Source organism: Geotrypetes seraphini, chromosome 11 (genome assembly GCF_902459505.1).
Source record: "Geotrypetes seraphini chromosome 11, aGeoSer1.1, whole genome shotgun sequence".
Classification (NCBI taxonomy): Eukaryota; Metazoa; Chordata; class Amphibia; order Gymnophiona; family Dermophiidae; genus Geotrypetes; species Geotrypetes seraphini.
In genome coordinates, this window is record NC_047094.1 from 99065114 (window position 1) to 99209292 (window position 144179).

Sequence of the window (144179 nt, forward strand, 5' to 3'; positions counted from 1 at the left end):
CTGTCATTTTCATCTCTGGAGTGTAGACCTGCACCGATAGTAACGGGCAACATAGCCAGTGGTACTGGTGTTTTCATCTTATGCAGCAGATTTCATTCAGTACATGTCCAACTGTACTTTCAGTTGTGTGTGCCAACACCTTTGTCGACACCGACTCCTCTGGTGCTGGTTAGCTTTTGTTTCTTGACACCGGTAGCACTTGCACAGGAGTCTCCAATGGTTCCGACTTCTGAAGCGACGCCGATCATCTTTAATGTTGCCGGCATTGGTGTTGGTCCAGTCTGGGAAGGTCCTGCAGACATTAAACTGTCTCCAGCCTTCGATACCGAATCCCTGACATTGATTCTGTATAATTTGGGATCTGAATCTCTAGGAGAGTTTTTGAGCAAACCCCCAATCTCTCTGTAGCGGTGGGTTTTTTCACCACATGCTTTCTTTTACACTTCAGTAGTATCTGAGGAATTCTCTTTTTCAAGATTCCATAGGGGACTGTCTGCACCTTGTGCCATTCCCTTGGCAGTTTACCTTGAAAAGTCATTCCCTTGGCAGTTGACTCTACAAAATCTAAAGATTTTTAGATACCTATAGTCAACTCCTCAAGCCTCTTCGGATTCCCTTCCATGATATCTTACGGAACATTTTTTTATATGTCTTTTGAAACACTGAGGATGTTTTCAATGAATCTCTACTGGTGGAGTCAACTCTACAGGCTAGAGTGTAGGCCTCTATTTCTGGACAGAGTGGGCGTGGCGATGGACCGGTTGGCCAGTCGGCTTACCAGAATCCTATTCTGACTGACTGATCCAGTAACCATTTTACTTGACACAAACCAGTTACCACGTTCCACTTCTCTCTGCTTGCATATGGTGTCTGGTTTTTTTTTTAGCACCTCTTTTCTGTTCCAATCAGCTCTGGTCTGACTTCGAGTGTCTGCCCTTCTCATCACCCACCAGGATAGGCTCGCAATTACGCCTTGTTTGGGGGATGACTTTTTGGTGCTTCCATGGACATACCTACTCAGTAGTTGTCTGTCCACGAGACCAGGTGGGACACTCTGGTCAAGCTCAAAAAGCTGCACTCTTCTTCTCACCGAAGATTTGCTCCTCGATCTTTTCCTCCATGCAGGGCATAGTCAACGTCAACGTTTTACAGTCTAGACCTCGTCCCTTCGGAGGCCGTCTTCAGTTCCTCATACATCGCCGAGAGCTTTTCACCTCAGCTTTCTGGTTTCTCATCTTCTTAGGGCAAGTTTCTACACTCAATGTTTTCACCCTGCTCTCAGACCCCTTTTTTCAAAGAGCGTCTGTTTTGGACCCTGCACAGTCCTCCCTTCTTCTTTGATTGCCATCGAAGAGTCCTTGATTAGCGGAGTCAGGGATTCTATTCCAGTTCTTCTTGATTCTCAAGACCACAGGAGGATTGAGATTTTTCCTGGATCTCAGAGTTGCCATCATTTTTCTAGTTGAGAGGTACTTCAGAACTTGTCTCTCCTCATTCAATATGCTCCCTGGATCTCTCAGAAGCCTGCACACATATCCCAATTCATCCGGCTTCCAGAACATACCACCGATTCAAATCAATTGCTGTCATTCCTTGTACAGGGTCCTTCCTTTCGGTCTGGCATCTTCCCCCAGAGTTTTCACAAAGTGTCTGATTGTGGTCGCCGCATCTCTCTGCTCACACGGCCTTCCGGTCTTTCCTTTTTTGGACGCCTGGTTGATCAAGGCTATTTCTTCTCAGGAAGTGGTCCAAGCAACATCTTAGAACATTTCTTTTCTTCAGGTTCTAGGATTCGAAGTCCACTTCCCCAAATTACAACGTCTGCAGTTCATTGGGACAATCCTAGACACCATTCTCTGAGTGTTTCTTCCTCCAGATCAACTGCAGACTCTCATCCGTCTATATCAGCAATTGCTTCCACTTCATTCCATCTTTGCCAGACACATGATAGACAGATGAGGCCATGTGGCTAAAAGAACTATGTAACACCACTTCGCACTCCTCAGTGGACCCTTGCTTCCCAGTGGTCTCATGCGATGAATCGTCTCTTCCTACATATATCTGTGACATCTCTTCTGCTGTCGCTTCACAGGTGGATGACCTCTTTCAATCTCTCCAGAGGTCTATTTTCTCACTTGCCCCCTCATCACAAGGTCATTACAATAGGCACATCTCCTTATGCGTGGGGAGGGGGCTCATATGGCCGCTCTTCAGACTCAAGGTCTTGGGACTCGCAGGGAATGGAAATTTCACATCAATTTCCTGGAACTCAGTAATGTTTTATTCCTTCAAGGCTTTTCATCATATACTCTGCCCTCAAGTCCTCTTCCTTTGCAAATCACGTAGCAATGTACTATATGAATAAGTAAGGAGGCTCGGGCTCCATCCTGTTGTGTCAAGAGGCCCAGAACATCTGGCTTGGGCGACAGCTCACACTCTGTTCTTGAAAGCTGTCTGCATTCATGGGGAGAATAATTCCCTAGCACACAACCTCAGCAGAATTCTTCAACCTCACGCATGGACTCTCAACTCTACAACTCTCCAGTCCATTTTTGTTCAATGGGGCACCCCACAAGTGGACTTGATTGTGAGGAGTCACAAATACCAGTTGCCCCGGTTTTGCTCCAGATTTTATTCCCCTCTCCGCCTGGCAGCATATGCTTTTCTCCTGGATTGGATGGGCCTCTTTCTATATATATTCCCTCCACTACATCTCATGTTGAGCACTTTATTCAAGCTCAAGAGAGAAGCAGCCACTATGATTTTCTTTACTCCATGGTGGCCCAGGCAACTTTGGTTCTCCCTTCCCCTTCAACTCAGCTTCAGGGTGCCCATACCTTTTCTCATATTTCCTCCTCTGTTCATTTAGTCTCAGAAATTACTGATTCATCCCAATCTGCGATGTTTTTTCCTGAACCAGTCCAGAGGTGGACTTGAGGAATGGTTTGTTACCTTGCACCAAAGAGTCCTGGGTTCAACTACTATGACAAGCTGTTTGAATTTACTTACATTTTTCTCAGCCTGTTCGTTACCTTCTGGATATCTCCAGGGAACCGGCCACTCTACAATGTTACCATCAAAATTGGCCTAGGTTTTTTTCCTGGTGTCTTCTTTATCTTCACGTTCCACTTTCCTTGACAGTGAAATTGATCTTGGATTTTTTTTTGTTGTTGTTTGACTCTAGACTCGAGTCTATATCTCTCAGACTTCTTTAAGTGCTATTGCAGTTTTTCCTTTGTCAGTTGAGGGTCAACCTCCTACTGCTTATCCTCTGGTTTCCCTATTCATGTCAGGGGTTTTTAATATTTAACCACACCTCAGGCCTTCCCCTGTTATTTGGGCTCTACTATAGTCCTTTTCCAGGTTTATGAAAGGACTTCTTTCTCTGTGAAACCACCTATACAGTCTCCACATGTCTGGGACCTTACTTACTTACTTCTTTCCAGTTGTTGAAGCCACCATTTGAACCAATGGTCACAACTTCTCTTAAGTTTCTTACCTGGAAAGTGGTCTTCTTTATTGCTCTCACCTCTGTCAGGAGGGTCAGTGAGTTATAAGCATTAGTAGCAGATTCACCCTTTTCAGTTTTTCATCATGACACGGGGGTTCTGCATACATGTCCAAAGTTTCTTCCAAAAGTTGTCACTTTTCATCTCATTCAGTCAATTGTTCTGCCTGTATTTTTCCCTAAACCTCATTCTCATGCTAGAACACTTGCTTTGTATACTTTGGACTGTAAGCGGGCTTTGGCCTACTACATTGGCAAAGCCACAACAAACTTCTCCCTAACTTCATTTATTTTGATCCAAATCAGTTAGGGCACCCTGTATTCAAGCAAATGATTTACAACTGGCTGGCTACTGGTATCTCATTCTGCTCTACTCTGTCTGGACTGGCACGGGAAAGACGTGTCACAGGCCCCAGAGTTCGAGCTATGGCAGCTTTTGTTGCTTTCCTTAGATTAACACCATTGAGGAACTCTGTAAAGCTGCCACCTGGTTCTCAGTTCATACCTTCACTTCTCACTACAGTCTGGATTTTTTTCTCCAGACGGGATGGGCACTTCGGCCAATCTGTATTTCAAACTTTATTTTCTTGGGCCAACATTCCCACCATCCCATCTCTGTTAGCTTGGAGGTCACTCATACTTGAGAACATGCTGCCTGCTTGTCCTGGGATAAAGCACAGTTACTTATCGTAACACATGTTATCCAGGGACAGCAGGCAGATATTCTCACAACCCACCCATCTCCCCGAGTTGGCTTCTTAGCTGGCTTATCTTAACTGAGGGACCGTGCGCCCTACGTCAGGCGAGAAGGCACTCGCACATGCATGGTTTGGGCTATCGTGAACTTTTTAAACTCTTAAAGTGGCGATGCACTTTTAAAGTAGTCCTTACCGGGGCTCCGTCGGTGACGTCACCCATATGTGAGAATATCTGCATGCTGTCCCTGGATAACACCTGTTATGGTAAGTAACTATGCTATTTTGCACAACTGGAAACACCATTATTTACAAAATAACTAGAAAAATACAGCATTTTCTCAGTTTGATAACCCTATAAGCTATCTATCTATCTAAAGACCACACACTTAGCACCAGTAAATTTTATTATTCACCAGTACTAATTCTGTAGTGTTTCTGACTTTCTTCCACATAGTGTATGGCCAGGCTCAATCATTTGTACCAGACTAAATTCTGGAAAGCAGTTGGTAAATATCCAAAGAGCAATAAAGGGCATCCTCGCAACTGCAGAAATCATATATTATGAGGAAATAATAAAGGTACCCCCTTATCTCTATGAATCAGAATAATAACTATTATCCTTTCATTTTAAAAGTAAATTACACTGGAGAAAAAAAAAGAGGGCAACCCACCTCCCTTCTTTATTTAAAGTTGTTATGCTAATTTTATAATGTCTGGTTTAAATAACCCCCCCTCCACACACACACACACACACACACACAATGTAAATATGATAAACTGAAAGGCGAACCAGCCCAAACTCTCATCCTTCATTGCAGATGATGCCCATGTCATGAATGTCAGGGAGAAAAAGCAAGAACTTGTGTCAGTTGTTTAGAACAATAATTTACATAAAAAAGATGAATGTAGCTAAAATATTACCGCAGCTCTCTTGGCTCTAATTCCAGTGCAGCAACATGTGGTTTGGTTGGCAACGCTGTATGCTTCTCAGGCACTGTGACCTCCTCGTGGTAAATCCATTAGTAGCAGAGCCCAAGGAGTGCCCAAGATGTCCATAAACACGATTTTATGAAGATGAAAATAAAAAGGTGAAGTGTGAGAAAGTCCAGTAACAAATCAGAGCCAATTTAGATGTTGTTCCAAGGGTGATAAAATCGAAGGAAAATTCTTTGTGAGTACTTCTGCTTTAACAGCACAGTTCTAAAAGAGCCATTGAAGGTTTTCTTGGCATGATGGTCCTCTTACACACTGCTGCAATAGCAAAGGAATTTGATCATTCAGCACCCCCGAAATTGCTCTCTCCACTGGCTCAGTGAGAAGTGTGACGTAGAACAGAATCCAGGAACACATGAGAGCTCAAAAACATGCTTCAGAAGAGGAGTATATTCCCTCTAAAGAACAGATAAATGGACCCCAGTGTTATTTATTAATTATAATGACTGATCCTCATAAGAGTCATATTACACTTGCAAGCTTTCTTGAACCAAGTAAGGCAGAACTTCTAACTACTTATGATTGACCCATTTAAAGCTAGTGTGTAATTATTTTATAAGCACCAAACACTGGTTATTTCTCAGCATAAAATGTCCCCTTGGTCTAGAAAGACTTGGAATGTATTGCCAAGGTAAGGATCTCTAGCACCTGATATCCTAACCAGCTCACACAGCTCTTTAGAAGGAGACCACGGCATTATGGTGTTGCTCTTCACTAGAAGATCACAGGAATTTAACGTTTCCTATCTACTCTGTTTCCTTTCAGCCTCTTGCTAAGGTGAAAGAAAAGCAGTTTTAAAATGTAGTTTTTGCATTGACTTATAAGCTTAATATAGCTATTGGGGATGGAGAAAGATTTTCACTCGCAATAGGTGCAGTGAGCTTAATTATATGCAAATCGCACCATCCTTATATTTGGTTTGCTGTCTTATCTGTTCTTAAAGTTAATGATATAAGCGCATGATAATACTGGAATTATTTTGTGGTATAAATTGAATCGCAACATGTTGCTACTGCACCATTAATCTTTTTAAATCGTTGATCTAAGCAGTAAGCCATAAAACAGGCATAAAATGGGTTCCCAAGGAGTGACATAGAGATGTAGCCTTCTAGGATATTAAAATGCCTTTTCCACTATTTCTGTTGTTTGATGCTTTGTTTCTTTTTCTTCTTCTTCTTCTTCCTCATAATATCGTTCTGTTTCAGCAGTAGCATCCTGATATTGCTGGTACTCAGACACCAAGTCATTGGTGTTGCATTCGGCCTCTGTAAACTCCATCTCATCCATTCCCTCGCCAGTGTACCAGTGTAGAAAAGCCTTTCTGCGGAACATGGCAGAGAATTGCTCAGAAATCCTGCGGAAAATCTCCTGGATGGCCGTATTGTTGCCTATGAAAGTGGAGGCCAACTTAAGGCCACGGGGTGGGATGTCGCAGACGGCCACTTTGACATTGTTAGGGATCCACTCCACAAAGTAGGCACTGTTCTTGGTCTGAACAGCCAACATCTGCTCGTCCACTTCTTTTGTGGACATTCGGCCCCTGAAGATACCTGCGACGGTCAAGTAGCGCCCATGATGAGGGTCACAGGCAGTCATCATGTTGCGAGCGTCGAACATCTGTTGGGTAAGTTCAGGAACAGTGAGGGCTCTGTACTGCTGACTGCTGCGGGAGGTTAAGGGGGCAAAGCCAGGCATGAAGAAATGTAGGCGGGGGAAAGGCACCATGTTCACAGCCAGCTTCCTCAAATCAGCATTCAACTGGCCAGGGAAGCGCAGGGAGGTGGTTACCCCGCTCATGGTCAAAGACACTAAGTGGTTGAGGTCACCGTATGTTGGATTGGTCATCTTCAAGGTTCGGAAGCAGATGTCATACAACGCTTCATTGTCAATGCAGAAGGTTTCATCTGTATTCTCTATGAGCTGGTGGATGGACAGAATGGCATTGTATGGCTCTACAACGGTGTCTGAGACTTTAGGAGAAGGCATGATGCTAAAGGTGTTCATGATTCTGTCGGGGTACTCTTCTCGAATTTTGTTGATGAGGAGCGTGCCCATGCCTGAACCCGTTCCCCCTCCCAGGGAATGGACGAGCTGAAATCCCTGGAGGCAGTCGCAACTCTCACTTTCATTTCTGACAACATCCATCACTGACTCCACTAGTTCAGCTCCCTCAGTGTAGTGGCCCTTTGCCCAGTTGTTACCAGCACCTGAATTACCTGTTAGAGAAACAGTAAAATATATCCATGAAGTTACTATCCAAAGACTAGTGAGTGAGAAAAGAGAAAGAGCACTTAAAAATTAAAAGCAAGACTTCTTGAAGATCTGGTTTTAGCACTTGAAAAAGAAGCCTGTGTTAGATTGCTGGCCTTTGGGTACTTTCCAGATGTTTTTTTTTTTGGGGGGGAGGGATGGAGGGGAGTGGAAGATGTCTACAAATAAAGGGCGCCTTTTACAGAGCCGCAATAGTGTCTGCTGCTGCGGTAATCGCTCTGACGCACATAGGGATTTAATGGGTATCAGAGCATTTGCCGCATGGCAGCTGCTACCACAGCTTTGTAAATGGGGTGGGGTGGGGTGCGGGGGAGCTTTGGCAAAATTAAAGAAAAGGAAAGATTTGAATGGTAACGATACACAAGACACAAGCAAATAAATTTAACTCAGAGTGACATTAACTGAAGATGGAAATTTAGAGAAATCAGTCCAAAATGTATTACATAATAACATAGTAAATGACAGCAGATAAAGACCCCAGTGGTCCATCCAGTCTGCCCAACCTTACATGCTCCATAAATTAATTATTTAGTTTAAATGGTCCTTTTTCTTAGATATTTCTGGGCCAGAAACCCAGAACCCTGCCCGGTAGTGTACTTGGGTTCCATCTACTGGATTCTCCATCAAAGCTCCATTTTAACCATTCCAGCCATCGAAATCCTCCCCAGCCCAGCCTCAACTGAATGTTCCAAACTGAACAAATATGTACAAAAGTAAAACTTATTTAAATTATTTTCATATCAAACATTCAACTCATGAATAAAGACTAAAAAAATCCAGATGTTTAAGAATGGTACTTGGTGTGAAACACAGAGAGAATCGGAAATGAAGAGGTTCAGCATAAAATAGGATTACAAAGGAAATTATATCATCTGACCAGTTAATTAAAAATTGTTCAGACAATGATACGATATGGTGCAAGGCTTCTCAACACATCCAGCCAATCAGGTTTTCAGGATACCTACAGTGACATTAATTTGCACACACTGCTTCCTTGGTATGTAAATGTATTGTACATATTCATTGTGAATATCCTGAAAACCTGAGTGGCTGGATTTGCCCTGAGACTGGGTTTAGAAGCACTGATATTAATTTAGGGTTACCATCTGGCTCCAGAAAAAGGAGGACGGATTGAGACATCCGGGTTTTACTTTTACTGAAAGCAATGGGAAGTAAGGAGAACAGATAGAGACATCGGGGCTTTACTTCTATTGAAAGCAATGGAAGTAAAACCCGGATGTCTCAATCTGTCCTCCTTTTTCTGGAGCCAGATGGTAACCTCAGATATTATGAATGGAAAGGCAGAGGATGACTATGTAGAAAAGTAGATTACATCAGGCACATATAACCATTGTTTATGCTTGCCCAGGACACTCAGGCCCAGATGCACTAAACTCTCCGATCACCTAACCAGTTTGACTGGTTTAGCGACAATCTAATTTGCCATCGCAATGTACACAGTGGCCCACCACATGCTTTTCCACGCGTTCGTCCATTCAGTGGAAAGAAGATGAGACAGGAAGAATATGTTAGCAGATAAAAGACTAACGCCCATCTAACATGACCAACTTCTTGTCCTGTCCTCTTGATTTCTGGACTTCATTTCAGTACAGTGCAACCAAGAATGTTCTGTTTTTATCCCAATATTTTTTTCAATTCTGATGGTTTTGTTTTTGCCTCCCTCACCAGTGTGACCCTAAACCCAGTGTGATCCTCTTCTATGTCTGCCACCCTTTCCTGGAGAGATAGTTTCTAATATTATGCCTGAATCAGCCATTTTGGGGGGTCTCATGCTTATCCTCCTCCTCTTTTAGGATGTAAATACTTAGAACATAACAAAAGAGTTGCCATACTGGGACAGACCAAAGGTCCATCAAGCCCAGTATCCGGTTTCCAACAATGATCAACACAGGTCACAAGTACCTGGCAAGATCCCAAAGAGTAAAACATATTTTATGCTGCTTATCTTACAAATAAGCAGTGAATTTTCTAAGTCCATCTTAATAATGATTAACTCTGCTAAGCTACAAATTTCAGAGTTTAATTACATATAGCGTGAAGAAATATTTTCATTGCATGCCCCCTACTCCTAGTATATTTGGAAGGAGTAAACAAGCGATTCACATCTAGCCCTGTTCTACTCCATTCAGTATTTTATAGACCTCTATCATATCTCACCTGAGTTGTCTCTTCTCTAGGCTGAAGAGCCCTAGCTGCTTTAGCTTTTCCTCATAAGGAAGACATAAGAACATAAGCAGTGCCTCTGCCGGGTCAGACCACAGGTCCATCCCGCCCAGCAGTCCGCCCCCGCGGCAGCCCAACAGGTCATCACCTGCCTTAATCACCAGAAGGGGCCCCCTTTGCCCCCTAGGTTTGTCATCGAAGTCCTATCTTCCCCTCAAAGTCCTAACCCTCTGGCCTTGCACCTGCACGACCTGGTGAGCTGTCTATACTTATGCAACACCCTAGCACATCCCTCCCCCTTTATCATTTTCATCACTCTTCTCTGTACCTCTTTGTTTGTGTGTGTGTGTTTGTGAAGAGGGGCTGGAAGAGGTGTCGTACAGCGAGAGATTAGAGAAACTAAGCCTCTCCTCCCTTGAAAAGAGGAGACTGAGAGGGGACAAGATTGAAACATTCAAGATAATGAAGGGAATAGACTTAGTAGATAAAAACAGGTTGTTCACCCTCTCCAAAGTAGGGAGAATGAGAGGGCACTCTCTAAAGTTAAAAGGGGATAGATTCCGTACAAACGTAAGGAAGTTCTTTTTCACCCAGAGAGTGGTGGAAAACTGGAACACTCTTCCGGAGGCTGTTATAAGGGAAAACACCCTCCAGAGATTCAAGACAAAGTTAGACAAGTTCCTGCTAGACCAGAACGTACGCAGGTAAGGCTAGACTCAGTTAGGGCTCAGGTCCTTGACCTAGGGGCCGCTGCGGGAGCAGACTGCTGGGCACGATGGACCACTGGTCTGACCCAGCAGCGGCAATTCTTATGTTCTTATCTCACTCAAAAAGAATAACATAATACAACATCCATCAGAACCTCTGTACAATGCAGTGAACCAAGCATGGTAATCTAAACAGGACAAAGTAACCCCCCCAACCAACAAATAAACGAACAATTAAAGGAATGGTACATATGTATTCTCCAAGAACCTCTCCCATTCCTGTAACTGACTCTACTGCAACAGGGGTTGGAGACACAACTGGGAAGCTGAAGATACCATGGAGATCTGCTGTTGCTCCCAATTATTTATTTATTTATATCCTCCACCCCTCCCCCCCCTCCCATTTCCCCTCCCCTGGATTGATTCATCTCTATCCTTTCCAATTCCACTATATCTTTTTTGAAAAGTGGTGACCAGAATTGCACACAGTATTCAAGGTGTGGCCACACCATGAAGCGATACAAGAGCATTTTAACATTCTCATCTTTGTTTTCCATTCCTTTCCTGATAATTCCTAATATTCTATATGCTTTTTTTAGCCGCCACTGCACACTGAGCTGAGGATTTCAAATGTGTTCTCAGCAATGACACCTAGATCCTTTTTCTGGGCAGAGACTCCTAACGAGAAACTCTATATCACATAGCTATAGTTTGGATTCCTCTTTCCCACATGCATGTTTGCGCTTGCTCACATTAAACGTCACCTGCCATTTTGATGCCCAGTCTCACAAGATCCTCTTGCAGTTTTGAACAATCTTCTTGTGACTTAACAACTTTGTGTCATCAGTAAATTTAATTATCTCACTAGTTATTCCCATCTCTAGATTACTGATAAATATATTAAAAAGCAGTGGTCCCAGCACAGACCCCTGGGGGACCCCACTATGTACCCTAATGCAATGAGAATATTGACCATTTAACTGTACTCTCTGTTTTCTATCTTTTAACAGTTCTTAATCCATTATAGGACATTACCTCCTGTCTCATGACTTTCTAATTTCCTTTGCATAGGGATTTGATATAGACCACATCATTTTGGTTGTCCTCTGAGGCCCAGCCCGGAGGCCACATGCCAGGTACTATTTTGAGGCCCTCGGTATGTTTATCATAATGACAAAAGTAAAATAAAACCGTTTCTTGATCATATGTCTCTTTAGCTATAAATGACAATATTACTATTAAGACTTAGGGCTCCTTTTACTAAGCTGCAATAGCGTTTTTAGTGCGCGCTGAATTGCCCTGTGCGCTAAACCCGCGCTAAGCGGCTAGAACTAACGCCAGCTCAATGCTGGCGTTAGAGTCTAGCGTATGCGGCAATTCAGCGCACGCTAAAACCGCTATTGCAGCTTAGTAAAAGGAGCCTTTAGCCAAAAGGAAAAGGAAAGATTTATAAACTATAAAGAGTTTTACCTCATGCAAAATTGTCATTTCTTTAATAAGACATTAACTATTTTTTTCTGAGTCCCTCCAAGTACCTACAAATCCAAAATGTGGCCCTGCAGAGGGTTTGAGTTTGAAACCACTGGCTAACTGTAACCATGACATCCTATTTGTCATTGGGAAGCAGAGCTGAGATTGTGATGTCATAATGCCTCATTCCACCAATAAGAGCCAACCTCATCAGTGATGTCACAATGGCTTGATTGTCCTGTTCTCCCCTCTGCCCTCCAACCCAGCCAGCAGATTAACCGTTCCCCTTAACTCAGTGGTCTCAAACTCTTTAATAAGCCATTAACTATTTTTTTCCGAGGCACTCTAAGTACCTACAAATCCAAAATGTGGCCCTGCAAAGGTATGTTAGGAAATTCTACTTTACGGAGACGGTGGTGGATGCCTGGAATGCGCTCCCGAGAGAGGTGGTGGAGAGTAAAACTGTGACTGAGTTCAAAGAAGCGTGGGATGAACACAGAGGATCTAGAATCAGAAAATAATATTAAATATTGAACTAAGGCCAGTACTGGGCAGACTTGCACGGTCTGTGTCTGTGTATGGCCGTTTGGTGGGGGATGGGCTGGGGAGGGCTTCAGTGGCTGGGAGGGTGTAGATGGGCTGGAGTAGGTTTTAACGGAGATTTCAGCAGTTGGAACCCAAGCACAGTAGAGATTTGGATTCTTGCCCAGAAATAACTAAGAAAAAAAATTTAAATTGAATCAAGTTGGGCAGACTGGATGGACCATTCGGGTCTTTATCTGCCGTCATCTACTATGTTTGAGTTTGAGACCACTGCTCTAAAGTCAGCAATCGTAGCTAAACCAGTTTTGATTGCTTTAGCAACTCTCACATTTGCTGCCCTGCCATCATCGACCGTGGGGGGGAAGGGAGCTTTTTTCTTTTTAATGGAGCAGATATTGTGCGTGTGTAACACACACACAGCAAAAAAAGGTTTTCTGCCTCGAACAGCTGAGTGGCAGGAGGTTGCTTTGGGGCTTCCCCTGCCAGCTTTGTGCATGTGTGAGAGTCGTTCTCACAGTAATCAATTGGACAGGAGAGATAGGGATTATGATGAACCTCGTCGTGAATCATTTGCATGCAAAATTTTTGGTGCATCAATAGCTCTTTTAGAATCGGCCAAAAATCGGAGCGGAGTGGACTGATCCTGTTTAGTGCATCTGCCCCTGAATCACTTCTATCTATATCTTCTTAGAGATATGGCCTCTAGAGCAGGATAATAATGAGATTGTAATTTGGTTAATATGTATGCTTTGGTTACCAAGAAAGCTAATCATTTGGGAGCTGGACAAGGATAGAAATGGAGCTCCATTGTGTTAGCCATTGTCAAAACTTTGCCAGAAGTCTTTGGCTTATCAATGGACTGTCAGGCTTTTGCTACAGGAAGTGGGAGCCTCACTAGTACCCTTACATAGCAGCATTTGTAAAAACAGTGAGATCGCTGGAATTGCTGATTCATCCTGCCCCAAGCAAGCTACTTTGATAATGCCTGGAAGCAAGTGGAAGGAAAGAGAGAAAGAGGCACATTCACTCTTGGTACTAATGTACCATACACACAAACATGAATGGCTCATTATGCACCATTTCATAATTTTTATGCTCCATTAGGATCAATTAGAGCAAACATTTCCAAACTGGTCTGAGAGACATTTGGAGTATTGAGATCAAGCATCAAATTTCTGCGTCTCAATGGCCACAAATTTGGACTTGGAAGATGAGATGTACAATGTCAGCATTTATGAGACAAACATGTTTTTTTCTGTTACATAGAGCATTATGGACCCCTGTTCAGTTACAAAAATTTGATAGCTCTAAGTCTAATAAATGTTGGCACTGTCATCTTGAAGCAGGGACTTTAGATAATTTATTATTCTAATGTCCATTTATTATGACTTTTTGGAAATCAATTTGGGACCAAATTAATTGTTTATTAGAAAATCCAGTGGCATTGTCATATGATACTGTGCTCTTTGATATGGCAATGAGAGCAAAAAAGTCAGATTTCTTCAAATAATAACAAATTATTACTTATAATGACTGAGGTTGCCATTCAACAAATTACGTATAATTGGAAAAACTGAAGTAGATTAAATTATAATTTCTGGTGGAATTCCTTATGTCACATTTATAAAATGGAAACATTTATTGCAATATAGCGAGGGTGTTTTAGGAAATTTCAAGATGTGTGGGAGCCATTAACAAAGTATTGTACTGATTAGATGACTTTTTTCTTCCCTTAAATTTTACAGGTTCAATTATGAGAGGGGAGGGGGGCTAAGTTTATTATTATATATTGTACAAGGTATTTGATTATATAATAAGAAGGGGTGAGAAGGGTGGGAGATAACAGCATATCATTTGTACTATTGATGATTATTAAATGATATATGTATGGTTAATCTGTTTTAACATACTGACACACTTGTAAGTTTGAAAATGAATAAAGATTTATAAAAAAAAAAAAAAAAAAAAGGATCAATTAGAGCAATCATTTCCAAACATGTCCTTGGGGATCTTCTGCTGGTCAGGTTTCCAGGATCTCAACTACTATGAATATATATGAAGTACAGTGGTACCTTGGATTACGAGCATAATCCGTTCCAGGAGCATGCTCGTAATCCAAAATGCTCATTTATCAAAGCGAGTTTCTCCATAGGAAATAATGGAAATTCGCTTTGATACGTTCCCACCCCCCGAGGCCAGCGGCGCTGCTCTATCCCCCCCCCCCACGAGAACCGGAATTGCTCCCCCTGAAGGCCCTCCTGCGATCTGGCACCCCATCCCCCGCAATTCGGCACCCCTCCCCGCTGTGATTTGGCACCCCCCGCCGCAATTTGGCACCCCTCCCCACCGCTTCTTACTGTCATCTGGTCCTGGGCACCGGAACCGGCATGTCCTGTGCGTTGGTGCTGGTGCCCGAAGAACGGCCTCCTCTTCTTGCTGGGCCTTGAGCATCTGCGCATGTTCAAGGCCTGCGAGTTCACATTCTCTCCGAGATCCCCGAGAATCTCAGAGAGAGCGTGAACTCGCAGGCCTTGAGCATGCGCAGATGCTCAAGGCCCAGCAAGAAGAGGAGGCCGATCTTCGGGCACTGGCACCAATGCATAGGACATGCCGGTGCCGGTGCCCAGGCCCAGATGACAGTAAGAAGCGGCGGGGGGGGGTGCCCAATCGCGGCGGGAGGGTGCCGGATCGCGGGGGGGAGGGTGCCAGATCACGGGGGGAGGGTGCCGGATTGCGGGGGGGGGGGGGGGGCGCTGCTCGCAAATCGAGGCACGCTCGGTTTCCGAGGTGCCGATTTTGCAAATGTTTTGCTCATCTTGCAAAACACTCGCAAACCGGTGCACTTATAAACCGAGGTACCACTGTATATTGCATTTTTGCATTCAAATACATGTCATGGTGGATATTCCTAAGATGAGGGCTTCTTGTGAACAGGTTCAGGAACCACTGAATTAGAAACCTTTACAGGCTCAGCACTTTTTTCTCTGGTAAAGGATGACGCTTCAGATACAAAGGCTAACACAGAACCAAATACAATATCTAAGTGGGTTGAATGATTTAAAATGTTACAAAATAACTAAAGGAGATCAGAAATTAGGGCTCCTTTTACGAAGCCGCATTAGCGGCTTAATGCGCGTAATAGCGTACGCTAATTTGCCGGCCACACTAGCCGCTACCGCCTCCTCTTGAGCAGGCGGTAGTTTTTCGGCTAGCGCGGGGGTTAGCATGTGTTAAAAAGGTACGTGCGATAAAGCCGCTATCGCGGCTTCGTAAAAGGAGCCCTAAGTGATAGAAACATTACTGTTCATCTACTGTTGGATGGAAAACGTGTGCTTTGTACTGTAACTGTTCACTAACCATGAATAAAGTTGTCCGGTCGAAATAAAGGACCTATTTTACTGGATCGGAGACTGTCCATGGTTCCTGGTTCCAGATCTACCAGGATAGCTCGGGGCACATACTTGTGAGCTGCAGAGAAAAAAAAAAATCAGATTTATTAGTTCAGTCATCTGTCAGAATTAGCAGAACAGGTGGACCCTAGTATCATCTTCTGCTATTAGGCTAAAAATCGAATCTTTGAGCTAAGAAGTTTGGTTGATTTTTCCTCTTGAGTTTATTTCAAAGAAAGTGGAAACCATATCCATTCCTCATTCTGGTAGGGAAAATACTTGAGTACCTCATTGTAAAACCGCTTAGATAAACCTTGATAGGTGGCATATAAACACCTAATAAACTTGAAACTATTAATAACCCCATAGAGAGACTAGTTTTTGTGGACTATCTATAAACATTTTTTCTGTACAGAATATATCATCATCTGGGTTCTGCCTGGGATTTCCCTTCAAAGAACTTTCCAATCCAGGTATAGGTGGTAGAAAGCTCCCAGTTCCATGTGCAAGACCCAAGAGGCAAGCAAAGCTCCAAAGTCTCAATGCGTGACTTTTCACGATTGCAACACAAATTTGGTCTTAACAAATCACAAAATTATAGATGGTTGCAGTTGAAGCAGGCCATTCAGGAGGGGTTCCCTGAATGGAAAAATCTTGAAAATCAATATAGCTTGCCGGTTCTATGTTTTCAGGTGGACTTCCTGGGACACTAGGCCGCTCAGTGATATAAATTAATATCTGGATTTTTGAATAAGAAACCAAAGACTGGGCTGCGTGACATTTGGAGCATTGAGATACAGCTTCAAAATTAGCTTCACGAATTAGCCACAAATTTGGGCTTGGAGGATAAGATGTACGGTGTCTGCATCTATGAGACAAACATGGTTTTTCTTATTACATAGAGCTTTTTGGACCCCAGTTCATTTACATAAATTAGACAGCTCTAAGTCTAATAGATGCTGGCACTGTCATCTCGAAGCTGGGACATTACATCATTTAATATTATATTGTCCATTGATACTTAGCTTTTGGAAATCCATTTAGGGTCAAATGAATAATTTACTGGAAAATCCGGTGGCATTATTGTATGACACTGTGTTATTTGGTACTTCCATGAGAGCCAAGAGTCAAATCTCTTCTAATAATAATAAACTTTTGCTCATCATGACAGGGGTTGCCATACAGCATATTATGAAAAACTGGAAAAATTGGGGCCAGCTGAATTATAATTTTTGGTGGCATTCTTTATGCCACATCTTTAAAATGGAGCAGGTAATAGCCATACAGCAGGGGCATTTTAAGAAATTTAAGGATGTTTGGGAGCCATTAACAAAATATTGTAAAGAATGAATATTGTTTTTTCCCTTTGAACAAACACGTCCAGGTCGGGGGGGGGGAGATATTTTATGTTTTCTTATGTTTAAAGGCAGTTGATAGGTATGTGGGAGGGGGGATATTTGATGTGAAGTAGATTTTGGTAGAATATTAAGTGATGTTAAAGTGTAAAATTATTTTATCTTATATTGCACTTATTGAAAGTTTTAAAAATGAATAAAGAATTATAAAACAAAAAAAAACAAAACCCAAAAGTCTCAATGCGTGGTTGAGATGATGGTGCAGGGATGAGGGATTTAGATATAAGAACATAAGAAGTTGCCTTCGCTGGGGCAGACCAGAGGTCCATCCTGCCCAGTGATCCGCTCTCGCGGCGGCCCATCAGGCCTAATTGCCTGAACAGTGTCCCTGACTAATTTTGTAACTGCCTCTAATCCTACCCCTAATACCTACCTCTACTTCTATCTGTACCCCTCAATCCCTTTGTCCTCCAGGTACCTGTCCAGACCCTCTTTGAAGCCCTGTAGCGTGCTCCTGCTTATCACATCCTCCGGTAGCGCATTCCATGTATCCACCACCCTCTGAGTGAAGAAGAACTTCCTGGCGTTTGTTCTAAACCTTTCCCCTTTCAATTTCTCTGAGTGCCCCCTTGTACTTGTGGTTCCCCGTAATTTGAAAAATCTGTCCCTGTCTACTCTTTCTGGGAAAGGGGGAGCCTATTCTGAAAGGTTGGACTCCACCTTAACTGGGACAGAATCAGGCTGCTGGTGCTAACATTTAAAAAGGAGATAGAGCAGCTTTTAAACTAAGATGGGCAATTTTCCACTACAAAAAGTGACAACGACAAAAATATTGGGAATATTATTGGACCATGAACTATCCTACCATGATCAGATCAGTTCTGTAGTTAAAAGTTGTTTTTATAAACTACGCCTCATTAGATCTTTAGCCAAAGTCTTAGAATCAAAAGCTCTTAATGTCCTAATTCAATCTTTGATAATTTCTAAGCTAGATTACTATAATACATTATACCAAGGCATAACACAGAAAGAAATATGAAGACTACAAATTATACAAAACACAGCAATAAAAATTATTACTAACTCTAAAAAATATGATCACGTCACTCCTCTTTTGCAAGAAGCACACTGGCTACCTATTTCACATAGAATAACATATAAAATCGCATTGTTATTCAAAATTCAGAAAACTAATACTCCAATATTCTTATATCGATATTTAATACCTTATTCCCCAGTTAGATCTCTTAGATCAACAGATCAGTATTTGTTGACCATTCCATCACTGAAAGTAATTGGCACCAGAAGAACCACAACCTTTTCTATCTTGGGACCCCCAGCTTTGGAACAAACTTCCAATCTATTTGCGCGCTGAAACCTCCTTAGAAAAATTTTAAAGCAATCTAAAAAGCTATCTTTATAAAGATGCTTATGAATCTTATATCAGACAATCCTTTTGATTCTCCTATTTACTTTTAGATCAGGTCTCACCTTAACAATTACTCTTAGACTAAGTCTTCAAAAAAAAATTTTTTTTTCTTTTCTCTTTAATACCTCTCCTAAAGTTGTTCTTCCCTAACTGTTATTTTATTTTTAATTGTTTATTTTAAATCAAATGTAATTTAACCTTTCATTCCTTACGTATCTTTAATGTAACTATGGATAAAACTGTATGTTTATGGTTTTAAACTGTTTTATTTGTCCCCCCCAAATACTTGATATTACGTTTAAATCAAAATCTCAATAAACTTGAAACTTGGGGCAGCCAGACCCAGAAGTCACCCAGGAGCGGATGGTTCAGTGTGGAGCATCTTTGAAGGATACTATTGAAACAGGATATTTAGGTAATCCCGATAGAGAGGTTTTAATAATGGTGAAAGAAAGCCAGGAGTGCTTAAAAGGAAGGCAGAGGAAAGGACTCAGATTATTCCCGTTATCTTCTCAGCAGCCTGTAGATACAATGAAAAAAATACAATGTGAAATGTGTGTATACAAATGCTAAAAGTCTAAAAACTAAACAGCAGAGTTAGAGTATATAGCATTGAATGATGAGGTAGATATAATAGGCATCTCAGAGACCTGATGGAAGGACAATAAATGGGACACTGTGTTACCTGGGTACATGTTATATCATAAGGATGGAGTAGATCAAATTGGATGGGGGGACTGCACTATGGGCTCCTTTTACTAAGCTGCAATAGCAGTTTTAGCGCGTGCTAGACACTAACGCCAGCATTGAGTTGGCGTTAGTTCTAGCTGCGTAGCGCGGGTTTAGTGCGCGTTAAAAACGCTATCGCAGCTTAGTAAAAGGAGTCCTATATGTCAAAGAGGGAATTGAATCAAACAAAATAAACATTCTGCATGACATAGATAGCAGTGTGGAATCCATATGGATAGAATTTCCATGTGTGAAGGGAAGGAATATATAGATAGGATTATACTACCATCCCTGGGACAGAATGAACAGACAGATGAAGAAATGTTTTCAGAGATTAGGAAAGCTGCAAATTGAGCAACAGTATAATAATGGGTGATTTCAATTACCCAAAATGTTACATCAGAGAGTGCCAGGGAGGTAGAATTCCTAGACATCATAAATGACTGCTTCTTGGAGCAACTGGTCCAGGAGCCATCAAGAAGGGGAGCTACTTTAGATTTGGTCCTTAGTGGAATGCAGGGCATAGTACAGGAGGTAACTGTGTTGGGTCTGCTGGGGAAACAGTGATCATAATATGATCAAATTTGAGTTGATATCTGCAGTGACTTCGCTAAAGAAATCTACTGTAGTGGCATTTAATTTTTGAAAGAGTGACTATGATAAAATGAAGAACATGGTTAAAAAGGAACTAAAAGGATTAGTGGCAAAGGTTTGGACTGTAAACCAGACATGGATGTTATTTAAAAATACCAACACGGAAGCCCAGACCAGATGTATTCCATATATTAAGAAAGACATAACGTAACATAAAAATTTATTTGTAAACCGCAAAACCTCACAGTTCTATGCAGTTAACATGACAAAAATAAATTGAACAAACTCAGTAAGATACAAAATATCAACCTTACAAAATGTTTCAAATAGATAGGTCTTTTACAGGTTCCTAAAATTTTGATAAGAAGATGAACCAGTTATCAAACAGTAAAAATCTTTATAAAGAGGAGAAAACGAGAGTCAGCATGGCTAAAAGGTGAAGTGAAAGAGGTTATTAAAGAAAAAAAAAAAATCCCCCATGCTTTAAAGAATGGAAAAAAAATGCAAATGAAGAAAATAAGAAGAGACATAAGCATTGGCAAATTAGATGCAAAGCTTTGATCAAGAAAGCTAAAAAAGAATATGAAGAGAAACTTGTTAAAGAAGCAAAAACTCACAGTAACAAATTTTTGTAGGTACACCAGAAGCAGAAAATCTGTGAGGGATGATCAAGGAGCAAAAGAGCCACTCAGGGAGACTGAATTAATTCTTTGCGTTGTCTTACAGAAGAAATAAGAGATCTACCTGAACCAGAAATGGTTTTCAAGGGTGATGATGTGGAGGAACTGAAAGAAATCTCGGTGAACCTGGAAGATGTGCTAAATCAAATTGACAAGTTAAAGAGTGATAAATCACCTGGACTGAATGGTATATATCCCAGGATACTGAAAGAACTCAAACATTAAATTGCTGTTCTATTGTTAGTGATCTGTAACCTGTCGCTAAAACTGTCTATAGTACCTGAAGATTGGAGGGTGGCCAATGTTAAGCCGATTTTTTAAAAGGGTTCCAGGAGAGATCCAGGAAATTATAGACTGGTAAGTCTGACTTCAATGCTGGGAAAATAGTGAAAACAATTATAAAAAATAAAATTGTGTAACACGAAGACAAACATGATTTAATGGGAGAGAGTCAGCATGGGTTCAGCCAAAGGAGGTCTTGCCTCACCAATTTGCTTGACTTCTTTGAAGGTGTGAATAAACATTTGGAAATAAGTGAGCCAATTGATGTAGTGTTTCTAGATCAAGGTTGTCCAAAATTAGTCCTCAAGGGCCGCAATCCAGTCAGATTTTCAGGATTTCCCCAATGAATTTGTACAAGATCTATTTGCATGCAGTGCTTCCATTGTATGTAAATAGATCTCATGCATATTCATTTGGGAAATCCTGAAAACCCAACCTGGCCAGGGCCGAGGTTGGACACCCTTGATTTAGATTTTCAGAAAGCTTTTTAAAAAAAAAATCTTTATTTAGTTTTCAAAGTCAACAAAAAGTGCAAAACCAATATACATACAAATAATAATAATCAGATAAGCACTTATAATCAATCAGTATCAAAACAAAAATAAAACTCCCTCTCCCATCCAACATTTTCCATCAGAGAATAATATCAAACAAAAGATATACCCCCTCCCACCCTCCCTTGGATGTGTGGGAGCTAAAACAACGGGAAATAAAGATAAAGGATAACTATAACAACTCTACAAAAGACGTCAATGGATCACAAACTAATTTGAATATCTTATATATTGTTATGTTCCTATAGGAACTGCAAACAAGACTAAAGGAATATTTTTTAATTTAATGCAAATAGTCTTTCACTCATGATTTGATGAGGATGACAAAAGAGCAGACGAGAAAACATAGCAAATGCCTAACTGGTACATTTGTTATTGTAACTATCATTGGACAAATACATTAATATTAATACAATAAATAAAGAGGACTATTGGCTGTGAAATTTTTTTACGCCATCATTTGAGAAAATAGCCAAGTCTTAGATTAGGGGCTCCTTTTACCAAGGTGCGCTAGTGGTTTTAGTGCACGCTAAAATGCCGCGAGCGCTAGCCACTACCGCCTCCTTTCAAGCAGGCGTTAATTTTTCGGCTAGCGCAGGCTAATCCAGTGTGTGCGCTAAAAATGCTAGCGCACCTTTGTAAAAGGAGCCCTAGGAAATTGAGACAGCGACATGGGATACCAGCATCCATGTTAGATCAGAAAAGGACAAGGTACAAAGTTTATGCAAAAGGAGAATGCAAAATCCTTGTGCCTCTGAGCTGTTCTTTGTTCCTCCTTTGCATATATTCAATTAGCAAACTAGTGCAGCCTTATCCTAAGCTGATTAGTGGATCAGGATAAAAAATACAGAATTGTTTCATTCACGGTTTATAAATGTTCACTGAATAGAGCCCATGGTCCCATCATCTTTAGTGAATTTGTTTTTAGGGAGGGCTGGGGTGGGGGGGCAGGCTTCCTCTTTTTTCTCTGGGCTTCCAGTTCAATCAGAAATGACCCCGATGGAGGCTGTTGCTGCAGGAGCTTTCAATGGTCCCCATTTAAAGACCTGATCATGGTTTTCCCATCTGGCTCAACCAAAGGGACAAACCTCAGCTAGGGGACTCAGACCTGGCACAGTCCCATCCCAACTACACGTGTTCTGTTCCATGAATGCTGGTACTGTCTCCTGCCTTCCGAGGATGGTGATTGCTCCTCCCAAGGTGTCTCCAAGACCTGCTGACTGGGCTCAGGAATCCAACCTGGGTCTCCATGCCTATAATATAGTGATAGGCTCTTTGGTGGTCCCTCAGTGAACATCTTGAAAGTAATGTTAGAGAAGGTGAAAGAGGACATGAGATCGCTGCTAGCTCAGTTTGACAGAGATTGCCGTTGGAAGAAACTGATCCAGGCCTCATTTCCAAACTCCTGCATTGTCAGGAAGAGATATCTGTACTGAATGAAACTAATCCCCTCTTTTACGAACACATAGTGTGGGTTTTAGCGCCAGTAGCAGCAGTAACTTCTCTGACGCTCATAGAATTCCTATGAGCGTCGGAGCAGTTACCGCTGCTGCCGCTGAGCTTTCATATATCCTTAACCCCCCTTCTGGAAGTTCAGGCATGAATGGGCTCAACAAGTTTGACCTTGAAAGATTGCATCTTTGCTAATAAAACTAGCTGTGCAACTATTTAACTATACAGTATATGAGTGTACTGCCAGTTCAGTATACTCGCATTCAGAAAAAAAAAACAAAACCCAAACAAACTTACAATAAGCTTCATTGAAGTAGACATTGATTCTTTCCAGTTGCAAATCAGAGTCTCCATGGTAATTTCCACTATCATCAATTCCATGTTCATCACTTATCACATCCCAAAACTGTAAAGAAAACACAAGACAAGATGTTGGAAGGAATGAAAATGTCACTTTGCAAGAAAAGTAAATTGTAATTACTGTACGTATAAGAGGTCTGTTCAAAAAGCTTCAGGACAGTTTGAATTGCGCGCCAACGGGAAGTTCTTTTGAGATGTGCTAGATGGTGTTGAGTAGCTAGAAACCTCACGAGTAATCTCCTTTTTTACGTTTCTTGATATCTGTTTTCGTCTCCGAGCTACAGCAGTTTTTGTGAAAGTGCGTTTTCATGATCGGCTGTTTTTTATCAAGTGCAACCTCATAAGTGGAAACTTATGAAATGCTGAAAGTGGCTTATGGGGAACATGTCACGCGTCGTGGAAGGTGTTTTGAATGCATCAAAATTTGTGAATTTTGTGCAAAAAACACGATGACAGTTCTTCCCCAGCCACCTTACTCTCCTAACTTGGCCCCTGCTGACTTCTCCTTGTTTCCTAAACTTAAATCCACGCTGAAAGAAAAACGATTCGACATCATTGAAGACATAAAGCAAAATTTGATGCAGCAACTTATGATGATTCCTGAAGATGCGTTTAAGGACTATTTCCAGAAGTGGAAATGATGTTGGGGAAAGTGAATATGTAGGGAAGGGGAGTACTTTGAAGGGGACCCAATGGAATAAGTTGTAAGATTGTTGAATACATTTAAAAAAAAAATATATTTTATTATTTTATTTAGTTACAATAGTGTAATACATTTGATTGCAAGTAACAATATACAAAGAATACATTATCTCAAACAATAATATTACAGAATCATAGCTATACCCATCCCCTTTACATCAATTATTAATATTGACAATATTAAACATTTTAAATATGAAGAATAAATATCCATATATACCTTTATCATTCCCAACCCCACCCTCCCATCCCAACCCAGATGTGTAATGAAAGAAACTCAGAAAGTATTATATAATCTTTTAATGTGAATCAGCAAATAAAGCCAATGGACTCCATATTTTGTTAAATAAAACACTAAACCCTAAACATTCTGCGTTCATTTTCTCATATCTATAAGTATTACATACATTTGTCCATCAAAATGTATAATTTAACCTGTCATGATTTTTCCAGTTTGTTGTGATCATTTGAACCGCAATTCCAGTTAAAATCAAGAAAAGACGACTTTTAAATTTATCAAGGGGAGGTTTAATATGTAAAATAATACCACAAATTATTGCTTCATATGTTAACGGAATATCTGATTCTAAGACTATATTTATTTGTCCCCAAATTGACTTCCAAAAACCAAATATCAGCGGACAAAAAATAACAGATGATCTAAAGTTCCTATGTCAGTATGACAGTGCCAGCATCTATTTGATCTAGAACTATCTAATTTTTGCAGCTGAATTGGGGTCAAAAAATTATATGAATAAAAATAACCATGTTTGTCTCATAGATGCTGATGCTGTACATTTTAACCTCCAATTCCAAATTCGTGGCCAACGAGATACAGAAATATACTGCTTAATCTCGATGCTTCAAATATCTCTAAGACTATTTTTTGGTTTTTTTATTCACAAATTCAGAAATTAATTTATACCACTGGGCAGCCTGATGTCCTAATAAATCTGTCTGGTAGCAAAGGATTTGCAGACTAAAATAATTTTTAAAAGATTTCCATTCAGGGAACCTACTCCGAATGGCCTGCTTCAACTGCAACCACCTACACTGTTGAGAATTCAAAATGCCAAATGATTGTTGCAGTTGTGAAAATTCCAGCAGTTTCTCATTAGATACAACATCATCCAATGTCCGAATTCCTGCCTGCATCCAATTGTTCCAGGCGATCCCAGTACCGCCCACTTGAATCTTGGAGTTTAACCACAAGGACTGCAAAGTAGATTTCATTATAGGAACATCTGTTAATTTATCAATAAATTTAATTATTTTCCATGTATCCAATAAAATTATATTATCTCTAGCATAACTAGGTAATCTGATACTTGGTTCATAGACAAGTCAGTGAAAGACAAAGGCGCGCGCCGACAACTGAGCACAAGACGGAGACGCGCACCGAAGAAAATTACAGTTTTTAGGGGCTCCAACGGGGGGTTTTGTTGGGGAGGCCCCCCCCAGTTTACTTAATAGAGATCGCGCCGGCGTTGTGGGGGGTTTGGGGGGTTGTAACTCTCCACATTTTACTGTAAACTTAACTTTTTCCCTAAAAACAAGGAAAAAGTGAAGTTTTCAGTAAAATGTGGGGGGTTACAACCCCCCACACCCCCCACAACGCGGCACAATCTCTATTAAGTAAAGTGGGGGGATTCCCCCCCACGCCCCCCCTGTCAGAGCCGTAAAAACAGTAATTTTGTGTGGTGCGTGCCTCCGCGCTGCGCTCAATTGTCTGCGCGCGCCTTTGTCCCGGCGCGCTTTTGACCTGACACCCTGATGGTTCATAGACAAGTCGGCGAAAGACAAAGGCGCGCGCCGACAACTGAGCGCAAGACAGAGGCACACGCCAAAGAAAATTACAGTTTTTAGGGGCTCCGACGGGGGGTTTTGTTGGGGAGCCCCCCCAGTTTACTTAATAGAGATCGGCGTGCTTTTGACCTGACACCCTGATACTTAGTATAGGTGCAAGTTGCATTGGGGACATAAAATCAGTCATGGAACTTTTTGAACAGACCTCATATACCTAGTGTGAGGTGGTAAAACAGCTGTAATCCAGCTCTTAAAGTTCAGTTATCTCCTTACAGCAGCTGTCACCCAAGACAAGGATAAGGTATGCACAAAAAAACAACAACAACAAAAAAGCAACAACCCAGTGCTGATAAGTTACCTAGTTCCAAGAGGGAGTTAGAAGGTCATTCATGGATTTCAGTCAACTGTATCTTTGTGCATTAGAGAACCTATAGCTCTATCATTCTTCCTCATTGAAAGGCCATTTCCTTCCTTCTGCTGTCCCATTAGAGGACTGGTGGTCCTTGCCTTCCATATATTGTTTTATTTATTGTAAACTGCTTTGATTGCTTAGTTCTGAAAGGCAGTATACATAGTAACATAGTAAATGACGGCAGATAAAAGACCCGAGTGGTCCATCCAGTCGGCCCAACCATACGTGCTCCATAAATTAATTTAGTTTAAATGGTCCTTTTCCTTAGATATTTCTGGGCCAGAAACCCAGAGCCCTGCCCGGTAGTGTGCTTAGGTTCCATCTACTGGAGTCTCCATCAAAGCTCCATTTTAACCATCCCAGCCATCAAAACCCTCCCCAACCCATCCTCAACAGAATGTCCATATATGGGGCACAGGCCGTGCAAGCCTGCCCAGTACTGGCCTTAGTGCCTTCAATGTATACCCATTATTTTCTGATTCGAGATCCTTTGTGTTCATCCCACGCTCGTTTGAACTCTGTCACCGTTTTCTTCTCCACCACCTCTCTTGGGAGCACATTCCATAGTAACATAGTAGATGACGGCAGATAAAGACCCGAATGGTCCATCCAGTCTGCCCAACCTGATTGAATTTAAATTTTTTTTTTTTTTTCTTCTTAGCTATTTCTAGGCAAGAATCCAAAGCTTTACCCGGTACTGTGCTTGGTTTCCAACTGCCGAAATCTCTGTTAAGACTTACTCCAGCCCATCTACACCCTCCCAGCCATTGAAGCCCTCCCCTGCCCATCCTACACCAAACGGCCATACACAGACACAGACCGTGCAAGTCTGCCCAGTAACTGGCCTAGTTCAATATTTAATATTATTTTCTGATTCTAAATCTTGTGTTCATCCCATGCTTCTTTGAACTCAGTCACAGTTTTACTCTCCACCACCTCTCTCGGGAGCGCATTCCAGGCATCCACTACCCTCTCCGTAAAGTAGAATTTCCTAACATTGCCCCTGAATCTACCACCCCTCAACCTCAAATTATGTCCTCTGGTTTTACCATTTTCCTTTCTCTGGAAAAGATTTTGTTCTACGTTCATACCCTTCAAGTATTTGAACGTCTGAATCATATCTCCCCTGTCTCTCCTTTCCTCTAGGGTATACATATTCAGGGCTTCCAGTCTCTCCTCATACGTCTTCTGGTACAAGCCTCCTATCATTTTCGTCGCCCTCCTCTGGACCGCATCAACCACCCTCTCCATAAAAAAGAATTTCCTAACATTACTCTTGAGTCTACCACCCCTCAACCTCAAATTATGCCTTCTGGTTTTACCATTTTCCTTTCTCCGGAATAGATTCTGTTCTACGTTAGTACCTTTTAAGTATTTGAACGTCTGAATCATATCTCCCCTATTCCTCCTTTCCTCTAGGGTATACATATTCAGATATGTAATAAACATTGCTGTCAAACCTCTTCTAAACATATCTATTGATATCATTAGAATTTGTTGTTCTGTTTCTGTATGAATCTAATAAATCCCAGCAGTAAAACAAAAATAAATATTTTCCACAGACTGCATTCTTGAGCCACGTAACTTGCACAACTTGTGCCACGTTCAAAATGTTTTCTGTGTCTAAAAACCAAAAACAAGCCCTCCCCCCCCCCACACACACAAAACTCAAGGTGGTTCACATTTTAAAGCCTAAAATATATTGAACCACATTATTTGATTGTTACTTATAGGAACAGGACATGCAAAGAATTAAAACCCCTGACTCACTATCTTGACTTGCAGGCATGTGTGTTCTTATCTCAGCAGTGCACAAGAGATGTTCTGTGTACCCAAAACTGTCACACCCTCAGCTGTACATCACCAGCCCCTTTAATTTTAAATGCCTCTACATGCAATGCTGAGTCAGATCACATTTTCCATTTAAATGCTATCTGTTGTTCAGTTTTATCCAAAAGGCCTTTGTCATTCCGAAGAGAACGGTGAAGAACCTCTAACAAATTTCAGTGCAGTTAAAATAGACAGCTTCCTCCAAGGAGTTTCCCCTTCTGCTGAGAACATATTTGCGAAGAGAAAGGACCGGATCCATTAAGCATTTTCCCCCATAAACACAATATGGGAAAAACCATTTCAAACATCTGCCCAACAGAATCATGTTTACATCACTACCTCAATATTAATTTTCACATAAGTTGAAGTGCAGCTATCACTTTCTTCATATATTTAATTAAAAGATTATCCATTTGTTTTAGTTCATGCGAGTCTACCAAGCAAGAAGCATCTCCCTCTAAGTCAAAGGTGTTGACACACCCACATCATTAGCAGTCATTGCAAGTTTGGAATCACTGCTCACCTTGGCTCCAATTTGGTTACCACATTGGCCAATCTGAAGATGGACAATTTCACGCATTTTTGTAATGCCAAGCAGTTCCTCTCCCCGATTTCCAAATAGCACACAAACAGTGACAACTTTGCAGGGGCAGCTGTTATACTGCAACTGATGCCACACCCACAGGGTTATCAGCCTGGAGCTTCCAGCCCAGAAAAAAACAACATACGGAGTTGCAAATGACCCTGTGTGTGTATGAAAAGTAAGGGTGTGTGCATGTGCCAAGAGTGCGTGTCTGAAGAGCAAAAAAGTTTCCAGTTTATTGAATATTTGATATCCTGCTTATCATTACGTCTAGGCGGTTAAAATAAAAATACAGGCTTAAAACCAAAGGGAAACTGCCCCTCCCCCCCAATACATCATACTGAAAGATTCAGTTATAAAAGCAAAAGACAAGAGACATATAGGAGGGATAGGGAAAAAATAAGAACATAATTGCCACTGCTGGGTCAGACCTATGGTCCATCATGCCTAGCAGTCTGCTGACGTGACGGCCCTCTGGTCAAAGACCAGCGCCCTAACTCAGACTAGCCCTACCTGCGTACGCTCTGGTTCAGCAGGAACTTGTCTAACTTTGTCTTGAATCCCTGGAGGGTGTTTTCCCCTATGACAGACTCCGGAAGAGCGTTCCAGTTTTCTAACACTCTCTGGGCGAAGAACTTCCTTACGTTCGTACGGAATCTATCCCCTTTCAACTTTAGAGAGTGCCCTCTCGTTCTCTCTACCTTGGAGAGGGTGAATAACCTTTTTATCTACTAAGTCTATTCCTTTCAGTACCTTGAATGTTTCGATCATGTCCCCTCTCAATCTCCTCTGTTCGAGGGAGAAGAGGCCCAGTTTCTCTAAATCTTTCGCTGTACAGTAACTCCTCCAGCCCCTTAACCATCTTAGTCGCTCTTCTCTGGACCCTTTTGAGTAGTACTGTGTCCTTCTTCATGTTTGGCGACCAGTGCTGGATGCAGTATTCCAGGTAAGGGCTCACCATAGCCTGGTACAGCGGCATGATAACCCTCTCTGATCTGTTCGTGATCCCCTTCTTTATCGTATTACAATATTAAAAAAAAAAATTAAAAAATTGTAAAACATAGGCCTGATACACTGGGAAGGGGTAAGAATAATGTAATGCACTGTCTGTCAGAGGGAACTTCTTAAGAGGTGAAGGCATCCTTAAACAGAAAAGTCTTTAGATTTGTTTTATATATCGATAAGGATGTTTCATTCCTGATGTTTCATTCACGGTCTCAGTGTCTTAGCCCGAAGTCGGTTTTGGCGACAGGTGGAAGGCTCCTGAGGAAGGCGCATTCACCCGAAACTAGGCTTAGTAGAGCCTGAAAATATTTTTTCCACAGTTGGGATTTACCTGAGCGTCTCCTCAACAAAAGATCAAACATTGAAAAAATTCTGAGATGAACTATGGGGGCACATTTTGAGCTAAGTACTATTTTTTTGATTTGACTTGATTCCGTTTTTGAGCAAATAGGTTTGAGCTTATTGGAGATTTAAATTATTCACTTGAAATCACTGTGTTAATTGCACTACACACATGTGCATACCTATGATAGTGTGGGTGTGGCTTGGAAAATAGCCTGCCGATTGATTCAAGCCTGGACTTCAGCCTTGGACAGTTGTCTGTATAGCTCAGTGGTTCCCAAACCTGTCCTGGGAGACCCCCAGGCAGTCAGGTTTTCAAGATATCCCTAATGAATATGCATGAGAGATTTGCATACCTGTCACTTCCATTATATGCAAATCTCTCTCATGCATATTCATTAGGGATATCTTGAAAACCTGACTGGCTGGGGGTCCCCCAGGACAGGTTTGGGAACCACTGGTATAGCTTAACAATCACACCGAGGGATACACAACACTATTTAAATTAAGTAGTTTACATTGCTACATATTTTATTGTTTATTTCTCCCATTTGCTTCAACCTTCTTCAGGTATATATAGACTAGAGGGTTGTTATGTGAGGTACTTGATTGGGCATTTAATAGCTCATTTATTTATCATTCCTGATGTGGCATGGAAGCGCATTCCACAGTGTCGAGGCTACCACAGAAAAAATAGTCTTGCATGTTGTGTCATAAAAAATATGGCGAAGAAACGAAATTTAATAGAGAGATTGCTGGGAAGATCGTAGTGGTCGCGAGGTTGTTAGGGGGATCAATAGTTTGTCAATGAAAACTGGTGTGTTTTCTTGTTTTGCTTTCAAGACAAGAAGTAAGATTTTAAAGGAGATGCGGTGAGATATGGGCAACCAGTGTGCGTGTTTCAAGAGAGGGGTAAAAAATCATTATAGCTTGCGGGTCCTTTGCTTCCAGACAGATTTCCTAGGCATCAGGCCGCCCGGTGGTATAAATTAATATCTGAATTCTTGAATAAAAAAACAAAATCTAGTCTTAGAGACATTTGGAGCATTGAGATAAAGCAGTATATTTCTGCATCTTGATGGCCACAAATTTGGACTTGGAGGATGAGATGTACAGCGTCAGCATCTATAAGACAAACATGGTTTTTATTGTTACATAGATCTTTTTGGACCCCGGTTAGGTTACAAAAGTTAGACAGTTCTAAATCTAATAGATGCTGGCACTGTCATCTAGACCAGTGATTCCCAACCCTGTCCTGGAGGAACACCAGGCCAATCGGGTTTTCAGGCTAGCCCTAATGAATATGCATGAGAGAGATTTGCATATGATGGAAGTGATAGGCATGCAAATTTGCTTCATGCATATTCATTAGGGCTAGCCTGAAAACCCGATTGGCCTGGTGTTCCTCCAGGACAGGGTTGGGAACCATTGATCTAGACATTGGGACACTGGATCATCTGTTGTTCTATTGTCCTTTGATATTCAACTTTTGGAAGTCAATATGGGGAAAGATTAATAACATACTGGAATCATCAATTCCATTGACATATGAGGTAGTCGTATGTGGAACATTATTGCATATTAAGCCCCCCATGGACCGCTATAAATGCCAGCTTTTCCTAATTAACTCGTAATTGGAAAAATTATGATTGCCTCAATTTTCCTTTTTGGTGGGTGAATTTATGCTCCAGCTATAGGTATGAAAAAATGAATGCTGATATGTTGGGGCATAGTAATTTATTTAAACTGATTTGGGGCCTGTTGACATCTTTTATTACTTTACTATAGTTGTCCTTTGTCTATAATTTAATTTTTGTTTATTTCCACACACATCCAGGGAAGGGTGGGGGGGGGGGGCTATTTCTATCTTAATTTTAGCCCTTTGAGTATATACATCTAGGGTGGGTGGGAGGAGGGTGGGATTACATTACTATTTTAAATAGGGAAAGGTTATTGAAAGAATCCACGTTTTTGTGTTTTTATTGATTAATCATTGGGTGGGTGGGTGGGATAAAATGGTTGCTCATGTATGTTTGTAAGATGCTTTTATTGATTTATTATATGTATACATATTTGTGTTTTGCACTGTTGATGTTTGGAAAATCAATAAAGAATTTAAGTTCAATTTTTTTATTGAAGTTTTTGTAGTACAAAGGCAGTGTAATTACAAAGAAAACAGAGGACATGTATCAAGATACACTAAACAAAAGAAGTAACAAACAATATAGTCCAACATAACGAAATCAATCTCTGAACAAGTAAGCATAAGACTATAATCATTAATACTCAATCAGAGTATAATATACACTGCTAGAGAGTGTAAGAGGAAAATCAATAAAGAATTTAAAAAAAGAAAAGAAAAGGTGCGTGCTTACAAAAAGAATGTGTAAACTTGGAGGTCATTCTTTTTAGAGGCATGCACCTTTTCTGCTGGTGTAAATTCTGGCCCTCAACTTTAGGCATGGGAATCAGCTCTTTGCGCTGTTCTATATCGTATGCTCCTCTCAGTGTACCCTTTATTATAATGTTTAGCACTGATTTTTTTTCCAATGCTGATTTTTGAGCAATGTAAATAGAATTCCCCTCTAAATGTATAATCTGTTACTGTGAGGCTCATTCCCTCTTCAGCTATAGGGATGTACTGTAGGGTTACTAAATGTCTGGGTAAACCCAGACATGTCCTCTTTTTAGAGGACTGTCTGGTGTCTGGATGGATTTCTAAAACCCGGCAATCATTAACAACAGTCAGTTTGGTGCCCGATTCCACAGTTCCTTGAAAACTGAATCGTCAGTCCATTCTGTGGGATGTTTCTTCAGGAATATTCTTGCTTTTGTTGATCTCCTTCAATCAAGAGATCAAAAAAAATGACTGTGTTCTCTGTGTTACAAGACTTTCAAAGCTTACAGGTTCCATTTCATACGTACGCATGAGACATCGTGGAATGTCTAGCAACGGTGGATGCTGGAAGTTTTGCCCCATTCGTAGCTTTGTTTCTGTTGTGATTCTGTCATCAAAAAAGGCAAGTGCTGTTTGGACAGAAACCATAGGTGTCTGGAAAAGGCTGTGAGCACCTTGATCGCAACAGTTTTATTTGTGTAGTTTTATATGGATTTTTTTCCCCTTTAATTCCAGTCTCTTTCAATTCTTGTCTACCTTTTCACTTAAGAAATACTCAGAAATACAAACTTGGTTATCCATCAGTTAAAAGAATCAAAATTATATCCAATTTTTGCATATCTTTTGCCTTCTTTTTTTTTTTTTATATTCTTTATTCATTTTCAAAATTACATTAAGTGTTAAATATATTCATGCAGATTAACATTAATTACATCACTTACAAATAATCATTGATATATTACATAAAAACATATCCCTTCCCTTTTCCCACCCCACCCACCCTTATATTCCATTATCATATAAAACATGTAATAATAAAATTCCCCCCTCCCTACCCCTTAAATCGATAAGTATAAGGGAAACAATTTTAAATTAATCTTTACAATACTTTGTTAATGGTTTCCACACATCCTGAAACTTCTTAAAGTATCCCCGTTGCAATGCAATAAACCTTTCCATTTTATAAATATGGCATAAAGAATTCCACCAGAAGTTATAATTTAATCTCCACCAATCCTTCCAATTATATGTAATTTGCTGAATGGCAACACTGGTCATTATAAGTAGTAATTTATTATTATTCGCAGAAATCTGACTCTTTGCTCCCATTTCCATACCAAATATCAGAGTATCATAGGATAATACCACTGGGTTATCTAATAAATTATTAATTTGGTCCCAAATTGATTTCCAAAAATTCATAATAAATGGGCAATGAAACAGTAAATGATCTAAAGTTCCTGCTTCCAGATGACAATGCCAACATCTATTAGACAAAGAACTATCTAATTTTTGTAATCTAACAGGGGTCCACAATGCTCTATGTAACAGAAAAAACCAAGTTTGTCTCATAGATGCTGACACCGTACATTTCATCCTCCAAGACCAAATTTGTGGCCATTGAGATGCAGTAATTTCATGCTTAATCTCAATGCTCCAAATATCTCTTAAACCTTCTTATCTGCAAAAATTTGGAATGAGCTTCCTTCAGAGATTAGGATACTATCCTAACAACTTTTCGAAAAATGTTAATAAACATATTTTTTTCAAAAATCTCTGATTACTTCGTCTGATTTAAGGTGATTGTAGGATAGAAATGATCTTATTTTCTATTGTACTCAAGAAGTTTTGTTAACCGAGTCGAGCCCTTTTGCAAGGGATGAATCGCTATAGAAAGTTAAGGATTGGATTGGATTGAATTTCCTAATGCAAGAGCCTTTGCATTGTATCGGTATCCTGGCTCAATCCCATACCGCCATCTCTTATCACACGCCAACTTATAGGTTTCTGGTGAAGGTTTTCCTTCATCATAGTGATGAAAATTGACCAGTTGAAGAACAACCAGTCCATGTGGCAATCTAGCAGTTGACAGCTGAGACTGACTTCCCAAGGAGCCAGTTTTTGGGTGCAGATTGCAAACTAAATGACACCATACAAACTAATTATACGCAATCACCTACATACACAACACACAAGCAAACAGTGCATGCTGGGGTGACCTCTAAATATTGTCTAATCAAGCTGAAATTTGACACATGAGTAAGACATATCAAGTGGACAAAAACAAACTTTATGGAGACAAGATTTGACAAGCTTAATTTTTTTGCATACTACCGTGGACCACCCTACTGCTTATATTGTATGGTAAGCCCTTCAGAACCCACCCAAAACTTACTGTACTCTCCTGTACACCACAACAATAACCTGTATGCCTGTAGGTGTTATCTTTATGTAGATACAGTAGGTTTTTGGAGGGCTCACCATATGTTATGTTGGGCAAATCACTTAACCCTTACATTGTCTCAAGTAAATCTCTTTGGTCTTAGCGCAGGCTGTTTAGTAAAACCCAACGTTAGTTTGTCATAATTTGTAGCATATCAAAGAATAAATGGAAACAGGCTACTTATTTGCCATATTTATAGATCATCTCTCCCCATTACCAGGCTCTGAAGAAGTTTACACACATCAATCATTAAATGCACTAATAACAGAATTCATATGGAGCCACAATTTTTGGCCTTTGACTAGCAACTGTATAAAGGTACCAGAATCAGTATGTGTCACGTAAGGAAAACCTGTACTGAAGACCTTGCACTGTAAGGATAACTATGGCAAATTGTAACCGGTAAATTGTATATAATATATATATTAATATTAGATCCTAGTATTTATCAAGTTAGGATAAAAACTTGTATTGTAAACTTGTACTGAAATTATGAATGTTTAACCTGTAAGCAACAAAAATGGAAGACCCAACAGTCCACAGTGAAAACAATCCAAATGACTGTGGATAATGATGTTCTAAAAAGATGATTTATTTATCTCTTCTTCCAAAAAAAAAACCAACAACCAAACCCAGAAATACAAAAATAATAGTTCACATGTGTAGTCCTACCAGACCCTACACCAGGGGTGCCCACACTTTTTGGCTTGCGAGCTACTTTTAAAATGACCAATTCAAATTGATCTACCAACAATAAAATAAAAAAACAAACAAACCATAAAGCACACTATATGCAGAGAAAATGTTAATTATCATTTATATTCCGTGGGTTTTCAAAGAGGTCAAGGCAGATGACTTTATGCAATGTCACCTCAGGAACAACTATACAAAAATAGACAAATCTACCCCCCTCCCATTTTACTAAACCGCGATAGCGTTTTTTAACGCAGGGAGCTACGCTGAATGCCCTGCGCTGCTCTCAATGCTCATAGGCTCCCTGCGCTAAAAACCACTATTGTGTCATATGTATAAAATGGAAAGAACATTATCTATTCAGAAAGGGAATTTTAATAAATTTCAAGATGTGAATAGGTATTATTTTCCCTGATTTGTACAAATGTAAGAATGGGGTGGGGGGAGGGGGGACTTTATTATATGGTATATGCGTTATGAGATATTGAAGTGATGGGAGGGAAAGGATAATTCTATTTAATATGAAGAACTGTAGAATTTCAAGTGATGTATTTAAGTCAAAATGGTGTTACTTTTTGATGCACTTGATGTAAGTTATAAAAATGAATAAAGAATTAAAAAAAACAACCAAAAACCTGCTATTGCGGTTTAGTAAAAGGGGGCCATAGTGCAAAATATAGACAGCAGATATAAATTCTCAAAACGGACACATTTTGATCACTAAATTGAAAATAAAATCATTTTTCCTACCTTTGTTGTCTGGTGATTTCATGAGTCTCTGGTTGCACTTTATTCTTCTAACTGTGCATCCAATATTTCTTCCCTTCTTTCAGCCTGCTGTATGCTTCCAGACCTCATTCCCTCCGCCAACTTTTTCTTCCTCTCTCCTTGCCCCCTCCCCTTTCTTTCTTTCTGTCTCACTGCCCCTCTTTCTTTCTGTCTGTCTTTCTCTCTCCATGCCCCCTTTCTTTCTTTTTCCCTTCTTTCTTTCTGTTGAAGTAAAGGCTGCTTTGTTTACCTCATTGGAATAACTACGAGACGGCATTGTATCTTCCAAAACAGACAATATTCGTTTATTGTTAATATAAAAACTTACAGTATTACAGCAGCAGAGACATATCAGAAAAATGTATTGTCAGTTCAGAATATGCAATGGAGAGAAGAACTTGCACCCATATTCTTAGCAGGGGGCTAGCAGATCCCCGTAGCATAAGTAAGTGAATCTCTCTCTCTGGCTTTACCTAAAAGCATGTGTTTTTTATACAGAGCAATTCTTCCTTTGTTCCAAAAAGTCCATCCCCGAATTCTGGTTATGTAATCCCCTATTGGTACATAAAATAATGTATACCTAACTCCTACTCTCAGTCCACGCCTCTCTCACTCCCTCCCACGAGAGGGGCCCGGGCAGTCCAGAAACAGAGGGCATTTCATGAACTTCTTCCTTATCACCTTGCTGAGGCTGATCTGTTTGTTCTACAACACTGTATGTCTTCAGGATGGTGTCCTTGTAGACAGTCTTATGCAGAAAACTGAAACAAAGATGCAAGGGTGACATTCCAGCATCCTGGCCATGCCTGGATCCCATGGCTTGCTTCAGAGACAGGCACCAGGTCCCCACATCCCTACTCCCCCTTCATCCTTCAGGGGTTGTTACTTGTTATGGGTGTTTTATGGCTTCTCAGGGTGCCTTGCATATGTCATACGGCACTGATAACAGTTCAGTACAAATGAACAATGGCCACCGAACCTTGGAGAAGTATCCTCCTTAGGAAGACAAGAACTAGGTCAGCAGGAGTAGCATTTCAAAAGGATACATGCGTTCATAGATTAGCAAAGTACAAGCTGTTCCATCTGGTTAGCTTGTAAAGAAAGGCTGCTTTAGACTGTGAGAAAATATGTGTTAAAATGGCTGTAGTGTCCAACATACACAAGGTAGTCCTCCACCAGGTAGTTCAGTATGTCCAGGTTATCCAACTCACTGTCTCCCTGCTCCCCCTTCTTTCTGTCTCCCTGCCTGCTCCCAAGCCACTGCCGCCGCCATTGAGGACAGGCCTCCAAACCACCGCCGCCCCAAGCTCTCCCTGCTTCCCCACACAGAAGCGTCGGGCCAACCAGATTTCCTCTCCCCGACGTCATTTCTGAAGTCAGAGAGTAAGTTCCGGGCCAGCCAGGCAGCGATTGGCTGGCCCGAAACTTACTCTCCGACGTCAGAATTGATGTCGGGTGGGGAAAGTTGGTCGTCTCAGCACTTCTGAGTCAGGAAGTAAATAGAACACGAAGGCAACGTGATCGACTCGCATTGCCTTCTCGATCTACCGGTCGATCATGATCGACCTTTTGGGCACCCCTGCCCTACACGGTCCGTTTTTCGGCGAACACGCCTTCCTCAGGGATCCAGTTGGAAGCTATGGTCTCAGAAAACAAATGTAGACTAAAAACAATGTGAGTGTCCTTAAACGACTTGCCAAAAGACAGTGAGTACGAGCAGAGTGGCGCCACATAAACGCCCTCTGAGGAAGGCGTAACATATAGTATTTAACCCTATACAAAATTCTATGTAATGTTGTTATATTAATCAGGTTTTCTATTCCGCCTTTTCCTATTCAGTTCAAGGTCAGATTACATTATCCAGGAATATACAATGGACAATATGTTGTCTGTGTCTCTAATTAATGAGGATTTGGTGGAATGTAAGATTGCACATTACATAACATCTATTGCATGTAATCCAGTGGAGACCCATTCTAATTACACCAGAAACCTAATGGCATACCAAAGGCGGGGCGATGGGTGTGGTCCGCACTGGGTGCAGTGAAACATAGAAACATAGAAAATGACGGCAGAAAAGGGCCACGGCCCATCTAGTCTGCCCACACTAATGGCCCACCCCCTAACTACCTCCATGAAGAGATCCCACATGCCAATCCCATCTTTTCTTAAAATCTGGCACGCTGCTGGCCTCAATTACCTGTTGTGGAAGATTATTCCAGCGGTCAACCACCCTTTCGGTGAATAAATATTTTCTGGTGTCGCCATGAAATTTCCCACCCCTGATTTTCAACGGATGCCCTCTTGTTGCTGTAGGTCCTTTAAGGAAAAAGAGATCCTCTTCCACCTCGATACGGCCCGTGACATATTTGAACGTCTCGATCGTCTCCCCTCTCTCTGCGTTCCTCGAGTGAGTACAGCTGCAACTTACCCAGTCGTTCCTCACACGGGAGATCCTTGAGTCCTGAGACCATCCTGGTGGCCATTCGCTGAACCGACTCAACTCTCCGCACATCTTTTTGATAATGCGGCCTCCAGAATTGTACACAGTATTCCAGATGGGGTCTCACCATGGATCTGTACAACGGCATTATGACCTCGGGCTTACGGCTGATGAAACTTCTACGAATACAGCCCATGATTTGTCTAGCCCTGGATGAAGCTTTCTTCACTTGATTTGGCGGTCTTCATGTCTTCGCTAATAATCACCCCCAAGTAACGTTCTGCTATAGTCCTTGCTAGGATCTCACCATTTAGGGTGTAAGTCCTGCATGGGTTTTTGCCGCCAAGGTGCATGACCTTGCATTTTTTGGCATTGAAACTTAGTTGCCAAGTCCTTGACCAATGCTCCAGCAGGAGTAGGTCCTGCGTCATACTGTCGGGCATTGAGCTTTTGTCGGGCACTGTGCTTTCATCTGTTGTGCGGTTGCCTACCATGTTGCATAGTTTGGCGTCATCGGCGAATAATGTAATTTTACCTCGAAGCCTCTCAGCCAAGTCTCTTACAGGGTGGTACAGGGGTGCACTGAATGGTCAATTCTCCAAGGACAAGGACTGGTAGTAACAAGCACAGAAATTTCTGGAACCCTCCGACTTCAACTTCCTATTACCGCAGGTAAGCAACTTCTATTCTCCCTGAACTGTTCAGTCACAGAACAGGTTCCACTGAAAGCAATGCAAGTAAGGAGGACAGATCAGTGGTGTATTAAAGAGGGGTGGGGGGGATGGGGGCGGTCCACCCAAGGGCGCGGCACCCCTCCTCCTCTCCGAGGTTGCTGCCCGCATCAGCATCAGCGCTCTCTCCGACGTCATTTCCGGGACCTGCGCTCACGCCGGAGAAGTTATAAAAGTATGGGGAAAAGGAAGGGGGTGGGCGCGCAGCAGCGGGGAAGGGGGGGGGGGAGAGCCGTCTCTCAGCCCCTACCACGCCACTGGGACAGACAGAAGCACCTGGGTTTTATTTCCATTGAAAGCAATGGAAGTAAAACCAGGATGTCTCCATCTGACCTCGTTTTTCTGGAACCATATGGTAACCCTATCTCAATTGCTTTTGGGCTTAAAAGAGGAAAATAAAGGAAACTCCAAACATTACCTAACTCCAGGAGAAAGACAAGCGCAACCCCCCCCCCCAATATCGAGCAAGGAAGGAGTGGCTTGCATTGTGCCCCCTCCCCTCATCATTTTGATGCGTTGGCTCAAGCAGCTACCGGGTGTTGTACCTTTAAGGTGCGGCAGGCGGTGGTGAGTCAGCTCAGCAGGGTCTGAACCACCCTTCAATCACATGAGGCGCATTCGGCGGCCATGGCGCGGCGAGGCGCGGGTCTGGCGCTGTTGCTCGTCTCCCTCGTCGCCGGGGCTTCCGCCGCTCTCTACTTCAGGGAGGGGCAGCACTGTTATAAAGCGGCCGCGAAGAAGTCGCCCGGAGTCAGGTACCCGCGTTCACCTCCCAGGAAACCCCACCATCCGGCACGCTCGCGGCGCCCGGGGACGGAGGGCGAGGCGGGAAAGTGCTCGCGCTGCGGGTGTGAGGCAGGATCGGAGTTTGCGGGCTCCCTGGGAGGGGGGGGGGGTTGCTGTTCTAGATGCTAAGGCCGGGAGGAGAGCCCCCTTTCCCGGAGAGCTGAAAAGTAGAGACTTCCTGGGAGGGGAACAGAAACTCCCCAACTTGGCCTGAGAAGAGACAGCAAAATGCCCGATTTTCAGCTTGGGAAGCCAGTTTAGACCCCGTGTAGTCTTCCGATTGAGACCTGTGTCTGGTGACATGTGCTGTTTTTTTTTTTTTTTTTCCTTTGTATATATTTTATTAAGAAATGCAATTCTTGTGCTATGTCACTGTTTCCCACGTGAGCCTGACGTGGCTTAATTTGTGCTGCAAGAGCTTTCTCTTAAGTAAAAGCACCCTTAGGGCTCCTTTTACAAAGGGCGCTTGCGGTTTAACGCACGCTAAACCGCCGGCCCCTCCTCTTGAGCAGGTGGTAGTTTTTCAGCCGGCGCAGGGGTTAGCACATGATGAAAAGTCGCGCGCATTAAACCCGCTAGCGTGGCTTTGTAAAAGGAGCCCTTAGTGTATGGGAAACCCCCCCCAGATATGTATTGTGCTTAGCATCCCCGCTCATTCTGAAAGGTTGACTTCCATGCCTGCAGCCATAAGGAGGAGAGTCAGCACCCCCAATATTGAAACTCATTCAATGTAATGTAATGTAATTTATTTCTTATATACTGCTAATCCGTTAGGTTCTAAGCGGTTTACAGAAAATGTACATTAAAATTATAAGTAAGAAAAGGTATCCAGTACTTTACATTTTGGGGATCCTTTTATCAAGCCATGCTAGCGGGGTTAGCGCGTCGGGCATTTCATCACGCGCTAACCCCCGCAGCAGGCTAAAAAACTAACGCCTGCTCAGTGCAGGCATTAGCGGCGAGCGCGGCAGGCGGTTTAACGTGCGGTATTACGCGCTTTATATCCCTACCGCAGCTTGATAAAATGACCCCTTTGTTTGGCATCCCCAGTCATTCTGAAAGATTGAGTTCCACACTTGGATCTTCTACTCCTGGAGTGAAAAGGGGATATATATTTATATATTTTCTTTTGGGAGTTCCCTGAACAGATGCTGCATCCTGACCTTGAGAACTTCTGCTTTCCACAGTGTTGCCAGTCAGGATTAAGAGGATAATTTTAGTTTCCAGGTACCTATCTAATATAATAAAACGGTAAGCCGCGCATGCGCACTTCCTATGTGTGCGCCGCTTTTCCGTGAGCTGTAGCGACCCATAGGAAGTGCGCATGCGCGGCTTACGGTTCTGTTTTTCGGTCTGGCCTGCTCCCTGCCGTATTGCATTTTTTAGTTGAAAGACACAGTGGTGGCTCCTCTCACGATCCCCACCTGCGTCGGACTTCCAACGCAGTTGGGGATCATGAGAGGAGCCACCAAAAAAAAAAAAATACGGCAAGGCGAGCAGGCCAGACCAGACCGAAGCTCAAGACCACGGGAAGCGAAGGGAAGGGGGGGCCGACAAAGAAGAGGACTCCAGCCGCGAGGAGCCGAACGGAGCAGCCAGATCGCAGCAGGCCAGAATGCGGGGAAGGGGCAGAACGGAGTAGGCAAGATTGCGATAAGAGAAGGGAAGGGGTGGGGGAAATGCTGCAACTGCTGCACAGGGACCTGGAGGGGAAGACAAATACCACTGCTGCTGCACAGGGAAGTGGGGGGGGGGGGGGGGAAATGCTGTTGCAGGGAACTGGGGTGGAAATACTACTGCACAGGGAAATGGAGGGAAAGAATGACAGACAGACAGCAGGAGGGAGGGAGACAGAAAGGAAGAAAGACACAGGGGCAGGGAGAGGGACAGAAAGACAGACAGAAAAAGGGAGTCATGGAGAGAGAGACATCGGGAGAGAGAGAGAGACAGAAAGAAAGAAAGACAGACAGACATATATTCTAGCACCCGTTAATGTAACGGGCTTAAAGACTAGTTATAATATAATTTTATAAAGAGAAGTAGACATGATTTCTGTCACTTACACTAGGATTAAATCATGCCTACAGTTTTTAAGTAACCACTGATGCTAGTCAAAAACTTCTATTGTGGATTCTCAGATGGCTACCACAAGTTTATAAACTCCAATGCTCAATCATATAGCCTAATTCTTCATAGGTCTAATTTTTTCTGTCTTTTATTGAATTATATTCTCCCATTATCTTTTATTAAATTGTTCTTTTCCCTCTAGATTTTTCTTCATATAACTTATTTTGTAATGTATCATAATCATTTATCTTAATTAGACCATTGTAAGGACTACCTCTCCCGACATGACCATGTTTCAAATCTGTTCTTCAGAGTTCAGACACCTCAATATATCCATATTAATTTCTCTTCAGAGTTTCAGCATAATTATGCAACGGCCTTTCTCCAGAGAATAGCATTAGTGAAAGGCCATTGAATAATTATGCTGAAACTATGTATGTATGTATGTATGTGTGTGTATATGTATCTGAATATATATATATATCCTATATAATAAAAGACTAAGCGCACATGCGCACTTAGAATTTCGTGTTGCCTGCCGCTGTGGTGTGTGATCCGTGGCAGCCAACCCAGCGGCAGGGAACATTCTGGCCACTCCCCTCCTCCCGCCCTCACTCACCGTGAAAGCCAGGCAAGCTCTCTCCCTGCCCGCGTCCTCGGCAGGGAACACACCTCGGCCCTCACTCGCCGCCGCCGCCACTGCTGATCCTCCTGTAAAGAGCAGCCTGCGATGGTGGCTGGCTTTAGCGAACCTCGCAGGCCGCTCTCCAACTCGGTAGCACGTTCCCTCTGACGCGATCCCGTGCGTCAGAGGGAACGAGCTACCGAGGCTGAAGAGCGGCCTACGAGGTTCGCTAAAGCCGGCCACCATCGCAGGCTGCTCTTTACAGGAGGATCAGCAGCTGAGAGGAGCCGCCGCCGGCACTTTTGAAAACTTAAAACAAAAATCTTCGGCTGCAGCAGGCCAGCCCATGGGAAGGGAAGGGGGAGGGGCCGAATGGAGCAGGCTAGATCGCAGGGAGGGGCTGAAACGGAACAGGACAGCTCAGGTAAGAGAAGGGAATTGCTTCAGCAGGGACCTGGAGGCGAAGGAAAATATCACTGCTGCTTCTGCAAAGAAAAGTGGGGGGGGGGAGAAGGGAATGGGGGGGTGGGGAAAAATGCTGCTACTACTTCACAGGGACCTGGAGGGGAAGGGAAATATCACTGCTGCTTCTGCAAAGGAAAGTGGGGGGGGGAGAGAAGGGAATGGGGTGGGTGGGGGAAAATGCTGCTACTACTTCACAGGGACCTGGAGGGGAAGGGAAATACGCTGCTGCTTCTGCAAAGGAAAGTGGGGGGGGGGAGAGAAGGGAATGGGGGGTGGGGGAAAATACTGCTACTACTTCACAGAGACCTGGAGGGGAAGGGAAATACACTGCTGCTTCTGCAAAGGAAAGTGGGGGGTGGAGAGAAGGGAATGGGGGGGGAAATGCTGCTACTTCTTCACAGGATCTGGAGGGGAAGGGAAATATCACTGCTGCTTCTGCAAAGGATAGTGGGGGTGGGGAGAGAAGGGAATGGGGGGTGGGGGAAAATGCTGCTACTACTTCACAGGGACCTGGAGGGGAAGGGAAATACCGCTGCTGCTTCTGCAAAGGAAAGTGGGGGGGGGAGAGAGACAGAAAGAAATACAGACAGACAAAAGAAGGCCAGGGAGAGAGACAGACAGAAAAAAAAGACAGACAGGGAACCAGAGAGACAGAAAGACAGACAGACAAAGGGTGCCGGGGAGAGAGAGAAAAAAATAGGAGGGAGAGAGACAGAAAGAAAGAAAGGAAGAAAGAGACAGGAGCAGGGAGAGAGACATAAATAAAGACAGACAGGCATATATTCTAGCACCCGTTAATGTAACGGGCTTAAACACTAGTATATATATAATCGACTTAGTGCTCCAGCTACAAATATGAAAAAATGAATGCTGAATTCTTGGGGCAAAGTAATGTATTTAATTTGGTGTGGGGCCCATTGGCATCTTTTATTGCTTCTATATAGTGGTCATTTCTCTTTAATTTTTGTTTGATTTCCTTACACATCCAGGGTGGGAATGCACTACTATTTTAATTAAAACTAGGTTATTGGAAGATTATATACATTGATGTTTTTGATTAATGAAGGGGGGGAAATGATTGCTTTTGAATATTTGTAAGTTCAAAGTGCTTTTCTTGATTGTTATATGTTCAATTACATGTGTATTGCACTGTCAATATTTGAAAATCAATAAAGTTAAAAAAAAAAATATATATATATATATACTGTACTGTATATGTGAGGTGCCTCGACCCTGAAGAACAAATTTGAAACATGGTCATGTTGGGAAAGGTAATTCTTACAACGGTCTACAGTAAATTTAAGATAAGTGATTGATACATTACAAAATAAAAGTTATATAAAAAAAATTAGTAAAAGATAATAGGATACAGTTTTTAAGTAGACAGGCAGATCAGGGGTATAGCCACAACTGCTATTTGGGTGGGCCTAGATTTAACCTGGACAGGCCAATCCCCACCAATATAGTATTTTTAACCTCCCCCTCTGCCCCCACTTACAGCTCTCTTTCTTTTCTCCTTTGCATCCCCTCTGTCCCTACTCACTTCTTTATCGGTTTTCTCTCTTCTGCCCAAGGTAGCATCTGCTCCTCCAAGAGAGGCCATAGCCCTGCATCTTTCTCTGAGGCACCTCCTCCCCCCTCTAGTCTCCCTCAGAACTGTGATTCTTATAGGCAACTGGCGCTGGCTCTGCAGGCTTCCCTCTACCGTGTCCCCCCCCTCAATGATGTCACTTCATGTTTCTTCACTGACAGGGACACGGTAGAGGGAAGCCTGCAGGCCTGGTGCCGGTCGCCTATAAGAATTGCAGCCAACAACGGCTGTGAGTCTGGAGGAGGTGCCTCAGAGAAAGATGGGCAGATTCCAGGTCATGCCACCCCTCTGGAGGAGCAGATGCTGTTTTGGAGCAGCAGAGAGAAATGAGGCGCAACTACTGAAGTGTCTTGGGGGGCCTCATGGGCTATTAGACTGAGTGGGCCTGAGGGAAAAATGGGTGGGCCTGTGCTCACCCAGGCCCAGCTGTGGTTATGCCACTGATGCAGACTTGCAATCAGTTCATTGATGTGCGCGCTCCACCCAGACTCTTAACCCTGTACATTCCTGCAGTGTGTACTTTCTATGAAAGCCAGTATTTTATATAAGAGACCATTTAAGTACATACATGCAAAACTGAATTTACAAAATTACTTCCTAAATGTCCCAGAGCCTGGATTCTTAGGACTCCTTTAAGAAAGTCAGTTTGAAGTAACCTGACGATGGCGAATCCCTAGAGCAGAGCAGTGCACATCTGAAAGAGCTCTGAGGAGTCATCATGAAGGGAAGGGCAGGGCGTGTTTTAACTTTCCACCAAAATACATTCCAATACATTGTGAAGAAAAAAAAAATGAAGTTATGACAGAATAGCAGTTCCCGAAATTTTTTTTCCCCTCGTAGAGCACTGAGTGGAAGAGATGAACATAAGAATAGCTTTACTGGGTCAGACCAATGGTCCATCAAGCCCAGTAGCCTGTTCTCACAATGGGCAATCCAGGTCACTAATACCTGGCCAAAACCCAAGGAGTAGAAATATTCCATGCTTCCGATCCCGGGCAAGCAGTGGCTTCCCCCATGTCTTTCTCAATAACACACTATGGACTTTTCCTCCAGGAAATTGTCCAAACCTTTCTCAGAACCAGCTATGTTATCTGCTCTTACCACAACCTCTGGCAATGCATTCCAGAGCTTAACTATTCTCTGAGTGAAAAAAAAAATTTCCTCCTATTGGTTTTAAAAGTCCTTCCCTGTAACTTCGAGTGTCCCCTAGTCTTTGTAATTTTTGATGAAGTGAAAAATCGATCCACTTATACTCGTTCTACTCCACTCAGGATTTTGTAGATTTCAATCATATCTCCCCTCGGGCATCTCTTTTCCAAGCTGAAGAGCCCTAACCTTTTTAGTCTTTCCTCATACAAGAGTTGCTCCATCCCTCTTAACATCTTAGTCCCTCTTCTTTATCATATTTGGTTCAGTCCAATCTTAGTCCCTCTTCTTTGTCATATTTGGTTCAGTCCATTCAGTCAGAGATGAAGACTGCAGTGCAAACCACAGGACCTGAGTGAATTAAGCAGGGCAAACTGTGAAGTTTGCTGGAGCTGGTGTGCTAATGCCTTAGGCCCACCTACCCGGTTTCTGTTCAAGGTTGTGCAATATAACTTGCTCTGATACTTAATATACACTTGAAAGCTCTCTACAAATTCCTCAGAATGAGAAGCATTGACTTCTTCATTTACAATAGTGATATGAAGGTTTGGCACGGCTTGCCCCTGCATTTCAGAAGCAGAAAAGAAACACTTTGATAGATTAGTGAACTGTGTTTTCATTTTTTTCTGGGTGCAGGCCAGTACAGACTGAATTGTGCTGCTGTTGCAGCCTTGTTGACATCCCCACACACTTTGGTTGCCATCATTTTCTCAATTTATCGTTGTGAACTTCTAAAGAAATGAGAAAACGTATATAAAAAAAAAAAAATTATGTGAATGGTTATTTTTGTTGTGGAGTTTTGTTTTTTTTTAAACAGGCCAGTGATGATATGGGTTCCAGAAAGACACTTTGTGTGTCATGAACCAATGTATTGAGGTCTGTTTTTCTTCACTTTGTTTATTATTATTTACACAAGTCTCAGTTATGTTGGTGGGGATGGAGTTCCACAGTGGGACTACTGTAATGGCCTGTACATGTACTATGGATTTCCTAAAACACAGTCCTCCTCAATCCTCTCCTGTACCTAGCCAATTGATGGACCATTGGTCTGACCCAGTAAGGCTATTCTTATGTTCTTATAAAGTCCATAGTCTGTTATTAAGACATGGGGGAAGCCTCTGCTTGCCCTGGATCGGTAGCATGGAATGTTGCTACACTTTGGGATTCTAAAATCTTGTTACTCTTTGGGGATTCTGCATGGATTGTTGCCACTCTTTGGGATTCTAAAATCTTGTCACTCTTTGGGGATTCTGCATGGAATGTTGCTACTATTTGTGGTTCCGGAATCTTGCTTACTCTGAGATAATGGAATGTTGCTACTCCTTGGGTTTTGGCCAAGTACTAGTGACCTGGACCAGTAAGGCTGTTATGTTCTAACAGGATTTAATAGGCCTACATTTCTGGCAGTTAGGGTCCTGTCAGAATCACGGCCAGAGGCATATAGTGAGACCAGAGTCCAACACCGCTCCCTAAACACACCCACTGCCAGGGATCTAGGTGGGCTGGAGGCTGTGTAGTGGTGGATATTTCTTTAAACAAAATATTGCATTTTAATGGCGTGACCAATTATCACGCCATTTAAACCCAAATAAAACACTTATGTTAGACACCGGTATGCACAATCTAGGCAACCCTCCGGCATCTAACGTAAGGCAGCTTGTTTGCAAATTCAGGCCTTAGTGCCTACTCTCTGTCCCTTCTTGCTAAAAAAAAAAAAAAAAATCTAATTTTTAGTGTGTGGAAAGCATGCAGATACCAAAATTACTGCAGGAAGCCTGAGTGTACCTCATGATAAAAACATTTTAAGCTATACTAAGCGCGCATTAGTGCTTCCCTCAGCTTAGTAAAAGGACGCCTTTGCTTTCTTTGTGCTCTAGTAAGCCTTGAAGCTCCACTTTATTGAGAAATGGAATTTGGTTAAATCTTTTTCTTTCTTAAGTTAGGGATTTTTGATCCATTTTTCTTGGTAATTAATGTACTTTTCTGTACAAGTGAATATGTGTTATAATACTATAAATTTCAATAAACAAAATATTAAAAAAAACTGGATGTAAGGGTTAGAAACACATTATTCCAAGCTTAATTCTTCTACATTGCTTCCCATTTCACTGGTCTGAATTTTAAGCTGGCACTCCAGTTTAGGGCACTCCATGTAACTTCTTTTCAGCACCTTGAGGCTTTGGCTGATTATCAGCCATCAGAAGCAATGCACTCTGGAAGGGTTTTATCTGTGGTTCCTTCAGTCAAGCAAGCTTGAGGCCCTATACACTTCTCCCTCTGTATTCGCTGTGCTAGAGGATTAACAGAACCGCAAATAACTTTTTCATGTTATTCGCTGTTTTCTATTAAAAATCATCGTGAATGTGGTGAAACCGCGAATAACATGGTGGGAGACCTGGCCTGTTCCTCAAAACACGGTGAAGAAAGTGCTAGGAATCAGCGATTTTTCTCTGTAAACGCTTGGAATCGGCGATTTCTCTCTGTAAGCTGATGTAATTTGGGGGGGAGGAGCCAGCAAGCTAAAAACCGTGACTAATCGAAACCTCAAATGCTGAAACCGTGAATACGGAGGGAGAAGTGTACTTTGGAACTCTCTTCCTCGTAACCGTTGAACTGATTTTCATTTTATGACTTTTTGAAGATTTTTCCCTCTATCTTTGTCTAATGCTTTGAGGGAAAACTGTTTGTAGACATTTTTGCAGAGGTGTTTTGTGTTCGTCTTTTTCTTGGTTTGTATTATTTGTTTATTGGAATCTACCCAGCAAAGTTGGATAGGTGAGGAGAAAGAAAGCTTAGAGATGTAAATGGGATGAAATTAAGCTTGGAGGGTAGAATGTCGACTATGCATGCTAGGATCGGAGCATCAATGATATCTGTGGCTGACGTAGAACTATGGAATGCCTTGCCTGGTATCCTGCGATTTTGTATGGGGAAGATGAATTTTAAGAAAATGCTGAAAACTCAATTATTTGCCAATGCCTTCTTATGCTGAGATGTATTTCAGTTGATAATGGCCTTCTAGAATTTTTCTGACATCAATGTATGATTTAAAGCTTGTTTGTACTTTTGAATTGATTGAATTTGTGCTTTATCCCTATTAAAACAGGGACGATTAACGATGTCAAGTGACATGTCTATGTTATATGTGATAATCGTAGGGAAACAAGATTTTATATATGTGATATGGAAACAGAACACTTATATCCTCCAGTATAAATGCTGAAGCTAAACAAATGTATTTTCACCGCGTGGTTGAAGAAGGAGCAGGTAGGAGAGGAGACCGAGCACAGAAGCTAGCAGGAGGAAGGGGCAGAGGGGAGCTAGCGGCGGCGGCGGGCAGCGGTGAGAGTAAGCTCCGCCCACCCGCACCGCGTTACCACAGCATCATCGCCCGGACTCCACCTTAGAAGGAAGGTAGCCGCGGCGCAAAGGCCACTGCGAGCCGCGTGGCTGAAGAAGGAGAGGTAGGAGAGGAGACCGAGCACAGAAGCTAGCAGGAGGAAGGGACAGAGGGGAGCTAGCGGCGGCGGCGGGCAGCGGTGAGAGTAAGCTCCGCCCACCCGCACCGCGTTACCACAGCATCATCGCCCGGACTCCCCCTTAGAAGGAAGGGAGCCGCGGCACGAAGGCCACTGCAAGCCGCGTGGCTGAAGAAGGAGTAGGTAAGAGAGGAGACCGAGAACAGAAGCTAAGAGGAGGAAGGGACAGAGGGGAACTGGTGGCGGGCGGCGGCGAGAGTAAGCTCCGCCCACCCGCACCACCGCCCAGACTCCCCCTTAGAAGGAAGGGAGCCAATGGCGCACAGCCGTTTGGCGCACAGCGGCTCGCCTTAGCAAGAGCGCCTTTGCGAAGGAGCCTTTAGAAGGAGCCAGGAAGCTAAGCCGACTAATCAGAGAGTCCCAAAACGTAAGAATCCTGGAAGGAGCAGAGACGGAAGAGACAGCAGTGATAGTCCACGTCGGGACGAACGATGTCACCAGGAGGGAATACAGCAAGAATGCACTGACTGAACAATTCAAGATCTTAGGAAGGAAACTGAAGATGAGGACCCAGAGGATAGCCTTCTCAGAGATCCTTCCAGTACCGAGGGCAGAAACGAAGAGGCAGACGGAGCTACAATCAATTAACGCATGGATGAGAAAATGGTGTGAGGAAGAGGGATTTCTCTTCGTGAGGAACTGGACAACGTTCTGGGGAAAGAACAAGCTTTTCAAGAAGGATGGTCTACATCTGAGCAAGGCGGGAACTAGACAACTAGCAAATAACGTCAGAAGAGCGATAGAGCAAGCTTTAAACTAAGTAGAAGGGGAAAGCCGACAGTCGACCTGGTATCGATGGTTCGGGAAACAGTACCCAGTGAGGGTACTGAGGGGAAAGATTTTGGGGAAGACACAAGTGGCAAGCAACAGACTATGAGCAAACAAGGGAGTCAGATGAAGCGAGAGGGGGAAAGGATGAACATACTGGAAGGGGAAGTCAAAACGGGATTGGATGATGAGAAAGAACAAGAGGAGGACAATAGGAACATGCCACAAGGCAATAGGAACACGCCACAAGGCAATAGGAATCTACCACAAAGAGAGGACAAAAGAGACAATACTCAGGAGTTGACAGGCCAGGAAGGGGACAGAATGAAGCATGAAATGCAAGGTAAAATAGAAAGGAAGGGAAAATGCCAAGACTTGAACTGCATGTATACAAATGCAAGGAGCCTAAAGAACAAAATGGGGGAACTAGAAGTCATGGCCAATAAGGAGAAACTAGACATCATAGGGATCACGGAAACATGGTGGAACGAGGAAAACAAATGGGACATAGTACTGCCAGGATACAAACTCTACCGAAAAGACAGGACGTACCAGAAGGGGGGAGGAATAGCACTATACATAAGGGATACCATCCACTCAACCACTGTGGACACAGCAGAGACAAATGCCCAACTGGAGTCATTGTGGATCAAAGTACCAGGAAGCAACGGATCCGAGATAAAGATGGGACTGTTCTACCGTCCACCTGGGCAAACTGAAGCTGAAAATACAGAAATGGTAGCCGAGCTGAGAAGGGAATGCAAGAACCCAAATACCATAGTTATGGGAGATTTCAACTATCCTGGGATAGACTGGTGTCTTGGAAATTCAAAATGTGCAAGGGAAACGGAGTTCCTGGAAGCAGTCCAGGACTGCTTCATGGAACAACTAGTCGAGGCACCAACGAGAGGATCAGCGACTCTGGATCTGATCCTCAATGGGCTGAAAGGCCCCGCGAAGGATGTGGAGATCATAGGACCACTAGGAACCAGTGACCACAACATGATTCAGTTCAAAGTGCAAGTAGGACTACCTATGGGAAAGAGAACCAAGGCAACATCATTTAACTTCAAGAATGGGAACTATGATGCCATGAGACAAATGGTGAGAAAGAAGCTCAAAAACAGCTCCAAGGAAACTCGGACTATTCAAGGACACAGTAAACAAGGCACAAAACCTATATATACCAAGATTTAGGAAAGGTTCCAAGAAGAATCAGACAAAGGACCCTGCATGGATAACCAGTGAAGTAAAGAAAGTGATAGGAGACAAGAAAAAATCATTTCGGAAGTGGAAAAAGGACAAAACTGAAGGAAACTGGAGAGAGCACAGGAAGCAACAAAAAGAATGTCACCGAGTAGTCAGGAAAGCCAAGAAAGAGTATGAGGAGAGACTAGCAAAGGAAGCAAGAAATTTCAAACCATTTTTCCGATATGTGAAAGGGAAACAGCCAGCGAGGGAGGAGGTGGGGCCCCTGGATGAGGGTGACCGGAAGGGAGTGGTGAAAGAGGAAAAAGAGGTGGCTGGTAGGCTAAACAAGTTCTTCTCGTCGGTCTTTACAATAGAGGATACATCCAGTGTGCCAGAACCGGAAAAAATCTTCAGGGGAGACCAAGAGGGGAAATTATCATGCATGGAGGTAAGCCACGAAGACGTTCTCAGGCAGATAGATAGATTAAGAACGGACAAAGCTCCGGGCCCAGACGGGATCCACCCGAGAATACTGAAAGAGCTCAGAGATGAAACAGCATCCTTGAGAACAGGGGTAATCCCGGAGGACTGGAAGATAGCGAATGTTACACCGATCTTCAAAAAAGGATCGAGAGGCGACCCGGGAAACTACAGACCGGTGAGCTTAACCTCTGTTCCGGGGAAGATGGTCGAATCAATGATCAGGGAAGGTATCAATGAGCATATAGAAAAAAATAATCTGATGAGATCAAGCCAGCATGGTTTCTGTAAAGGCCGATCATGCCAGACAAATCTACTGCATTTCTTTGAGGGGATAAGTAAGCAATTGGACCAAGGTGACCCAGTAGACATTATATATCTAGATTTCCAAAAAGCCTTCGACAAGGTGCCCCATGAACGCTTACTGAAGAAACTGTGGAGTCACGGGGTGGAAGGGAACGTGTACAGATGGATCAAAAATTGGCTGGCGGACAGGAAACAGAGGGTAGGAGTAAAGGGGCACTACTCTGACTGGATAGGGGTCACAAGTGGTGTTCCGCAAGGGTCAGTGCTGGGACCATTGCTGTTCAATATATTTGTTAATGATCTAGAAAAGGGGACAAAGTGCGAAGTTATCAAGTTCGCGGATGACACAAAACTCTCCAGCAGGGCCAGAACTGTTGAGGAATGCAAAGAACTGCAGAGCGACCTGAACAAACTGAGTGAGTGGGCAAAAAAATGGCAGATGAGCTTCAATGTGGAGAAATGTAAGGTCTTGCACATAGGGAAGGGGAACTCCATGTACAGCTATACGATGGGAGGGAGGGTACTCGGGGAAAGCAGCCAAGAAAAAGATCTGGGGGTATTGGTGGATAACACAATGAAGCAGGCGGCACAATGTGCAGCGGCCTCAAAAAAAGCGAACAGAATGTTGGGCATTATCAAAAAAGGTATCACTATCAGAACAAAAGAAGTTATCCTGCCACTGTATCGAGCAATGGTGCGCCCACATCTGGAATACTGCGTCCAATACTGGTCGCCATACCTCAAGAAGGACATGGCAATACTCGAGAGGGTCCAGAGGAGGGCAACGAGGATGATAAAGGGTATGGAGAACCTTTCATATGCCGAACGGTTGGACAGGCTGGGGCTCTTTACCCTGGAGAAGCAGAGACTGAGAGGGGACATGATAGAAACTTATAAAATCATGAAAGGCATAGAGAAGGTGGAGAGGGACAGATTCTTTAGACTTACAGGGACAACTAAAACAAGAGGTCATTCAGAAAAACTGAGAGGAGACAGATTCATAACGAATGCAAGGAGGTTCTTCTTCACTCAGAGGGTGGTGGACACCTGGAACGCGCTTCCCGGAGAGGTGATAGGACAGAGTACAATTCTGGGGTTCAAAAAGGGACTGGATGATTTCCTGGAAGCAAAGGGGATAACAGGGTACAGATAGAGGTTTACCTTACAGGACATTGAGCGAATAGGGTATGGATATTTTAGGTTAGGTAGGGAACACTTTCAGGTCATGGACCTGGGGGGACGCCGCGGGAGCGGACTGCCGGGCACGATGGACCCCTGGTCTGACCCGGCAGAGGCAACGCTTATGTTCTTATGTAAGTTGCAAACCTGTTTTTACCTAGCTACACAACACACACCTAGAACAAGCACTTGCAGAGAACTCAGCAGTACCAGCACAACTCGCAACTAACAGGAGGACAGCTAACAGGAGGTCAGGACACACACAGCCGGCAGGGACAAAAGGTTCACACCAGCACAGACAACTCAGAAGGGGAACAGGATAATGATCGACCACGGAAGCCAGAAGATGAGCTTTCCAGTCTTCTGCACTGGCTGCAATATGTATGATTACCTCCCCTCGGGGGCTAGGGCATACGTTTGCAGTCGATGCAAGAAGCTGGATAGCCTGAAACAGCAAGTCCGGCTCTGGAGGGAACTGTGACAGAACTAGAAAACCTCCTCGCCATGAGAGAAGAAAACCGCAAGCAGGAGAAGTTGCTAGGGGAGTCCAGTACCAGTGAAGTGATCGAGGAATTGGAGAGATTCATCGAGGAAGCCCACTAGCAACATGTGGAGGTCACAGGGCTGGAAATCAGTACCCGAACAACAACTGAGGAGGAGAGCCCAGGTGATATGGAAGGAGGCACCATTACAATTGACAAAGAGGCTGAAGTGGAGGTCGAGGACAAGCACACACTTAGTGGAAATGAGAGCCCGTCTGGAGATGCACCACAGAAGAGGGAAGACAGGTCCTACACCATTGATACAGACTTGCGACCCCCTAAGAACCCCCGAATAAAGAAGGCAGGGATCATCGTTGGAGATTCCATCATACGCAATGTGGACAGCCACATCGCAGGGGGAAGAGATGATAGACTGGTCACCTGCCTGCCTGGTGCAAGAGTGAAGGATGTGGCCAGCAGATCACCAGGATCATAGACCGCAGGAGGAGAGGACACTGCTGTGATTATCCACGTGGGAACCAACGATGTGAGTGGTCAGAAGTACAACAGGGAAGAAATGAAGGGCCAACTCCGCTCACTCGGAAGAAAACTGAAGATCAGGGAGGTGAAAGTGGCCTTCTCTGAAATCCTCCCGGTACCGAGAGTGGATGGAAAGAGACAAGATGAGTTGTGAGAAATCAACGCCTGGATGAGACGATGGTGCGACGAGGAGGGATTCGACATCGTGCGAAACTGGACGGCATTCTGGAGAAGAAGCAGATACTATAGAAAGGACGGCCTCCACCTCACCAAGCAAGGAGCAAGAGTCTTGGCTGAAAACATGAAGAAGACCATTGAGAAGGCTTTAAACTAAGGAACAGGGGAGAGCCGACAGTCGACAACCAGTCGATGGCCCGGGCATCAGGAAATCCCCAAAAAGAAACTACAAGCAACTGCTCAGATAAAGGGGAAGAGTATGTTGAAATCGAAAGTGACAGTGAAAGAGCGCAAATAGATACAAAAAGGGTTATGAAGATTAAAAAGTCCAAGAAGGTAGCACAAAGGGAGGTAAATTGTATGCACACAAATGCGCAAAGGGAGCTCAAATGTATGTTCACGAATGCCAGAAGCTTGAGAAACAAAATGGGAGAACTGGAAGCACTAGCAAGATGGGAAGAACTAGATATCATTGGAATAACAGAAACATGGTGGAACGAGGAAAATGAATGGGACACAGTACTGCAGGGATACAAACTATACAGAAGAGAGAGAATAGGGCAAAAAGGAGGAGGTATTGCCCTGCATGTCCATGATGGAGTAGAGTCCATCAGAGAAGGAAAGACGGAAGAAAAAGAAAAACTGGAGTCCCTCTGGATAAGGATTCCTAGACAAAACGGAGCAGACACAAAAATTGGCCTTTTACTATCGACCACTAGCACAGACGGAAGAAACAGACGCAGAAATGATAGAGGAAATCAAACATGGATGTAGAACAGGTAACGTAACGATCATGGGAGACTTCAACTTTCCGGGGATAAACTGGAACCTAGGAACCTCAAACTGCGGCAGGGAAACAAAGTTCCTGGAAATGACAGGGGACTGCTTCCTGGAACAAATGGTGGGAGAACCGACAAGAGGAACTGCAACCCTGGACTTAATCCTAAATGGCATAACTGGAAGGGCAACAGATGTAGAAGTCGCGGGCACATGGTCGGGTTGGGCCCATGTGCCTCAGGCCCCGCCCCTAGGTGGGACCTAAGGCTCCCGGGCCTATTCTGATTGGCCCAGGCGCCTTAGGCCCCACAAGGGGGGTCGCGGGTCGGCTGGGGGGGGCGGTCGGAGGTTCTTGGGGGGGGCGGTCGTTGGAGGGAGGGGGGTTTGCGTCGAGGGCAGGAGGGCTTGGGATCCCTCCTGCCCGTAATGTAGTGCGGGATGGGGGTAGGGGGTCGCCGTGTCAGGAGGGTTTGGGCTCCCTCCTGGCCCGAACAACTAGCGGGGGGGGGGGGGGGGGTAGGGGTCGCCAGGGCCAGGAGGACTTGGGCTCCCTCCTGGCCCGATATTGTCGGGGAGTTGGGGAGTCGGCGGGGCAAGAGGGCTTGGGCTCCCTTTTGCCCCGATAGTGTCGGGGAGTCGGGGGGGCAAGAGGGCTTGGGCTCCCTCTTGCCCCGATCGTGTCGGGGGTGCCGCGGTTGGCTGGGGCAAGAGGGCTTGAGCTCCCTCTTGCCCCGATCGTGTCGGGACCGCCAAGAGGAAGCAGCAGGACACCGGTAGGAGCTTCTACATGATGGGGGTGGTCGGGAGGCTGTGGGGGTTCTTGCCAAATAGTGCCTTATTTTCAGGGGGGGGCCTTATATTTCCCAGGTGGGGAAAAAAAGGGGGGTGTCTTACTAAAGGAGGAGGTCCTATAATGGGGGAAACACGGTAGGCCCTGATTCTGAATAGGACGCCCGGGAGAGGCGTCCTATTCAGAATCGGCCTAAACTAAACCCCGATTCTGTAACCAGCGTCCATGTTACAGACGCGGGTTAGAGAAACGGGTTAGATTAGAAACAGCCCGCTACACTTATCGCTACACTTATCGCGGCAAGGGATCTCTTTGCCGCTATAAGTATAGCGGGCTGCGGCCCCCTGACCAGGAGGGTGCCCAAACCCTCTGCCCGGAGAGGCACCCCCCCCCCCCCCGACACTACCGACCGCCCCCCCTGACATTACCGATCCCCCCTCCCCCCCCCCGACAATATCGAAAGCTGGCAGGAGGGTGCCCAGTCCCTCCTGCCTGAAGACGCACATCCCTGCAAATGTGTTTCAACTGTATGCTTTAGATAAAAAAATAGTTAAGCCTTGAGCTTTAGCTTCAGCGTTTATACTGGAGGATATTAGTGTTGTGTTTGTGGATTTTTGCTCCAGTTCCTCTTTATTTTTCTGTTTTTGTGATATGGAAACTGCATAGTTGTATGCGGTATATAATTTTTTAAATAAATAATGACATAAGACTTCCTGTTCAGTCACTGGCTTTTCACTCTCAAAAGATTAGCTTCAGAGCAAACATCTTCTGCCCAGCTTCTCCTCGAGTCTGATTCTTGGTTCTCTTTTTAAAAGATTAGTACTTACAGATCTACTGAAGGTACTTCTCTTTGGGTTAGCTTTCCTGCTTACCTCTGCTTAAGGAAAGGGTAAATGTAACCTAATGTCTTTCTTCTTTTTTTTTTTAATTTAGAAATTATCCACGGCCTCATGAATACCTGAATATTTCCAGCCTCCCAAAAGCCTGGGACTGGCGAAATATAAATGGAACCAATTACGTCAGCACCACTCGAAACCAGCACATCCCACAGTACTGCGGATCCTGTTGGGCTCATGGCAGCACCAGCGCCTTAGCAGGTACCATTAAACCCAGCCATGGTTCTGAGCGACCCAATCACTTAAACTCAGGTCAGAGAAGCACTCTGAAAAATCCCCACTGCTGAGGAATCTATTCACTGGCACTACGTCAGCAGAAAGACGAGTTCATAGTCTGATCACAAATTTCTGCCTTCAGATTACATGATGTCTGAAAAGTTCAACAATGCTGGTTTAGAAAGGGAGAAATAAACCCCCCCCCCCAAAAAAAAAAAAAACCCTTTGAAAAATGTAAAGTAGACTAAAAAATACAGGTCTCCCTTCGTTGAGTAAAAAATTGTGGACGGCTATGTTAGTGTACTTAGATATGCAAAGTAATAATGATTAGCTAGTCATTGTATGTATTGGCACTTTCATATAACTTAGGCTCCAAAAACTGTTGAGTTGGTTCTTTATATTGAACATCTTCTCTGTTGGTTAGTACGGTGGGCTGGGGACCTGAGGAACAGGGTTTGATTCCTACTGCAGCTCCTTGTGACTCTGGGCAAGTCAATTAACCCTCCATTGGCCCATTTACAGAACCTAGATTGTGAGCCATTTGGGGGGGGGGGGGGCGCAGAAAAAAGTACCTGTGTATAGTATATATAAAACCGTTTTGATTATAACCACAGAAAGATGCTTTATCAAACCCATGACCTTAGAAATAAGCTCAACAAACCCTTACTGGACTGACAATTTATTTGTGATGAGCTTTTGAGAACTATTCTCTTTATCAGAGCAGCGATGCTGGGTTTACAGTACAGCATAATCCAGGTTTTATTATATTGTTGTTTATTGTTTAAGTTTGATATACTATTCACCAATGTTCTCTCTAAGGACTGACTTGATGTGAGCAAAAATATTTCTTTGCGAGCAAAGGACTTAGTTAACATGAGCAACAAAATTTCTGTTACATTACCTTGTGATAATTATATATATGATTACTTATCATATTGTATATTTAATAAGCATCAAAACTAAGCTAACAAAAGGGTTGGGTTTTTTTTTAAATTAAAAGTTTGTTTCCTCTCACAATTTCACTGGATATTCACTTTCTCTTCTGACCTTTTCTGTCTTTGCTGACTTTACGAACAACAGTTATCACGAGACCGGAAGTGAGCAGCCATGTAAAATCTGTGAGTGACGCTCCAAAAATGTACGAGTGATTGCTCGCATGCTCCAGCTTAGAGATGCTATAGTCGGTTTGAATGGTTAAAATTAGGCAGGGAGTGGTAGCCTTGAAAAAAACCCTTAGAATTTTACAGGTGAAACATGTTGATGAATCTACCCCTGCTTGAAGCATCACTTCACATCTAAGTACTTTTAGTACATATTTATTTAAGAGATATATAATAATAATAAAAATAAAAAAGCAAAATAAATTAACATAACCCGATGATCCAATGACGATTGGGAGCATAAAGCCAGACACTATGAAAGAAGCTTGAGTGCCTGGTGGCCCGCTGAGGATCAGCAAGACAGTGTCTATATTACTGTTAATGAAGCACAACACAAATGTTGGATTAATTCAGACGTTTTTTGGATTGCTGTGGTGTGATATACATATTATATTCGGGTACTTTTTCTGGCTCTAATAGATTCACAATCTACAGTTTGTTTGTTCGCCTTTTCTTTTTCTACAGTGCCCTGTTACAATTTTCCAGTGTTTCTGGTCTTTAATGTTGATTTTTTTATTTTTTATTTTCAGAAATCAGATTGAACAATAGCTGTTACCCTCCGCTCATATTAATGTAAATCGGTATTATTTCTAATGCACTTGACTATGAGTACAGATACTAGTGAAATTTCTCATGCATATATCAGGAGAGCCAACCTAAGAGTCTAGAGTGGGAGGCTTACCTGTTCAGCTTCATGAATATTTTCATTTCAGATCGCATCAACATAAAGCGCCGTGGAGCCTGGCCCTCTGCCTACCTCTCCGTGCAGAATGTCATCGATTGTGGCGACTCGGGATCCTGTGGCGGTGGCGATCACAGTGGCGTCTGGCAATATGCACATGACCATGGCATTCCTGACGAGACCTGCAATAACTACCAAGCAAAGGACCAGAGTAGGAGATGAGCGCTCAACTCTGCCTCCACTTACTCCACAAAGCGTACCCCTGTCCCACCAGACAATGTGGCAGTGCCCTTTTACTTGTTAATGCCGCAGAGGCCAAATGTGCACAGCCGGCTGGTGTTAAATAAATCAAATTTACCTGCATTGTAAGAAAAATAATGATTACACTGCATAGGCTTAAAATATAATTTTAATATGTGGATGCATTATGTGACTTGTGCATCTTTTTAAGGAAAAATAAGGCTAAAAAAAGTAAAATTTCTTCTCAGTTTTGGGGTGGTGTTTTCTCCCTAGTGGTCTCTGTAATAATGGGGCATAGTGTCTGCCCTCTACTGGGAGCTGTTTTTCTTGGCTATATTGGTTTATATCCCAACAAGTGTATAACAGATTCATTTATTATACTTCTAAAATCTATAAATAAATTATAATGTGAAGTGGTTAGAATTGTGATTAAAGCAGGGGTGTCAAAGTCCCTCCTTGAGGGCCGCAATCCAGTCGGGTTTTCAGGATTTCCCCAATGAATATGCATGAGATCTATGTGTATGCACTGCTTTCAATGCATATTCATTGGGGAAATCCTGGAAACCCGACTGGATTGCGGTCCTCAAGGAGGGACTTTGAGATCCCTGGATTAAAGCAAGGCTCAGTAGCAGTAAATGTCAGACATTGGTTTGCCAGTGCCGCTGTAGAGTTGAAGCTGAATAAGCGTCCCCTCCCGACGAAGCATTTATTGGGTGAAACCCAAGTTGGGGGGGGGAAACTTGAAAGGAGCAGCTTCAGGAGTTTGTTTGTTTTTTTTCTCACTTGATTTGACAAGGGTGGGCCAAAGAAAGGGCCATCATGCAGTCGGAATTTCACAGATGACCAGATAAAATCATTTTCCCCAAAAAAGTTTTTAACGTAAGAAGATTTGAGAGTGAACATACCGATGGCTGGATGGTCCTATCGGCAACCCTTGCTTTGATCACAGTTCTAAGTACTTCACATTATAATTTATTTTATTTACAAATTTTAGAAGTTGGGTTATCTGAATCACAGTTTATGTATATTTAACTCCCAGAAGTGTGCGAGTATAGTGGTTTATAAACTTTTTATAAGGAGATGGAATTTACTGACTGTAAATCACTTCAGATTGTGTAATAGAGGTGAAAATACATTTATTTGAGTAAATAATTAATCAATCGGCTTCCTGATAGGAACTGGAAGGACCAGAAAGCCATGGCACATATTGTGTTTTAACTAAAATCTGCATTTTTTGACAGAATGTAACAAGTTTAACCAGTGTGGAACCTGCATAACATTTGGTCAGTGCCACTGGATACAGAATTACACTCTATGGAAGGTGGGGGACTTCGGGTCTGTAAGTGGCAGAGAGAAGATGATGGCGGAGATCTTTGCTAATGGTCCCATCAGGTGACAGGAGGGAAGGGATTCATCACCGTCTGTCCTGTATTATCTATTACAGTCATCATGAAGTTATCCTTGTTCTCCTTTAGATAGGAGCAACCTTAACATCTTCATCTGTTCATGGAGGTGGAGGCAGGGATGTAAGGGAGTACAAAATGAAATAAGCACTAGGATTTAATGGGTAATTTATAAAATGGGGAATTTGTTTAATTTTCATTTCTGAACATCAATTGGAAAGACTTGGGAAATTAATGGCCTCTAAATGTTTTTGCAAGATGTGTTTGCAGCCCTATAAAAAAGAGGGTGTATAATTAATCCCCTCTTATCTCTCAGCTGACCGAAAAGCCGTCAGCATCTTCTCCTAACTGAAGGCTTCTGTGTCATGGCTTAACGTGACCCATATAAGCAAGAGACTTAGACCTAATTCAGTGATTATGCAGTGTCTAAAGGCACTTGGGATTTTGGAAAATGTATTTGCAGACATGGCTGACATGCAGCATGGAGAAACTTGGGGGGTGGGGAGGGTAGAGAATCTGTGGAGTGATGCTGCCTTTATCAGTGCCATTCATTATGAAATGGGACAGAAACGGGTAGCAGGGAAGGACTAAGATGTAGGTTGTATAAGGATCCCAGAAACCAAAATTTGAGAGTGGAAGTAGAGCTGAAAAGCTGGAGCTTGGGTCCGCAATGTGCATCAAAGAAGGGAACGCTGTCTCTTGTTTAGAGTTCTGACATTAATTGTTACAATATTTGTTTGCTTTTAGTTGTGGAATAATGGCCACTCCAAAGCTGGATGCCTACACCGGGGGACTTTACACTGAATATAATCCTAGTGCTTCTATCAACCACATTGTATCAGTGGCTGGGTGGAGTGTGGATGAGAATGGGTTTGAGTACTGGATTGTCCGTAACTCGTGGGGAGAACCCTGGGTGAGTATCGCTTGATTAAACCTGAAATGATTAGTGTCAAACTTGTAATTATGCCATGGATTTTTATTTATTTATTTATTTTTTTTTGGGGGGGGGGTGTGTAGAAGAAATTATACAGCTGGATAGCGTTACTTAACGATGTGGGACTTTTTCTTCTGTTCTGTTTTTGTGATATAATAGAAGGGGCAGGCTGGGTTTGGGAACCGACACGTAAAAGGTTTGCAATAGAGAACAACCTTACCTCACAACTAATACAGAAAAATTGCCACAGCATGCGCAAAGTAATGAGCATGTAAATTGAATTGCAAAATCACAGTAAGAATCTGATGCTCAGTTCTAAATGTCAGCTTTCCAATCGCTGTTAAGGCATTGACATGAAAGTTGATCTAAAAAAACTTAAACCACAACCATGCTACGACATGCATCAGCAACTTGCTGCCCCCCCCCCCCTTATCTCTAAATTTTAAAAATAAAGTCCTGGTGGTCTAGTGAACTTCTGCTTCCCCCCCCCCCCCCAAAAAAAAAAAAAATGTTTTGGGACTTGGGAAGGAAGGAAGGAGAGGCTGCAAGATTGGGGACTACTCGACCACCAAGGCATTTTTGTAATGTTTGGGCAAAAGAGGATTGGCAGGAAAGAAGGGGGGTGCTGCCTTCGATGCTGTCCCTGACCTGACACAAAGTTTCCTGCACTAAATGTGGCTGAGAAACCTTTTCGTTGGAGCATAGCTACGGGATAATTAATTACCACATGTAAATGCAGTCTGCAGTAATGGCTTCAGTGGTTGCACTATAACGTGTGCAAACCTGGTGTTAACAGCATGTTTACACCGGTGGTACTTTTGAGCATCAGCCCTAAGGTTAGCTCATGGTGTAGCAAGGGTGAGAGGCACCCGGGGGCAGGATCCCCCCACCCTTTCATCTTTTTTTTAACTTCCCTAGCATGAGCAGCATCACTAACTCATTGCTTGCGTCAGCTCTTCTTCCAATGTCACATCCTTGGTGCAGGACACGGAAGTGATGTCAGAGGGAGAGCCCACACAGATGCGAGCAGCAAGTTTGTAATGCTGCTTGCACTAGGAAAATTAAAGTTACAGTTATTTAACTACAGTACTTCCCCAAAAATTCACAGAGGTTCTGTTCCAGGAACCCTGAAAATTTTGGAAAAACTACGAATATGGTTTTTATAGGCAGGAGAGGGTAGCTGGGGCGCCAGTGGGTGCAAAATCACTCGTGGTATGCTCTGACTGCCACGCAGCTCCTGATGGGTGTAGCCTGACTTTAATACAGGAAGAGGCGGTAGGAGAATACCGTGAATTAGTGAGTTTGTGGACCGCAAATTCTCAGGGGAACACTGTATTCTCTATATATTTATCTCAGCTGTTTAATTCTACTTTTGCACGTATAGTTAGTTACCTATGATATTTCAGATGTTCTTTATTTACCATAACTCGGTCATTGTATCACTAACTTTCCAAACATGTCTCGTCTCGACTATATATAACTCCTGTAACCCGTTCTGGGCTCTTTTGGGAGGATGGGCTAGCTAAATAAACAAAAAAATAAAGAAAAGTACAGGGGAAGGGGGACTTGTGCACGGCAGGGGGGTTCAGGAAGGCGCAGATGGTGGGGGAAGGGCACCATCGCCCCAGGTGCCACTTACGATGTTGCAGAGGGTGGGAATCTGATCAGCAGACAAGATACAAATGATGTTGTTTAATAGTAGTTAATTTAAATCCACAAGCAGCTGCTGTAGATTTTTTTAGATCATTGAATTCAGTTGCCAGTTGTCTAAGATGTGTTTAAGGTTTTACTAGGGCTGCAGATTTAGCACGTTAATAATGCGATTAACATGCTAAGGCCTGGATTCTCAAAATGGCACTGATTGGAAGGCTTGCCGGTTTTCTGAGTGGCAGGCCTTGTCCAGCGGGGTTCTTGTTTCTGATTTGCAACTTCTGGGGTGTCAGTTAGGACAGTACCATTATTTCTTTCTACGGTGGTGTCATCCTTTCTTTATGGCACTTTCACCTTTCCTTCCTTCTTCCTGGGAGGTGGAATGGGGCAACGAGCTTTTCATCTCTGCATTTAAAAAAAAAATGCATAGCATTCTCCGCACTCTGTTGGTTTATAACGCCTTTGGTCTTTAAGATCGCCTCTTTTTTGAGGGGTGCAACAGCTGTATGGCAGCGTCCATAGCATCCATCGCTTAACAGGTCCAGGAGGGCATTCTTTGCGCTTCCTTGGCGGCAGACCTTTGTGACCATTCGGCTAGAGCACTGGCTGCTTCTTGGGCATAGTCCGCAGGTTTTTTCTCCTTGGCGGAGTTTTGTCATGCGGCTACTTGGTCTTCCAAGCTTCCTTTATCTTGGCTTGGCCGGTTGGATGTGGGGGTGCATGCGGAGGCAGCGTTTGGTGCTTCGGTTGTTGCGGAGGCGGCGTTTGTGTCCCACCCAGTTTGTGGATTGCTTTGCTACATCCCATTGGTCTCTGGATTCATCTACTGCTGTTGCTAAGGAAGGAAAAATTGTGTTCTTACCTGTTAATTTTCTTTCCTTTAGACGCAGCAGATGAATCCAGAGCCCCACCCTTTCTAGATTTTGGCTGTCGTTTTTTTCTTTTGCAACATTCGGCGTTGGTTATTCTTGCTAGTTGTCTTTGGTCTTATTGCCTTTTGATATTGGTTATGGGAAAGAAGTTTTTTACATGCTATGCATATTGCTGGTTACGGATGCTTGGGCAAGGAGCAATACTGGAGATGCAGGAGGCATGCCAGCCAATAGGACCACCTGTTAATCAGTTTCTCTATCTCCGCCTGCTGGTAGATGTGAGCTATCCCATTGGTCTCTGGATTCATCTGCTGCGTCTAAAAGAATAATAATAATAATAATAACTTTATTCTTCTATACCGCCACAATCTTGCGACTTCTAGGTGGTTTACAATCAAGAGTGCTGGACATTCAGCGAAATACAATAAGTAGATATTCAGAGGAAATACAGAGATCAGAGACCTCAGGAGGCAATAGTATAGAAATACAATTTGCTGAGCGAAAATGTAATATGTACATTTTAGTAGGTAATGTCCGACAGGACCTGTTGGGGATAAATAGCAACGTAAAGTTACGATAAGATGAAGATAACAGATTATATTTATAACAGTGCTGTAAGTTCAGGTGGAATAGGGAGGGGGGAGGGAGAGGGAGAGCGGGTCAATTGTTTAGGTATTTCCGGAACAGGTATGTTTTTAGGCGTTTCCTGAATTCCCCGTATGTAGTGGGCGAAAGCAGTTGGTCTAATCTTTGTCCCATAGGACTGCTTGGTGAGAGAGAAGGTGTTCGTGGTGTTTTTTCATTTTGCAGCCTCTAACTGGAGGGGAAATGAGTTTTGGGGTGTGTTTCTCTTGAGTTTGTCATTAGAAAATGCGAAAAGGTCCGTTATGTACTTGGGGGTCAGGCCGTATAGTACTTTGAAGCAGAGGCAGGCAAATTTAAACCTTACTCGGGCTTCCATTGGTAGCCAGTGCAGCTGCCGATAGTAGGGTGTCACGTGGTCAAATTTCTTCAGCCCGAAGATAAGTCTGACCGCAGCATTTTGCATTATTTGGAGACGTCTCATATTCTTTTGTGAGATTGCTAGATAGGCGATGTTGCAGTAGTCAAGCTGACTCAGTATGAGGGATTGCACTAGGATTCTGAATGTTGACGTATCGAAGTATGATTTGATGGTTCTGAGTTTCCAGAGAGTAAGGAAACCTTTTCTGAATAGGGAATCCACTTGTTCCTTCATTGTTAGGCATTGGTCTAGAATAACATCTAGTATTTTCATGGTGGGCTGAATAGGGTAGTTGAGTTTATTGATGCATAGTGGGGTTTTAATGTCAAGCGGGTGAGGGGAGGCAACGAAGAATTTTGTTTTTTCTGGGTTGAGCTTGAGCTTGAAATCTGTCATCCATTGTTCCATCTCATTTATGGCATCGGATGCCTTGGGAATGGTTTCCGAGATGGAGTTGGCGAATGGGATGATGATCGTAAAGTCATCTGCGTAGCTGAATAGTTTTATTCCTAGTTGGGTTAGTTTCACACCTAATGAGGACATGTAGATATTGAAAAGCAGTGGGGAAAGCGGTGACCCTTGTGGCACTCCGGATGAGTTGCTCCAGGTGTCGGAGTGTTCGTTGTTAAAGCGTACCTGGTAAGAACAGGATGTGAGGAAGCCACGAAACCAGTTTAGTACCTCTGCTCTGATACCAATGGCGTCTAAGCTTTGCATCATTTTCTCATGGTCTACCAAGTCGAATGCAGAGCTCATGTCGAATTGCATGATCAGGGCGTTGAGGCCCTTACTAAATAATAGGCGCAGATAGTCTAGGATGGCAGCGATTACTGTCTCGGTACTGAATAGGGTTCTAAAGCCGGATTGAGTTTCATGCAGGAGAGAGAATTGATTAAGGTAGTCCATTAGTTGGGTGTGTACTAGTCCTTCCATGATTTTTACAATGAATGGGATAGATGCTATTGGTCTGTAGTTTGTTATTAGCGCTGAGGATTCTTTTCTATTTTTTGGGATGGGGTTATTATTATGTGGCCGTTGTTAGTGAGGAAAGTCCCATTTTTTAGGTTGTGGGTTAGGTAGTGTAATAGTGATATTTTGAATTCTGGTGGTGCCGCTTTCATAATCTCCGGAGGGCACGTATCTAGGATGCAGTGAGATTTAGAGTATTTGTTGTAGAGTTTGGTGTAGGTATTCCATTCTGGATCTAGAAAGGAACTCCAGATCATGTCTGTAGGTATTTCATTGTCATGTGAGTTAGCTAATTGGTAGTTGCTGGGGATGATTGTTACATCGTTATTGCTTATACAGTTATTTTTTAGGTTTTTAATTTTGGAATCAAAATATAGAGCTAGGTCCTTCGCGGTGGGTAACTTCGTGTTGTGCTCAGGTGTGGTGTAGCGGGTGGTGTCAAATAGGTTTGTGACTATGTAGAATAACTCTTTTGTATTGATTCCTTGTGAACCTTTGCATGATAAATTAATTTTGGTGGAGTAGAACGCTTTGCGTTTGTCTTTTATCAGTTGTTTGTAGGTTTTTATGTAGGCTCTTCATTTGTTGCGGTCTGTCAGTTCTCCTGTTTTATTCCAAATCCTTTCTAGTCGCCTAGCTGTTTGTTTTGTTTTTAATAGTTCGATGTTGAACCATTTGTTGTATTTGTTTGCGTTGCTTTTGCTTTTAGGGGCGATTTTATCTAGGATGGAAGTACTGGTTGTATTCCAATGGTCCCAGAAGTCTATTCCTTCCTTTGTTACTGTCTGCGGTTTGTATTCTGACCAGTATTCTTCTGGATTAATATAACCTCTTGTTTGATGTTCTTTTTTTATCATCAGACGTGTTTTAGATTTTTGGTGTGACCAGATCAGCTTAAAATAATAGGTGAAGTGGTCGGACCAGATGTCGTGATGCCAGGTGCCTTCAGTCAGAGAGATGATTGGGTCAAGGTTTTCCTTTGTGGACATGGCAACTAGGTCTAAATGATGGCCTTTTTCGTGAGTTTGTGTGGGTACGGGGATGTTGTAGTTGAGTAGAGTTAGGAAGTTTTTAAGCTCTATTGCGTCTGTGTTCTCTTCGTCTAGGTGTAAATTTATGTCCCCTGTGATGATGTTGTAGTTGGGGCTGATAGAAAATTAACAGGTAAGAACATAATTTTTCCTTCCTCAGAGCGATCTCCATTAACCACTACCCTCTGTCGCCTTCCACTCGACCAGTTCTTGACCCAGCCCGAGGGCACTCAGTTTATTTATTAGATGTCTGTGTGGAACACTGTTAAAGACATTGCTAAAATCTAAATAACACCACATCTAGCACACTCCCTCTAGCCACATCTCTGGTCACCCAGTCAAAGAAATTGATCAGATTTGTCTGACAAGATCTACCTCTAGTGAATCCATGTTGCCTCCTGTCATGTAATCCACAGGTTTCCAGAAACTTCACTATTCTCTGTTTTAAAAGTGTTTCCATTAATTTGCTTACCACAGAAGTCAGACTTACCAGCCTGTAATTCCCTACTTCTTCCTTACTTCCACTTTTGTGGAGAGGAACCACATCCGCCCTTTGCCAGTCCTCCAGTACCACTCCCGACTCTATTGAAAAGGTCAGTCAGCAGAGCCACCAGAACTTCCCTAAGTTCCTTCAGCACCCTCGGATGTACACCATCTGGCTCCATTGCTTTGTCTACCTTTATTTTAGCTAGCTTCCCTTGAACACATCCCTCTGAAAATCAATCAGGGTCTACCACTCCTCCATCCCTATTCATGTTTGTCTTCTGTGGTCCCGCTTCAGCCCTAAACACAGAACAGAAGTATTTGTTAAGTAATCCAGCCTTTTCTTTATCAGCTTCTACATTTCGCCCCTTCACTTTTGCACTTCTTATTATCACTAATATATCTTTTAAAAAAAGGTCTTGTCTCCCCGTTTTACTGTCAGCTATTTTTTCTTCTATTTGCATCTTTGCTTTCCTGATTACACGACCAGCCTCTTAACTTTTCCAGATATTTTTGCCTGTCTTCCTCTTTCTGTGATCTTTTATAGTTTATGAAAGCTAATCTCTTATTCCTTCTCAGCTACTACTTTTAAGAACCAAAGTGGCCTTCTTTTTTCCTCTTACTTTTACTTACTTGTCTCATAAAAAGGTTTGTTGCCCTTTCAATTACTCCTTTCAGTTTTGCCCACTACATTTCTACTCCTTTCAGACGTTCTCATCCAGACAATTCCTTGATGTAATAATCCCCCATCTGAACAAAGATAGTTTTTTAAAAGTCTAGAACCTTTGATTTTGAATGAGCCCTCTCTATACCCATCTTTATTAAACCGTATCATGCAGTGATCACTGGATGCCAGATCATCACCCACTACAACATCAGAAACACTTTCTCTGTTTGTAAGCACTAAGTCCAATATGACCCCTACCCAGATGGGTTCCATTACCAACTGCTGGAACAATTCTCCCTGTACAGAATCCAAGATATCCCTACTTCTAGAAGACCCCGCAATAGGGATACCCATAATCAACTTCTGGCATATTAAAATCATCTACCGTGTTTCCCAAAAAATAAGACCTACCCCGAAATTAAGCCCTAGCATGATTTTCAGTGTGGATCTTAATATAAGCCCTACCCCAAAAAAATAAGCTCTAGTTACCGGCAGCAGCGTCCCCGTTCCCCCTTTCCATCTCTCCCCCCATCTGAACTCTGACCGCGAGACCAAAATACCTGGTAACAAATGGCAGGCACACCCGGGCATTCCTCTGCCACATCACTGATGATGTCATCAACAACATGGCAGAGGAACGCCTGGGCATAAGAAGGCCATGATGCAGCCTATTCTGCCATTTGTTACCAGGTATTTCGGTCTCTTGGTTGGAATTCAGATGAGGGAGAAATGAAAGGGTCAGTGAGGGGGGATGGTAGGAGGGAAGGGATAGAAAGATACTGTACAAGGGATGGGAGAGAAGGGAGGAAAGATGCTGCACATGTGGGGAAGAGAAAGGAAATAGGAAGATTTGGGGTGGAGGAGAAGAAAAGGGAGAGATGATCATTGTACATAGAAAAAATAAGACCTACCCCCAAAATAAGACCTAGTACCTTTTTTGGACCCCCAAATTAATATGACAGTGTCTTATTTTCAGGGAAACACGGTATTAGTAAAACTTCCACTTTTTCTGTCTGTGAAAAAAAGATGCTAGTGTCATTATTTTCCTATAGGGTAGTTGTAGGAAGAGGGATTAGTCCATGTTTTAAGACAGCAGGCTTCTTATTATGCTTTTCAAAAGTCTTATAAATGATTTAAAAAAGATTTTTGACTTAATGCTGGTCGCTTTTGTACTTGTTTTAATAATTTTCTTAAATTCTATGGTTTAACTTTGTAGCTCCTATATTTTTGTGAACCACTTTGGACCCTACTGGGGAAAAAGACAGTATAGAAAAGCTATATTAAATTAGATTAGAAAAGCTGTCACCCCAGGCAGCCACCTAGTCAGTGCTGGGCAGTTATAAAAAATAACGATACCTGCAAAATTTCCAGTACATACCCGGACAGAAAGTTCTGTGATTGAAGTTTTACATCTGCCTCTGACATTAGTTGTTATATACTTTTCTGTCCTATAGGGTGAAAAGGGCTGGCTGAGGATCGTGACCAGTGCTTACAAAGGAGGAAAAGGAGCGGAATACAATCTCGCTATTGAAGACGACTGTGCCTACGGAGATCCCATCCTACCTTAAACAGTGCCAAGTTTTGTACTTTCCACACCCGATTTTAAAGCCTCTGAAGTAGATTTAGGAAATCCTGTGATTTTATTAAGCGCTTCTTTAGTTGTTAATCTGTCCTTTTCCTGTCACAGCTGAGGATTCCTCCACACCAGGGGCTGTGGAATTAGAACGGCTCACAAACACTCATGAGGGTTCCCAGCATGTGTTACACAATCTGATGTAAAAAATAATTTGTATTAAATACCAACCACCCATAATTGACAAATTCAGTAAAAGGAAATATAAGCTCTGTCATAGCATTCCTGTGGCCGAGCATACTGTATATAACTACAGTGGAACCTTGGTTTACGAGTATAATTCGTTCCAGAAGCATGCTCGTAAACCAGAATACTCGTATATCAAAGCGAGTTTCCCCATAGGAAATAATGGAAACTCGCTTTGATACGTTCCCCCCCCCTGAGGCCAGCGGCACTGCCCCCCCCCCCACGACACGAGAACTGGCATCGCTCCCCCCACTCGAATCGGCACCCCCCTCCCCCCTGAGAACAGGCACCCCCCACCCAACCAACTTTAACTCACCCCGTCTGGCACCGGCACGCAGCCCACAGGACATGCTGGTGCCGCTTGAAGATCTTCAAATGGAGAGCTAATATAAAAATCTACAAACAACTGATAAAAGACAAACGTAAAGCATTCTACTCCACTAAAATCAACCTATCTTGTAACAATTCTCAAGGAATCAATACAAAAGAATTTTTCAACCTGATCACAAATCTATTCGACACCACTCGCTACACCACACCTGTGCACAACACGAAGTTACCCTCTGCGAAAGACCTAGCACTACATTTTGACTCAAAAATTAAAAACCTAAGAAATAACTGTTTAACAAACAACCCTAGTGATCACCAAATAGCTAACTTACAAGATAATGAAATACCAACAGACATGATCTGGAGTTCCTTTCATAATCTAGAATGGAACAACTACACCAAACTATACAACAAATACTCTAAATCTCACTGCTTTCTAGACACATGTCCTCCGGATATTATGAAAGTGGCTCCATTAGAATTTAAACTATCCTTGCTACATTACTTAGCCCACAACATAAAAAATGGGAATTTCCTCACTAATAATGGTCACATAATAATAACCCCTATCCCAAAAAATAGAAAAGAATCTACAGCGCTAATAAGCAACTACAGACCTATAGCATTAATCCCATTCATTGTAAAAATCATGGAAGGATTGGTTCACACCCAATTGATTGAATCTTAATCAGTTCTCTCTCCTACATGAAACTCAATCCGGGTTTAGACCTTTATTCAGTACGTAGATAGTAATCGCGGCCATCTTAGACTATTTACACCTATTGTTTAGCAAGGGCCTCAATGCCTTGATCATGCAATTCGATATGAGCTCTGCTTTTGATCTGGTAGACCATGGGAAATTGCTACAATGCCTAGACGCTATTGGTATCAGGGATGAGGTGTTGGAACTGGTTTCACGGCTTCCTTATTTCCCATACCTATCAGGTACGTTTTAATTACAATCTTTCCGATATCTGGAGCAACTCATCCGATGTGCCACAAGGGTCACCGCTATCCCCACTGCTTTTCAATGTCTACATGTCCTCACTGGGTGTGCAATTGACCCAACTGGGAATAAAACTATTCAGTTACGCAGATGATTTCACGATCATCATCCCATTTGCTAACTCTATTTCGGAAACCATTCCCAAGGCATCAGAAGCCATAAATGTGATGGAACAATGGATGACAGATTTCAAGCTCAAACTCAACCCAGAAAAAACAAAATTCTTCGTTGCCTCTCCTCACCCGCTTGACACCAAAACCCCACTATGCATCAGTGAACTTAGTTACCCTATTCAGTCCACCATGAAGATATTGGGTGTAACTCTAGATCGATGCCTGAACATGAAAGACCAGGTAGACTCCTTAATCAGAAAGGGTTTCTTCACTCTCTGGAAACTTAGATCCGTCAAATCATATTTCGATAGGTCAGCATTCAGAATCCTAGTGCAATCCCTTGTACTAAGTCAGCTTGACTACTGCAACATCACCGACTTAGCAATCTCCCAAAAGAACATGCGACGTTTTCAAATAATGCAAAATGCAGCGGTCAGACTTATCTTCGGGCTAAAGAAATTCGATCATGTAACACCCTACTACTGGCAGTTGCACTGGCTGCCAATGGAAGCATGCGTAAAGTTTAAATTCGCCTGCCTCTGTTTCAAAGTACTATATGGATTAGCCCCCAAATACATATCGGACCTTTTCTGCTTCTCTTACCAACAAACGCAAAAGAAGCACACATTCAAACTTCGTTTCCCCTCCAGTTAGAGATTGCAAACTGAAAAAAACACCACGAACACCTTCTCTCACACCAGGCGGCCCTATGGGGTAAAGACCTAGAGCAATTGCTCTCGCCCACTACTTACGAAGAATTTAAGAAGCGTCTAAAAACATACCTGTTCCTGAAATACCTAGACAACTGACCTGTTTTCTCCCTTACTCACTCACTCTTTCCGCTCTCAAGTCCAATTATTCTGTACCTTCTCTAATTTTTTGTAAACCGCATAGAACTTCATGGTATTGCGGTATATAAACTGTTATTATTATTCCTGCCTCTGCTGGCTTTGAGCATGCATCTGCGCATGCTCAAGCCCTTCTAATTCTCCCTCTCGCCGAGATTCTCGGAGATCTTCAAGCGGCACCGGTATGTCCTGTGGGCTGCGTGCCGGTGCGGGGGTGAGTTAAAATTGGTCAGGTGGGGGGAGGCCTTTGCAAGCAGGGGGGGGAGCGATGCCGGTTCTCGGGGTGGGTGCTCGCAAATCGAGTCAACACTCGGTTTGCGAGACAAGTTTTGCTTGAATGTTTTGCTCGTCTTGCAAAACACTCGCAAACCGAGGTTTGACTGTACTTTAAAATACAATGTCAGCGCTTACGCTCTCTGGTGGCATAAACCAAATACTTCTATTCGTTTGTATTTTTTTTTTTTTAATTATTTTCATTGCTGTCTAAACTTCAGCTTGAGAAAGAAGAGAGCTGAAACCACTTCAATGGACCTTTGCTGATCCTACTAGGTTTACTAAATTATTGCCTACTTAGCCCATTGAACGGGAAAAACACCAGGCCATGCACTTTTACCATTTTGAAACCTGCTTCACCATCTGTTATGACAGCCTTTGAGTCACATTCTTGCCAAGATAGATTTTTTACAACATACCCTGTGCATATGAAATTATTTCATGCCACTTTTGTGTCATAGTGATGACTTCTTAAAGTAAGTTACCTGGAATGGGAACGCCTTATCTGTAACCTGCTATAGACAAACATTCCTGGTGCTCAAGTTAAGTGGAAATGACTAAAAAAAGAATCCATCAAACCCAACCTCCCCTCGCTGCAAAGGCCAGTGTAGGTGTTGGGTTTTTGGAAGCAAATGTGTTCCATATAGTGATTTTTAAGAAGCTCCACTGAAGCTTGACTGCAGCAAGGCTTTGATCTGGGCATGACAACATCTGGGCCTCAACAGCCAATGCAAAGATACAGTGCAGTGCAGGATGCTAAGTGGGGATGAAGCTGGAATTATCCCAGGACAAGCAGGCATGATATTCTCACATGTGGGTGACGTCATCTACGGAGCCCCGATGCGGAAGCATTTTCAAGCAAACTTGATTGAAGATTTAAGTTTGCTCTGCTGCTCCACGCATGCGTGCCTTCCTGCTCCACTAGGGGGTGCATCACCTCGTGGTCTCCAGTTCAAAATTTTCCGCTGAGCCTAGAAGTCGTGTTTTTCAGGCTCTGCCCCAACTGCCTTCTAGCACCGTGATTTTTTCTTGTTTTTTCTCGATTAAGTCGCTGTGCGCGAATTCTTTACTTTTCAACTTGATTCCTGCTTCGTTTTTGACGACCCGGACGCTTCCGGGTCCCCGTGGCCGCGTGGCTACTCGAGCTGCGGCCACTTTCGATTCTATGTCCCGGCCTTTGACCGGCTTTAAAAAGTGCACCCGGTGTGAGCGGCTTCTTTCCATCACAGACCCGCATCGCCGGTGCATCCTCTGCCTGGGGGCGGCTCATCCAACCGACTCCTGCCCCCAGTGCGCTATTTTCCAGAACCGGGCCCTCCGTCGAAGAAAAGCCCGCATGGCGGACCTTTTTGCTCCGGACCAACCCTCTACCTCGGCCCCGGCCTCGGCCCTGACCTCGGCCCCGAATACCTCGGCATCGCCCCGAGACCCGAATCCGAAGCCCTCGGGACAGCAGAAAGCCTTGGCCCCGGGTAAGTCCCCTCTTCCTTCTTCATGTTCTGCAACATCGAAGAAGCCAGCCTCGGGGACACCGTCGACGCATGGCGGAAGCCCCATGCTTACAGCCTCGGCTAAGTCCTCCAAGCCTTCGGGCCCTGCCTCCACCACACGGGAATACTCTGATACGAGGTCGCCCCCGGTGGAGTGCACTGAGGCAGTGGACATGCCTTCGATGCTGTCCGTGCCCGTCTTCCAGGACCTATTCCGAGCGATGATCTCGTTGGAGCTGTCCGCTGCAATGGCCCAGTTACAATCGGCCTCGACCTCGACCCTGCAGGTGCCAGACCAGCCTGAGCCTCGCATCGAGCAACCTCGGGGAAAAGTGCGCAAGCTTCGCCGCATCCCATCCTCCTTGGACTCCTCGCCGAGGCGCCCGAGACGCTCTCCCTACGCAGACCGCCGCGGAGAAAAACGTTGTGCTAAAACGACAGAAACCTCGAACCGCCGTACCTCCAAGAAGGCCCGAGGTTCACCAACTCTACGAGGCCGTTCTCCTACACCTCGTACGGGACCACTAAGGGTGGCTGAGTTATCACTCTCCAACCCGCGCATCCTCCGAACTCCCTCTCGGACCGGGACCCCGACCCGAGGTTGCAGGTATTTTCCGAGGGAGTCCGGGTCGAGGTCACCGATTCGACATCGATCGGTACCCCGAACCCCGGCATCGTCTCCGAGGGGCTCCTCGAGACGCCGAAGATCGATGACCCCGGAACACTCTCACAGTGCTTCCCCGGTCTCGGAGCGTGGATCAGAGCAGGAACCTCGATACTCGAGAGAAGCCTCCCCATCCTTCTCCACCCGACGGAGGTCTCGTACACCGACCCCGCACGGGGCCCCGGGAACATCCCGCCCATCCTTCACTCGCTTTGTCCAGGACATGGGCCACGCTTTGGACTTAGACCTCCAGTCCGACTCCAGATACTCTAAGGAGTACCTAGCGGAGCTGGATATGCCATCACTGCCCAGAGAGTCCCTTCGCATACCACCTAACCCGGTACTCCAACAGGCCTTCTTCAGGAACCTGGAGACCCCCTACATGGTCACAGCCGTACCCTCCAAAATGGAGGCCAAGTACCGCACAGTACCCTACCCGGTATTCGAACAACCACAGCTCTCCCACCAGTCGCTGCTAGTAGAATCCTCCTTGAAAAAGGCTCACCCATCCCGGGTCTCAGCTGCGGTCCCCCCAGGCCGAGAAGGCCGAACCTTGGACAAGTTCGGCAGGAGACTATATCAAAATGCAATGATGGCCTCTAGGGTGCAAAGCTACACTTTCACCTTCACATCCTATCTCAAACACCTCATTGGACTATTGAGAACCTTTGAGACTGACCTACCGGCCTCCCAGCAAGGAGCGTTTGGCCTGCTTTTAGAGTCCCTCTCCAACCTGCGTCTCCATCTATTCCACGCGGCATACGATGGCTTCGAACTCTCCTCCAGAGAGGCAGCCTTTGCTATCGCCATGCGCCGACTAGCTTGGCTGCGCCTGGTCGACATGGACCCCAACTTGCAGGACCGGTTGGCTAACCTCCCCTGCGTGGGAAAAGAACTGTTCGATGACACTATCGAGGCGGCTACAAAACGCCTCTCCGAACACGAACGCTCGTTCGCCTCCCTCGTCCGGCAAAAGCCTAAACCACCCGCGTCCAGGCCGTACAGGGCCCCTCCGCGTCGCTACCCACAAAAATCCACCCCTGCCTTCTCGCGGCCTCCACCCAAGCGTCCGCAAGCCCACCACCGGGCCATGCCCAAGTCCCAACTGCCTGCGACTACCAAACCATCCCCGTCCTTTTGACGGGATACGCGGAAGGGGGCGGGCCCCCTCCGCCATAGTCCCAGGCCTCCTTCCCATCGGGGGTCGCCTCAAAGCCTTTTACCCTCACTGGGAACAAGTCACGTCGGACGCATGGGTCCTTGGCTTGATCTCATCAGGATACTCTCTCAACTTTCGGGCCATTCCTCCGGAAAACCCCCAAGGAATTGCCCTCCCAACCGGACGCAGCTACCCCTACTCCTCTCCGAAGCTCGAGACCTGCTTCGCCTGAGAGCAGTGGAGGAGGTTCCCCCCGACCAACGGGGGAAGGGCTTCTACTCCCGTTACTTCCTGGTACCGAAAAAAACAGGAGACCTACGCCCAATACTAGACTTGAGACGCCTCAACAAATTTCTGGTACGGGAAAAATTTTGGATGCTTTCCCTACCGACCCTCTACCCCCTGATCGACGAGGGCGACTGGCTCTGCTCCCTCGATCTGAAGGAGGCGTACACGCATGTCCCAGTGCACCCCGCTCACCGCAAGTTCTTGCGTTTTCAGGTAGGGGACTGGCACCTACAATACCGTGTCCTCCCCTTCGGCCTAGCATCGTCACCTCGGGTCTTCACCAAGTGCCTCGTGGTAGTCGCAGCAAGCTTACGCTCCCAGGGCCTCCAGGTATTCCCCTACCTGGACGACTGGCTGATCAAAGCCCCGTCCAGGGAAGCGGTTATCTCAGCGACCCAACAGACTATTACCTACCTACAAAGTCTGGGGTTCGAGATAAACTTCCCAAAATCCCAACTACGCCCCTCCCAGTCCCTGCAGTTCATCGGGGCCACGCTGGACACGGTTCGCCTCCGTTCCTTCCTCCCCCCTCCGCGTCTAGAGGCGTTATTAAGTCTGAGTCGAAGGTTTTCCCTGCTGACCTCGGTATGAGCTCGGCAGATGATGACTCTTCTGGGCCACATGGCCTCCACCGTCCACGTCACACCCTTCGCCCGCCTCCATCTGAGAATTCCTCAATGGACCTTGGCCTCTCAATGGCGTCAAGACCGGGACCCGATCGACCGCCCCGTGACAGTGACGCCTTATTTGCAACGATCGCTCTGCGGGTGGGCCGACTCTTCAAATCTTTCCAAAGGTTTGCTCTTCCTCACCCCACCTCACAGCAAGATACTCACCACGGACTCGTCGGAGTACGCTTGGGGAGCCCATCTAGACAGCCTACGCACTCAAGGGATGTGGTCAGCAGAAGACCGTCGCTGCCACATCAACGTGCTAGAGCTTCGGGCCATCTATCTCGCAGCTGTAGCTTTTCAACATCTGCTCCACGACCAAGTGGTTCTCATCCGAACCGACAACCAAGTAGCAATGTACTACGTAAACAAACAAGGGGGAACAGGGTCTTGGTCCCTTTGCCGGGAAGCCCTGCGCCTCTGGAAATGGGCAATCTCCAACAACACCTTCCTTCGAGCGGTGTACATACAAGGAGAACAGAACTGTCTGGCGGACAGACTCAGCCGCCTCCTCCAGCCACACGAGTGGTCACTGCACTCTCAGATCCTACAACAGGTGTTCGAAAAGTGGGGGACGCCTCAAATAGATCTATTCGCATCCCCCCACAACCACAAGCTGCCTCTCTTCTGCTCCCAGATGTACTCCCCGGACCGGTTCGAGGTCGACGCCTTCCTCCTCGACTGGGAGGGAAGGTTCCTGTACGCGTTCCCGCCGTTTCCTCTAATACTGCGGACGCTTGTCCACCTGAAAACAGTGCAAGCCACCCTGATCCTGATTGCCCCTCGCTGGCCACGCCAGCCGTGGTTTTCCCTTCTACTTCAACTCAGTGTCAGAGATCCACTGCCTCTGCCTCTGTTTCCCTCTCTACTATCACAGGGTCAGGGTTCGCTGTTACATCCCAATCTTCAATCTCTTCATCTGAATGCTTGGTTTCTCTCCCCCTGACTGCTCTCCCCGTGTCTCAATCAGTCAAGGAGATATTGGAGGCCTCTAGAAAGACCTCGACGAGAACCTGCTACTCCCAAAAGTGGACCAGATTCTCAACCTGGTGCTCCTCCCACAGCCAGGACCCGGTGTCGGTCCCCGTCCCTCTGGTCCTTGACTATTTACTTCAATTATCTCATTCCGGCCTAAAGACCAACTCCATTCGAGTACACCTCAGTGCGATTGCGGCCTTTCATCAGCCCCTGGAAGGGAAAGCCGTCTCGCTCCATCCCTTAGTCTCTCACTTCATGAAGGGTCTTCTGAACGTCCACCCTCCTCTCAAACCCCCCCTGGTGGTTTGGGACCTTAACGTGGTTCTGGCTCAACTAATGAAACCTCCATTTGAGCCCCTAGACAAATGCCATCCAAAATTCCTTACTTGGAAGGGGATTTTCCTGCTCGCGCTCACTTCCGCCCGGCGGGTTAGTGAGTTACAAGCTCTGGTAGCGGACCCACCCTTCACGGTATTCCATCACGACAAGGTGGTACTCCGCACCCATCCAAAGTTCTTACCTAAAGTAGTGTCTGATTTTCATCTCAATCAGTCCATTGTCTTGCCTGTGTTTTTTCCCAAGCCCCACTCTCACCCCGGAGAAGTGGCGCTCCACACTCTTGACTGCAAGAGAGCGTTGGCCTTCTACCTCCAACGCACTCAGTCACACCGGAAAGTCCCACAACTGTTTTTGTCCTTCGACCCAAACCGGTTAGGTCACCCAGTTTCCAAACGCACCTTGTCCAACTGGTTGGCCGATTGCATCTCCTTTTGCTACGCTCAGGCTGGTCTCGCGCTGCATGGTCGAGTTTCGGGACACAAGGTCCGAGCGATGGCAGCCTCCGTAGCATTCCTCAGGTCCACACCTATTGAGGAAATCTGCAAGGCTGCCACGTGGTCTTCGGTTCATACCTTCACCTCCCACTACTGTCTGGACTCACTGTCCAGAAGCGATGGCCGGTTCGGCCAATCGGTATTGCGAAATCTATTTGCTTAAATTGCCAACTTCCCTCCATCCCTTTTCAGTTAGCTTGGAGGTCACCCACATGTGAGAATATCATGCCTGCTTGTCCTGGGATAAAGCACAGTTACTTACCGTAACAGGTGTTATCCAGGGACAGCAGGCATATATTCTCACAACCCGCCCACCTCCCCGAGGTTGGCTTCTTGGCTAGTTAAGTGAACTGGAGACCACGAGGGGATGCACCCCCTAGTGGAGCAGGAAGGCACGCATGCGTGGAGCAGCAGAGCAAACTTAAATCTTCAATCAAGTTTGCTTGAAAATGCTTCCGCATCGGGGCTCCGTAGATGACGTCACCCACATGTGAGAATATATGCCTGCTGTCCCTGGATAACACCTGTTACGGTAAGTAACTGTGCTTTTTATCGTGGGCCTAATTTTTTAAATGATTTACGCAGGTAGAAGAGACTCCTGCCTGATTAAATGATACTGACCAGCCCCAGAGCCGACATTCAGCAACACAACCAGAAAATATCACTGTGCTGTCTACCATGGTATTCTCCAGTTAGGGCAGGGGCTGGAGTCGATACAGATCTGGAAAATATCCAAGCATTGCTGAGATTCAGTGCTGATGCCCAGATAACTACCGAGGCAAGCAGGCCTGCACAAATGGCTGACCGAATTTGCCCAGATATTTATCTAGATACTGGTGCTGAATATTATCTGGCACACAACTGGAGGCCAGGTGCGACTCAAATATTCAGGGCTGGTGACTGGATTAGGCACAGCACTGAGTATCCGGTTCACACTTAGCCTGTAGGAATTGGCACCTTAAAAATCTCTGACCACTGCCAGCTGAATATCAGATCTTGTATTTCTATTTACCTTTAGTTTTCTGTGTCTTGCAATCACTTGCAGTTGTTTCTCTGAGGAAGTATAATGAAAACAGTTTTTGATAATTACTGCTAGACCATTTCAATTATCTTAATGCTGTGAATACCAAGGTACAGGACTCTAGGAGGCAATGGTATAAAAGGGCCCTGCTTTGGACAGTCCAGAAGGATGACTATTTATCAATAGCAGCCCAAAGCATGCAAATAGACTTGATCTAAAAGGTGTAAACCGTGTGCATGTATTCCATGTGTGGCACATCCATTAAGTGTGCATTATCATGTAGGCACACATGTATGTATACAGCCACACAGCTTAATAAAGGCCTTTTTTATACATGTAAACAGTACCTGGCCATAATAGTCTGGATAAAATAGCCCTTGCCTTTTCTTCTCAGCCATCCATCATCACTGTGTCCCTTTTTTAAAAAAATTTATTGATTTTTAAATTCAATACACAAGTATCCACTTGTTACACCAACATAGAGATCATAAAAAGGAAAAAAAAGTTATCAAAACACACAATCTTTACAAATCAGGAAAAATACTAATCTCCAAATTAGACCACAGTCATCCTGTGTCCCTGTCTCTATTCTTACACCATGCTCTAAATCTTGTGGTCAGTATCCTGTCCCTCCTCACTCTCTTTTCTTCCTTCCACACCCCTGTGATCCAGCATTTTTCCCCTCTATCCCTGACTCTTCTTGTGGTCTGACATAGTTTCTCTCCATCTCCGAGTCCAGCATCTCTCCTTCTCTGTTGTGCCTGTCTAAAACCAACCATGAGCAAGTACCTCAGTATGGGTAAAACAGTCAGGGCCAGGCCCTTTTGTCAGGAATTTTTTGTTGGGGGTTATTTTGACCTGGTACCATGCAAAACAGATTTAACCCAGGGACCTTCCTATATAAAACGTACCTCCTGTATAAAGGGAGACACTGGCCTTGCAACCACTAACATGGATAGAAGAATTCAAGGATATAAGTTCAAATACCTTTTAGATACAATCACTGTGACTTTTAAACAGCTAAATGCTTATTTTTTGGGGAAGTATAATTTTAATCTGTCCTCTTGGGGAGGGCGCTTTTTACCTCATTTTATGTGTACATACTATAACAGATAAGGAAATGTGGTCTTAGCCGGTTACACTGAGTTGTATCTGAAATGCAGTGTCTTAATTTGCATTGGTTTATAAATATGGAGGTTTTATTTTTGCACTAACCTGATGAAGGAAGTGGAGTTATTGAATCTAGTTACAAATTTCACTGTTAATCCAATAAATGATTTGCATGGACATGTTTAACTTTTTTCTATGATGTTGTACAGTTACTAACAAGACAAAGGCTTTTATTTTAGAAGCTACTCCTCCGCTCCCCATGCATATGCATAGCAGCTAAATAGTGGCCTTATAAATGGAGTAGCTATGGTATCTACTTAAGTTCACATAAAGAAGTAGCATGTAGAAGGAAATATGGTATCAACAAAATGCCACTGAGAGCAGGATGATCTACTACAGAACACAGGTGCACAAGAAGACCATTTATTCTTGCCATCTCCAAAAACAATAGATCAGAAAATGAGCTCCTAGTATAGATGTTATCAAGGTTAACAGCAGGTGGGGGCAATGCTATCTACCCCTCTCCTATTCTAGGGCAGCAGCCACTGCAAGGGGAGGGAGGCTCTTATGAATTGCTGTTGCATGATCTGACTTGCACAGCCCACCTCACATTCACCTAAAAGCCACCACTTCTTTTAAAATAATTCTAGAGTTGTAGTGGGAGCAAGGGAGGGCTTTGTACTAATGCAGCAACCCGGTTGTGGATGGTATATGTTCATCAGCTCTTCATTACAACTCATAGTAGCAAGCCTGTTCTTACACTACTTGTCCCCTACAGCAGTCACACTAGAACTATGTCACCGGATCTCATCTGAGAGCAGCTAACTAGTTCCTACAGAAATGTTTCTCAGCTCTGTCCTGGAGTACCCCTGTGCCAGTCAGGTTTTCAGGATATCCACAATGAATATGCATAAACTTGATTTGTATACACTGTCTCCATTATAGACAAATTTTTTTCATGCATATTTATTGTGAATATCCTGAAAACCTGACTGGCAAGGGGGTACTCTGGGACTGAGTTGAGAAATACTGTCCTACAGTATAGGGTGAGAGTTGTTGCAAACAGAATAATGTGAGGGAAGGAAGCGCTCCAGTGGTCAGAACAGTTGCTCCAAAAATGACAAAACTTTTAATTGCTTGAAGATGAACATTACTATACATGCATGTCTGAAAGATAGAAAAGTACTCACAGTGCTGCTATACATGAAAACAATGCCCTAGCTCAGTGGTTCCCAACCCTGTCCTGGAGGACCACCAGGCCAATTGGGTTTTCAGGCTAGCCCTAATGAATTTGCATGAGAGAGATTTGCATATAATGGAAGTGGCAGGCATGCAAATCTGCTCCATGCATATTTATTAGGGCAAGCCTGAAAACCCGATTGGCCTGGTGGTCCTCCAGGACAGGGTTGGGAACCACTGCCCTAGCTGGCTCTTTAGCCCACATCAAACACAATGCACAGTCTTCTGAATACATTCAATGTCCACCTGAAAGTTAAGACTAAAGGTGACGCATGCTCCTTGCCACTCACTGGTATGCATTTAAGTTCTACAACTTCCTTCTATGACTCTGACCCTAAAACTGGAAAATGCAGCACAGAAGCAAAGTCCAGCTGTCCTTCAAAGTCTTGATCTGGGTAAGACTTAACAACAGTCTGGGAGCAGTAACACACTAGTTGACTTTGTCCATTCTTCTTACTTCTAAGTGAGACGCTACTCAGATGTTTTCAGTATTGCATCCAGTTTTTGCTCTGTGCTCCATAATATTATTTATACCAACACCACAACCGGTCCACCTTGTTTCAGTTCATCATGATGAAGTTTGACTTGCAGTGAGCTTCAAACACAAGCAAAAGATAAGTAATTACAACCTAACCGCAAGAGGTGATGCTGGAACAACAAACTGTCATCTCAGGTTCTCAAGCATGGGGGAGGCAGGACAAAACCCATTTTACTCACCTATGAACTCTGTAACAGGGTCGTGTTCCCCTTCTGTTTTAATGGTGCCTGCAATGCTGTCATTCTCCAACATAGGAAGGAAAAGATGCACAAAGTCTGAGGTATAGGGGGGAGCAATGACATCCAACACCTGGAATGTGGCAAGACGGCACAGAAACTTAAGTCCTAACTACAACACGGTGGACACAACCACAGCAGAACTGGAAAGCAAGCCCAACAGAACATGCAAACATTCACTGCATCTTAGGACTATGCATTTACGCCTTTCCTATCAATATTATGGCATTCCTTTTTTTTGTCTTAAGTTTAAAATGTTTTATTAAACATTTAATATACCACTTAAACATGCACTACCCTATTTCAACATCATATGCCTTCTGTAAGATGCTGCTGTTGCTCCAGCCTTTGGTTTTTTTCTTTTCAATTTTGCTGCATTCTGTTCTACACTGGCATTGTAATTCTCTTGATCTGTGCAACATTTGCTCAGAACTCAAGAATCAGCACCACAGGGCTCAGATTTGTATCTCTAGAGCAGAACTTTAGTTTGATGGTATATCATCTTTCATGACACATATCAAACTGGTTTATAATAAAACATAAGAACTTATGTACACGACAGAAGAGTGGGACTTGGGTATGATTGTATGTGATGATCTTAAGGTGGCTAAACATGTTGAAAAGGTGATGGCGAAAGCTAGACGGATGCGAGGTTGCTTAGGGAGAGGTATGGCCAGTAGGAAAAAAGGAGGTATTGATGTCCCTGTATAAGACTTTGGTGAGACCTCATTTAGAATACTGTGTACAATTCTGGAGGCTGCACCTTCAAAAAGACATAAAAAGGATGGTCCAGAGGAAGGCTACTTAAATGGTATGTGGTCTTTGTGTTAAGGCGTATGAGGACAGACTTAAAGATCTCAATCTGTATACTTTGGAGGAAAGACAGGGGAGGGAAGATATGATAGAGACGTTTAAATACCTACATGATGTAAATGTGCATGAGTCGAGTCTCTTTCATTTGCAAGGAAGCTCTGGAATGAGAGGGCATAGGATAAAATCAAGAGGTGATAAGTTCAGGAGTAATCAAAGGAAATACTTTTTTACAGAAAGGGTGGTAGATGCATGGAACAGTCTCCTGGAAGAGGTGGTGGGAGACAGACTATCTGAATTCAAGAAAAGATGGGATAGGCACGTGTGATCTCAAAGAGTGAGAGGAAGAGATAATGGTTACTATGGATGGGCCATTTGGCTTTTATTTGGCATCATGTTTCTAAGTTTCTATGAACCTGTGGTGGCAAGGGCTTGTAAGTTGCTCACAGCCACAGGCCGAGTTAACCCCAGATATTCCACACCGGGACATGTTCAGCTTCTAGCACTGAATATCTAGGTTAGTGCAGCATCCCAGTTTGGTGCACAATTAACTTGGAAGTTAGCTGTCCTAAGTTTATCTGCTTATTTAACTAGTTAGTGGACTGAATGTTGCCGCCATCTGATTAAGTGCTGGCTCTGCCTATGGCCCACTCCTAATCTAGCTACTCAGAGGGGATATTTAGAGACATTAAGATCTGGGAAGGGTTGTGGTTTCAGTTTATTTATCTTTACATACCGCTTTTCCTGCGAACATTACAAAGTGGTTCACATAAAATGGCCATCTCAGCTGGGTTTAACCAGGCCCAGTTAAATCCTTTTGAATATTGACTCCAAAGAGGTTAGACTAGGTGCAAATTAAAATAAGTAGAAAAGATGACAACAGAGAAGGGGACACAAGGGTCAAAGAAATAAACACCACTGCTCTGTCAGAAATTAAATAATATGGAGTATCTAAGTCTGCATGTAGTCATTCAGTGCATGATATTACGCTGGCCAGCAATAGGAAACGTTAACTGGATGTGCTCAGAATGAACAGCCTGTATCAAGCTAACCAGCCAGAGCTGTTTGGTTAATTTTAAATCGGATATCTGACCAGGTAACTTTGGCCGCCCAGCGCTGACTGGCCAAAGTTAAACCACCTTCTGGAAACAAACCCAACACCAGATCTTTTTATCCATCTAAACTTTTGCCTGGATAAAATTTGGCAGAGAAGAGAGGATTTTAAAACCCAAGATTGTCTGGTTAACTCTTAAAAGTTAGCTGGATAAATCTGGATATGAATTTTTTTTTTTTAAGGAGTCCGTGTACTAAACTGTGGTATTTGACATGTATACTGGGTAAGTCACTTAACTCTCCATTACCTCAAGTACAGGGACAGGGAAATAGCTAATATATCTGAATGTAACTCACCTTGAGGTATGTTATGTTAGCAGCTGGTGCTAACAGTATGCAAATGAGGTATACATTTTAATATCAGTCCCAGAACATTGGCATATTTTCATTTTAAATTCTTTATTCATTTTATGATTCACAAGTGTACAGCATATATTAAACAATATATAAAACAATATCACTTGAAAATCTACCATATACTACAAAAAGAAATATCTCCCACCCCCTCCCACTTCCATATACAACAAAAAATATACCACATGAATATATTAACTTATCATTCATATATATTATTAATAGAAATCCAACCCCCCCGATCCATATGTAAAAATTAAAATTGGTTAAAGTGTAAACTATTCATTATTTAAAAATGGCCCCCGCACATCCTTAAATTTCTTATAGTAACCTTTTTGAACTGCCAACGCTCTTTCCATTTTAAACACATGACATACTGAATTCCACCAGAAACAATAATTCAGCCTTGTACAATCTTTCCAGTTATACGTTATTTGTTGAATGGCAACTCCTGAATATTGGAATATTTTAATATACATTTTGTAAAAAAAAACAACCAAACACCATGTACAGATGCGTTTATACATCTTTTTGAGGGTGAAAGTTTGTCTGCACTAATGGATCCACATGAAAACTTGTGTGATGTTTTTGTTGTGTTAATAGTTAATGCACTATTTGGCACAGATTTGACATTATCCCAGGACAAGCAGGCATGATATTCTCACATGTGGGTGACGTCATCTACAGAGCCCCGATGCGGAAGCATTTTCAAGCAAACTTGATTGAAGATTTAAGTTTGCTCTGCTGCTCCACGCATGCGTGCCTTCCTGCTCCACTAGGGGGTGCATCCCCTCGTGGTCTCCAGTTCAAAATTTTCCACTGAGCCTAGAAGTCGTGTTTTTCAGGCTCTGCCCCAACTGCCTTCTAGCACCGCGATTTTTTCTTGGTTTTTCTCGATTAAGTTGCTGTGCGCAAATTCTTTACTTTTCAACTTGATTCCTGCTTCGTTTTTGACGACCCGGAGGCTTCCGGGACCCCGTGGCCGCGTGGCTACTCGAGCCGCGGCTACTTTCGATTCTATGTCCCGGCCTTTGACCGGCTTTAAAAAGTGCACCCGGTGTGAGCGGCTTCTTTCCATCACAGACCCGCATCGCCGGTGCATCCTCTGCCTGGGGGCGGCTCATCCAACCGACTCCTGCCCCCAGTGCGCTACTTTCCAGAACCGGGCCCTCCGTCGAAGAAAAGCCCGCATGGCGGACCTTTTTGCTCCAGACCAACCCTCTACCTCGGCCTCGAGGTCGGCCCCGGCCTTGACCTCGGCCCCGAATACCTCGGCATCGCCCCGAGACCCGAATCCGAAGCCCTCGGGACAGCAGAAAGCCTCGGCCCCGGGTAAGTCCCCTCTTCCTTCTTCAGGTTCCGTAACATCGAAGAAGCCAGCCTCGGGGACACCGTCGATGCATGGCGGAAGCCCCATGCTTACAGCCTCGGCTAAGCCCTCCAAGCCTTTGGGCCGTGCCTCCACCACACGGGAATGCACCGAGGCAGTGGACATGCCTTCGATGCTGTCCGTGCCCGTCTTCCAGGACCTACTCCGAGCGATGATCTCGTCGGAGCTGTCCGCTGCAATGGCCCAGTTACAATCGGCCTCGACCTCGACCCCGCAGGTGCCAGACCAGCCTGAGCCTCGCATCGAGCAACCTCAGGGAAAAGTGCGCAAGCTTCGCCGCATCCCATCCTCCTCGGACTCCTCGCCGAGGCGCCCGAGATGCTCTCCCTCCGCAGACCGCCGCGGGGCAAAACGTTGTGCTAAAACAAGTTTCAAGTTTCAAGTTTATTAGGATTTTATATACCGCCTATCAAGGTTATCTAAGCGGTTTTTACAATCAGGTACTCAAGCATTTTCCCTCTCTGTCCCGGTGGGCTCACAATCTATCTAGCGTACCTTTTATTTTGTTAATGTACATCGCCTAGAAATTTTGTAATAGGCGATTCATCAAATATTCAATAAAACTTGAAACTTGAGGATTAAGTGACTTGCCCAGGGTCACAAGGAGCAGCGTGGGGTTTGAACCCACAACCCCAGGGTGCTGAGGCTGTAGATCCAACCACTGCGCCATACACTCCTCACAAAACGACAGAAACCTCGAACCGCCGTACCTCCAATAAGGCCCGAGGTTCACCAACTCTACGAGGCCGTTCTCCTACACCTCCTACGGGACCACTAAGGGTGGCTGAGTTATCACTCTCCAACCCGCGCATCCTCCGAACTCCCTTTCGGACCGGGACCCCGACGCGAGGTTGCAGGTATTCTCCGAGGGAGTCCGGGTCGAGGTCACCGATTCGACATCGATCGGTACCCCGAACCCCGGCATCGTCTCCGAGGGGCTCCTCGAGACGCCGAAGATCGACGACCCCGGAACACTCTCACAGTGCTTCCCCGGTCTCGGAGCGTGGATCGGAGCAGGAACCTCGATACTCGAGGGAAGCCTCCCCATCCTTCTCCACCCGACGGAGGTCTCGTTCACCGACCCCGCACGGGGCCCCGGGAACATCCCGCCCATCCTTCACTCGCTTTGTCCAGGACATGGGCCACGCTTTGGACTTAGACCTCCAGTCCAACTCCAGATACTCTAAGGAGTACCTAGCGGAGCTGGATATGCCATCACTGCCCAGAGAGTCCCTTCGCTTACCACCTAACCCGATACTCCAACAGGCCTTCTTCAGGAACCTGGAGACCCCCTACATGGTCACAGCCGTACCCTCCAAAATGGAGGCCAAGTACTGCACAGTACCCTACTCGGGATTCGAACAACCACAGCTCTCCCACCAGTCGCTGCTAGTAGAATCCTCCTTGAAAAAGGCTCACCCATCCCGGGTCTCAGCTGCGGTCCCCCTAGGGCGAGAAGGCCAAACCCTGGACAAGTTCGGCAGGAAACTATATCAAAATGCAATGATGGCCTCTAGGGTGCAAAGCTAAACTTTCACCTTCACATCCTACCTCAAACACCTCATTGGACTATTGAGAGCCTTTGAGACTGACCTACCGGCCTCCCGGCAAGGAGCGTTTGACCTGCTTTTAGAGTCCCTCTCCAACCTGCGCCTCCATCTATTCCACGCGGCATACGATGGCTTCGAACTCTCCTCCAGAGAGGCAGCCTTTGCTATCGCCATGCGCTGACTAGCTTGGCTGCACCTGGTCGACATGGACCCCAACTTGCAGGACCGGTTGGCTAACCTCCCCTGCGTGGGAAAAGAACTGTTCGATGACACTATCGAGGCGGCTACAAAATGCCTCTCCGAACACGAACGCTCGTTCGCCTCCCTCGTCCGGCAAAAGCCTAAACCGCCCGCGTCCAGGCCGTACAGGGCCCCTCCACGCCGCTACCCACAAAAATACACCCCTGCCTTCTCGCGGCCTCCACCCAGGGGTCCGTAAGCCCACCACCGGGCCATGCCCAAGTCCCAACCGCCTGCGACTACCAAACCATCCCCGTCCTTTTGACGGGATACGCGGAAGGGGGCGGGCCCCCTCCGCCATAGTCCCAGGCCTCCTTCCCATCGGGGGTCGCCTCAAAGCCTTTTACCCTCGCTGGGAACAAGTCACGTCGGACGCATGGGTCCTTGGCGTGATTTCATCAGGATACGCTCTCAACTTTCGGGCCATTCCTCCGGACAACCCCCAAGGAATTGCCCTCCCAACCGAACGCAGCTACCCCTACTCCTCTCCGAATCTCGAGACCTGCTTCGCCTGAGAGCAGTGGAGGAGGTTCCCCCCGACCAACGGGGGAAGGGCTTCTACTCCCGTTACTTCCTGGTACCGAAAAAAACGGGAGACCTACGCCCAATACAAGACTTGAGACGCCTCAACAAATTTTTGGTACGGGAAAAATTTTGGATGCTTTCCCTACCGACCCTCTACCCCCTGATCGACGAGGGCGACTGGCTCTGCTCCCTCGATCTGAAGGAGGCGTACACGCATGTCCCAGTGCACCCCGCTCACCGCAAGTTCTTGCGTTTTCAGGTAGGGGACTGGCACCTACAATACCGTGTCCTCCCCTTCGGCCTAGCATCGTCACCTTGGGTCTTCACCAAGTGCCTCGTGGTAGTCGCAGCAAGCTTACGCTCCCAGGGCCTCCAGGTATTCCCCTACCTGGACGACTGGCTGATCAAAGCCCCGTCCAGGGAAGCGGTTATCTCAGCGACCCAACAGACTATTACCTACCTACAAAGTCTGGGGTTCGAGATAAACTTCCCAAAATCCCAACTACGCCCCTCCCAGTCCCTGCAGTTCATCGGGGCCACGCTGGACACGGTTCGCCTCCGTTCCTTCCTCCCCCCTCCGCGTCTAGAGGCGTTAGTAAGTCTGAGTCGAAGGTTTTCCCGGCTGACCTCGGTATCAGCTCGGCAGATGATGACTCTTCTGGGCCACATGGCCTCCACCGTCCACGTCACACCCTTCGCCCGCCTCCATCTGAGAATTCCTCAATGGACCTTGGCCTCTCAATGGCGTCAAGACCGGGACCCGATCGACCGCCCCGTGACAGTGACGCCTTATTTGCAATGATCGCTCCGCTGGTGGGCCGACTCTTCAAATCTTTCCAAAGGTTTGTTCTTTCACCCCACCTCACAGCAAGATACTCACCACGGACTCGTCGGAATACGCTTGGGGAGCCCATCTAGACGGCCTACGCACTAAAGGGATGTGGTCAGCAGAAGACCGTCGCTGCCACATCAACGTGCTAGAGCTTCGGGCCATCTATCTCGCAGCTGTAGCTTTTCAACATCTGCTCCACGACCAAGTGGTTCTCATCCGAACCGACAACCAAGTAGCAATGTACTACGTAAACAAACAAGGGGGAACAGGGTCTTGGTCCCTTTGCCGGGAAGCCCTGCGCCTCTGGAAATGGGCAATCTCCAACAACACCTTCCTTCGAGCGGTGTACATACAAGGAGAACAAAACTGTCTGGTGGACAGACTCAGCCCCCTCCTCCAGCCACACGAGTGGTCACTGCACTCTCAGATCCTACGACAGGTGTTCGAAAAGTGGGGGACGCCTCAAATAGATCTATTCATATCTCCCCACAACCACAAGCTGCCTCTCTTCTGCTCCCGGATGTACTCCCCGGACCGGCTCGAGGCCGACGCCTTCCTCCTCGACTGGGAGGGAAGGTTCCTGTACGCGTTCCCGCCGTTTCCTCTGATACTGCGGACGCTTGTCCACCTGAAAACAGTACAAGCCACCCTGATCCTGATTGCCCCTCGCTGGCCACGCCAGCCGTGGTTTTCCCTTCTACTTCAACTCAGTGTCAGAGATCCACTGCCTCTGCCTCTGTTTCCCTCTCTACTATCACAGGGTCAGGGTTCGCTGTTACATCCCAATCTTCAATCTCTTCATCTGAATGCTTGGTTTCTCTCCCCCTGACTGCTCTCCCCGTGTCTCAATCAGTCAAGGAGATATTGGAGGCCTCTAGAAAGACCTCGACGAGAACCTGCTACTCCCAAAAGTGGACCAGATTCTCAACCTGGTGCTCCTCCCACAGCCAGGACCCGGTGTCGGTCCCCGTCCCTCTAGTCCTTGACTATTTACTTCAATTATCTCACTCCGGCCTAAAGACCAACTCCATTCGAGTACACCTCAGTGCGATTGCGGCCTTTCATCAGCCCCTGGAAGGGAAAGCCCTCTCGCTCCATCCCTTAGTCTCTCGCTTCCTGAAGGGTCTTCTGAACATCCACCCTCCTCTCAAACCCCCCCCCCCCCCGGTGGTTTGGGACCTTAACGTGGTTCTGGCTCAACTAATGAAACCTCCATTTGAGCCCCTAGACAAATGCCATCCAAAATTCCTCACTTGGAAGGTAATTTTCCTGCTCGCGCTCACTTCCGCCCGGCGGGTTAGTGAGTTACAAGCTCTGGTAGCGGACCCACCCTTCACGGTATTCCATCACGACAAGGTGGTACTCCGCACCCATCCAAAGTTCTTACCTAAAGTAGTGTCTGATTTTCATCTCAATCAGTCCATTGTCTTGCTTGTGTTTTTTCCCAAGCCCCACTCTCACCCCGGAGAAGTGGCGCTCCACACTCTTGACTGCAAGAGAGCGTTGGCCTTTTACCTCCAACGCACTCAGTCACACCGGAGAGTCCCACAACTGTTTTTGTCCTTCGACCCAAACTGGTTAGGTCACCCAGTTTCCAAACGCACCTTGTTCAACTGGTTGGCCGATTGCATCTCCTTTTGCTACGCTCAGGCTGGTCTCGCGCTGCATGGTCGAGTAACGGGACACAAGGTGGCAGCCTCCGTAGCATTCCTCAGGTCCACACCTATTGAGGAAATCTGCAAGGCTGCCACGTGGTCTTCGGTTCATACCTTCACCTCCCACTACTGTCTGGACTCACTGTCCAGAAGCGATGGCCGGTTCGGCCAATCGGTATTGCGAAATCTATTTGCTTAAATTGCCAACTTCCCTCCATCCCTTTTCAGTTACCTTGGAGGTCACCCACATGTGAGAATATCATGCCTGCTTGTCCTGGGATAAAGCACAGTTACTTACCGTAACAGGTGTTATCCAGGGACAGCAGGCATATATTCTCACAACCCGCCCACCTCCCCGAGGTTGGCTTCTTGGCTAGTTAAGTGAACTGGAGACCACGAGGGGATGCACCCCCTAGTGGAGCAGGAAGGCACGCATGCGTGGAGCAGCAGAGCAAACTTAAATCTTCAATCAAGTTTGCTTGAAAATGCTTCCGCATCGGGGCTCCGTAGATGACGTCACCCACATGTGAGAATATATGCCTGCTGTCCCTGGATAACACCTGTTACGGTAAGTAACTGTGCTTTAAGGGAAAAGGATTCGGACTTGTATACCATCTTTTTGTATTTTTACAACCACAGTCAAAGCAGTTTACATACAGGTACTTCCAGCATTTTATCCGTCTGTCCCGGCAGGCTCACAATCCATCCGTCTGTCCCGGCAGGGATAGTGGAGGATAAGTGACTTGTCCAGGGTCACAAGGAGCAGTGTGGGGTCTGAACCCACAATCTCAGGGTGCTGAGGCTGTAGCTCTAACCACACCACCACTCTCCTCCTCGTTAGCTAGCTTGCATTACTGTAAACAGCTGATCTTTCATGTTAAATACTCTATTCATACACAGCAGGCAGACCGGCTAACTCTACAGTCAGCACTGACTAATACAGGGCCACTTCTGGTGACCAACGTTGAATATTTGGGGAGGGGGGGGGTTTGGCCAGTATTAATCAGTTAAGTCAATACTCAGCACTGACCAGTTAAGTTTCTAGCATCCAAATGTAGGATTGCTATTTACACTAAAGTTAGCCGTTCGGAACTGAAAATTGCCAGTTATTGTGCAACTGAGCCAGTTAACTTTTAGCCGCTTACCACAAATATTCAGCAGAGGAGATAACTGGTTATACTGTGCTGAATATTCACATTTAACCGGTTAGGCTCCATTTAACCAGTCAGCGCTGTTTCTGGCCGATTAAATAACGTTGAATATCAACCAATAGAGGCCTGCAACGTCTAGGAAGGTTAACAGTACTTATGCACATGAACCTACAAGAATGCCAGCAAGGTTGTTAGGTGCCATCATCTCGTGCTCGAGTCCTAGTGACTTGATGAATTGCAGATCGAAAAAGAAATCAGTTTTATGCTAGTCCGGAAAGGTCCTCCAGTGTCATCCCCATGGTTGTTTTCAACGTGTCCAGCCATCTGATTGCAGGTCGCCCTCTTCACCTGGTTCCTTCGATCTTTCCAAACACGATGTCCTTCTCCAGTGATCTCTCTTTTCTGGTGTGACCAAAATACGACAATCGTAACCTCATCATATGGGCTTCAAGTGACATAGCAGGTTTGATCTCTTCCAGAATCGATTTGTTATTTCTTCTGGCGGGCCATGGCACGCCTAAAATCCTTCTCCAGCACCAAAGCTCGAACGAGTCAATCTTTTTTCTGTTTTGTTTCCGCAGTGTCCAGCTTTTGCATCCGTAACTGACCACTGAGAAAATGAGTGTGGACAACTCTGATCTTCGTTTGGAGTGTTACCTCCTTGCCTTTGAATACTTTGTCGAGAGCCTTCACTGAAAATGACCAAGTGCTATTCTGTGGAGCATTTCCTTCCTGATAGTTGCTTCTTTGTTTACAAAAGAGCCCAGGAGATTGAAATCCTTTACAACTTCTATTCTACCGCCTTCAAACTCAAAATCATCTATAACAGTGCACATTAAGAGCCACAGCATATGAGTGCATGGGGGGAAGGGGGGGGGCGAATGTGCTTCCACGTAGCTTATAGCACGTCCCTTCCACATTTACATGCCTGCCGTTATGCCAGCTCTATGGCTGGCATAACTGTGAGGACAATGTTAGGTTACACTGGTATTCTATAATGGAATTCGGGCACCCAGGTGCCATAATTTGCACTTCCTTGGAGCACCTAAATGGAAGTTGACAATTGTAGAATTGCTTCTTTGATATAATTAACATCTGTATTACTGTTAACACAGTTTAGTACACAGACTCCTCAGAAATTTAACCATTGGCTACCAGTACTGCACCTGTAGAGGGAAGGACAGAGATTCTGCCATTAGGGCCAAGTGCAAGCTGCAGACACTTGTAGGTACGCAATTATCTGCGCTTCCTATAAGCAAGGTGTGGAGAGCTAGTCTCCATTCTCTCATGTTTTAGATGTCCTCCCCACTGCAACACTCTATTCCAGAGAAAACTAAAGTTTTCAGGAGTTCACTCTGCTGCAACATAAGCATTTGAAAATTAAATGTACATACACTACTGTCCTCCCTGACCTAAACGTGTTCTCAGAACAGTCCCTTTTTAATTTGGTCACATATACGTACATTATGAAAAGCCAGCACATACCTTTTATCATTCTGAGAGGATTGATTTTCAGCCAGGGCATCTACTTGGGTAAACATCTATTTACCCAGGTGAGCAGCTCTAAAAATTGACCCGAAACACAGCTAAAGTTACAAAAGGCCCCACTTACCATGAGGCGGATTTCATTTATGTCTATGGGAATGAAAGGGTGAAATGTGCCGCTAACCTCAGTAACAAAGTATCTGATGAGAGAAATGTCTGTGTCCAGCTTCTCCAGACATTTGCGAATGTAGCTGACCACAGGCAGGACATAACCCCTGCTGAGTAGGTGAACCATCCTGTCCAGCAGAGTCTTCTTTAGTTCCAGCTTTGAGACAAACACAAGAACCTTTCGTTAGACTTGACAGCAAATGAGACAGCAGGGGATCAAACAGACCAATCAACTGTGCCGTGTCCTCAAGATCACTTGCAGGGTGGGACGTGTTTCTCTGATCAGCTGCATCAATGAATGTGAAATGTTGAGATGATGCTTTGATTAGAGGCAATCCTGCACACTGCATTGCAGCCAAAGTTTGTACTAAGGGGCTGATTCTATAAATGGCACCTAAAATCAGCCAGCACCTAAATAAATGGCACTGGCTGCATGTCAAATCACACTTAAGTGCTATTTACTGAATTGCAGCTAGCTGCGTCTATATAAAAACTTAGGTGCCTGAAATGTAGGCCTACAATTAAAGGCCTGCATTTCTGGCATCTTTTTGGAGAATCGCACTTAGCACCGTCTAAGTCACGCCCCACCCATAGAAACAGCCACTTAGGCATTAGGCGCTGCTAAGTGCCATATGATAAGCACCTATTGCCTTTATTTATTTATTTTTAGCACTTATTGAGCCTATTAAGGGGTAAAGATCTGGAACAACTGCTCGTGCCTACTACTTATAGGGAATTCAGGAAACACCTAAAAACACATCTGTTCCTGAAATACTTAGGTAACTGACCTATACAATCTTAGTCCTCAACAAATGATCTTTAGAACTGTTAATCACTAATTCTGAACTTCGTTTATTCCACTCAATCTGTAACATCTTTTAATCATTGTAAACCGCATAGAACCTGGAGTACTATGTTCAGTATTGGTCACCGTACCTTAAGAAGGATATGGCAATACTTGAGAGGGTCCAGAGGAGAGCGACACGAATGATTAAGGGCATGGAAAACCTTTCATACACTGAAAGATTGGAGAGATTGGAGCTCTTCTCCCTGGAAAAGCGGAGACTCAGAGGAGACATGATAGAGACCTACAAGATCATGAAGGGCATAGAGAGAGTAGAGAGGGACAGATTCTTCAAACTTTCAAAACATAAAAGAACAAGAGGGCATTTGGAAAAGTTGAAAGGGACAGATTCAAAACGAATGCAAGGAAGTTTTTCTTTACCCAGCGTGTGGTGGACACCTGGAATGCGCTTCCAGAGGGCGTAATAGGGCAGAGTACAGTACTGGGGTTCAAGAAAGGATTGGACAATCTCCTGCTGGAAAAAGGGATAGAGGGCTACTGCACAGGTCCTGGACCTGTTGGACCACCGCATGGGCGGACTGCTGGGCACGATGGACCTCAGGTCTGACCCAGTGGAGGCATTGCTTATGTTCTTATGTTTATGTTCTTATTATTTTGCCAATTAAGTTAGGTGCCCTTTTTAAATCAGCCCCTAAGTGCCTGTTGAAATGGCACCCAGAGCGAGGAGGGTCCCGTGTAATTTGCTGACTAAAACCTACAGATGGGATTCAAATGTACAGACACTGTTTGCAAAGTCACAGTGGGCCAATTCTTTGTTCTATCTTACCATAGGAAATGGTCACGTAAATCAGGAATGTTCTTCTCCACTCCAGAAAGACAGGAGGACAGAATTAAATTGCAAAATATGCTGGGACTTTGGATGAAAGGCACTTATGACCTGTTGGCCACTGTGGAAACAAGATGCTGGGCTAGATGGACCATTGGTCTGACCTAGCATGGTTAGTCTTATGTTCACTTTAGAAACGTTGGGGTTGATATTCAGGAGTTAGTTAATCACATTCAGAGCTCTCACCCAGCTAACTAGCACTGACCAGTCCAAGTGGATAATGCAGTTGAATATCAACTGTGGCCACTGTGACACTATCTGAGCAGTGCCATGGTTGAGTTGGGAGTTACCTGACATCTCTGATATTCAGTGATGATGCTTGTAAAACTATCTGATTAACTTGGGACAGAAAAAGTCGCTTTTAAGGTAATTACTGTATTTTTCGCTCCATAAGATGCACTTTTTTCCACCCAAAAGCGGGTGGAAATGTCAGTGCATCTTATGGACTGAAGATACAAATTTTGACACCCCCTGTACTTTTTTAAAACTTCCCCCTGTCGTACCTTTTAAAAATAGATCCATGGATCCCCCCCCCGGTACCTTTATAAACCCGCTTTTTAAAACAGACCCCCCCCCCCCGCTGTACCTTTTAAAATGCAGCTAATAGCCTGGTGGTCCAGCGGTGTGTCAGCCTTCAGGAGCGAGCTCTCCATGCTCCTGCCTGGGCCGCGCTGCTTTCTGAATGGCTGCCCAGTTGTCGCGAGTCCCGTAAGAACTGATGGCAACCATTCAGAAAGCAGAGCGGCCCAGACAGGAGCGCGGAGAGCTCGCTCCTGATGGCCGACACACCACTGGACCACCAGGCTATTAGCTGCATTTTAAAAGGTACAGCGGGCGATCCACCAGAGAGACCACATGACGGACAGATGGACAGGTAGGCGAGGGGTCCACCAGAGAGACCAGATTTGGACACTATAATAATGCAAGTATTGAGCCTTCTCTCCACAGCCAACTCCAGACTCTGTCCCTTCTTTCTTGCTGTATGCCTGGAACAGGCTGACTGTTATTGAGAAAGACACAGGGGAAGCCACTGCTTGCCCTGGATCAGTAGCACGGAATGTTGCTACTCTTTGGGATTCTAGAATCTTGCTGTTCTTTGAGACTCTGCCTGGAATCTTGATACTCTTTGGGGTTCTAGAATCTTTTGTTACCAGGGGGGACAGGGTGCAGAGCCTGGCAAGGAATGTGGGGTTGGGTGCAGAGCCTTGCAGGGAGTGAGGGGGCTGGGTGCAGAGCCTGGTATATATTAGTACACAATTTGGTTCAGAATGGTTTTTTTCTTGTTTTCCTCCTCTAAATCTAGGGTGCGAATTATGGAGCGAAAATACGGTATCCAGGTGTGCTGTATCTGTGTAACTCCCTTATGCTCAGATATTCAGTGATAATATGACAGGGGCTCTTAACTTAAGGTAAGAATGCCATTTTGTTACCTGCTCCATGACGTCCAACTGGGAGTGTTCCGTCTCAAAGAGCTTGACTAGGAGCTGCAGAACCTGAGGATGCAACAGTTGGTGGCAGGTGCTGATCTGAAAAGACATGGTTAAAATGACTCTCAGCTCACTCTTTTTGCTAACATTTAGTTTTCATGCTATTTTTATAGGAGCTAGTGGCGAGTGCATGATGTGCTTCTACAAGCAGCGTTCTGCAGTGAATTTTTTTTCTTTGCTGTCACTTGGCAAGGGAGGAGGGTAATTAGTTTCTTTTCAATGTTATTTTTGGGGTTTTGTAAACAGCACTAACAGAAGAAAACAAAATTCTCTTCATGGGTGCTGTGACATTTCAAAACAAAAAGCGCATCCATCCATTTGCGGCTTACTTAGATTTCCAAGTCAAACATGGCGATAGTAACTAGCTGCCTTCTAGTCAAATCACCCTTTCCTCCGCTTTTTACAGAGGAATACGGAACTGAGCCCTTGGCCCAGAATTCTGTAGCAGCTTTAGCTAGGCTGGCTTGAGAAGCCCATTTTCTATCTGGCATGTAACATATGGTGTTGCCAGTACCTCATCCAGCAGTGCCAGGTGCACAGGAGTGTGATCCGTCTGAAGCTGGAAATAGCGTGGCTCCGATACTGTCCAATCCACCCACTTCAGCACCCCCATGGCCACCACAGGGAACCTGGCATGGAGAAGCACAGCAGATAATCCGTACCAAACCAAAACAAACAGATATTGCTACCCTAGGCTTCTAAGCACACACACATAACACAGGGTGTAACGACATCATCCTCATTCCTTGGGTAGTTTATCATCGAATTCTGAGCACATGGAAGTTAACGTGACTTACTGAGAGTCACTTATTTTGAGAGTTGGCGTAACGGAACATGTCACTATTCTACCATGGTAAAAATCCTGTAACTCAGTGTGACAAGCAAAAAAAAAGCTGTATGCATCCACTGTATACAAATGATTTACAGGGGCCACTACTTGCCTGATGGTTTCTTGGCAGACTATTAAGTGGGGGTGATTTTTCCATTGCTCTCTCCAGTCACTGCCATATTTCCCCAACCCACCTCACCTGGGCTAAGGCTGAGAATTTACTGGCCAAAAGTAGATGGATGGCTGAGTTGGTCAGAGGCTAGCTACCTGACAGAATCTCATGCTAGTGCAGGTTTGAATTCCGTTTGCGGGCACAGAAAGCAAGCCACCTGCCAATTGCACTACCAGGCCTTGTGAAGAGCAAAACAGAGGTAAAATCTAACATGATATTATTCAACAGCTGATGCTATGCAGAACACAGTAAAATACAGGACCAATGTCCTGTTTACATCGCCCTCATTCACCTATAAAAAGGTACCATATAAAATTAAAAACTAAAATGGGTGCTGGGGGATCTCTGCTTTGCATACTCTGTGCTTGTCACTATCCCTTTTAGTTCTGTTGTATTAATTTGTGATTTCAGATAACATTTATTTGGTTTCCTGTTCTACACATAGCTTAAAGAAAAAAACCACAACCCTACAAAAAAAAACCCAAACCTTACTTCTGTTCTTCGATTCCTATAGCAGGACCCTGAACCATTCACCGAACACAAAGGAAAATCTGGTCTTTGTTGATGTGGAAATTTTAATTAAAAAAGCCTATGCATGAGATAATTGCAACAGACGTTTTATTGTTTCTACATGTACAGGATAATTTTACAACACTATCAGCTTCTAAATACAATACTTTCCCAATAATTTTCCAGGTTAAAATAGAGACCTCAGAACTTTAGTGGTTACATGTGTGTAATTGCTCAAAAATAAAAGTGCCCCCAATCTAGTCAGTTGTCAAATCACTGCATCTTTTCAAAATCTTTGACAAAAGAAAAAATAGCGATGGTGAAATAACAACGAATATGTATCCCTGAGGGAGCAGTTTAATTTAGTTATTGATTAATTAACCGCCTTTATGAAGAGATTCGCCACCATGGTGCACAGCAAAGTTTGCAAAATAAGACTCTATAAGGGATTTTAAGAAGACACAGTGAGTCTGAAAACTGACTAAGCCCCTCCTCCCCTCCTTTATTAAGCTGTGGTAGAGGTTTCTACTACAGTCCAAAGTGCTAAATGCTCCCACGCTTATACAATTCCTGAGCGGAGGACCATTTAGCGCCCTGGACCGCAGTAGAAACATCTACCACGGCTTAGTTAAAAAAACAAAGGGGGGGGGGTGGAGAAGTAAATAAGTGCACTTCATTTTTTAATATATGAGGAGTTTTGGAAATTAGTTATCTAACTGTACGACTATAGATACTCCAATCATCTTCCTTGTTTATCATTATCTCTTTCTGTATCTGCTCCAAGCATGTTTAAATTCTGTCCCTATTTTTGTTTATTGCCGTCTCTGCAATGAGTGCTTTCTCACATCTAAGCCCCCCACCGCTAAGGTTCTGAACTCTTAGCCTGGAAAATTATTGGGCAAATAACTGTGTTTAGAAGTTGACGGGAGTCTATAATTTCCTCATCTTTTGTGCGATATTTATTGCTCGATAAGGGTAATTTTATTAAACCTTTTTCATACCTAAAATGATGCTTCAAGCTTATAAAAAGGGTCTTATAAAATTAGGTCGTGCCTAAAAGCTCTTGTGGTATAAGGAAATGCATAGTTTTACAGCAGGTGTGCTAAGGGGAGGCGTCACAATTTACATGCAAATTTTATAAAATCCAGACATAATTTCTGTGCCTTCAATCTTTTGCTGCTAGATTTGCACTAGTATTTTATAAGTCACAAACACCTTCCTACTCACTTAACTTAGGGCTCCTTTTATTAGTTGAAAAATTACCGCCTGCTTAAAAGGAGTCGGTAGCAGCTAGTGCGCGCTAAAACTGCCAGCGCCTCTTTGTAAAAGGAGCCCTTAGGTGTCTAATTATAAGACTAATCTCAAAGCATTCCATCACAGATTGGATGGCAGCAAGCTGACTTACAAACTGGATGAGATCATAGGTCTGGGTAGCCCAGTACCCAAGCTATGATCTTGGGAAGCAAGAATGGCCGAGAGGAAGTGTACAAGAAAAGGGCAATATGAACAGTTGTCCATGCTGACAAGCTTTTCCAGCGATCATGGTTCAGAGATATACTGAAGCCTGTGCTTACCTGATGCATTGATAGAGTGTGCTCAGCTCTGCCACCAGCTCCGAAGCTCCCTTGTTCTCATTGCAGCATAGGTTATGAACAGTTTCCACAGCTTTGGAGGTCGACTTCAGTTCATCTTTATTTATACTGATCCTCTTATTCTTGAAATAGAAGCAAGTGTTATCAGTGAATGAAGTCTGAGATAAGTCCAAAATGGAAGTAATGCCCTTGCCAAATATCCCACAGTTTTTTCCTGAAGAGATTGGATGGCACGGACCAGGCATCAGTGACCTACTGAATCCGATTTCAGATTTGCTCAGTTTATGTCAAACTGATCTGCACAGAGCTCATCACAGCTTTCAATTCAGCACCCCTACCAAAACAAGGAAGCCAAATACACTTTAGAGAACTTACCTTTTTCCAGGTCTCTACCACACTGGCTGCATAGGCTAAAATGTGGATGTATTTGTGCTTATGATCCTGGTTGATCTTGGCTCCAGGTTTGAATAACGACTGCATAAAAAGATCCAGAAAAGCTGGTACTCGAATCTGTACAGAAAACAATACCCTTCGTCAAATGGCCTGGTTCCAGAAATACAAAGCTCTCACTCATGCACCCAGTAGACAGCTCAGCTCACAAGCCTCTGTCTCTAGACCTTGTCATTTAACAGATCTGTATTTTCTCTCACACATGAAAAGCAACAGAGCTTAAGGTTATTAAACTGGACATCGAAAGAACGCGACAAATCCACTCACTAGTTCAACAGGGGGTGGGTCCATGCTTGTGAACATTTTGAACAAGACGGTGATGTCTGCTGGATTCAGTGCACCTTTTGACAGCATGGCACCAAGTGCTTGGCATGCCCGAGGATATGAAGCTGCAGTGCCTAGTGCCAACGTGATCTGGCTGGCATCATGACCTCTACACAGGGGAAAGATTGAAATTAATGATAACACAACAATCTCTTCTACTCCACTCTATATTCTCCCTTCACTGATTAAAGAAACTACATAAATAGAGCAACGGATGTGAGTCACGAACAAAGCTGTAAATATCACTCATTGCAAATCAACTACCACCTCACTTTATATCTTGGATAAGAGTCTTTTAAACAACATACACTTGTTCTGGAATAATAAAGCTTTAATCATGCACAAGGTGGCAGAAATGTTCACATAAGCAGCAAGACTAAGCATCATTAATATTTGATTGGTAGGGGCCGAGAGGAAAAGTAAGTAGAGAAAGCAGTAAACAAAAAGATACAGAAAGAGATAATGACAAGGAGGATGACTGAAGGATCTACAGTGACACAGTGGGTAATGACAGCTAAAAGCCTTTTGGTTTACCCAGTTGTCAACAGCTGCTACGGAATTTAGACTTTAGGCAAAAGTGGTTTTCCCTTACTGAACATGAATGTATTTTGATAACATGCTGACAGCTCTAGAGGTTTTCTGGAATAAATGGATTTACTCCAATGTCAAGCAAAGACAAACAGGTTAAAATCTAACAAACTAAGGAAGACCACAGTATAATAAAGAACTGTCCAGTGTGGTCACATTTTGGCATGCACCTGCATCAGGCAAGGCTCTCATATCCAAGATGCAATACACACAGTGTAATTTATTTATTTCAGTATTTATATACCACTTATAACCTAAGTGGTTTTACATTCAGGTACTCAAGCATTTGTCCCTATCTGTCCCAGTAGGCTCACCCTCTATCTAATGTATCTGGGGCAATGAGATTAAGTGACTTGCCCAGGGTCACAAGGAGCAAGTGTGCACTAGATGTTTTCTTTAACCTTAATGGAATGAAATAAAAAGCTTTACTGCTTCTACAACCGTAGCTTAGTCACACATCTATTGCATTACGTTGAGCAGTTCAAGTTGAATATTTGAAGAATATCAAATAAACTGATCAACAGGTGTCCTTCACCATACTGCTCCTGTTCAGCTCCTGGTTGTGCTTTATATTCCAGCTAGAGAATGACACGGTGGCGGTTACCCGCAGCTAGCCGCGGGTAACCCGCCAAAACAGTGACCAAAAAAACTGGTCACCACAAGTTCGGGGACAAGGCCATTTACCGCCCCGTGGAGCGGTGAATGGTAGCACGGGGCGGTGAACAATCTTGAACGCGAGGTGACCGAGTGTTCGAACCGGCAGCCCACTCTCTCCCGCTGTCTGTCCATGTATCTCCCTCCCTCCTTTTCCCTTACCTTTTCTTCTTAAAATGGCGATTTTACAGCCGGAGCCTTGAAGTCGCGTTGCGTTGCCTGCTGGTAAAAGTCTTTTCTGACGCAACTTCCTGTTTCCGGTTGCATCGGAGGAGACTTCTAGCAGGTAACCCGACGCGACTTCAAGGCTCCGGCTGTAATACAGCTCGTAGCCTTATAGAAATCGCCATTTTAAGAAGAAAAGGTAAGGGAAAAGGAGGGAAATACACGGCTGGCCGGTGGGAGGGAGCTGCTGGACCGCTTGAAGGGTGCTGGGGGTGGGGGGATGGAGAGGAGAAGACGCTGAAGACGGGAATGGGGCCGGGGTGGTGAAGGGGATGGCAGAGACGGGGACGGGGCGGTGAAAGGGACAGCGGGGATGGGGCGGTGCAGAGGATGGTGGTCCAGGGACATGGTGGTGATGGGGACAGAAATTTTCCCCGTGTCATTCTCTAATTCCAGCGTCATTCACAAACAGACCCATTTCAAAATAGGCTCCTGTCTTTCCCAATTTAAAACTGTTTAGTATCTAAAATGCCTACAAGCAGTCCAACAAAAGAATGTCCTACGAAAAAAACAAACAAAACAACAAAAAAGTGAGGTTGGACTTGGTGGTCCATTGTCCATCTCCACTTTTTTTTTTGTTTTGCAGTATCTAAAATGTACAGTGTAGTGCAGTGGTTCCCAACCCTGTCCTGGAGGACCATCAGGCCAATCGGGTTTTCAGGCTAGCCCTAATGAATATGCATGAGAGAGATTTGCATATAATGGAAGTGACAGGCATTCAAATCTGCTCCATGCATATTCATTAGGGCTAGCCTGAAAACCCGATTGGCCTGGTGGTCCTCCAGAACAGGGTTGGGAACCACTGGTGTAGTGTATATACACAGGGGTTTAGGATACTACATTGTTCAATGACTGCACTCTGAGCATAGGGGCTTTGAATTTAAAAAAAAACATCCATTTTTTACTTCTCGTGGGCGAATCTCTGCACCTCCTGAGCAATCCTGCGCACTGCAGATCCACCCTGTTCCTCCTGAGCCAATATGGACATCATAGATTGAGCGAAGAGATAGGTGTGCTCGCCATGACACACCATTTTCTAGGCAGACACAGAAAGGCAGCATTAAACTTCACAGATAACATTAATTTAAACAGCAAACAAGAAAATCTTTTTATGTATTATGATGCCATGTATACCATCGATCCAAGATACTTATATATTAGGTATTTCCTAGCTATCTCCAAGCACAAATTCTTCTTCTTATTCATTTCTGGTTTTGATGGAAAAACAGATCAATCTATAACTGCAGGCTATTCCACACTGTAGTTTCTGGAAGGAAGCTCTCGTTGGCATGATGCAAATACGATGACTGGACTATTCACAGTAAATTTGAGAGACTGGGTTCATATTCCAAATACCTGGCTTAGAAGTAAGGTTCACTACTCTCATGCTATGCACAAAACTAACCTATTTGGTAACAGAATAAACCAGTCAATAAACCTATTGGCCCTTCAGAATAAACCAAACATAGGAAGGGAAACAGAAACCTTAATGCAGCTATCAATATGTTTGAGTTCAGAAACAGCCCCTCAGAAGTGGACAGTGCTGTCAATCGGCATCAATGAAACAATCGTTATATTTCATGACAAGAAGAGTTAATTGGACCCTTGTTAAGATGAATAAGAATAATGAGGAAACTCTCCTTTGTGTTGGTCATGCAAGAATGAAAAAGGAACATTAGATCATATGCTCTTCTGTTGTTCAATAGAGTTGCGCGGGGACAGAAATCCCACCCGTCCCCGCCAAATTCCCACCCGTCCCCATGAGGAATCCCCTCCATCCCCACCTGTCCCCGCAAGGAATCCCCTACGTTCCCGCCCATCCCTATAAACTTCAGAAATAGTTATTTCATTTAATTATGCTACTGAATTAAAGGCTCTGGTAGAAGCCCATTTACAAATAAGCAAAGAGACTTTATTAATTTGGAAATATTAATTGGGAAGAATACATACTTTGTAAACAGGTTTCTACCAGAGCTCTAATGTAAATATAAAATATAAATAAATACTCAGCCCATTGCCTTACTCGTTAAGTTTACTTCTTCTTAACTTGTCAAACTTTTATTTTGTTTTTTACAAATCAAAGAGAACCAATCTGGCAATAGCATATCTTTATATTCATTTCTTGAATAAAGAGACTTAGAATTACTGCTTACTATTTCCCTAATTAGGGCAGGAAAGAGGAAAGCTTGTATTGGGATTTTATTTATATTTATGTGTTGTGTTGTACTGTTAAAAACAAAATATAAAATGCCAATTGTTTTGAGTCCCTTATTAGAGGGAAATGGTGATTCAAAAAAGAAAATGAAATTATGCAGTCCAGTATGTCCAGTGAGAACCCAAATGAAGGGTGGATGGATCTTTTCAGATATTCAAAAAATGTTTATCTCACACTATCCAACCATTCTAGGTGGGTTACAGTTTGAGCATACATAAACTCATTTAAATAAAAACACATTCCATATAAACATGATAACCCTTGAATTTTTCCTACCTGCCTTGCCACAGCCAACCGAAAGTCTTCCCGATGACAGCGCTGACGTCGGAGGGAGGGAGGGCTTTGCTTAAGCCCTCCCTCCGACGTCAGCGCTGACATCGTGGAAGACTTCCGGTCGGCTGTGTGCTGCGGCAGGGCAGGTAGGAAAAAGCAGAAGAGCCTCGCGGCTCAAGTTTGCATCTAACCCCGTAGGATCCCTGCAACCCTAGGGGGCATCCCCATGGGATCCCCGTGACCCTAGGGGGCGTCCCCACGGGATCCCTGCGACCCGAAGGGGGAACCCGCGGGATCCCCATCGTCCCTGTTCCCGTGCAGCTCTCTAGTTCAATAGTACACTCCGATTGCCAACAAATCTGGAATCATATTCAAATTTTGTTATCTGTGAATATACCCTATACATATGCAGGAGCAATATTTAACATATTTGATACTTCTATAGATATAAGTAAGAAAAATGTAAGATTGTTAGCGATACTAACAGCTGTGGCCATTCAATCTATTTTGAGAGCATGGAAACATGTTTCTGCATTGTCATTTGAATTCTGGTGGAATTCAGTTTGTCTAATTGGAAAATATGAAGCAACTGTATGGGAAAAAAGAGGGAAGAAGGTAAAATTTGATAAAATATGGTTACCTATTAAAAAATATATGGAAAGTAATGAGGATTGAATAGTGTGGATGAATGTGTTTGATTGTTGTTGCACTCTCTGTATGGGTGGGATGGATTCTCGATATAACTGGATTGCAATTGCATTGGATAAAAATATTATAAGAGTGCTCGAGATGTATTTTCTTCTGTTCTAAATAATTTGTCATAAGAATTTTTAATAAAAATATCTGAAAAAAAAAAAAGAAGTGGACAGTGTAGCAAATGATTTTGTTGCCTAAGTTGACAGCTTCTAAAGAACAGATGGGAGAATATCACTTATTTCCTCCATCTGGCTAATCAGAAGCATACCCTGCACTTACAAAGTCAATGACAAATTCTAAAACGTATTCCCACTGTGACTAAGGAAACTTTAGTTTATCAACAAGCCTATTCTCCATTTATTTTAAAAAATAAATAAATAATAATAATAATAAGATTAAATATTGAACTAAGGCCAGTACTGGGCAGATTTGCACGGTCTGTGTCTGTGTACGGCCGTTTGGTGGAGGATGGGCTGGGGAGGGCTTCAATGGCTGGGAGGGTGTAGATGGGCTGGAGTAAGTCTTAACAGAGATTTCGGCAGTTGGAACCCAAGCACAGTACAGGGTAAAGCTTTGGATTCTTGCCCAGAAATAGCTAAGAGGAAAAAATTAAAAAATTTAAATTGAATCAGGTTGGGCAGACTGGATGGACCATTCGGGTCTTTATCTGCCGTCATCTACTATTAGAGTAAAGTATCAGACTCAGCTGTGCTGGTGGTGAGAGGATGTCATCATTCACAATACAGTACATAACCAAAATCTCCCCCCCCTCTCCCCACACACAAAATATAACCAAACATACTGCAAACTCGGGAAGATTCTTTTCAATATTTTCCTCTCCTCCGTCTAAAATTGTAGCCAAGGAGGTGCGCAGTACTCTGGAGAACACTTCTAGCTGCTGGCAGGCCGTGGATACGCTGGTAATTTCTCCCTGATACCCTGCATCCGAAATCAGCTGAAGCATAAACAGAAATAATGCTCTGACGTTTGTGTGGATAGATGCCATCATGCAGCAGCAGCCTGACTAGCAAAAAGCACTTCCTGTTAGGACTGCCTGAGGCAGCATGTTACCGAAGAATCATCCTCAGGCTTATAAATAGACACAGGCAGGCAGGAACACCCCGAGCTGGAAATGAACCCTGTGTGACACGCCCCCTAGTGATCTTGTTTTGCCTACTACATCATGGCAATGGACGGAGAGCAATTTTGGCACCCCTGCCTCCTTTGTGCCCTGTGTGGTCATGCATACCTTGCTACAACCTGTAGGCAGGAAAGGGATTCGCTATCTATTCACAATTTACCTCTCTCTTTTTAAAATTTAAATAATTTCAATTTTTAAACACTTCAATGCGACAGAAAAAAAAAGGAATTTATCATATAAAGTAAATATTTCTAAAGAAGAAAATAATTTTCCTATAAACTTAAGGAAATAATCAAGAGGCCAAGTAAAAAAAAGATAAAAGGAAGAAAAAAAATTGAGAATACATCCTTTCTTGCACACTATACATTATACACTACCTTGACAGTGAAGTTCAGCATCAGACAGTCAGGATGTGCTTCAGCAAGTTTGTAAAAAAGATCTCTCCATGTAGTGTGTGCAATCATCTGTTCAAGCCAAGCTGGAGTCTGACAAGACCAAGGACAGAAACAAAATAAAATCCACAAGGGATTTTTTCATGAGCCTTAACTAATGTTAAGTATAGATGGGACATAGGCCTCATCCTTCTTCCCAATGTTACCTCTCCTTCCTCTGTAAAAATGGAGTCAGCCTTGCGGGGATCAAAGTGTTTGATCAATAAACTCTTCAGGTGGTTTTCCACAGTTTCCTGGACCTGCACAGGTTCCACACCTTAAAGGAAGCAAAGTTTGCAGGTGGAACAGGAGAAATATTAGCTGCAGAAAAGTATGAAAGAAGACTCTGTATGCGGCCAGGTCAGTAGGACACCTGGATCTGATTCCCAACCTCTGCTCCTTTGACTAGACAGGGCTGGAGGGTTGTTTAGAGCAGTGGTTCCCAACCATCTCCTGGAGGACCCCCCAGGCCAGTTGGGTTTTCAGGATAGCACTAATGAATATGCATGGAGCAGATTTGCATGCCTGGCACCTCCATTATATGCTGATCTCTCTCATGCATATTCATTAGGGTTATCCTGAAAACCCGATTGGCCTGGTGGTCCTCCAAAACAAGGTTGGGAACCACTGGTTTAGAGCCCTTGATACATGCACAGAGGAGAGGGAGTCATCTTAGGCATCACACAACTGCCACATTTTGAAGCCAAACTCAGAATGCACTGCTTTGTGCCTTCAAGGAAAATCAGTTTGCTTGCTAGATTTAAAAATCATCTCTCCCCCATTAACAAGTTCCAAAGCAGTTTACATATATAATTAAACATTACGCTAATAGCAAGTTCCAGAAGGAACCACAATCTGTGGTCCTTGACAAACAACTGCTAAGTGGGGGAAAGAGGTTTATTGATCTGGAAAATAAACCCTGAAAGTTCAATGTAAAGATAGAGGTATTTTGATAGACTGCCTTTCTGTGGTATAACCAAAGCGGTTCACATATTATATACTACACTGTAATTCAGTGGAGGCCTATTCTAATTATACCAGAAACCTGAAAGAAATGGTGGAAACTGTTGGGTTAAAACCTACTGCAGAAGCAGAGAGAAAAACACAAAATGTTTTAGTGTTACTTTATACTTCTCTTCAAATTAGATTTATGTTAGGAATGAAGTGAGCTAACTTATCCCCCCTCCTATATCCACACTTTCTTGCACTATTTAAAAGATTTCCTTAGTACAGAAAGCAGCTGAGAGAAGAACCTGTAAGGAAGAGCTTATACCTTCAGTTCTTCCCAATCAGTTTCCATTAAAGATCATTCAAAGAACAAAATGACAGCACTTCCCCTCCCATTTGCATGCTCAAGAACACTAGAACCTTGTTTTACACAATTTAGGGGCCCTTTTATTAAGCTGTGATGAAAAGTGGTCTTAGCACATCCTTAACCCAATGTTATTATTTTAAGTTTGTACTGTATTGTTCATTCTGTATTTTTAATGAATGTATTTTAAATTGTTCATCGCTTTGAAATTTGACTAAGCGATCAATCAAGAGACCTATTAAACTTGAAACTTATGCACGTCTCTCTCATGCACTAAGGTCATTTTTAGCGCAACTAGAAAATGGCAAATTTTTCTTTTTTAATTAATGTTTATGTGCTAATTTTTCCATTAGTGCACGGCCATTAAAAAAGTTAGCGTGTGAGCACTTATCTATACCTATTTGGTAGTTGGTAAGAGTTCATGTACTAATCCTGTGCTAATCTGTTAGTGTGCAGTATTGTAGATGTGATTAGTGCAAAAATATCTGCTCTGTCCCCAGACACACCCCTCCCCCCAAATTTTTTAAAAATTTTTTTAGCGCTTTGTTTGTCAATACAGATCCAAAACTAACAGAGATATGCAGGATATAATAGCGCAGGTTGCTGCTTGATAAACAAAACAACATAAGAGCTGCCATACTGGGACAGGCTGAAGCCAAGTATCCTGTTTCCAACAATGGCCAACTCAGGTCACAAGTATCTGGCACAATCCCGAGGAGAAAAACAGATTTTATGCTGCTTCTCCTAAGCAGTGGATTTCCCCAAGCCATCTCAATAAGGTACCCTTTAATGTCTTATTAAAGGAATTTCTTCTTACTGATCAGGTCCCACACTCATCTATATATATAAAATCGGAGGTATGTATGTATGTATGTGTGTGTGTGTGTGTGTATGTGCCGCGATCACGCAAAAACGGCTTGACCGATTTGAACGAAACTTGGTATGCAGATCCCTCACTACCTGGGGTGATATGTTCTGGGGGTCTCGCGGCCCACCTGCACACGTGGGCGGAGCTACAAACACAACATCAGATTTCACCCATTCATGTCAATGGAAAAAATGTAAAAAGCTGCCATTCTCACAGTAATTCAAAAACGGCTTGACCGATTTGAACGAAACTTGGTATGCCGATCCCTCACTACCTGGGGTGATATGTTCTGGGGGTCTCGCGGCCCACCTGCACATGTGGGCGGAGCTACAAACATAAAATCAGATTTCACCCATTCATGTCAATGGAAAAAATGTAAAAAGCTGCCATTCTCACAGTAATTCAAAAACGGCTTGACTGATTTGAACGAAACTTGGTATGCAGATCCCTCACTACCTGGGGTGATATGTTCTGTGGGTCTCGCGGCCCGCCAGCACACGTGGGCGGAGCTACAAACAGAACATCAGATTTCACCCATTCATGTCAATGGAAAAAATGTAAAACGCTGCCATTCTCACTGTAATTCAAAAACGGCTTGACCGATTTGAACGAAACTTGGTATGCAGATCCCTCACTACCTGGGGTGATATGTTCTGGGGGTCTCGCGGCCTACCTGCACACGTGGGCGGAGCTTCACACAGAAAATCAGATTTCTCCCATTCATGTCAATGGAAAAAATGTAAAAAGCTGCCATTCTCACAGTAATTCCAACTACCTGGGGTGATATGTTCAGGGGGTCTCGCGGCCCACCTGCACACGTGGGCGGAGCTACAAACAGAACATCAGATTTCACCCATTCATGTCAATGGAAAAAATGTAAAAAGCTGCCATTCTCCCAGTATTTCAAATACGGCTTGACCGATTTGAACGAAACTTGGTATGCAGATCCCTCACTACCTGGGGTGATATGTTCTGGGGGTCTCGCGGCCCACCTGCACACGTGGGTGGAGCTACAAACAGAAAATCAGATTTCTCCCATTCATGTCAATGGAAAAAATGTAAAAAGCTGCCATTCTCACAGTAATTCCAACTACCTGGGGTGATATGTTCTGGGGGTCTCGCGGCCCACCTGCACACGTGGGCGGCGCTACAAACAGAAAATCAGATTTCACCCATTCATGTCAATAGAAAATATGTAAAAAGCTGCCATTCTCCCAGTATTTCAAATACGGCTTGACTGATTTGAACGAAACTTGGTATGCAGATCCCTCACTACCTGGGGTGATATGTTCTGGGGGTCTCGCGGCCCACCTGCACACGTGGGCGGAGCTACAAACAGAAAATCAGATTTCACCCATTCATGTCAATGGAAAAAATGTAAAAAGCTGCCATTCTCACAGTAATTCCAACTACCTGGGGTGATATGTTCTGGGGGTCTCTCGGCCCACCTGCACACGTGGGCGGAGCTACAAACAGAACATCAGATTTCACCCAAGAGTGGGTTCACCCAAGATTTTATATGTTCTTGCTCCTGGAGGTGAAACTAAAAATGTTGTTTATAATCAAGTTTTGCGTTAGTTGTATTGTATTCATTTTGTCAAATATTTCTCATTATAATTTGAATATATGTGTGTGTGTGTATATATGTATGTTCCAGCATAACTCTTCAATGCATGGACAGATTTCAACCAAACTTGACATACACATTACTTACTATCTGAGGACAAACACTGTGGGGGTGGGAAGGGGGGGATATGTAAAAATGATTGAAAATGACAGATTTTAGTATCTACCCCATAGTGTTTTCGGGCTCACAGATGAATACTCAGCATAACTCTGAAACGCATGGAGAGATTTCAACCAAACTTGGTACACATATGACTTACTATCTGGGGAAAAATATTGTGCAGGTGGGACGGGGTAAAATACTGTGGGGGGTGGGAAGGGGGTGATATGTTAAAATTATCAAAAGCGACAGATATTAATGTCCAACCCATAGTTTTCGGACTCGCAGAGATGAATACCGACACTCCCGATGCCGTTTAAGTCTAAGTTCAGCCCCATAGAGAGGGACATTCCTTTGGGACATGTGGAGGGTAGGGGGTTGGGACATGGGGGTGGGGCATATGGGACATGTGGGGGGGGGTAACGTGGGGGGTGGGACATAGGGGGGTGGGACATGTGGGACATAGGGGGGTGGGACATGTAGGGGGTTGGACATTTTGGGATAAATAAATATCCGGGCAACGCCGGGTAATCAGCTAGTTATTAATAAGACAATGATTGTCAAGTCACCCAATTTACAACTAGCCCTGCACAAAACAAAACTTTTCATAGTGGGAAAATAATCTTTTAGGAAACTATATTTTGCTGGTTAGAAATCACCAACAAATGAAGTTTAAGCAAGATTTTTATAAACTCTACAAGTGTAACAAATAATTTATTACGTTTTCAGATTTATGAAGGGATACACTATACAAACAAATTATCTTAAAGCTGAACTGTTCTTGTATCTGACCCTATCTTGCTTTCACACTCCAGAAATGGTCTTAGAAAGCAAGAGAACAATTCCAGGCAGGACATAACGTAATATGAAAGTCAGCACACCTGACTGAATAAGCCACTCTGCTAGCAGGTTCACCGTCTGGGCCACTGCAGAGTAATTCTCTGATAAAAGCTGGATCACATTCTCAGGAGAGCCTCCTGCCTGGAAATATCTGCAGAAACACAAACCAATCCCACTTGACAACAGAAGAAGGGGAAACAAGGTTATATAGACACAGTAATGCCAAAGTATTTTTTTTAACCCACATTAGTCATCATAAAAGGACTCCACTTCTTCCTTCAGCCCCAATTTACACAAGAGGAGCTTCTAACCATGTGCATGATGTTAGTAACTGGCATACAATATATATAATACCACTTCTTCTAAACAGTACACATCAGTGTTACCAGCCCTAATAGTTACAGGCTTTATATTACCAGCCTCAGAATTGGAGCCTACGCACAGTTGTTAGATCACAAACGAGAATGATCAGCGTAGTATTCAAGCTCCTGCTCCAATCATTGGCCAAATTGTTTATCTATGTACAGTGGTACCTTGGATTACGAGCATAATCCGTTCCAGGAGCATGCTCGTAATCCAAAATACTCGTTTATCAAAGCGAGTTTCCCCATAGGAAATAATGGAAACTCGCTTTGATGCGTTTCCCCCACCCTCCCGAGAACCGGCATTGCTCCCCTCGAAGGCCCCCCTGCGATCCGGCACCCCCTGCCTCGAACAAGCACCTCCCCCCGCCACGATCCGACCCCCCTCCCCGACACGATTGGGCACCCCCCGCCACGATCCGACCTCCCCCCCCCCCGACACGATTGGGCACCCTCCCGACACGATCCGACATCCCCCCGACACAATTGGGCACCCCCCCGCCGCTTCTTACCCTCATCTGGGCACTCTTGAAGATCGGCCTACTCGTCTGCTGGGCCTTGAGCATCTGAGCAATTTCCAACGTGCACTTGTTCATGGGATTTGAAAAAATTGACCAAAAATTTATAACTTATCTCAAGCAGTCTTCGCTGTTGAAATATTGGTTTGGACAAGTGCACGTTGGAAATTGGAGTATATATAGTTGAAAAGTTATACTTTTAAAAGCATTGTTAAATTATTTGGTGAAGGTTTAAAAAAATAAAAAAAAGCAAATTCAAAAAAAGTACATAGATAAACAATTTGGCCAATGATTGGAGCAGGAGCTTGAATACTACGCTGATCATCCTCGTTTGTGATCTAAAAACTGTGCGTAGGCTCCAATTCTGAGGCTGGTAATATAAAGCCTGTAACTATTAGGGCTGGAAACACTGATGTGTACTGTTTAGAAGAAGTGGTATTATATATATTGTATGATTTGGTATATCTAAACCACTTGGGCTAGTTGTTTTAGGTTGTATGTTAGTAACTGGCACCCATTTTCACTCACCTTTTCAGAGTGTTAAATATTGCCGGTTCCATGATGTAATCTCGACTAGAGAACTTGAGCAAGCACTCCTGTTGAACACCAGCATCATCCTCACCGTCACCATACCCTTCATCCTGTCATTAATAAACTCAAGGTCAATGACACAATTTATCAATTAAAATTCTTCACGAGTTACATCATAAAGATGACTACACAGTACACTGACGATAAAGGATCACAGATTTGATATAGCACCTTTCTCTCATACTACCAAAGTGGTTTACGTTTGTCATATGTTGATTAATTTTGGATGTTAAATAATTCCGACATCAAATGCAATGTGAGTTTTTTTCTTCTAGTTTTACAGTATATTCCACATTACAAAATCCAGAAGGAAGCATTTTGGGGGGGTACAATGCAAGTATTAGAAATAACTAGCAGCTGAGTGGATACATGGAACGTGCTTCCAGAGGCTGTGGTAGGCAGGAGCACGTTACAGGGCTTCAAAGAAGGTTTGGATAGGTTCCTAGAGGACAGAGCTTGAGGGGTATAGATAGGAGTAGAGGTAGGCTATAGAGCTAGTCAGGGACCACTGCTCAGGCAATGGGCCTGATGGGCCGCTGCGTGAGTGGACCGCTGGGTGAGATGGACCTCTGGTCTGCCTCAGCGGAGGCAACTTCTTATGTTCTTATGAGTGTGTCTGGCAGCAAGTACATCAAAACTAGACATCTTAACTGAAAGAAAGCACTCCTATAAATGGGTTTGGAAGATCTTATACATCCTGTATTGACCAAGTCAATGAAGCAAGCTTTAGTAAAAACTCCTTAAAAAGGAACTTTTCAATAGGTGCTATATCAAATAGATGTGAACTGAAAAGTTGGTTGTGATGGGGTACCATCTGAAAGAGGTACCTATTGCAATAGGTAACCAGTTTATGTTATCGGTTTTGTGTCTCTAGAAAGGCCATGGGGTCCTAGCAAATTATTCTACCAACAGCCACACTAATACTAATAGCTACTTAGAGTGGGGGTGGGGGTGTTTTGTAAATGTCTAATAATCTAACATTGGTTTGTATAATATTTTAACTCTAATTTGTCTTGTTTCTTTTAAAGATATCTTTTTTATTATTGCTGTACACCACCTAGAAATTGGAATAAGCAGTATAAATTTATTTTAATAAACTTGAAACTTGATCTTGAATGGAGGAAGATGGCTATTGTCTCAAATTAAAAGTGATGTCTTTATGTTTAGCAACATGGACATCGATCCCCAGGAAAATTGGATGGGATAACTTGTCTTTTTCCATCATCATCATCTTTAGCTGAACTTATTACCACTATTTCAGATTTTAACATCTCCTACCCCAATCCCATCATTCTAGGAGATTTTAATTTACACTTCAACCTTCCAAATCATTATAATACAGCTGAACTCCTGACTCTTATCTCTGATCTATCTCTAACCCCACTATTTTCTCTACCTACACATTCTGCCGGACATACCATCGATATGATCTTCTGCTCAACCTCCATTTGCCATCTCTTTCACAATTTTACAACTATTTTTCTTCCTTGGTCTGATCATGCTCTCATTTCCTGCCAACTTAATTCTCTCTCTAAACCATCTCCCTCTCAACAGAACACCTATACTCTCAGAAATATCAACAAAATTACTTACCCTTCTATTCAGAACTCCTTCGAATTGAAATTACAAGATTTCTCTACCCTCTCACTTGATGAACAATTTTCCCTTTGGGACACCTCTACAAAATCCTTAATGGATTTCCTTGCCCCCCCCCTCAGGAAAGAACATCTAAACCAGAATCTACAAAGAAACCTTGGTATAATGACAAACTTTCCCTCCTTCACCGCCAACTCCGTTCCATTGAACATAAATGGCGCAAAACTAGATCTCATAACTCTCTCCTCCTATTTAAAGAAAAGGCTACTCATTACAAAATGGCTATACAACAAGCTAAAAAAGACTATTATTCTAAATACATTACTACTTCCCATAACTCCTCAGCTCTTTTTAGTATAGTTCAATCTTTATCCCCCTACTCAAATAAGAAATCCATACCTTCACCCACACAGCCTCCTGCTTCTGAACTTGCACCCTTCTTTGATAAAAAAAAATCAAGGACATCAGATCCCACCTTGGATTATCTATTCATGCTCCTCTTCCAGATGCCTCAGATGATATTACCCATCTACCTTTTAGTACTTGTTCTACCTTCAAGCCCCCTTCCCTAGCCAATCTTTTCCAAATCCTACAATCTATAAACACTCCAAACAATCCTTTATTCCACCTCTGCTTCTCAAAAAATTATTTTCTCTTTTCGGACCATTTCTTTTGGAAATGGTTTCCAAAAGTCTTCTCGATGGGATTGTTCCAAAAGCTTGGAAAGCAGCTCTTCTCTTTCCTAAACTAAAAAAATCAAAATTTGGATCCCACTTTACCAGCAAATTTCCACTCCATCGCTAATCTCCCTCTCATTTCCAAATTGACAGAGAAAATTATCTATAATCAACTTGCAGAGTTCACAGACAAAATTCATGCCCTTCATCCACATCAAACTGGATTTCGTTCTTCTTACTCCACAGAATCATCTCTACTAGGACTACTTTCAACTATATATTATTTTCTCGATCGCCAGAAATCTGTTCTTCTTATCTCTTTAGACTTGTCCGCAGCATTTGATACTGTCAATCATTTTCTCCTTATTGACCGACTCAAAGACTGCGGCGTTACTGGATCGGCCCTCTCTTGGTTTACCTCATATTTCAATGAACGCAGTTTTAAAGTGTTCTCAAAGGAGGAAACCTCACCACCAGTTGCTCAAATGTACGGCGTCCCACAGGGTTCCATTCTTTCTCCCTTGCTATTCAACATCTTCATGTCCCCTCTCCTCACTTTGGCACAGTCTATTGGTTTCACAATCTTCGTTTACGCTGACGATATTCAATTACTCCACCCCATTGATACTTCAAATACCTTAAAAATTCTAGAAATTAACAATAAACTAGACAAGATAAGTGACTGGCTTCACTCTAATAAACTCGCTCTCAACCTCGATAAATCATGTGGTCTACTCTTTCCCACCAAAAAGAATGAAACAATAATAGGAAAGATATTCATTAAATCCTACCCCGTAAAAATAGAAACAAAAATAAAACTACTTGGGGTAATCATAGATAATGACTTAACGTTTCATGACCAAATTAGTTCTGTGGTAAAAAAATTGTTTTTACAAGCTTCGACTTATACGCTCCCTTACATCTATCCTAGACATGGGAGCAATCACGACCCTTATTCATTCCTTAGTTATTTCTCATCTTGATTACTGCAACTCTCTTTATAATGGAATTACTCAAAAAGAATTGCGACGTCTACAGTTAAACACGGCTATAAAACTAATATACAAACTAGGGAAATACGATCATGTCATACCTCTCCTTAAAGAAGCCCATTGGCTCCCCATCACACATTGCATTACATACAAAACCATCTTGTTGGTTTTTAAAATTAAACTTTCTCACCAACCTTCTTTTCTCGATAAGTTCCTTATTCCCTTGCGTCCCTCACGAACCCTCAGATCAGCCGATCAGAACTTTCTCTTCATCCCTTCTATAAAGGAATTTTTCTATACTAGGAAAACAAACTTTTCAGTGGTAGCTCCAACCCTATGGAATGCTTTACCTTCCCATCTCCGTCATGAAAAATCTATTGATAAATTTAAGACTAATCTAAAAACGTTTTTATTTCAAGACGCATTCAATTGCTCCTGAATTTCTCTTCATAATTCCATCAAACGCTTTCATGAAGCGATCCCATCCCTAATGTTTTATCCCCCTCTCTATCCATTTCCTTTCTACCCCCTCTTTTTTTTTCCCCTTCTTATCTCTTATAATGTAACTTTACCCCACCCCTTTTCTTCAGTCATCACTCTCAAGTTTGTCTTGTCGATGTCTTCAATGTTCACCTCCCTTCCTTTCAATAGTCATTACTTTTAAGTACTTTTTTAACTCTATTTTAGTATTTTATTGTAAACCGGCTAGATACTCGTTGATGATCGGTATATTAAAAATCAATAAACTTGAAACTTGAACTATACTATTATTTAGCAAGAAAATACTAGCAGCAAAGGTAAGAGTTTCATACTGGGCTCAATAACTGTTGTAAGAAGGTACACTTCCTGATAAAAGAATATGCAAGAAAAACACATTTAGGGATGATTATTGCAGTTGTCTGCATTGCACCACATCTGGGTATGCAAAACTGACATTTCACCATCATTCTGTGGCTTTCTTCATGGTATGCTGCGAGGTTTGCAATTTGTCTTTATATATATAATGGGTCCTCTAACCTGATTGGCTGGGGTTTGAGGTGACTGAGGCAAGAAAGTCTGCTGGTCACAAATCTGAATTGTGGAGGGAAAGTTTGTTGTACATAAATTTGAATTGTGGTGGGAAAGTACATTAGGACATGGTTTTAAATTCTGGCAGGAAAGTCTGTTGATCACATTTTTAAGAAGAGAGGCTGGAAACTTAGAGATGGAGAGAGAAGGCATTTATCCTGGGCCCCAGTGCTTCTTGCACTAAATTTCTTTTGGATAAGCCGTTTGCCATGCTTTGTTTATGGTGAGCTTTTTATCTCTTTTGCCTCTGAAGACCCACTATGTATAAAGACAAATTGCAGACCTCAGCATAACCTGAAGAAAATACAGCATGATGGCTGAAACGTCAGTTCTACCTACTGAGATGCAGCAAGACCCAGACAACTGCAACAATCATGGAAGCCCAAGAAAACACATTTAGGGATGTTTCTCCATGAAAGAATCCACCTCCTTGTTAATCCCTAAAGAAGTGTCCTGAAAACTTTCTCAATCTGCGGCACCCTAAAGGTAGGGGCCACAGCTCAAGACACCCAGAAGTGCGTGAGAGTTGCCGTGATGACATCACATCAACGTCCACACAAGTGCAAAGGCCCTTCAGACGGGCCCTGAGACGCTGGAGGGGGGTGCCAGTAGGGAAGAGGGCCGAAGAGAAGGAGAGGCGCTGGCACCGACTGATTGCCTACAGGAAGCGCCTCTCGCCACGACAGGCACATCCTGTAGGCCAGGGGTGTCAAAATCCCTCCTTGAGGGCCACAATCCAGTCGGGTTTTCAGGATTTCCCCAACGAATATGCATGAGATCTATTTGCATGCACTGCTTTCATTGTATGCTAATAGATCTCATGCATAGTCATTGGGGAAATCTTGAAACCCCCAACTGGATTACAGCCCTTGAGAAGGGACTTTGACACCCCTGCTTGTAGGCAGTCAGCCGGCGCCTCCTCCTCCCCCAGTGTGCCACAGCACACCTGAAATCTGAGGAGGCACACAGTTTGCGATACACTTGCCCTAAAGCAAGGGTATCAAAGTCCATCCTCGAGGATCGCAATCCAGTCGGGTTTTCAGGATTTCCCCAATGAATATGCATGAGATCTATTAGCATACAATGACAGCAGTGCATACAAATAGATCTCATGTATATTCATTGTGGAAATCCTGAAAACCCGACTGGATTGCGGCCCTCGAGGAGGGACTTTGACACCCCTGCCCTAAAGTGAAGCAATAAATGAAATGAACTAAATCAGTGGTTCTCAACCCTGTCCTGGGGACCCCCCAGCCAGTGGGGTTTTCAAGATATCCCTAATGAATATGCACGAGAGAGATTCGCATACCTGTCACTTCCATTACATGCAAATGTCTCTCGTGCATATTCATTAGGGATATCTTGAAAACCCGACTAGCTGGGGGGTCCCCAGGACAGGGTTGAGAATCACTGAACTAAATGGAATCGCGTGTGCTAGCAACAACCCTAGGCTCGGCGCATCAGCTTTAACAGGGTAAAAAAATGCGTGACGTACGTCCACTGGCAATAAGGGAATCAGCAAGAAAAACCGATGTGCGAAAGGGGGACACAGTGAAGACATCAAATGCCCTGGCGGCTGTTAAGTCTCTCCAACACTTGCCCCGGCTGCATTCACCGAGACACCAACTCGGACGCCTGAGCCGGCGGAGGTTCCCCCCACCCTACCGCGGTCCGGCACATTAACCACACCATACCAGCCTACCTTCAAGTTCATGTCTGAAATCGCCCGCGATAAACGAATCCCGTCCCCTATGACGCAACTTCCCCGCGTTTCCGGCTTGTCGCGCCCCTGACGCAACTTCCTGTTTCCTGCAGGGCGGGAGGTCGGAGAAGGGAGGAGTGAAGTGGAGATGTCATGTTAACACTTTCTCCGTGGTTTCTCACGTGCTTCAGGCTTTTTGAGATATTGCTCACCCAAATTATACTAGGTTATAGAAGGGGGGGCTTGTTAATTTAGCCCGAAAAACTAGTGCCAGTCCTGCTTTCATTAGCCCTGAACACCAGAATACCCACTTCCTCCCTGATGCTAAGCAGACAGCCAGTCATAAAGAGAAAAGGGCAGTGCATGCTAAAACATATATCATTAGGTGAACGAAAGACCCATCTGCTATATTTTATTTATTGAATTTTATTTATATACCACTTCTATCCTAAGTGGTTTACATTCAGGTACTTTATCATATCTCCCTATCTGTCCCAGTGGGCTCAAATTCTATCTAGTGTACCTGCGGCAATGAGGGGATTAGGTGACTTGCCCAGGGTCACAAGGAGCAGTGAGGGATTTGAACCCACAGCCTCTGGGTGCTGAAGCTGTAGCTCTAACCCCTGCACCACATACTCCAAACTTGCACTAGGAGGCGATGCTTATTTCCAGCATTTTAGAGTTTTAAGACTCAGAATCTGATCCTGTACAAACTGCAAAGGTTAACCCTTTTAAATGGCTATCAATAATTATCAGAGCCTGGAGTCATTGAAAATGATAGACATCACTATGGAAAGGAAACAAATTAGTAAGATTTTCAACATGCAAACTTTACAGAATAAACCTAACTATAGCTTGCTTTTCTTTTATGTACCAGAGGAATGGCTTCCTTATGGGCTGAATTGCATGCAGTTTCGCTTGAGATTTGTCAGGCAGACACATGGGCTTCCCCTCGTACCTTTTCCAGGTTTGATGTGGCGGCTAAGGGTGATACTGCCTTTGGCGCTTCTCAAGGCGGGCTCATCGGGCTCCCCTTGCCTGAGATTTGGGACTGCTTTGATATGTCCGAGTTCAGCCTCCAGAGGGATTGTACAAGAATGAAAGATTAGGTTTCTTACCTCTGCTAATCTTCCTTCTTGTAAATCTCCTCTGGAGGCTGAACTATCGCCCATCTGTTTTGTCTGATTCACAGGTTCCTTTTCAGTAACTGGTAAGCTGCATTTCTGTCTTTGACCAGCCTCATTAAGAATCACATGCCTATTCCCTTTGGTATGGTTTTGGGGGCGTGTCTTCAGGCTGTTTCTACATTCCATAAATTTCCTATGTTTTGCAGTTTTATAATGTTTACATTATGTGTTTGATTGCAGTTGGCCTTAGTTTTTAGTGTGATATTTTCTTGAGCAGAATGACTTGGCAGGAGTTCCCGCATCCTCTCTTTTTTCCTGTTTCCTATTGTCATAGATCTACCTGGCTTTTCTACTAACTGAGCATGACAGGTAGCCCAAAGGGGAGGGAACAAGCTTTAGTAACCCAGCAGCAGAAGCTATCAGACATGAGTTCAGCCTCCAGAGAGATTGTACAAGAGTCATTTGTGTGTTATTGAATACATGCTTTGCATCTCACTGTACTAAGGGTACAAAACACAAGGGTGCCCTTAGTTTAAAAGGTATTACCTACCTGGGATACGCTCAGGTAGCCTGTAGCAAGAACCCAATCTTATGGCCAGGGTGGAGAGTAGGTGTTACCACTACTTCTTTTGTAGGGGTAAGGACTTGTATGGTAAGTTTGCACTAACAGCACCATTAGCACAGGTAGCAGCTCGATGGCTAGGACTTAAAGTAAAAATTCAGGTAGACTAAAGTGGTTATATAGCCGTTTCTTTTTTTTCTTTCCTTTTATTTGATGGTACAGTATTCCTTTCTAACTTAAATTTTGATTGATTGTACCCGCTTGAATAGACTGTGTCAAAAGGACTGGCTTCCTATTTCATCTAGGATCACTTTAAAGTCTGACAAAATCTTGTATTCAAATTTTTCTTTCTGGCATAGTAACATAGTAAATGACAGCAGATAAAAGGACCTGAACGGTCTATCCAGTCTGCTCATTAGTTACATGCATTATAAATTCATGGTTAAATTGTCTTTTTATTTCCTTTGATAGTTGTGGGTCAAAGACTGTAAAGTCTACCTGGTACTGTCCCCTAGGTTCCAACTACTGGAGTTGCCGTCAAAGCTCACTCCAGCCTATCCAGCGATTTCATTTGCGGATACATACCATAAAGTCTACCCAGAAACATCCTAATGTTCCAAGTTACTATAGTCCTCCTTAGCACATCCTATACCAAATCACCACATACAGTTCTATAGTCCTCCTTAGCACATCCTATACCAAATCACCATATACAGGACACACACTGTGCAAGTCTGCCTAGTATCAGCCTTAATTCTTCAATTTATACCATTTATTTTCTAATGAAAGATTCTCTGTGTTTATCCCACACTTTTTTGAATTCGACCATTTTCTTATCCACCACCTTGGGAGGGTATTTAAGGCATCCACCACCCTCTCTGTGAAAAAGAATTTCCTAACATTACTCCTAAGTCTACCTCCCCACAATCTCAATTTAGGCCCTCTAGTTTTACATAGAAACTTGATGGCAGAAAAAGGCCAAATGGCCTATCTAGTTTGCCCATCTGCAGTAACCATTATCTCTTTCTCTCTCTAAGATATCCCACATGCCTATCCCAGGCTTTCTTGAAATCAGACAGTTTCCATCTCCCCCCACCTCTTCTGGGAGACTGTTCCACGCATCTACCATCCTTTCTATAAAAAAGTATTTCCTTAGATTACTCCGGAGCCTATCATCTCTTAACTTTATCCTATGCCCTCTCATTCCAGAGCTTCCTTTCAAATGAAACAGACTTGACTCATGCACATTTACATCACATAGGTATTTAAACGTCTCTACCATATCTCCCCTCCCCTGTTTTTCCTTTAAAGTATACAGATTGAGATCTTTAAGTCTGTCCCCATACGCCTTATGCTGAAGATCACACACCATTTTAGTAACCTTCCTCTGGACCATCTTTTTTATATCTTTTTGAAGCTGCGGCCTCCAGAATTGTACACAATATTCTAAATGAGGTCTCACCAAAGTCTTCTACAGGGGCATCAAGACCTCCTTTTACCTACTAGCCCATACCTTTCCCTATCCAACCTAGCATTCTTTTAGCTTTCACCGTCACCTTTTCAACTTGTTTGCCCACCTTAAGATCATCACATACAATCACACCCAAGTCCTGCTCTCCTGTTGTGCACATAAATTCTTTACCCCCTAAACTGTACCGTTCCCTTGGGTTTTTGCAGCCCAAATGCATGACCTTGCATTTCTTAGCATTAAATTGTAGCTGCCAAATTTCAGACCATTCTTCAAGCTTCACAAGTCTTTATTCATGTTATTCACACCATATGGCGTGTCTACTCTCTGGAAAAGATTGGGCATGGTCATCTCACTAATCCCACTGTAATCTATTGTTTGCATTGTCTTGTAGGCACACAAAACTAGATAGCACTGGGCATTCTTGCTTTTGTTGGCAAGTCTCTAGCCTCTAGAATGCTTTTCCCTGAACTTAACATACATCAAAATCTTAAAATTTTAAAGCTGGTTTGAAAACGTATTGTATAGAGGAAGGGAAATAAAAGGGCCATGTATTTGATATACCACTTTTCTGTAGGTACATTATGCCCAAGAAAGCAGATAGGGAAGGTATTTATAGTCAGCTTCAGTTATGAAGAACTGGCCATCAATTAAAGGAAAATGGGAGCAAAGTGAATAACAATCCAAAGAAAAAAGGCTGTTAATGGATTTCCAGACATCACCAAATATTATGAAACCCAACAACAAAATAGTTTGTTCTTTTAAAGCTTAGAACTCAGAATTCTCATGTTTCAGGGCACTAAGACGGTACACCAACTGTGGTGGGTAGTTCCAGCATCTGTTCATGTAATTATTCCCAAAGTGTATCTTCTCTGTCATAATTCTGTAAGAAACTCACTCTCTCTTCTATGAAACTATGCTAGCAGTTGCTAGTGCAGAGATCCGCTCCCGATGCTCAGAGTTCCTATGAGCATCAGGAGCAGCGGCCACTCAGCGCAGTTTCGTAGAAGAGGGGGTTAAGTTTTAGGTTGTAGAAGGGTACATAAATGGTGTGTTCTAGTCATTTACATGCATAAGTGATCTCTTATAGAATATTGACTAGAGCACATGCCCTGATTTAATTGCACAGATTTTGCTGGTGAGTGTGCACCAGGGTGGAGTGCATAGGTACACAAATGAAGTTTTAAAAGGATTACGCAGACCAACAAAAAAGTTTTTCTTTGTGCCTTTTTTTTTTTTAACCTGTTCCTGGGTTTATTTAGGGCACTGATTCAGAAACTTTCATTGGATAGACCACTTAGCTCTAGTTTCTTAGATATGGTTGACTTTACTAATTTTTTACTACTTTTTGAAATATTTCTTCTGCAGAATCAGGATGTCTTAACAAGCTTTCTTTTTTGAATGGGAAGTTTATGTATTTAAATTGCCCATTTTTTTTTGTGTATAATGACATTTGGTAGCACAAGATAGAATCATACTGCCACCACTACATCTAAAGCTAGGCCTGATGAAACAATTTGTAAAGACTTTGAATAAAGATGGTTCATGCATTGAATACATAACATATGTTACCTGGACTTACCATGGAAAAACTGAAGGCAGAAATTTTCAGTGGTTCACAGATCAGACAACTTATAAATGACACACATTAATGACATAGCATTAATGAATGAAATTGAATCATGTACCTGGTCTTCTTTTGTTCTTGTTGCAAAAAACTTTCATGGCAACAAGAAGGCAGACAACTACACACCATTAGTAGAGGATATGCTCTTTCATTTCAACAGGCTTGGCTGTAACATGAGTGTTAAAGTCCATTATCTGCACCATCACTTAGATCGTTTTATAGAGAACCTTGGTGACTTAAGCGAAGAGCAAAGTGAAAGATTTCACCAAGACATAAAAACCAATGGAAACCAAATAACAAAGAAGATGGGTTGCATACATGATGGCAGACTATGGTTGGAATCTTATGTGGAATTGTCCTGGCCAATCCCACTCTCAGAAGTATTACAAAAGGAGCTTCTTGTGTGTCAAATGACTGGAAAGTTTGTATCACAAGCTTGTGCTTTTGGTATGAAGTAAGTAGATTTTCATGTTGTACACTTTTCTTTTAATTTTTAATGTTTCCTTCATGCTTAAAAAATATTAATTTAAACACTACATTAAAATATCCTGATTTTTTAATGGGTGCGTAGAGTGAAGAGTGGTATATGGCACATGTTCTAGATCTCAAAAACTAGAGCTAATTGGAGAAAACTGGTGTCATTTTTTTAGAATCAGCAGGTCAAATATACCCAGAAACCAGTCTAACATATGAGGCACCAAAATGAGTTTTGGCCAGTGTTATAATTTACACACATTCACGTTAACACCTAGGGAGCTAGCAATAAGGCTTGTCTAATGGATTGCACCTTAACCTAGGCACATTTTTAGGCATTTGCACTTTTATTCTACAAAGAAAATAGGACCCATCTCCATAGAATAGTTTTAAAATAACCAGCATCTATAGAGGGCACCCTAGCACAGAACTACCACATCATCTTCCGAAGATAACCAATCTGTTCGATACTTAATCTCCTTTACCCTCTCTTCTCTCCCTTTCCCTTCCTCCTCTCTCCCCTCTATTTATCTCCCCTTCCTCTCTCCCATCTCTTTACAGTCGCCTTGAGCCGGTATAGGTATGAGCAACGCACAAATAGAAGATTAGATTAGATTCACTGTTATGGTGGCAGTAAGGCAGTTGTTAATGTGGGGTGCCCAAACTGCACATTACGAAGGCTATGCCACCACCCAATTCCATGGTTTAATAGCTTGTCATATCACTGCATTAACTTAACAAGGGTGTGTACTAATTCCCATGTTAACTGCATAGTTAAGTTTACTAACAAACCCCTCAAGTGAACAAATATAACTTCATTTTCATAGGATGATGTCAATATGATAACTCCATGCTGTAACTGCACCTGAGCATTGTAAGCAATAATTCTGGTCACATCTCAAAAAATACAAAAAAGAGAAACCAAAATGATCAAGGGCATGGAACAACTCTCATACAAGGGAAGGCTTGGGAAGATGGGGGCTCTTCAGCTTGGAGAGATAGCCGAGTTGGGATATGATAGATATCTATAAAATATTGAATGAAGTGGAACTGATGAACACAGATCAAATTGTTGTTCAATGACTGGGGGACCTGACACAACATCAAGTAGTACATTTAAAAAAATATAGGCAATGAGAACTTATGCAATGTGTCCATTAGAAGCACTTGGAACATGCTACTCATTATATAAGAGCAAAAAACCCCTCCAAGAGTCCATAATATATTATTGATATCAGTTACACCACTTTGGGAACAAACTTGGTGAACTGCTGTCCTCTCTTGGAATAATTAGGTGTGAGCTATCTACAGCAGTGAGGGGTGAGTTCAGAACATGCAAAGAATCATTTGGCAGATATTCCAGGAATATTATCAAATGTCATACTTGGGGATGGGTTGGGTGGCTTCTGGGACTTGGTGAGGTCTAAACAATATGAGAGTTAAAATTAGTGAGACCTTCAAAAATATCTGTCATTTGAGAAGTTAACTGGAAAAGGATCATTAATTGGTAAAGGCACTGAACATTTTGGAATTCACTTCCTATGAAAATTAGAGAGGTCACTAGCTATTTGGATTTCATTGATGTTTAAAAAAACACATGGAGGGCCATAATCGAAAGGGACGTCTAAGTCCGTTTTCCTCTAAGTCGCAAGTCGTCCAAAGTAAAAAAAACATTTTTGAAAAATACATCCAAAATTTTCAAAAATCGTCTAACTATACGTCCTGCAGATCTGATTGTCCAAGTCGCTAACTCGTCCATCTTCAACCCACATTTTCATCCAAGTCAAAAACGTCTAGAACAAGCCCTGTTGGACGTGGGAGGAGTCTACAAAGTGATGGATTGAATACCCAGACATGGCACCTAAATAGTGGGGTACCTTACAGGGCACGGCTGTGAACTTCACAAAATGGGTGCCATGTCTTCTCCTCACTACAGCTCCCTTATAGGTCACAGTGAGCCCTCCAAACCACCTCCAGAATCCTCTAGACCCACTTATCTACCACCCCAATAGTCCTTATGGCTGCAGGAACCACTTATATGCCTGTACAAAAGGGTTTTGGGGGTGTATAGGGGAGTGCACATGTTTCATTATCAATGCAGGGATTACAGGGGCCTATGGGTATGGGTCTTCCTCTGCATGAGTCCCTAACCCACCCTCAAGACAGCTTAAGCCACCTCTGTGCTGGACGACTAGGCTTTTCTATGCCATGCTGCCAGGTGATGATGGTCTGGAGGCTGAATTTTAAAGGTGTGATTAATATTTTTAGGTGTGTGTGTGTGTGTGGGCGGGGGGTGATCACTGGGGTAGTGTGTGTGTGTGGGGTCTGTTTTATGTGTTTGCAGTGCTTATCTGGTGACTTTAGGTGGGTTTTTGTGACTTAGACCATGTTTTACATGGTCTAAGTTACAACGTCAAAGTTCCGTCGATCCTGGGCTGTATAACTTTTGGTTATACGTGCTATATGACTAAGTCTAAGCCGGCCCACGTCCCAACCAACTCCCGCCCTCAACACTTCTCCTGAAACGCCCCATTTAGCTTTGGTCATTCAGCGGCACTATTCAGTTATATTGTATTCCAATTTATAATTGATATTGGTGTCCTAATACTGTGTTTTGTAGGCGCTTTTGTATTTTTGTTTGGGAAATGCTATATTCGGAAAGATTTTTTTTTTTTTCTCGTTCGTTGTATTTTTGATCTATGAATGATTCTGTATTTTATATTGATATTGTCATTTAATATTGTATTCTCTGCTTTTTATACTTACAACTTAAGGTTGAGTATGATATAAATTCTTAAATTAAATGTAAAATCCCTCAGGTCACCCTAGAACAGCTGGAGGCTCTTAATGCACCCCCTCACGCTACCTAATCTACAGAGGGCCAAGAAGAATGCAGAAAACCCTGTAAGCTCTCAGATCTGATGTGAATTTTATAAGATCTTGCAGGACAAAGTTAGTCTGCCCCTGCGTGAGACATTAAATCAATTAACAGAAGCAAAGTGCTTCCTGTATAACACTAATGTAGCTTTGATTACAATGAATCAAAAGCTGGGGAAGGATCCATTAAAACTGGAGTCTTATCGCCCAGTCTCATTGAATATTGATAGTAACATAAACAGCAGATGAAGATGGTCCATCCATTCTACCCAAAATATTTGATCTTGCTATTTTCAGGGCATGAACTATAGCAGTCTGCCCAACCCCGGCTTAATTTTCAACTACTAGAGTTGCTGTCAAAGCCTGCTTCAGCCTAACCAATCAGGACACAAACTGTAGCAGTCTGTCCATCACTAGTCCTGCTTCTCAAGTACTGGATTTACTACTTAAGCAAGGTATTAATATAGAACCAAATCTTTTCCAGAGAAAAGAAAATGGTAAAACTAGAGGGCATAATTTGAAGTTGTAGGGAGGAAGACTCAGGAGCAATGTTAGGAAATCCTTTTTCACGGAGAGGGTGGTAGATGTCTGGAATGCCCTCCCGAGGGAAGGGGTGGAAAGGAAAACAGTGATGGAATTCAAAACAGCATGGGATATATGTGGTGATTTGGTATAGGATGGGCTGGGGAGGGCATCAATGGGAACTCAACTAATTTGGAACTGGCCAGACTTTATGGTAGATATCCTGCAAACAGGATGGTTGGATAGGCTGGAGTGAGCTTGGACGGCAACTTCAGCATTTAGAACCTAGGACAATACCAGGTGGACTTTACAGTCTATGACCCAGAAATATCAAAGAGTGACAGCTGATCCTGGGACAATAAAGGCACAGAGAATCAGACCCCCATTCCTCCCAGTTTCTGACTGGTCTTCTTGATCCTGATCAGTTTCCCCTCCAGAGGAGAGAGCGGTTTGCAAGAGAAGACCTTCTTGCGCAGCCCCTGGCATGCCTGCAAACGGCGCAGGGGAACCCTGCCAATTTAAGTAAGCTTTCCACATTAAGCTCAAAAAATCTGGGGTAAAGTCTTGTCCAGACAGCCCAGAGGACCCCTGCAGGGACTTGGCTCGACCTCTCTTGGGCTCCACAGTGACTATGCATCTGCTATTTAAAGGTTCCAGAAAGGATTTCTTCCCTGAAAGACGAGCTCCTAGTTCCCCAGCCCTGGAGGAGACTAAGCACACGATTCCTGCCCTCCATCCACCCCGCAGCATATGGCACAGATGCTCCTCAGGCCAGCCATCCAGCACAAATCTGCCATGATACAAGGGTAGAAAGGCCCGAGTCCATACCAACCGATTTAAATCAAAATCAAGGGTTTAAAGCAGACAGTCTTTTTAAACAAAACTGGGAAATCCAAGATAGCCTCTTGGGGACTAATTTCACACCAGAAAAAGGCACGGGGAAGCTACAATATGGTCCAGAAAATAAGAAAAAGGAGTTTTTGAGGTGGGGGCTTTGTCTCTGGCTCCAGAAATCCTTAAAACTGGAAATTTCAGACTCCTTCAATTTTCCCCATAGGCTGCAATAGCCTATACTCACAGAACTGTGCTAGTGCCTGCCTGCTTCAGCTTAACCTGTAGCTGGAATTAATAGGCTTCTGTTTCTGGACTAGATTTTGTACATCCAAATGCTGCTATAGAGACAATCAAGGCACAATAAAGGAGTCGTGAGAATGAGATGTCAATAATTCAGCCATGGGTGTAAAGTTTAAAGTTCACTTTATTGACAGTAGCACTGCAACAATGTGAAGACTTGACACTGACAGTGTTTCAGCATCTATGCCTTTGTCAAGAGTCTCAATGGCTGGTAGTTCTATCACATTTTATTTATTTATTCAATTTTCTATATGGTTCTCCTAAGGGATCTCAGAACGGTTTACATGAATTTATTCAGGTACTCAAGCATTCAATGCAGGTCAAATTTAGAAGCGAGCAGGATCTGGTATCCAAAACGAAGCTGAGAGTCATCTCATCCTCACGACTCCTTTGTTGTGCTATCTTCAGGCTGCCAGTCGGGCTGAAGCCAGATCGAGACCTCAACCCCCAAAAGACCACACGCCATGACAGAGGTGGTAAAAAATGCAGCTGGCACCCCTTAAAACCCTCAGACTACCAAGGGGACAAACAGCCTGCTTTCAAGCTCCTGCTAATCAGGGAAGCAAGCTAGCTTCTAGGGGAATGGACCCTTAGTTCTAAAAAGATAATGCAGGCTGGCTAAACAAGGACCCAAATAGTTGGCCTGCTAGCTGCAGACTATTGCTGTGAAAGCCTGCGACTTTGCCCAGGCAGAGATGCCTCAGAAAAACTTGGATCCTTTGGGCACCATAGCCTCAAAATTCAGAGAAAGATTCCTGAAAACAGTAAAAGTTGTCAGAGCAATGCAGAAAAATTCCTTCACTTGTAGAAGGAAAACTGAAGATGCCACTGGGGAAGGAGATGGACCTGAAAGATGTGATTGACTACTACTACTATCAATTCAGTCATGCCTAATACGCTGTAGGCCAGTCCTCGCCATGCTTCCCTGTTTTCCACAGCTTCTTTCAATAGCTTGATGTTCATTCCCGTGTCATTCTTGATGATATCCAGCCAATGGGCCTTTGGTCTCCCCCTGCTTCCTTTTACCACTGATCATTCCGAGTAGCATCTCCTTTTCAAGTGAATTTGCTCTAATCACACGTCTAAACAGGTCAGTTTCTGGCTGGTAATCTTGCCTTCCAGGGACAACTCTGGGTTTATAAAATCAAGAACATTTTTGTTGGTGATCCTAGCTGTCCATTGGATTTGTAGACGTCTTCTCCAGCACCACAGTTCAAAGGCGTCAATTTTTCTCCTATCTGCTTTCGTGGGTGTCCATGTCTCGCAGCCATATGTCATGATTGGAAACACAATGGCCGTGATCAGTCTTTGCTTGATGGTGACCGAAACATCCTGCTTCCACATTTGGCCCACACTCACCATAGCTGCATGCCCCAGTGCTAATCGACGTTTGATCTTTGCTGTCAAATCGCCCCTGTGATCAATGAGGGACCTAAGGACATCCTTCTGCAAACAGTTTGTGGGAAGAGGGAGATAACCCTACCATCGTGGCCTTTGCACTACAAGAGTTTGAGTAAGTAAGTGTAAAATAATGTTCAGCCACTAAATTCACTTATATACTGCACTAATCTCTCAGTTCAACAAGATTAACAATCAAGAGACTGTATAAGCACAGTGTTATTATAATCACATTCAGAAGAATTTGTCAAATAAATAGGTCTTTAGTAGCATTTTTCTAAAGCAAAGATATGAGATGGAGTTTGTTATCAGGACAGAAAAGGGTTTATCCCATGATCCAGCTTGAAAAGATAAAATTCTATGGATATATCTTTTATATATGCAACCTTTTACAGTAGGAAATGTAAATAATCTAAAATGCAGAGAAAAACGTTTTTTTCAGTAAATTTAAAGTGATCAATAACATAATCAGGTATGAGGCCAAGCAATTTCTTGTAACAGGTACAACCTAATTTGAATAATATTCTTGCCTCAACTGGGAGCCAATGTAGCTTCCAATAGAATTTAGTTAACAATCAAATTTTTTTCAGGTACAGGTTGACTGACTGCAGGCTTAGAGGCAGTGACCATTCTCTTAGTCTGTACCAGTGAAGCACAGAAGCACAGCCTGGAGACTGCAAAGACCTCGTAGGACAGTTGCTGTAAACCTACGCACAAACCTCCCATCATCTTTACAGTAGGTTTTTCCAAGATTTTCTTTTATCCATATTCTTAAAAATGAAATACCAGACAGGGATGGGAAACTAAAGCTATTACAACCTAGGTATCGTCATGGAACTTTTTATAGTTCAGTTTCAAACATAAGATTAAAAACCTTTTAATGAGCGCAAATAGACTTTAAGCATTTTAATTTGTAGGTTAGGGCTCCTTTTACAAAGCCACAGTAGCGATTCCTGGCATGACAAATGAAATGAAGCCCATTCAATTTCTAAGGGCTTTGTCACATTTGCCATGCTGAGAATTGCTACCTCAGCTGTGTAAAAGCCCTAAATGTGTTGAACATTGCATGCACTTTTTTGTTGCACATGCTATATTTAACAAACTGAATGCACATTCCCACTACAAGCACCCTAACTAAAATAGGAAAACCCAAGTCTGAATAGGCTTAACTCCTGGACTACTTGGAGTGAGCTGACATCTGTGTTACATTTCAGACACAAAGCTGGATTATAGTTCACAGCCAGAGTTTCTGAATCATAAGACAAATACTACAATATTTTCTCGAAGGACATGGTTAAGACATTCATTTCTACATAATATGCAGTAACAAAAGCTAACAGAAAGTGCATGTAGTTTTCAACAGCAAAAAAATGGATCTCGGGATACAGCTATTGAGAGAGTACCCCATCATCACACCTTAAAAACACACACACAGAACAAGGTCCAGCAGTATGGTAAAGCACATGATCTCAGGGCCTTCTGAATACAACAGGAGAAATGTGCAGAAATTTAGTCCTTATTTGCTCAGGAATCTTTCTAATTTAGGGCTTGAATCTCCCCCCTCCCCCCAACCTACCCTATGCCTCTCTGTAGCTGAAATATCCCACTTGAGTTTTTAGCTTCAGGTTAAGTCAGATCTTAAGCAATAAGCAAAGAGAAGGTAAAGCAGATAAATTCAGGACAAAAAAATAAGGGAGAGTGAAGAGGACCCCCCCCCCCCAACCCAGAAAATATTTTTAATGTCTGAATATTGCAAAATTTCTAAGTGGGTCCTTAGCTGCCCTATGAAATGCATTCTAATTTTCCTAAAACTGGACTTTTCTTTCCATCTACCTGCTTCCCTCTGGACAGACCTGAAAAAAATAGATGCAAGTTTCTAGTTCTCCACAAGAAAAGAGAGCCCCACAAGGGAACGGATCAAATAAAACCATGTCAGCAAGGATCAGGTCAGCATCAAGCTAAAAAAACCAGAAGGCAATACTAGCAACAAATTATTTATTACGAGAGAATATAAAACCAGACATGGCTGCATTTTGGCAAAACTATCTGCAATCAGGGATGTCACATATAATCTGCAGATATTGCAGGAAGAGTAGAACAATATTTTTATAATTTTGATGACTTTACTGAAGTGTAACCTTGTGCAATTGGTTACAGCAACTCATAAATCCAGTTATAATTTCTACATACTGTATTAAATCGAAGCCCTAGAGGATCAGTGACAGATTACTACTGGATTTAAGAAGTCACCAGTCAAACTGTAAAATACTGAGTTATACAGATCTTGCAGTATCTGAAGGGCATTTTCTGATACCCCTGAAGCAGGTGTTTGCTGAAATATTGCTGTGTCGGGGTTTATTGCATTACTGCCTCCTGTTTATCTACTCTGGGGTTCATTAACTTCTTCCTCCTAATGGTGGGGGGGCCTGAGTCCCCCCACTTTGGCTTATGCCCCCCCCCCCAACCTGCACTGCACCCATTAAATGGCTGGCAGGGATGCCAAAGCCCTCCAAACCAAATAAATTCACTGCCCAGTTGCACCCCTCCTCCTTACCCTGCTACAGTAACCCCAAAGTTGACGGGGTATCTTCAAGCGCCAATTCCTGGTACATGCTGGAGGCACCCCACTGACTTCTGGGTTAATGCAGCTGTGTGAGGAGCAGCTCAGCAGCAAATTTCATTGGCTGGCAGGGCTTCAGCATCCTCATCAGCAAAGGCATTATTTTTAACACATGGAGGAAGAAGGAGGAATGCATTGCCCACTCAGTCTACCTTTGGGTCCTTCCAATCTGGTTTTACTTGACCTGTTCTCCATAGGAAAGTTCTGATTTGATTTTCTTTTTCTTTGGGGGAAAAGGAGTAACAAACACTATTCAATATCTGTTATTACAACTGTAATTTCTTTTAACTGTACAAAACGTGAAAGGTTCCTTTGTTAAAGACATATAGAAAAGAAACACTCGCAGAGACATCACACATGCCCAGGTATAAAATAGAACACGATGCAGTGCTGACTAAAGTCACGTGTCTCTTATTGCTACAGTGATTTTTACTCTCGGCACTGTACCACATCTTGTTCTAAGCATATCATTTGCATAAATTATTCAAGTTTAAGAGAAAGAAATCCACACATCTTCACTTCAAACTACTTACAGAATTCATATAAAACAAAAGTCTCTAAGGAATCTCTTTATTAAAAGAGAAATTAAAATGTCATTTCGCAACTGGAATTCAGTGGCCAAATACAAGGGGATATATAACACCTTGTCACGTCTGGAATACGGTAATAGACCCATGCAGTAATGTGGAGGCTGGTAGGGGGCATGTCTGCCCAGATTTAAAGGTGGTCACCATACGTGAATGATGGCTATGTGCCTTTATTGATGTTCTTTTTTAAACTCCCTTTTTGATTTTCTTAAAAAATAAAGGGGGGGGAGGGGGCGTATGAATGACCAAAGACTAACATTTATAATTTGTAGCAAAAATTTAGGTTATGTAAAATCAAGCCATGTTCAGCACTGGGAGAGAGATTTAAATGAGTTAAAGCTTAAAATTAAAAATGCATGACGGTGCAACATCCGGTCACTGGTTGAAGACCTCACTTTAAAAGTGGTACTGTTTTTTTCTTTTTTTTTGTTTTTTTACTAAACAGTATTTTTTTCCTTCTTTTAGAAACCAGAGAAACTAAACTACAGATAAGATTCTTCCCTACCGTGAGCTAATGCTGCAGATAGGATTGACAGAGCTGTACAGCGCAATCAAACGTACTTACATCTTAGCTCATTTTACAGGTACAGGCCATATTCAAGGCACAAAGATCTTCTACAAGTTTTTTTGTTTTTTTTTTCAATAAAGTTGTACAAAATAATACATTTTACAGTCTGTACAAGAATAATAATCCAGCAGTAAAATTAAAAAAAAAAAAAAAAAAAATGAAGGGAGAGGGTAGAAAGGGGTCTAGGGAGAACACTCCTGTCCAAGTTTAAGCTGTAAAGCAGAAGGGGGACGGGATGGATGGGGATGAGGGAAGTTCATCAGTGGAGAGCCTGGAACAGCGAGGCAAGTGTCTTGCCACGCTTCCCTGCCATCACAAACTCATTAATGCAGTTTAGAGTCTATGACGTCCAAGGTTGTCGGTAAAACCAACGAGACCGGTTTTATTTTATAATTCGTTTATTTATCATTTATTATGTAATTTTTTTTTTTTTAAAAGAACCACCCTTCTGAAAGGTAGCAAGTTTGCATGAGCGACTCTCTCTCTCTGCTGCTGAATTGTCAGTGTTTCCGCCCAAAGTCACATTTGACAGTCAGAGAGGGGAGGGACCTGTCCATTATCAGAGGCTGGTCTGAAGCTTGGCACCTTCTCACGTCTGTTGCGGTGAATACAAAGTGGATATCAATGGGTATTATGAGTGCACCCAGGCTGCTAATTACCAAAATTAACATAGAAAACAAAAAGGTTTCTCCCATCCCCAATTTGCATTTTTCTATCCTTCAGGAAGTCCACAGTCTGGGCAATTATTGGTATTATTTGTGGTAACAGCATTGACGTTAGGGAACCCACACTGAAAAGGGCGCAGAAGTCTGATTGCCGATATCTCATTGTCTGAGAGGGGAACACAAGCAAACCAGAACTGCTGCTCTTGTCCAGCAGGGAGGAGAAAAGTGAAGGCAGGAAGAGGGATGCAAAGTAGGAGTCGCACCAGTTCTTTCACCCTATGTGGGCAGGGCTATTTTATGTTTTCTTGCTTTTTGCTATTTTTTTTTCTTTTAAATGACAAAAAGGAGTCCAAAACCACAGGAAAAGTGCTCTCCATCACAACAACTCATACTGGCGAAGGTGCATCCGCTGAATAATGTCCCGGCAGTCATTAAACACCCGGCGAATGTTTTCTGTATCAACGGCACACGTGAAATGGGGGTAGCAGTAATGCCTTCCGTCACCACTGGCTGTGCTGATTCTCTGTAAAAAAAACCAACAACATTGTGGTAATAAACAGAGGGCTCAGTAAACCAGAGCTTTTCACACACTCGATTTGCGCTCTAAATTCCAGGCCAAAAACTAAGATGACACAAAGGAGTCCCACAAAGAAAGATACAAGCAAAGAAAAACCAGTGGGAGCAAACAGGTAAACAAAAGGGATATAATCAAATCAGCTCTTTATTGTAGTGATGCAAAACAGGACCCAACAAAAGCTGTGTTTCGGCAGAAGCCTTTGTCTCTTTCTCGACTGACTGCATGAACGAACGTTTCTGGGCACCTACAAGGCTTGACTTTTGGACAAAGTCTTTTTTTCTACATGCGAATTAAAGGGATACACCGACATAGTTTACTTTGGACTGCTGATGAAGACTTCTGCCAAAACACAGCCTGTGTTGGGCCTCATTTTGAATCTCTACATTAAGGAACTGACTACATTCCTGTTCAATTTGCAATCACCTGCTCCCTTGCTGAAGGGATGAAGAGAGCACTCATCAAGGCTGCCGTTACTGCACAGAACCACCCCAACCTCTTCCAAAGGTGCCCAAGTTCAGTGACTTCTGTTTCAAGCCCCAATTCTTACTCTATTTTAAAAGTACATAACTACGGACTACAGATATTTTCAAACAAAAAAAGGGGGCAAGTACTTTTGCTGTACTGCTTTTTTTTAAATTGCCATGACTTTGGCAGGTTAGAAATGATGAAAATAGACTGTTTCCACATTTTATGAAATCTGAATGACTTTCCCTTGTATTTAGTATGCTTGCTTTTCACTACAGGTCTCCCTTGCCATCTCTTTTCTTTTCCCATTGCCTAGCTGTTGCATGGAAATAGAACCCTCATAGCTGTATGCTCAGCACTCAAAAGATTTCTACAATGATCTAATTTGGCAAGCTAGCTAGATTAGATTTGCCATTTTATGGACTGGAAATTCCCCCTCTGAAGGGGCTAAGAGAGCCCCATAAAGGATCACCCAACGCCTCTAAAGCTTAGCGAGACGCACAGTACACACAGCAAAGCAATACTCACAAGAAACTCATCCCTAATAAAATACTTGGCCCTTGTGACTCTTGCATCCTCACCAGGCTCCGGTATTGCTAATTATAAAGAGAGAGAGAAAAACCACACACAAAACTTTACAGACAGGCAAAGATACAATCTATGAAGAGGAGTCAATAAATTCACTTTTGTTACTCCCTCGCCATTAAGAAAATACATTAAGTCATTAAGTGGGTAATTCTCAGTAGATTGCCCACAGTAGTACACATCATCCTGGCATCTGAAACATGGGTTCTTTAATGGCACCTGTGCATGTGCAATTACCATTACAGAATACGGTAGAGTCTCTGTTAACCGGAACTCAAGCAACCAGAACTCTCAAGCAACCAGCAAAATAAATCACCTGAGTACACCTACGCTTTGCCTACTACATGTCTGGTAGTTAGTCTGGAACAGTTTATGGTATGGCATAGTATGAGATATAGTATTAGTTAGGCCTATTTTTAATAGTAACTCTCAAGCAACCAGTAACTACATTTATCTGTCAACGAAGCTAGTAAAAGGTATGGAGAACTTGGATTACAAAGAATGACTTAGGAAACTGGGACTGTTCTCCCTTGAGAAAAGAAGACTGCGAGGGGATATGATTGAGACTCAAAATACTGAAAGGAATCGACAAAACAGAGCAGGAAAAAAAGTTATTTACGATGTCCAATGTGACTCGGACAAGAGGTCATGGACTGAAGCTGAGGGGGGACAAGTCCAGGACAAATATCAGGAAGTTCTGCTTCACGCAGCGAGTGGTGGACACCTGGAATGCTCTCCCAGAGGAGGTTATTGCGGAATCCAGCGTTCTAGGATTTAAAGGCAAGCTAGATGCACATCTCCTTGCAAGGTGCATAGAGGGGTACACCTGGCTGGGCCTCTGCATGTGCGGATCGCCGGACTTGATGGACCTAAGGTCTGATCCAGAGATGGCAGCTCTTATGTTCTTATGTTCTATCAATCCCTGTGTGTGCTGGTTAACTGAGAGTCTACTGTACTAGCATAGTCAACAGCTGCGCATCTAAATATGCATGAACATCTTTGCTAGCTCAATAACTGATGTAAATGCTCACAATTACTTGTAGGCAGTTAGAATACTAGCAGTTAAATGCCTATAACTTATGCACATTAATGCTAGATATGCCTCCGATTTGCCTATACCTTTCCAAAGATCCACCCCACCTTGCAAATACCCGGTTTACGAGTGCACCGGTTTGCAAGTGTTTTGCAAGACGAGCAAAACATTCGCAAATTTGGTGCCTCGTAAACCAAGCTTGCCTCACTGTACGAGCGCCCCCCCCCCCCGAGAACCGGCACCCTCCCCCCGCGATCCGGCACCCCCCCCCCCGCCGCCACCTGAGATCCCCCAACCCACCCGAACCCTCTTCTTACTTCCAGTGTAGCCTCCGCATCGGCACCAGTATGTTCTGTGCCCGAAAATCTGCTTCCTGTGCTGGGCCTAGGGCATGTGCGCATGCTCAAGGCCCAGCACAGGAAGCAGATTTTCGGGCACAGGACATGCTGATGCCGGCGATGCCGATGCTACACTGGAAGTAAGAAGAGGGTTCGAGTGGGTTGGGGGATCTCAGGTGGCGGCGGGGGGGGGGTGCATGATGGCGGCGGGGGGGTGCCCGTTCGCGGGGGGGCCTTCGGGGGGAGCAATGCCGGTTCTCAGGGGGGGGGGGGGAGCAGCGCTGCTGGCCTCGGGGGGGGGGAAGGTTTGGGGTGGGAACATATCAAAGCAAGTTTCCCTTACTTCTTATGGGGAAACTTGCTTTGATATACGAGCATTTTGGATTACGAGCATGCTCCTGAAACGGATTATGCTCGTAATCCAAGGTACCACTGTACATGCAATCGATTTTCCATGTGCAGTTTTACTGAATCCCATTTACAAGCAGTTGTGTGCAACTAATTAGCGCCAATTAACAGCTAATTATGGCAGGGTTTTGCTAAACGGTACCAGAGATTTTTAGCACAGGCCGGCAAGATAAATGCTTCGACACGCATAGTAATTCTATGAGTGTTGGAGCATTCACTTCACCGGCCCATGCTAAAAACTTCTGCATCATTTATTAAAAGGAGCTCTATATTAAGTTACATGAGCAACTGACACTATAACTTGTGTGCGTAATTTTCTGCAATAAGGGCCTGATTATATATATAGAACCCAAAAAATGGTGTTGACTACAATATCGATTAATGTGATTCTATAAAGTGCACATACCTTTTACAGAATCGCATGCTAACCACCACATAACTTTTAGGCACACCCATTTAGGCCAGCTAAAACCAGGCCTCAACGCCTGCACCTAAGTTCTGTGCAGATCAGACATATTCTATAACTTTTAAGAACGCCCTTGACCTGCCCCGGACACCCCCCTTTCAAATCCATGCTCTGCAACTGGCGTTCAGTTTTTATAGAACCGTGCTTTTCAACATATGCACATAACTTTTAATTTGTGTCAGTTGCCAATTATCAGTGCCAAATCTAAGTGGCGTGTGCAATCAGCTGTGCACACCAATTTACACACACAACTTAAGGTGTAGTATACAGAATTTGGGGGTTAAGCATAACATTGTGTGCAGTGTCTTGCAAACTTTTTCAGCTGTGGCACACTAAACTCAGGGCCTCTGAGTATGTGCGTGATGTCATCACATTGACATCCACACGTGCTCAGAGGCTCTATTGATGTGGCCCTGAGCTCAGGGGCCTTCCAAAACCTGGATAAATTAGAGGTTTTGGAATCCCCTCCCCTCCCTGTGGGGAGGGCAGAGAGGAGGACAGGTGCTGGTGACAGCAGCAACCAACTTGTCTCTTTCGCGGCATACCTGGAATCTCACCGTGGCACACTACTGTGCCACGGCACACAGTTTGTGATACACTGAATTAAAGGGTTCAATAATTAGGGATCATCAGATCAGTAAAACATGTTTCAGGTTTTTGAATCCTCTGTAACAACCATCTGTAAACAAAACTTGGGAGAGCTTTCAGAGTTAGCATCTTGCAGATCCCAACCTATGTGCTCACAATACACCTAAAAGTGCATTCTCATACTCTGCACCAACTAAAGTGCTAATAAATCTGCTGCCCTTTCATTCTGGAAAGTTTTTCCTGACACCGATTCCCCCCCCCCCCCCACCTGCAGCACACTTCAAGGCATTACTACAAAAAGCACAGACGTACCATCATCTGGTGTAGTGTAGCGGGCAAATTCTGGGAAGTAATCCTCGATTTTAGACTTTCCCGCCAATACCTTCTCAGCCAGCAAGTCTTGCTTATTCAGGAAAAGGATGACTGAAATGGTTCGCAGCCACCTGGGGAAATTGGAAAACCAGAACAATGAGAAGAATTTGCAGGACACTTAAAAAGAAAAAGTATCAAAACACATTTTGGAAACAAGGCTAGTGTCAAGGATTTCTCATAATCAATCCGTTGGCAGGAAATGAATTTCTGCATTTGGATTTCCTTTTCTTAGGTTATATATTTTAGATAATAGGACATCATTAAAACAAAAACTAATTTAATACAGCGATCAAACATATCTTCAGGGGGACAGTTTCCAACAACTCTGATGTTTTCCAAGTAGAAGGTGGTAATTTACTGAATTACAAATCTTAGCAAAATAGTAAAAAAAAAAAAAAAAAAAAGTCTGTGTGTGAACCTGTTGTTCCAGATACTCTTGAAGAGGTTTAGAGCCTCCTGAAGCCGGTTGGTCTGATTGTCCTCTCTTATAACCATATTGTAGCTACTACTGGCCACCACAAAAATGATTGCAGTCACATCTAGGAGAGGAAAGAGAGAGACACACATAACCACCAGACCATAACCACAGGTGAGAAGGTAGCCTCGCAAATGATACACTTTGCACCGGTTCTCAGCTAGCCCCAGTTACTCTAATCCCCTCCGATAATCAGGCACCTGTATGGCGTCACATGTCAGGCACCTGTATGGCGTCACATGGAAGCACAGCTCTAAATCTTGGTACCCTGCAGTGAAAATTTACACAGCTGATCTTAAACCGCACAAACTTGGGACCAGGCATGCTCCAAAAGCAGGATTTAGGGCCCATGTCTGCAGGGTTCAGGAAGCGGCTGTGAAGAACAATCCTCTGCAGGGGAGCAACACTAATCTGGAAAGGGGAAAATAAGAGTAGTGGGGGGAGGAGTGGAATCTCTGGGTGCTTGCAAATGAAGTCCCTAATACCAGGATCCCATTTCTGGTTCCACATGAGATGGAAGTTTCAAGTTGAGAAAGGAGGAAATAAGCCAAAATCCTCCTCACAAATTAGTAAATGGCAGGCAACTAAATAGCAGCCTACTAGTTTTCCTGCCCACATTGCCAATGTTCTAGACCAGGGGTGTCAAAGTCCCTCCTCGAGGGCCGCAATCCAGTCGGGTTTTCAGGATTTCCCCAATGAATATGCATGAGATCTATTAGCATCCGATGAAAGCTGTGCATGCAAATATATCTCATGCATATTCAGTTGGGAAATCCTGAAAACCCGACTGGATTGCGGCCCTCGAGGAGGGACTTTGATACCCCTTTTTTAGACCCAGCTGCCAGCCATAAAAGCCCAACTGCTTGTAGAACATCACAGCTTTCTTGTCTCAGTTTCTCTTGTGTGTTCCTTGGTTCTCTATGTCTGTGCGTGTCAATTAGGAGAAAACTTGTACTGGAAAACTTGCACGGTGAGGATAACTATGGTAAATTGTAACTGGTGAACTGTATATTAGTATTAGACCCCTAGTATGTGTCAAGTTAGGATAAAACTTGTATCGTAAACTTGTACAGTAATTATGACAAATCCAGTGCAAATCATAACCTGTTAACTGTATACTATTTGTTTAACCTGTAACCCGTTTTGAGCTCTTTGGGCCTTGCTAACACACAGGACCTAGGTCCCTCTACTAACCTTTTTTAGCAATTTCCTACCATAATTAATGAGGCTGTCTTTCAAACAGCTCTTAGCTTTTCGTACGATAGCCATCCAGAACCAACATGCTAGCATTAATCCCGCTAGTTCCTTCAGAGTTTAGCCTACTGGTTCTAACTCGGTAACTCCACCACATGAGGTCTTGTTTCCTTTACCTAACCCTCGATATCTGCCATTACCAACTTGCCAGAACTGATCTAGTTGATTTTGGGGAAACTGTAGCTACCCCCTACTGCCTGCGCCATTGCTAATTCCTACATTTGGGTTTTTGCCATCACCTCTGACTTGCCTTTGCTCTTTATTTTCTAATACTGTAAACTCCTAATCCTGTTCCTACCATTATCTTCTTAAAGTTGCTCCTGGGAACTGTTTATTTTTATATATATATATATATATACACATATACATATACACACACACACACACACATATATATATAGTTATATATATAACTATATATATATCTATCTATATCTATATATAGTTATATATATAACTATATATATATATATATATAAAACTATATATCTATATATATATATATCTATATCTATATATATAACAAAATATATATATATATATATATTCCTCAAACTCACCTCTTATTATATCCTATCAAAAAATTTATGTTTGGTTTTCAGGAGGTATTTTCTAAGCCTTTCCCCAGAAGAAGAGGCCCCTTATAGAACTAGGTCACGCCTAAAAAGCACCCATGGTGCATTCTTTGTAGAGTAGGTACACGCAGCAGGAGGAACATGGGCGGAGTTACAATTTCCACATGCTCTTTACATGCTAACATTTACCTCTGGCTCCTGAGCAGGCATAAATGTCATCACTTAAAATCTAGGGTGCCATTTCTGCAGGATCTGAGCAAATAAAGCTACACAGGCAACAACATACATGCTTATAAACAGGTGCCGAATGGATTATGGCCCTCATTCCCTACCCCTTGTAAAAGAGCCTAATTTGGCATTTGGGTGCTAACACTTACACCATGTAATAGGAGATGTAAATGTTGCCACCCAGGTGCACAATTTATAGCATAAGCAGCGGAACACTTTTTTGTTTGGGGGGGGGCTGCAAGCTCTGCCCCAGACCCCGCTCCCATAATAGTACTAACTGTAATACAATTTTTTCCATTCATTTTTCATATATATACACACAATATAATCTTATTAACAACACATAATGGTTAACCACAAAATTAAACTACGCAAAGCACACTGCTTCTCAACATTCATTCCTACCAGAACACCTGGCCTTGGTCACACATGCAGAACACAGATAACCCCTATGCAAATACAGGACCACAAACTAAAAGTATTAATATATACAAACAAAACCCTAAGATGCAAGACTCTGCATGCAGTACAACCCCCAGAGAAATAGAAACAAATGCATTTCTTCCTGAACAGTGCAAAATATAGATAGCAGATATAAATTTCTCAAAACTGACACAATTCAATCACTAAATTGAAAGTAAAATCATTTCCACTACCTTTGTTGCCTGGTGATTTTGGTTTTCAAATCATCTTTCCCAGTCTCTGGTTGCATGTCCTTCTGGCTGTGCTCTTAACTGTGTATCAGGGCCACCTTATCCATTTGCTGTTTGTCTCTCCTTCACTTTCTGCCATACATCCGTCTTAGCATTAACTTTTAACATTCAACTTTCTTCCATTTTTCTGCTTTTTTCTCAAAATCTACTTTTCCATGCCTTCCCTTCCCATCTAACCATGTGTACCATCTCTTCCCTCTTTCTTCTCCCCCTACTCTCATCTATCAATAAGAAGCATTTTTTCTTATCTCTTCCCTGTCACACAACATCACTGTGCACCATCTCCTCCCTCTGTCTCCCCTTCCCCTCCATCCCTATGCACCATCTCATCCCTCTCCCATGGTCAGACATCTGTCTTCCCTCTTCCCCCCTTCATATGGTCTGGCATCTTTCTCCTCTCCTTCCCATAGCCTGGAATCTCTCCTCTTCCCGAGGTCTAATATCTCTCTCTCACCTCCTTCCTTTTCATTCTGTGGTCTGGCATCTCTCTCTCTCCTTCCCACTCTAGTGATCTGACATCTCTCCTCCCTCCCAGTGTAACATTTCTACCTCCCTCTTCTCCACCACTATCATGTCCAACAATTC

The 144179-nt window shown here is 43.5% G+C and overlaps 4 protein-coding genes across 9 annotated transcripts in view; 1 reads left to right on the forward strand and 3 right to left on the reverse strand.

The window, feature by feature from the left end:
• Positions 1-4854: 4854 nt before the first annotated feature.
• TUBB1 (tubulin beta 1 class VI) lies at positions 4855-40034 on the reverse strand. 3 transcript variants are annotated; one of them, XM_033962889.1, is made up of 5 exons: positions 39900-40034; positions 23136-23244; positions 20831-20925; positions 15732-15842; positions 4855-7415 (listed from the first exon to the last, which is right to left on the reverse strand). In XM_033962889.1, the coding sequence occupies exons 4-5, from the start codon at positions 15790-15792 to the stop codon at positions 6316-6318; spliced, it is 1161 nt and encodes a 386-aa protein (XP_033818780.1). In that variant the 5' UTR covers positions 15793-15842; positions 20831-20925; positions 23136-23244; positions 39900-40034; the 3' UTR covers positions 4855-6315. The 3 variants fall into 3 exon arrangements, with proteins under 3 accessions (XP_033818780.1, XP_033818779.1, XP_033818778.1); XM_033962888.1 differs by lacking the exon at positions 20831-20925; XM_033962887.1 differs by lacking the exons at positions 20831-20925; positions 39900-40034 and adding an exon at positions 28472-28600.
• On the forward strand, positions 39928-70314 carry CTSZ (cathepsin Z). Its single transcript, XM_033962890.1, has 6 exons — positions 39928-40109; positions 57197-57360; positions 59249-59428; positions 60699-60849; positions 61608-61773; positions 69924-70314. The coding sequence occupies exons 1-6, from the start codon at positions 39982-39984 to the stop codon at positions 70035-70037; spliced, it is 903 nt and encodes a 300-aa protein (XP_033818781.1). The 5' UTR covers positions 39928-39981; the 3' UTR covers positions 70038-70314.
• A 12105-nt stretch (positions 70315-82419) lies between these two features.
• On the reverse strand, positions 82420-120018 carry NELFCD (negative elongation factor complex member C/D). Of its 3 annotated transcripts, none has more exons than XM_033963748.1 (15): positions 119682-119864; positions 113791-113903; positions 112424-112533; positions 107804-107913; positions 107583-107690; positions 106867-107019; positions 103786-103916; positions 101357-101522; positions 101015-101149; positions 100622-100761; positions 98051-98165; positions 97480-97575; positions 94375-94515; positions 83029-83158; positions 82420-82906 (listed from the first exon to the last, which is right to left on the reverse strand). In XM_033963748.1, the coding sequence occupies exons 1-15, from the start codon at positions 119745-119747 to the stop codon at positions 82872-82874; spliced, it is 1749 nt and encodes a 582-aa protein (XP_033819639.1). In that variant the 5' UTR covers positions 119748-119864; the 3' UTR covers positions 82420-82871. The 3 variants fall into 3 exon arrangements, 2 of the variants coding, with proteins under 2 accessions (XP_033819639.1, XP_033819640.1); XM_033963749.1 differs by lacking the exon at positions 119682-119864 and adding an exon at positions 119889-120018 and having other exon boundaries at positions 82421-82906; XR_004541119.1 differs by lacking the exon at positions 82420-82906 and adding an exon at positions 94191-94268 and having other exon boundaries at positions 83038-83158; positions 119682-119866.
• A 14235-nt stretch (positions 120019-134253) lies between these two features.
• Positions 134254-144179, reverse strand: part of GNAS (GNAS complex locus) — a 372370-nt gene continuing 362444 nt past the window's right edge. For both annotated transcript variants that reach the window (XM_033914905.1, XM_033914906.1), the window contains exons 9-12: positions 140768-140888; positions 140290-140420; positions 137088-137155; positions 134254-136040 (exon numbers count right to left, since the gene is read on the reverse strand). In XM_033914905.1, coding sequence (XP_033770796.1) covers positions 135894-136040; positions 137088-137155; positions 140290-140420; positions 140768-140888 — 467 coding nt within the window. In that variant the 3' untranslated portion in view covers positions 134254-135893. The remainder of the gene's footprint in view (positions 136041-137087; positions 137156-140289; positions 140421-140767; positions 140889-144179) is intronic.

Excerpts from the sequence above, each read along its gene's own strand:
- TUBB1 (XM_033962887.1), bottom strand. The coding sequence starts at position 28,528 with ATGCGTGAAATTGTCCATCTTCAGATTGGCCAATGTGGTAACCAAATT. Across the intron at positions 15,843-23,135 it reads CTACTTCAATGAAGCTTATT|CTCACAAGTATGTGCCCCGA; the intron begins GTAAGTTTGTTT and ends TTTTCTCTGCAG. Across the intron at positions 7,416-15,731 it reads ACCGGACAACTTTATTCATG|GTAATTCAGGTGCTGGTAAC; the intron begins GTTAGTGAACAG and ends TTTCTCTAACAG.
- NELFCD (XM_033963748.1), bottom strand. The coding sequence starts at position 119,747 with ATGTCTTCACTGTGTCCCCCTTTCGCACATCGGTTTTTCTTGCTGATT. Across the intron at positions 107,691-107,803 it reads TTTTTACAGAGGAAGGAGAG|ACTCCAGCTTGGCTTGAACA; the intron begins GTAACATTGGGA and ends TGGTCTTGTCAG. Across the intron at positions 97,576-98,050 it reads ACCTGGCACTGCTGGATGAG|ATCAGCACCTGCCACCAACT; the intron begins GTACTGGCAACA and ends ATGTCTTTTCAG.
- CTSZ (XM_033962890.1), top strand. The coding sequence starts at position 39,982 with ATGGCGCGGCGAGGCGCGGGTCTGGCGCTGTTGCTCGTCTCCCTCGTC. Across the intron at positions 59,429-60,698 it reads CTACCAAGCAAAGGACCAGA|AATGTAACAAGTTTAACCAG; the intron begins GTAGGAGATGAG and ends ATTTTTTGACAG. Across the intron at positions 61,774-69,923 it reads ACTCGTGGGGAGAACCCTGG|GGTGAAAAGGGCTGGCTGAG; the intron begins GTGAGTATCGCT and ends TCTGTCCTATAG.